The 126,497-nt window shown below is 47.8% G+C and overlaps 1 protein-coding gene across 1 annotated transcript; it reads left to right on the forward strand.

Annotated features, from left to right (window-relative positions):
- Positions 1–17,475: 17,475 nt before the first annotated feature.
- Positions 17,476–121,253, forward strand: DOK1 (docking protein 1). The gene is made up of 6 exons (XM_063925855.1): positions 17,476–17,534; positions 17,642–17,731; positions 50,408–50,710; positions 82,127–82,232; positions 100,681–100,853; positions 119,170–121,253. Exons 1-6 carry the CDS (start codon positions 17,496–17,498, stop codon positions 120,517–120,519), a joined length of 2,061 nt encoding a protein of 686 aa, XP_063781925.1. The 5' UTR covers positions 17,476–17,495; the 3' UTR covers positions 120,520–121,253.
- The last annotated feature ends 5,244 nt before the right edge of the window (positions 121,254–126,497 follow it).

Genomic DNA, 126,497 nt, shown 5'->3' on the forward strand with positions numbered 1-126,497 from the left:
TATACAGGACAGGTAATAGTGACAGCAGGACACGGGGAGAGGTAATAGTGTCAGGACACATAGGGGCAGCAGTGTGAGTGATGATAGTGACTGGTAGCACAGGGGGAAGTAGTGTGTAGGAGGTAAGGACAGTGTGATGTGTTATACAGGACAGGTAATAGTGACAGCAGGACACGGGGAGAGGTAATAGTGTCAGGACACATAGGGGCAGCAGTGTGAGTGATGATAGTGACTGGTAGCACAGGGGGAAGTAGTGTGTAGAGGTAAGGACAGTGTGATGTGTTATACAGGACAGGTAATAGTGACAGCAGGACACGGGGAGAGGTAATAGTGTCAGGACACATAGGGGCAGCAGTGTGAGTGATGATAGTGACTGGTAGCACAGGGGGAAGTAGTGTGTAGAGGTAAGGACAGTGTGATGTGTTATACAGGACAGGTAATAGTGACAGCAGGACACGGGGAGAGGTAATAGTGTCAGGACACATAGGGGCAGCAGTGTGAGTGATGATAGTGACTGGTAGCACAGGGGGAAGTAGTGTGTAGGAGGTAAGGACAGTGTGATGTGTTATACAGGACAGGTAATAGTGACAGCAGGACACGGGGAGAGGTAATAGTGTCAGGACACATAGGGGCAGCAGTGTGAGTGATGATAGTGACTGGTAGCACAGGGGGAAGTAGTGTGTAGAGGTAAGGACAGTGTGATGTGTTATACAGGACAGGTAATAGTGACAGCAGGACACGGGGAGAGGTAATAGTGTCAGGACACATAGGGGCAGCAGTGTGAGTGATGATAGTGACTGGTAGCACAGGGGGAAGTAGTGTGTAGAGGTAAGGACAGTGTGATGTGTTATACAGGACAGGTAATAGTGACAGCAGGACACGGGGAGAGGTAATAGTGTCAGGACACATAGGGGCAGCAGTGTGAGTGATGATAGTGACTGGTAGCACAGGGGGAAGTAGTGTGTAGGAGGTAAGGACAGTGTGATGTGTTATACAGGACAGGTAATAGTGACAGCAGGACACGGGGAGAGGTAATAGTGTCAGGACACATAGGGGCAGCAGTGTGAGTGATGATAGTGACTGGTAGCACAGGGGGAAGTAGTGTGTAGAGGTAAGGACAGTGTGATGTGTTATACAGGACAGGTAATAGTGACAGCAGGACACGGGGAGAGGTAATAGTGTCAGGACACATAGGGGCAGCAGTGTGAGTGATGATAGTGACTGGTAGCACAGGGGGAAGTAGTGTGTAGGAGGTAAGGACAGTGTGATGTGTTATACAGGACAGGTAATAGTGACAGCAGGACACGGGGAGAGGTAATAGTGTCAGGACACATAGGGGCAGCAGTGTGAGTGATGATAGTGACTGGTAGCACAGGGGGAAGTAGTGTGTAGAGGTAAGGACAGTGTGATGTGTTATACAGGACAGGTAATAGTGACAGCAGGACACGGGGAGAGGTAATAGTGTCAGGACACATAGGGGCAGCAGTGTGAGTGATGATAGTGACTGGTAGCACAGGGGGAAGTAGTGTGTAGGAGGTAAGGACAGTGTGATGTGTTATACAGGACAGGTAATAGTGACAGCAGGACACGGGGAGAGGTAATAGTGTCAGGACACATAGGGGCAGCAGTGTGAGTGATGATAGTGACTGGTAGCACAGGGGGAAGTAGTGTGTAGGAGGTAAGGACAGTGTGATGTGTTATACAGGACAGGTAATAGTGACAGCAGGACACGGGGAGAGGTAATAGTGTCAGGACACATAGGGGCAGCAGTGTGAGTGATGATAGTGACTGGTAGCACAGGGGGAAGTAGTGTGTAGGAGGTAAGGACAGTGTGATGTGTTATACAGGACAGGTAATAGTGACAGCAGGACACGGGGAGAGGTAATAGTGTCAGGACACATAGGGGCAGCAGTGTGAGTGATGATAGTGACTGGTAGCACAGGGGGAAGTAGTGTGTAGGTGGTAAGGACAGTGTGATGTGTTATACAGGACAGGTAATAGTGACAGCAGGACACGGGGAGAGGTAATAGTGTCAGGACACATAGGGGCAGCAGTGTGAGTGATGATAGTGACTGGTAGCACAGGGGGAAGTAGTGTGTAGGTGGTAAGGACAGTGTGATGTGTTATACAGGACAGGTAATAGTGACAGCAGGACACGGGGAGAGGTAATAGTGTCAGGACACATAGGGGCAGCAGTGTGAGTGATGATAGTGACTGGTAGCACAGGGGGAAGTAGTGTGTAGAGGTAAGGACAGTGTGATGTGTTATACAGGACAGGTAATAGTGACAGCAGGACACGGGGAGAGGTAATAGTGTCAGGACACATAGGGGCAGCAGTGTGAGTGATGATAGTGACTGGTAGCACAGGGGGAAGTAGTGTGTAGAGGTAAGGACAGTGTGATGTGTTATACAGGACAGGTAATAGTGACAGCAGGACACGGGGAGAGGTAATAGTGTCAGGACACATAGGGGCAGCAGTGTGAGTGATGATAGTGACTGGTAGCACAGGGGGAAGTAGTGTGTAGAGGTAAGGACAGTGTGATGTGTTATACAGGACAGGTAATAGTGACAGCAGGACACGGGGAGAGGTAATAGTGTCAGGACACATAGGGGCAGCAGTGTGAGTGATGATAGTGACTGGTAGCACAGGGGGAAGTAGTGTGTAGGGGGTAAGGACAGTGTGATGTTATACAGGACAGGTAATAGTGACAGCAGGACACGGGGAGAGGTAATAGTGTCAGGACACATAGGGGCAGCAGTGTGAGTGATGATAGTGACTGGTAGCACAGGGGGAAGTAGTGTGTAGGAGGTAAGGACAGTGTGATGTGTTATACAGGACAGGTAATAGTGACAGCAGGACACGGGGAGAGGTAATAGTGTCAGGACACATAGGGGCAGCAGTGTGAGTGATGATAGTGACTGGTAGCACAGGGGGAAGTAGTGTGTAGGAGGTAAGGACAGTGTGAGGTGTTATACAGGACAGGTAATAGTGACAGCAGGACACGGGGAGAGGTAATAGTGTCAGGACACATAGGGGCAGCAGTGTGAGTGATGATAGTGACTGGTAGCACAGGGGGAAGTAGTGTGTAGAGGTAAGGACAGTGTGATGTGTTATACAGGACAGGTAATAGTGACAGCAGGACACGGGGAGAGGTAATAGTGTCAGGACACATAGGGGCAGCAGTGTGAGTGATGATAGTGACTGGTAGCACAGGGGGAAGTAGTGTGTAGGAGGTAAGGACAGTGTGATGTGTTATACAGGACAGGTAATAGTGACAGCAGGACACGGGGAGAGGTAATAGTGTCAGGACACATAGGGGCAGCAGTGTGAGTGATGATAGTGACTGGTAGCACAGGGGGAAGTAGTGTATAGAGGTAAGGACAGTGTGATGTTATACAGGACAGGTAATAGTGACAGCAGGACACGGGGAGAGGTAATAGTGTCAGGACACATAGGGGCAGCAGTGTGAGTGATGATAGTGACTGGTAGCACAGGGGGAAGTAGTGTGTAGGAGGTAAGGACAGTGTGAGGTGTTATACAGGACAGGTAATAGTGACAGCAGGACACGGGGAGAGGTAATAGTGTCAGGACACATAGGGGCAGCAGTGTGAGTGATGATAGTGACTGGTAGCACAGGGGGAAGTAGTGTGTAGGAGGTAAGGACAGTGTGATGTGTTATACAGGACAGGTAATAGTGACAGCAGGACACGGGGAGAGGTAATAGTGTCAGGACACATAGGGGCAGCAGTGTGAGTGATGATAGTGACTGGTAGCACAGGGGGAAGTAGTGTGTAGGAGGTAAGGACAGTGTGATGTGTCATACAGGACAGGTAATAGTGACAGCAGGACACGGGGAGAGGTAATAGTGTCAGGACACATAGGGGCAGCAGTGTGAGTGATGATAGTGACTGGTAGCACAGGGGGAAGTAGTGTGTAGGGGGTATGGACAGTGTGAGGTGTTATACAGGACAGGTAATAGTGACAGCAGGACACGGGGAGAGGTAATAGTGTCAGGACACATAGGGGCAGCAGTGTGAGTGATGATAGTGACTGGTAGCACAGGGGGAAGTAGTGTGTAGAGGTAAGGACAGTGTGATGTGTTATACAGGACAGGTAATAGTGACAGCAGGACACGGGGAGAGGTAATAGTGTCAGGACACATAGGGGCAGCAGTGTGAGTGATGATAGTGACTGGTAGCACAGGGGGAAGTAGTGTGTAGAGGTAAGGACAGTGTGATGTATTATACAGGACAGGTAATAGTGACAGCAGGACACGGGGAGAGGTAATAGTGTCAGGACACATAGGGGCAGCAGTGTGAGTGATGATAGTGACTGGTAGCACAGGGGGATGTAGTGTGTAGGAGGTAAGGACAGTGTGATGTGTTATACAGGACAGGTAATAGTGACAGCAGGACACGGGGAGAGGTAATAGTGTCAGGACACATAGGGGCAGCAGTGTGAGTGATGATAGTGACTGGTAGCACAGGGGGAAGTAGTGTGTAGGAGGTAAGGACAGTGTGATGTGTTATACAGGACAGGTAATAGTGACAGCAGGACACGGGGAGAGGTAATAGTGTCAGGACACATAGGGGCAGCAGTGTGAGTGATGATAGTGACTGGTAGCACAGGGGGAAGTAGTGTGTAGAAGGTAAGGACAGTGTGATGTGTTATACAGGACAGGTAATAGTGACAGCAGGACACGGGGAGAGGTAATAGTGTCAGGACACATAGGGGCAGCAGTGTGAGTGATGATAGTGACTGGTAGCACAGGGGGAAGTAGTGTGTAGAGGTAAGGACAGTGTGAGGTGTTATACAGGACAGGTAATAGTGACAGCAGGACACGGGGAGAGGTAATAGTGTCAGGACACATAGGGGCAGCAGTGTGAGTGATGATAGTGACTGGTAGCACAGGGGGAAGTAGTGTGTAGAGGTAAGGACAGTGTGATGTGTTATACAGGACAGGTAATAGTGACAGCAGGACACGGGGAGAGGTAATAGTGTCAGGACACATAGGGGCAGCAGTGTGAGTGATGATAGTGACTGGTAGCACAGGGGGAAGTAGTGTGTAGAGGTAAGGACAGTGTGATATGTTATACAGGACAGGTAATAGTGACAGCAGGACACGGGGAGAGGTAATAGTGTCAGGACACATAGGGGCAGCAGTGTGAGTGATGATAGTGACTGGTAGCACAGGGGGAAGTAGTGTGTAGGAGGTAAGGACAGTGTGATGTGTTATACAGGACAGGTAATAGTGACAGCAGGACACGGGGAGAGGTAATAGTGTCAGGACACATAGGGGCAGCAGTGTGAGTGATGATAGTGACTGGTAGCACAGGGGGAAGTAGTGTGTAGAGGTAAGGACAGTGTGATGTGTTATACAGGACAGGTAATAGTGACAGCAGGACACGGGGAGAGGTAATAGTGTCAGGACACATAGGGGCAGCAGTGTGAGTGATGATAGTGACTGGTAGCACAGGGGGAAGTAGTGTGTAGGAGGTAAGGACAGTGTGATGTGTTTGAAAGGATTGCCCCTCTATTCTTTAACCCTCGATGTGATGGCCTCTCAGACGTCCGTGAGTGTAAACCTTTAGCCACAAGGAACATGCACAACACAAGCAGTAAAGATTCACACTGTTTATTGTTCGTTTAACAAAAGTATATAAAAGAAAGGATTTAGGGCGTGTATATCCCAAGTCAATAACTAATTGGACAGAACACAAAAAGGGGCTAACATAACATGATTGGCTAGGAACTGCCGCAGTGGAAGGATATGCATATATGGGCAAGTTTGTACTTCAAATAGGGAGGTTGTTCACACGGTATAAAAAAGATAAGAGACAAGGACAGTAGCAAGGAATGTGCTGGAACATTAAGTTCTATAACACAAGCAATTCTATGACATTGAAGCAGAGACGAGCTTTAACCCTTTCAATCCCCTCTTAGAATCATTATTGTTATACTATATGATTCTTGCAAAGCTTACGTCTTTCTGCACACCAATGGCGCAATTTTTAGCCTGAGCGGGAGTTGCAGTAATTGTTGGGCATTTTAAGAAGGGTTAATCGTTGGGTTAATGATGTTCCGTGTTTATCCTTTTCATCTAAGGCTTCAGCGGGCTTATAGCCCCATGGGGTACCTGTGTTCCAGGCAGCCGCGGACCATGAGCTGCAATCATTTCCCCAGTTATGGCCTGTAACGCAAATATAAGGTACCTCGGGGCTTAGGTTGTCTGTGGTGTCAGCGCGGATCTGGTAGTCAACAGACTTTTGGACAGCAGCTAGTTGGGGGAATTGGAAATAATCTAGTATGTAGGTTGCAGTGTATGTGGTGGAAGAGTTATACCATAGTGTCAGTTTCCCTTATTCTGAGTTATATCAACCTCAGTCATTGAGAGGGGAAAATGGGCCAGTAGGGCTATCAAGATAGTCCCCAGGATAGAGATAGGGGGCAGGTTCTTCATCGTTTTCTGTTCTTCTGTCTTCGCTAGGTGGGAGGTCAGGGCTGTCTGCCCCGGTTCGTACCTCACTGGAATCACTTGCTTCCCTCTCTAGGTCTGGTCTAGGAACCTTTTTTACTCGGGATGCATGGATCCAGGTAGGACTTTCCTCTGTCAGGACTGCTGTTCGGGTAACTGCTACGACCTCTGTCTCTGGACCATAGGTGAAGTCTCCTGGGCTCTTGTTCCTGGGGAGCACCTTCACCACGACTCTGTCTCTGACTTTAAAGGGGTGTGTAGGTTCCTGTGGATTCAAAGGGTTTTTTACAAGCGACATCATGTTCAATCTCATCAAGTTTTGGTTATGAGGGCCCTGACATACTCTTCCCTTATAAATTCTAGATCTCCTTCCTGTATCATCAACGGTTTCTTAGCCCAGGGTGTGGGGAAGGGTCTACCCATTAGTATTTCAAAGGGTTCAAAGGGTGAGTATCCTAGAGTTTTCTGTGGGGTCATTCTGATTTCTGCTAGGATAATGGGAAGGACCTGCTTCCATTTGTGGAAGGTACCTCCTGTGGCCTTCCTTAGTTTGTCTTTGAGGGTCCTATTCATTCTTCCTACGACCCCTGAACTCTGCAGGTGGTACGGGATGTGAAACTTCCACTCCACCTGCAGAGCTTTTACTAAGGCCTGTGTGATTTTGGCTGTAAAGGCTGAGCCTTTATCACTATTTATTTGCAGGGGGCACCCCCATCTAGGGATGATTTTCTGTGTTAGGATTCTTGCTACTGTCTTGGCATCCTCTAACTTAGTTAGGAATACTTCTGGCCAGCGAGAGAACATATCTACAATGACCAGGGCATATTCTTGTTTACCTGTACCAGGGATATGGGTAAAATCAATTTGTAAGTGTGTAAAAGGGGTGGTGGGGTATTCAAGATGCTGGTGTTTAGCTTTATTAGGGTTGTTAGGGTTGTTCCTGAGGCAAGTGATGCATCTGCTAACATACTGGTCCACAAGTGATTTGGCATTAGTAACATAAAAATCATTGGTTAGTAGGAGGAGTGTTGTGGCTTCACCACGGTGACCAACACCACGGCACTGGGCAACGAGCAAAGGGGCACTGGACTGGGGTATACAGGGTTTCCCCTCTTTGCAGATTAATCCTGATTTAGGATTTTTCTGCAGAATTGGGTAAGTCCAGTCGGAGAGATCAGTATTAGTCGCAGCAGCTTGAAGTTGAGTGAGCAGATGGACGTTGTCAAGGGAGGGACATGCTCTAGTGAGTGCAATGAGTTCTGCAGCTTGCGCGGACTGATAAGGTATTGGCAGGGTTTCCAACACAGTGTCAGGGAGGGTGACAATGGCATAGCCAGCCTGGTATGTATTGTCATTGGGCCTACTACAGGAGCCGTCAACAAAAACTATGTCTGCGCCTGGTATGGGAACGGGAGACATGTCAAGTCTGGGAGAAGTTTCAGCTTCAATGGAAGCAGCACAGTCATGTAGGTCGGGTGGTTCATCCTCGGGACCTTTCAAGCCTAAAAGGGCATTGAGAATGGGTGCAGGGCCAGAAGAACTAGCAGTGTACTTAATGGTAAGGGTAGGGTTACTCAAAAGGAGTACTTCATATCCACTAAGGCGTTGTGCTGACATGTGCTGTGTGTGTAAGCCTTTAAGTATTGCCAGGACATCATGTGTGGTGTGGAGTACTGTGATGTGGCCTAAAGTGAGGGTAGTGGCCATTTCTGCAACCATTGCACAGGCTGCCAAAGCCCTGAGGCAGGCAGGCATACCTTGCACAGACACTGGCATGACTTTGGAAAAAAAATGCCACGGGGCGCAACTTTCCTCCATGAAACTGTGTGAGCACCCCCGCCATGGTTTTACAATTGTCCCTTGCATATAGATGGAAAGGTAGTACATAATTGGGGAGGCCAAGTGCCGGACTTTTCATCAACATACATTTTAAACTTTCATATGCAGTTAACATTTCTTGTGACCATTGTACAGTTTTAGGTTTGTCCTTCAGTGTGGCTTGTCTCAAAATGTTATCATAATAAGAGCAATCAGATATCCACTGTCTGCAGTAATTTACCATACCCAGGAAGGACAGTAGTTCCTTCTGGGTAGTTGGGGTGACCAGGCCCAATACAGACTGTATGCGTTGTGGACTGATTTTCCTCTCTCCCTGAGTGAGCACAAAACCCAAGTAATCAACATGCTTTTTACATCATTGCATTTTTGTTTTGGACACCTTGTGTCCACATTCACAAAGCCAGTTTAGTAATGAAACACCATCCTCTCGGCAGGCCTCCTCAGTTTGACTACAGAGCAGCAGATCATCTGCATACTGTAGCAGGACTGAACCATGGTGAGGTTGCCAGGGCCCCAATGTGGCCTGGAGAAAACAGGTGCGTCAATAATCTGCACCAGGTAAGTTGTTTACCCTCAAAAGAAAAGGCAAAAAGTAATTGTGTCTGTGAATCTACAGGTATGCTGAAAAAAGGCATTCTTCAAATCAATTACAGAGAAGAACGCAGCATCTGCAGGGATTGCAGAAATGAGTGAGTTGACATCTGGAACAATTGGTGCAATTGGGACAATTAGCTGATTGATCGCTCTGAGATCCTGTACAAATCTTACACTGCCATCAGCTTTGGCAACAGGGTTCACAGGAGTACAGTATGGTGATACAATATGTCTGAGAATACCCTGTTGTAAGAATTGCTGTATGAGACCTTCTATAAACAGGTTGTGAGTCGGGTTTGAGATTGGCCTTATATGGTGTGCATGAGATTAGGCCAGTGTCATATGGACCTTCCGACCAAAGAGCGGGGTTTACTTGAGCTAAGTCAGGCATTGATGGGTATTCCATTGACTCCCATTGAAGGAGCAGTCTTTTCCAAATCACCATCATATAGGTCAGAACACAAAACACTGGTTGTTGCACCGCTGTCCACAAAAAAGGGAACTTTACTTCCATTTATAATAAGTGGCAGCAGAGGTGAATCTTTCCCTGACTGCGGGGTTGGTTCTGTCTGTCAAAGCGTCTGGAGTTCTGATAGTTATGAGTGAGTGCAGGTTTCTTTACATCAAAACACCCTGCAGCCTCTTTCTCATACAGATGTTTTTTTAAAATCTATCGTACTATCAGAAGTCCAGGAAGAGACGCTTTGCTTAACAGAAACTATGACAGAAGGTAGAAGGTTGTTAATGAAGGTGGAAATGAGTAAGCTTTCTGAGTTAAGCAAAGGTAAGCCAGCGTCATCTGTCCAGCAGTCCTTAAACCTTTTCCAAAACTCAGTAACAGACTATGAAGGTTTCTGTTTACAAGCTACAGCGACAGGCAAAAAAAACACAGGCAAAGGAGCACGGGTTTTAAAGACTTCCTTCATATGTGTATAGCTGCGTCCTTTGCAAGCTTTGCGCAAATAAGATATACAGCCATCGAGGGTAATAGTGGGCTTGGGACAGTGTTTTACTATTATCTAAACTCTGGGTTACTGGTGCGTTAGGGATAGAGCTAGTGGACGCATTTTCTAGCAGTGGAGTTGGAGGCGATCCCATCTGGTGTGAAAGGGTTACGGCTGCTAAGAGATCTGTGTCTTTAAGCGCAGGATATATTGGAATGTAAGGGGGAGGCGAGAGGGTTTTCAAAGATTTACAGGTTCTCACTTCCTCTTTTCTGTGCTGTTGGGAACTGATATTTTTTAATCCTCCATATAGAAAGGGTAATTACTGCCTTCCCGTAGGAATGGGTCCTGTCCTGCTTTCTCTGTCTACCCTGCTAAATTATCCACCCAGGGATCAATCAAATAATAATCAGAGGTAGAACTATGGGCCACGTATGCTTTACATGTCTCTTCGGGTAGGGGAGGGGGGTATACAGTTTTCTTACTCTGACCAGAGCCCATAGTAAAACACAATTTCCAACAACTTTCTATGCATGCATCAGCTAACCAGTTAATTAGTTATTGACAATATCACAATATCATATGCATAGTACTTTAACAAGCAATCGATAGTAATAATCTGTACGTCTACTCACCACTCGTACAGGGACTTGGAAATGCAGCGTATTGTGATAGGAAGCAAGAAAGTTATAAGGGTATTCAACAGACGTATACTTACCACCCGTCAAGCTGAATACATGAAACTTATACTCTAATATCTGTTATGGCCATAACATAATAAGTAGACAATCAAATCGAGGTATAATCTACGTTATGTATAGACTCCCAGGTCTATTTTAAGTATCCCAGATACTAACGTCTCGTTATGTATAGACTCCCAGGTCTATTTTAAGTATCCCAGATACTAACGTCTTTGGAGAGTTGCGCTTGGACCCCCGGTCCCTTCTCAGACGTATCTTTAAGTCCCAGACATTAAAGATGTTTGGTCACGTGTTCCCAGAACACTGACACGGATTCAGCTTCAGTGTATGACCGCAATCCCGTATGGCAAAGACAGACAATAAATTCTCTATCTTACCATCCGGGGACGACCAACTGAATCGCGGACGGAGCCCCCACTTGAAAGGATTGCCCCTCTATTCTTTAACCCTCGATGTGATAGCCTCTCAGACGTCCGTGAGTGTAAACCTTTAGCCACAAGTAACATGCACAGCACAAGCAGTAAAGATTCACACTGTTTATTGTTTGTTTAGCAAAAGTATATAAAAGAAAGGATTTAGGGCGTGTATATCCCAAGTCAATAACTAATTGGACAGAACACAAAAGGGGCTAACATAACATGATTGGCTAGGAACTGCCGCAGTGGAAGGATATGCATATATGGGCAAGTTTGTACTTCAAATAGGGAGGTTGTTCACACGGTATAAGAAAAAGATAAGAGACAAGGACAGTAGCAAGGAATGTGCTGGAACATTAAGTTCTATAACACAAGCAATTCTATGACATTGAAGCAGAGACGAGCTTTAACCCTTTCAGTGTTATACAGGACAGGTAATAGTGACAGCAGGACACGGGGAGAGGTAATAGTGTCAGGACACATAGGGGCAGCAGTGTGAGTGATGATAGTGACTGGTAGCACAGGGGGAAGTAGTGTGTAGGAGGTAAGGACAGTGTGATGTGTTATACAGGACAGGTAATAGTGACAGCAGGACACGGGGAGAGGTAATAGTGTCAGGACACATAGGGGCAGCAGTGTGAGTGATGATAGTGACTGGTAGCACAGGGGGAAGTAGTGTGTAGGGGTAAGGACAGTGTGATGTATTATACAGGACAGGTAATAGTGACAGCAGGACACGGGGAGAGGTAATAGTGTCAGGACACATAGGGGCAGCAGTGTGAGTGATGATAGTGACTGGTAGCACAGGGGGAAGTAGTGTGTAGGAGGTAAGGACAGTGTGATGTGTTATACAGGACAGGTAATAGTGACAGCAGGACACGGGGAGAGGTAATAGTGTCAGGACACATAGGGGCAGCAGTGTGAGTGATGATAGTGACTGGTAGCACAGGGGGAAGTAGTGTGTAGGAGGTAAGGACAGTGTGATGTGTTATACAGGACAGGTAATAGTGACAGCAGGACACGGGGAGAGGTAATAGTGTCAGGACACATAGGGGCAGCAGTGTGAGTGATGATAGTGACTGGTAGCACAGGGGGAAGTAGTGTGTAGAGGTAAGGACAGTGTGAGGTGTTATACAGGACAGGTAATAGTGACAGCAGGACACGGGGAGAGGTAATAGTGTCAGGACACATAGGGGCAGCAGTGTGAGTGATGATGGTGACTGGTAGCACAGGGGGAAGTAGTGTGTAGAGGTAAGGACAGTGTGATGTGTTATACAGGACAGGTAATAGTGACAGCAGGACACGGGGAGAGGTAATAGTGTCAGGACACATAGGGGCAGCAGTGTGAGTGATGATAGTGACTGGTAGCACAGGGGGAAGTAGTGTGTAGAAGGTAAGGACAGTGTGATGTGTTATACAGGACAGGTAATAGTGACAGCAGGACACGGGGAGAGGTAATAGTGACAGGACACATAGGGGCAGCAGTGTGAGTGATGATAGTGACTGGTAGCACAGGGGGAAGTAGTGTGTAGAGGTATGGACAGTGTGATGTGTTATACAGGACAGGTAATAGTGACAGCAGGACACGGGGAGAGGTAATAGTGTCAGGACACATAGGGGCAGCAGTGTGAGTGATGATAGTGACTGGTAGCACAGGGGGAAGTAGTGTGTAGAGGTAAGGACAGTGTGAGGTGTTATACAGGACAGGTAATAGTGACAGCAGGACACGGGGAGAGGTAATAGTGTCAGGACACATAGGGGCAGCAGTGTGAGTGATGATGGTGACTGGTAGCACAGGGGGAAGTAGTGTGTAGAGGTAAGGACAGTGTGATGTGTTATACAGGACAGGTAATAGTGACAGCAGGACACGGGGAGAGGTAATAGTGTCAGGACACATAGGGGCAGCAGTGTGAGTGATGATAGTGACTGGTAGCACAGGGGGAAGTAGTGTGTAGGAGGTAAGGACAGTGTGATGTGTTATACAGGACAGGTAATAGTGACAGCAGGACACGGGGAGAGGTAATAGTGACAGGACACATAGGGGCAGCAGTGTGAGTGATGATAGTGACTGGTAGCACAGGGGGAAGTAGTGTGTAGAGGTATGGACAGTGTGATGTGTTATACAGGACAGGTAATAGTGACAGCAGGACACGGGGAGAGGTAATAGTGTCAGGACACATAGGGGCAGCAGTGTGAGTGATGATAGTGACTGGTAGCACAGGGGGAAGTAGTGTGCAGAGGTAAGGACAGTGTGAGGTGTTATACAGGACAGGTAATAGTGACAGCAGGACACGGGGAGAGGTAATAGTGTCAGGACACATAGGGGCAGCAGTGTGAGTGATGATAGTGACTGGTAGCACAGGGGGAAGTAGTGTGCAGAGGTAAGGACAGTGTGAGGTGTTATACAGGACAGGTAATAGTGACAGCAGGACACGGGGAGAGGTAATAGTGTCAGGACACATAGGGGCAGCAGTGTGAGTGATGATAGTGACTGGTAGCACAGGGGGAAGTAGTGTGTAGGAGGTAAGGACAGTGTGATGTGTTATACAGGACAGGTAATAGTGACAGCAGGACACGGGGAGAGGTAATAGTGTCAGGACACATAGGGGCAGCAGTGTGAGTGATGATAGTGACTGGTAGCACAGGGGGAAGTAGTGTGTAGGAGGTAAGGACAGTGTGATGTGTTATACAGGACAGGTAATAGTGACAGCAGGACACGGGGAGAGGTAATAGTGTCAGGACACATAGGGGCAGCAGTGTGAGTGATGATAGTGACTGGTAGCACAGGGGGAAGTAGTGTGTAGAGGTAAGGACAGTGTGATGTGTTATACAGGACAGGTAATAGTGACAGCAGGACACGGGGAGAGGTAATAGTGTCAGGACACATAGGGGCAGCAGTGTGAGTGATGATAGTGACTGGTAGCACAGGGGGAAGTAGTGTGTAGGAGGTAAGGACAGTGTGATGTGTTATACAGGACAGGTAATAGTGACAGCAGGACACGGGGAGAGGTAATAGTGTCAGGACACATAGGGGCAGCAGTGTGAGTGATGATAGTGACTGGTAGCACAGGGGGAAGTAGTGTGTAGAGGTAAGGACAGTGTGATATGTTATACAGGACAGGTAATAGTGACAGCAGGACACGGGGAGAGGTAATAGTGTCAGGACACATAGGGGCAGCAGTGTGAGTGATGATAGTGACTGGTAGCACAGGGGGAAGTAGTGTGTAGGGGGTAAGGACAGTGTGATGTGTTATACAGGACAGGTAATAGTGACAGCAGGACACGGGGAGAGGTAATAGTGTCAGGACACATAGGGGCAGCAGTGTGAGTGATGATAGTGACTGGTAGCACAGGGGGAAGTAGTGTGTAGAGGTAAGGACAGTGTGATGTGTTATACAGGACAGGTAATAGTGACAGCAGGACACGGGGAGAGGTAATAGTGTCAGGACACATAGGGGCAGCAGTGTGAGTGATGATAGTGACTGGTAGCACAGGGGGAAGTAGTGTGTAGGAGGTAAGGACAGTGTGAGGTGTTATACAGGACAGGTAATAGTGACAGCAGGACACGGGGAGAGGTAATAGTGTCAGGACACATAGGGGCAGCAGTGTGAGTGATGATAGTGACTGGTAGCACAGGGGGAAGTAGTGTGTAGGAGGTAAGGACAGTGTGATGTGTTATACAGGACAGGTAATAGTGACAGCAGGACACGGGGAGAGGTAATAGTGTCAGGACACATAGGGGCAGCAGTGTGAGTGATGATAGTGACTGGTAGCACAGGGGGAAGTAGTGTGTAGAGGTAAGGACAGTGTGATGTGTTATACAGGACAGGTAATAGTGACAGCAGGACACGGGGAGAGGTAATAGTGTCAGGACACATAGGGGGCAGCAGTGTGAGTGATGATAGTGACTGGTAGCACAGGGGGAAGTAGTGTGTAGAGGTAAGGACAGTGTGAGGTGTTATACAGGACAGGTAATAGTGACAGCAGGACACGGGGAGAGGTAATAGTGTCAGGACACATAGGGGCAGCAGTGTGAGTGATGATAGTGACTGGTAGCACAGGGGGAAGTAGTGTGTAGAGGTAAGGACAGTGTGATGTGTTATACAGGACAGGTAATAGTGACAGCAGGACACGGGGAGAGGTAATAGTGTCAGGACACATAGGGGCAGCAGTGTGAGTGATGATAGTGACTGGTAGCACAGGGGGAAGTAGTGTGTAGAGGTAAGGACAGTGTGATGTGTTATACAGGACAGGTAATAGTGACAGCAGGACACGGGGAGAGGTAATAGTGTCAGGACACATAGGGGGCAGCAGTGTGAGTGATGATAGTGACTGGTAGCACAGGGGGAAGTAGTGTGTAGAGGTAAGGACAGTGTGAGGTGTTATACAGGACAGGTAATAGTGACAGCAGGACACGGGGAGAGGTAATAGTGTCAGGACACATAGGGGCAGCAGTGTGAGTGATGATAGTGACTGGTAGCACAGGGGGAAGTAGTGTGTAGGAGGTAAGGACAGTGTGATGTGTTATACAGGACAGGTAATAGTGACAGCAGGACACGGGGAGAGGTAATAGTGTCAGGACACATAGGGGCAGCAGTGTGAGTGATGATAGTGACTGGTAGCACAGGGGGAAGTAGTGTGTAGGAGGTAAGGACAGTGTGATGTGTTATACAGGACAGGTAATAGTGACAGCAGGACACGGGGAGAGGTAATAGTGTCAGGACACATAGGGGCAGCAGTGTGAGTGATGATAGTGACTGGTAGCACAGGGGGAAGTAGTGTGTAGAGGTAAGGACAGTGTGAGGTGTTATACAGGACAGGTAATAGTGACAGCAGGACACGGGGAGAGGTAATAGTGTCAGGACACATAGGGGCAGCAGTGTGAGTGATGATAGTGACTGGTAGCACAGGGGGAAGTAGTGTGTAGGGGGTAAGGACAGTGTGATGTGTTATACAGGACAGGTAATAGTGACAGCAGGACACGGGGAGAGGTAATAGTGTCAGGACACATAGGGGCAGCAGTGTGAGTGATGATAGTGACTGGTAGCACAGGGGGAAGTAGTGTGTAGAGGTAAGGACAGTGTGATGTGTTATACAGGACAGGTAATAGTGACAGCAGGACACGGGGAGAGGTAATAGTGTCAGGACACATAGGGGCAGCAGTGTGAGTGATGATAGTGACTGGTAGCACAGGGGGAAGTAGTGTGTAGAGGTAAGGACAGTGTGATGTGTTATACAGGACAGGTAATAGTGACAGCAGGACACGGGGAGAGGTAATAGTGTCAGGACACATAGGGGCAGCAGTGTGAGTGATGATAGTGACTGGTAGCACAGGGGGAAGTAGTGTGTAGAGGTAAGGACAGTGTGATGTGTTATACAGGACAGGTAATAGTGACAGCAGGACACGGGGAGAGGTAATAGTGTCAGGACACATAGGGGCAGCAGTGTGAGTGATGATAGTGACTGGTAGCACAGGGGGAAGTAGTGTGTAGGAGGTAAGGACAGTGTGAGGTGTTATACAGGACAGGTAATAGTGACAGCAGGACACGGGGAGAGGTAATAGTGTCAGGACACATAGGGGCAGCAGTGTGAGTGATGATAGTGACTGGTAGCACAGGGGGAAGTAGTGTGTAGGAGGTAAGGACAGTGTGATGTGTTATACAGGACAGGTAATAGTGACAGCAGGACACGGGGAGAGGTAATAGTGTCAGGACACATAGGGGCAGCAGTGTGAGTGATGATAGTGACTGGTAGCACAGGGGGAAGTAGTGTGTAGGAGGTAAGGACAGTGTGATGTGTTATACAGGACAGGTAATAGTGACAGCAGGACACGGGGAGAGGTAATAGTGTCAGGACACATAGGGGCAGCAGTGTGAGTGATGATAGTGACTGGTAGCACAGGGGGAAGTAGTGTGTAGGAGGTAAGGACAGTGTGATGTGTTATACAGGACAGGTAATAGTGACAGCAGGACACGGGGAGAGGTAATAGTGTCAGGACACATAGGGGCATCAGTGTGAGTGATGATGGTGACTGGTAGCACAGGGGGAAGTAGTGTGTAGAGGTAAGGACAGTGTGATGTGTTATACAGGACAGGTAATAGTGACAGCAGGACACGGAGAGAGGTAATAGTGTCAGGACACATAGGGGCAGCAGTGTGAGTGATGATAGTGACTGGTAGCACAGGGGGAAGTAGTGTGTAGGAGGTAAGGACAGTGTGATGTGTTATACAGGACAGGTAATAGTGACAGCAGGACACGGGGAGAGGTAATAGTGTCAGGACACATAGGGGCAGCAGTGTGAGTGATGATAGTGACTGGTAGCACAGGGGGAAGTAGTGTGTAGAGGTAAGGACAGTGTGATGTGTTATACAGGACAGGTAATAGTGACAGCAGGACACGGGGAGAGGTAATAGTGTCAGGACACATAGGGGCAGCAGTGTGAGTGATGATGGTGACTGGTAGCACAGGGGGAAGTAGTGTGTGGGAGGACAGTGCTGTACAGGAAGCTGACAGAGGAGGAAGTATATGAAAAGCAGAAGGAGGGGGAGGGAGACGGAACTCTATGTAAGTTTTACAATGTCTCTGGGATAATGACAGCAAGTTATTACATGTCTGTGGAGATGTGGGAGTGTCACAGCCGGCACGTTCTCTACAATCTGTCTCTGTATTAGGATCACAGCCTGGATTATATTGGGATGTCCGCCCCAGATAAACCACTGAAGGAGGGACAGCTCCATGTGAAGCAGAACAAGTTTGGGAAGGTAACCGCACATGTTCCTCTCACCCTGTATACCAGCTACATAATGTCTTATACACAGGATTACCAACCTATCACACTGTATATACCACACTCTATATACTGTCACCTATCATACTGTATATACAACACTCTATATACTGTCACCTATCATACTGTATCTACCACATTCTATATACTGTCACCTATCACACTGTATATACCACATTCTATATACTGTCACCTATCACACTGTATATGCCACATTCTATATACTGTCTCCTATCATACTGTATATGCCACACTCTATATACTGGTCACCTACCACACTGTATATACCACATTCTATATACTGTCACCTACCACACTGTATATACCACATTCTATATACTGGTCACCTATCACACTGTATATGCCACATTCTATATACTGTCTCCTATCATACTGTATATGCCACACTCTATATACTGGTCACCTACCACACTGTATATACCACATTCTATATACTGTCACCTACCACACTGTATATACCACATTCTATATACTGTCTCCTATCATACTGTATATGCCACACTCAATATACTGGTCACCTACCACACTGTATATACCACATTCTATATACTGTCACCTATCACACTGTATATACCACATTCTATATACTGTCTCCTATCATACTGTATATACCACATTCTATATACTGGTACCTATCATACTGTATATACCACATTCTATATACTGGTCACCTACCACACTGTATATACCACATTCTATATACTGGTCACCTATCACACTGTATATGCCACATTCTATATACTGTCTCCTATCATACTGTATATGCCACACTCTATATACTGGTCACCTACCACACTGTATATACCACATTCTATATACTGTCACCTACCACACTGTATATACCACATTCTATATACTGTCTCCTATCATACTGTATATGCCACACTCTATATACTGGTCACCTACCACACTGTATATACCACATTCTATATACTGTCACCTATCACACTGTATATACCACATTCTATATACTGTCTCCTATCATACTGTATATACCACATTCTATATACTGTCACCTATCATACTGTATATACCACATTCTATATACTGTCACCTATCACCCTGTATATACCACATTCTATATACTGGTCACCTATCACACTGTATATACCACATTCTATATACTGTCACCTAATATACTGTATATACCAAATTCTATATACTGGTCACCTACCATACTGTATATACCACATTCTATATACTGTCACCTATCATACTGTATATACCACATTCTATATACTGGTCACCTAATATACTGTATAACTATATACCACATTCTATATACTGGTCACCTACCATACTGTATATACCACATTCTATATACTGGTCACCTACCAGCTATCATACTGTATGTTCCACATTCTATATACTGGTCACATATCACACTGTATATACCGGATTCTATATACTGGTCACCTACCATACTGTATATACCACATTCTATATACTGGTTACCTATCACACTGTATATACCACATTCTATATGCTGGTCACCTACCATACTGTATATACCACATTCTATATACTGGTCACCTAATATACTGTATATACCACATTCTATATACTGGTACCTATCATACTGTATATACCACATTCTATATACTGGTCACCTACCACACTGTATATACCACATTCTATATACTGGTCACCTATCACACTGTATATGCCACATTCTATATACTGTCTCCTATCATACTGTATATGCCACACTCTATATACTGGTCACCTACCACACTGTATATACCACATTCTATATACTGTCACCTACCACACTGTATATACCACATTCTATATACTGTCTCCTATCATACTGTATATGCCACACTCTATATACTGGTCACCTACCACACTGTATATACCACATTCTATATACTGTCACCTATCACACTGTATATACCACATTCTATATACTGTCTCCTATCATACTGTATATACCACATTCTATATACTGTCACCTATCATACTGTATATACCACATTCTATATACTGTCACCTATCACCCTGTATATACCACATTCTATATACTGGTCACCTATCACACTGTATATACCACATTCTATATACTGTCACCTAATATACTGTATATACCAAATTCTATATACTGGTCACCTACCATACTGTATATACCACATTCTATATACTGTCACCTATCATACTGTATATACCACATTCTATATACTGGTCACCTAATATACTGTATAACTATATACCACATTCTATATACTGGTCACCTACCATACTGTATATACCACATTCTATATACTGGTCACCTACCAGCTATCATACTGTATGTTCCACATTCTATATACTGGTCACATATCACACTGTATATACCGGATTCTATATACTGGTCACCTACCATACTGTATATACCACATTCTATATACTGGTTACCTATCACACTGTATATACCACATTCTATATGCTGGTCACCTACCATACTGTATATACCACATTCTATATACTGGTCACCTAATATACTGTATATACCACATTCTATATACTGGTCACCTACCATACTGTATATACCACATTCTATATACTGGTCACCCATCATACTGTATATACCACATTCTATATACTGGTCACCTATCACACTGTATATACCACATTCTATATACTGTCGCCTATCACACTGTATATACCACATTCTATATATTGTCACCTATCATACTGTATATACCACATTCTATATAATGGTTACCTATCACACTGTATATACCACATTCTATATACTGGTTACATTTCAGCTATCATACTGTATATACCACATTCTATATACTAGTTACCTATCACACTGTATATACCACATTCTATATACTGGTCACCTATCATACTGTATATACCACATTCTATATACTGTCACCTATCATACTGTATATACCACATTATATATACCGGTCACCTATCATACTGTATATACCACATTCTATATACCGGTCACCTATCATACTGTATATACCACATTCTATATACTGTCACCTATCATACTGCATATACCACATTCTATATACTGGTTACCTATCACACTGTATTTACCACATTCTATATACTGGTCACCTATCATACTGTATATACCACATTCTATATACCGGTCACCTATCATACTGTATATACCACATTCTATATACTGTCACCTATCACACTGTATATACCACATTCTATATACTGTCACCTATCACACTGTATATACCACAATCTATATACTGGTCACCTACCATACTGTATATACCACATTCTATATACTGGTTACCTATCACACTGTATATACCACATTCTATATACTGTCACCTATCATACTGCATATACCACATTCTATATACTGGTCACCTATCATACTGTATATACCACATTCTATATACTGGTCACCTATCACACTGTATATACCACATTCTATATACTGTCACCTATCACCTATCACACTGTATTTACCACATTCTATATACTGGTTACCTATCACACTGTATATACCACATTCTATATAGTGGTCACCTATCATACTGTATATACCACATTCTATATACTGGTCACCTATTACACTGTATATACCACATTCTATATAGTGGTCACCTATCACACTGTATATACCACATTCTATATAGTGGTCACCTATCACACTGTATATACCATATTCTATATACTGTCACCTATCACACTGTATATACCACATTCTATATACTGGTTACCTATCACACTGTATATACCACATTCTATATACTGGTCACCTATCATACTGTATATGCCACATTTTATATACTGGTCACCTATCATACTGTATATACCACATTCTATATACTGGTCACCTATCATACTGTATATACCACATTCTATATACGGTCACCTATCACACTGTATATACCACATTCTATATACTGTCACCTATCACACTGCATATACCACATTCTATATACTGGTCACCTATCATACTGTATATACCACATTCTATATACTGGTCACCTATCACACTGTATATACCACATTCTATATACTGGTCACCTATCACACTGTATATACCACATTCTATATACTGGTCACCTATCACACTGTATATACCATATTCTATATACTGTCACCTATCACACTGTATATACCACATTCTATATACTGGTTACCTATCACACTGTATATACCACATTCTATATACTGGTCACCTATCATACTGTATATGCCACATTTTATATACTGGTCACCTATCATACTGTATATACCACATTCTATATACTGGTCACCTACCATACTGTATATACCACATTCTATATACTGGTTACCTATCACACTGTATATACCACATTCTATATACTGTCACCTATCATACTGCATATACCACATTCTATATACTGGTCACCTATCATACTGTATATACCACATTCTATATACTGGTCACCTATCACACTGTATATACCACATTCTATATACTGTCACCTATCACCTATCACACTGTATTTACCACATTCTATATACTGGTTACCTATCACACTGTATATACCACATTCTATATAGTGGTCACCTATCATACTGTATATACCACATTCTATATACTGGTCACCTATTACACTGTATATACCACATTCTATATAGTGGTCACCTATCACACTGTATATACCACATTCTATATAGTGGTCACCTATCACACTGTATATACCATATTCTATATACTGTCACCTATCACACTGTATATACCACATTCTATATACTGGTTACCTATCACACTGTATATACCACATTCTATATACTGGTCACCTATCATACTGTATATGCCACATTTTATATACTGGTCACCTATCATACTGTATATACCACATTCTATATACTGGTCACCTATCATACTGTATATACCACATTCTATATACGGTCACCTATCACACTGTATATACCACATTCTATATACTGTCACCTATCACACTGCATATACCACATTCTATATACTGGTCACCTATCATACTGTATATACCACATTCTATATACTGGTCACCTATCACACTGTATATACCACATTCTATATACTGGTCACCTATCACACTGTATATACCACATTATATATACTGGTCACCTATCATACTGTATATACCACATTCTATATACTGTCTCCTATCACACTGTATATACCACATTCTATATACTGGTCACCTATCACACTGTATATACCACACTCTATATACTGTCACCTATCATACTGTATACACCACATCCTATATACTGTCACCTATCATACTGTATATACCACATTCTACATACTGGTCACCTATCATACTGTATACACCACATTCTACATACTGGTCACCTATCATACTGTATATACCACATTCTATATACTGTCACCTATCACCTATCATACTGTATATACCACATTCTATATACTGGTCACCTGTCATACTGTATATACCACATTCTATATACTGGTCACCTATCACACTGCATATACCACATTCTACATACTGGTCACCTATCATACTGTATATACCACATTCTATATACTGTCACCTATCACCTATCATACTGTATATACCACATTCTATATACTGGTCACCTGTCATACTGTATATACCACATTCTATATACTGGTCACCTATCACACTGCATATACCACATTCTACATACTGGTCACCTATCACACTGTATATACCACATTCTATATACTGGTCACCTGTCATACTGTATATACCACATTCTATATACTGGTCACCTATCATACTGTATATACCACACTCTATATACTGTCACCTATCATACTGTATATACCACACTCTATATACTGTCACCTATCATACTGTATACACCACATCCTATATACTGTCACCTATCACACTGTATATACCACACTCTATATACTGGTCACCTATCACACTGTATATACCACATTCTACATACTGGTCACCTATCACACTGTATATACCACATTCTACATACTGGTCACCTATCATACTGTATATACCACACTCTATATACTGTCACCTATCATACTGTATACACCACATCCTATATACTGTCACCTATCACACTGTATATACCACATTCTACATACTGGTCACCTATCATACTGTATATACCACACTCTATATACTGTCACCTATCATACTGTATACACCACATCCTATATACTGTCACCTATCACACTGTATATACCACATTCTATATACTGTCACCTATCACACTGTATATACCACATTCTATATACTGTCACCTATCACACTGTATATACCACATTCTATATACTGTCTCCTATCATACTGTTTATACCACATTCTATATACTGTCACCTATCATACTGCATATACCACATTCTATATACAGGGCCGTAACTAGGGGGGGCGCTAAGGGGGCATGCGCCCCGGGTGCAGGATTTGAGGGGGCGCCAAGAAGGTACAGAGGAACAGGGTTTTTTTTTTTTTTTACTGGCAGTGCTGTGCTGCTCCAGTGAGGCAGCAGACAGCACCCTTGGCAATGTCTTTGACCCACCTGTCTGCCTACAGCTGGCTCCAACGCTGCGTGGGTGAGCTCCAGTACCTGGGATCTCTCCTATGCCGGCTACTATCTTAAACTCTCTTCTTTGCCACGCAGTACTGCGACTAGCGTGCGGTGCACTGTACAAGCTATGCAAGTGCACTGTGCTCCCAGTTAGCAGTATCAAGCTCCGCTTTGCCTCCCAGATGGGGGGATTTGGTGTAGCTTATAGGGGGATGTAGTGTAGTGATGTAGTGTACCATATAGGGTATGTAGTGTAGTAATGTTTTGCAGTATATAGGGGCATGTAGTGCACTGATGTGGTGTAGCATATAAGGGGATGTAGGCCCTCATTCTGAGTTGTTTGCTCGCTAGCAGTTTTTAGCAGCCGTGCAAACACTAAAAGCCGCCGCCCTCTGGGAGTGTATCTCCGCTTAGCAGAAGTGTGAACGAAAGGATCGCAGCGCTGCTACTAAAAAAGATTGTGCAGTTTCTGAGTAGCTCCAGACCTACTCTTACCTTGCGATCACAGCAGATTATTTAGTTCCTGTTTTGACGTCACGAACACGCCCCGCATTTGGCCAGTCACGCCTACGTTTCCCCAGCCACTCCTGCGTTTTTATCTGACACGCCTGCGTTTTTACACACATTCTCCGAAAACGGTCAGTTACCTCCCAGAAACACCCACTTCCTGTCAATCACTCTGCGGCCAGCAGTGCAACTGAAAAGCGTCGCTAGGCCTTGTGTAAAACTGCATCAGCTTTTGTGAAAATACGACGCGCGTGCGCATTGAGTCGCATGCGCAGAAGTGCCGATTTTTATCCTGATAGCTGCACTGCAAACAACGGCAGCTAGCGATCAACTCGGAATGAGTGCCGTAGTGTAGTGATGTAGTTTATGTAGTGCAGTGGATAGGGGCATGTAGTGTAGTGATATAGTTCAGCGTGTAGGGGATATAGTATAGTGATGTAGTGCAGTGGATAGGGGAATGTAGTGTAGTGATATAGTTCAGCGTGTAGGGGATGTAGTATAGTGATGTAGTGCAGTGGATAGGGGCATGTAGTGTAGTGATATAGTTCAGCGTGTAGGGGATATAGTATAGTGATGTAGTGCAGTGGATAGGGGCATGTAGTGTAGTGATATAGTTCAGCGTGTAGGGGATATAGTATAGTGATGTAGTGCAGTGGATAGGGGAATGTAGTGTAGTGATATAGTTCAGCGTGTAGGGGATATAGTATAGTGATGTAGTGCAGTGGATAGGGGAATGTAGTGCAGTGATATAGTTCAGCGTGTAGGGGATATAGTATAGTGATGTAGTGCAGTGGATAGGGGAATGTAGTGCAGTGATATAGTTCAGCGTGTAGGGGATATAGTATAGTGATGTAGTGCAGTGCATAGGGGCATGTAGTGTAGTGATATAGTTCAGCGTGTAGGGGATATAGTATAGTGATGTAGTGCAGTGGATAGGGGAATGTAGTGTAGTGATATAGTTCAGCGTGTAGGGGATATAGTATAGTGATGTAGTGCAGTGGATAGGGGAATGTAGTGCAGTGATATAGTTCAGCGTGTAGGGGATATAGTATAGTGATGTAGTGCAGTGCATAGGGGCATGTAGTGTAGTGATATAGTTCAGCGTGTAGGGGATATAGTATAGTGATGTAGTGCAGTGGATAGGGGCATGTAGTGTAGTGATATAGTTCAGCGTGTAGGGGATATAGTATAGTGATGTAGTGCAGTGCATAGGGGCATGTAGTGTAGTGATATAGTTCAGCGTGTAGGGGATATAGTATAGTGATGTAGTGCAGTGGATAGGGGCATGTAGTGTAGTGATATAGTTCAGCGTGTAGGGGATATAGTATAGTGATGTAGTGCAGTGCATAGGGGCATGTAGTGTAGTGATATAGTTCAGCGTGTAGGGGATATAGTATAGTGATGTAGTGCAGTGCATAGGGGCATGTAGTGTAGTGATATAGTTCAGCGTGTAGGGGATATAGTATAGTGATGTAGTGCAGTGGATAGGGGCATGTAGTGTAGTGATATAGTTCAGCGTGTAGGGGATATAGTATAGTGATGTAGTGCAGTGGATAGGGGCATGTAGTGTAGTGATATAGTTCAGCGTGTAGGGGATATAGTATAGTGATGTAGTGCAGTGGATAGGGGAATGTAGTGTAGTGATATAGTTCAGCGTGTAGGGGATATAGTATAGTGATGTAGTGCAGTGGATAGGGGAATGTAGTGCAGTGATATAGTTCAGCGTGTAGGGGATATAGTATAGTGATGTAGTGCAGTGGATAGGGGCATGTAGTGTAGTGATATAGTTCAGCGTGTAGGGGATATAGTATAGTGATGTAGTGCAGTGCATAGGGGAATGTAGTGCAGTGATATAGTTCAGCGTGTAGGGGATATAGTATAGTGATGTAGTGCAGTGCATAGGGGCATGTAGTGTAGTGATATAGTTCAGCGTGTAGGGGATATAGTATAGTGATGTAGTGCAGTGGATAGGGGCATGTAGTGTAGTGATATAGTTCAGCGTGTAGGGGATATAGTATAGTGATGTAGTGCAGTGGATAGGGGCATGTAGTGTAGTGATATAGTTCAGCGTGTAGGGGATATAGTATAGTGATGTAGTGCAGTGGATAGGGGAATGTAGTGTAGTGATATAGTTCAGCGTGTAGGGGATATAGTATAGTGATGTAGTGCAGTGGATAGGGGAATGTAGTGCAGTGATATAGTTCAGCGTGTAGGGGATATAGTATAGTGATGTAGTGCAGTGGATAGGGGCATGTAGTGTAGTGATATAGTTCAGCGTGTAGGGGATGTAGTATAGTGATGTAGTGCAGTGGATAGGGGAATGTAGTGCAGTGATATAGTTCAGCGTGTAGGGGATATAGTATAGTGATGTAGTGCAGTGGATAGGGGAATGTAGTGCAGTGATATAGTTCAGCGTGTAGGGGATATAGTATAGTGATGTAGTGCAGTGGATAGGGGAATGTAGTGCAGTGACGAAGTGTTATGATATAGTGCAATGTATGGGGACACACAGTGGAGCATGTAGTTGAACACGCTGGCGGGGCATGTGATGCATACTGTAGGGCATTTGAGGCACATAGGGGAATATTATATCCCCTTTTTTCTAATTTACTGGTAATCTGATATTTTAGTCTGACAGAGTTTGTTTTACTGTTTTTTTTTTGGGGGGGGGGGGGGGGGGGGGGGGGCGGAGGGGGCGCAGACTATTGCCTTGCCCCGGGTGACGAAAATCCTAGTTTTGGCCCTGCTATATACTGGTTACCTATCACACTGTATATATCACATTCTATATACTGGTCACCTATCATACTGTATATACCACATTCTATATACTGTCTCCTATCATACTGTATATACCACATTCTATATACCGTCTCCTATCATACTGTATATACGACATTCTATATACTGGTCACCGCATATACCACATTCTATATACTGGTTACCTATCACTGTATATACCACATTCTATATACTGGTCACCTACCATACTGTATATACCACATTCTATATACTGTCTCCTATCACACTGTATATACCACATTCTATATACTGGTTACCTAATATACTGTATATACCACATTCTATATACTGGTCACCTATCACACTGTATATACCACATTCTATATACTGGTCACCTATCATACTGCATATACCACATTCTATATACTGGTCACCTATCATACTGTATATACCACATTCTATATACTGTCACCTATCATACTGCATATACCACATTCTATATACTGGTCACCTATCACACTGTATATACCACATTCTATATACTGTCACCTATTATACTGTATATACCAAATTCTATATACTGTCTCCTATCATACTGTATATACCACATTCTATATACTGTAACCTATCACACTGTATATACCACATTCTATATACTGGTCACCTATCATACTGCATATACCACATTCTATACACTGGTTACCTATCACTGTATATACCACATTCTATATACTGGTCACCTATCATACTGTATATACCACATTCTATATACTGGTCACCTATCATACTGTATATACCACATTCTATATACTGTAACCTATCACACTGTATATACCACATTCTATATACTGGTCACCTATCATACTGCATATACCACATTCTATATACTGGTTACCTATCACTGTATATACCACATTCTATATACTGGTCACCTACCATACTGCATATACCACATTCTATATACTGGTTACCTATCACATTGTATATACCACATTCTATATACTGGTCACCTAATATACTGTATATACCAAATTCTATATACTGGTCACCTACCATACTGTATATACCACATTCTATATACTGTCACCTATCATACTGTATATACCACATTCTATATACTGGTCACCTAATATACTGTATATACCACATTCTATATACTGGTCACCTACCATACTGTATATACCACATTCTATATACTGGTCACCTACCAGCTATCATACTGTATATTCCACATTCTATATACTGGTCACATATCACACTGTATATACCGGATTCTATATACTGTCACCTATGACACTGTATATCCCACATTTTCTATATACTGGTCACCTACCATACTGTATATACCACATTCTATATACTGGTTACCTATCACACTGTATATACCACATTCTATATGCTGGTCACCTACCATACTGTATATACCACATTCTATATACTGGTCACCTAATATACTGTATATACCACATTCTATATACTGGTCACCTACCATACTGTATATACCACATTCTATATACTGTCTCCTATCACAATGTATATACCACATTCTATATACTAGATACCTATCATACTGTATATACCACATTCTATATACTGGTCACCTATCATACTGTATATACCACATTCTATATACTGGTCACCTATCATACTGTATATACCACATTCTATATACTGGTCACCTACCATACTGTATATACCACGTTCTTTATACTGGTCACCTATCACACTGTATATACCACATTCTATATACTGGTCACCCATCATACTGTATATACCACATTCTATATACTGGTCACCTATCACACTGTATATACCACATTCTATATACTGTCGCCTATCACACTGTATATACCACATTCTATATATTGTCACCTATCATACTGTATATACCACATTCTATATAATGGTTACCTATCACACTGTATATACCACATTCTATATACTGGTTACATTTCAGCTATCATACTGTATATACCACATTCTATATACTGGTTACCTATCATACTGTATATACCACATTCTATATACTGGTCACCTATCATACTGTATATACCACATTCTATATACTGGTCACCTATCACACTGTATATACCACATTCTATATACTGTCGCCTATCACACTGTATATACCACATTCTATATATTGTCACCTATCATACTGTATATACCACATTCTATATAATGGTTACCTATCACACTGTATATACCACATTCTATATACTGGTTACATTTCAGCTATCATACTGTATATACCACATTCTATATACTGGTTACCTATCATACTGTATATACCACATTCTATATACTGGTCACCTATCATACTGTATATACCACATTCTATATACGGTCACCTATCACACTGTATATACCACATTCTATATACTGGTTACCTATCGCACTGTATACACCACATTCTATATACGGTTACCTATCACACTGTATATACCACATTCTATATACTGTCACCTATCACACTGTATATACCACATTCTATATACTGTCACCTATCATACTGCATATACCACATTCTATATACTGGTCACCTATCATACTGTATATACCACATTCTATATACTGGTCACCTATCACACTGTATATACCACATTCTATATACTGGTCACCTATCATACTGTATATACCACATTCTATATACTGGTTACCTATCACCTATCATACTGTATTTACCACATTCTATATACTGTCACCTATCACCTATCATACTGTATATACCACATTCTATATACTGGTTACCTATCACACTGTATATACCACATTCTATATACTGGTCACCTATCATACTGTATATACCACATTCTATATACTGTCACCTATCATACTGTATCTACCACATTCTATATACTGGTTACCTATCACACTGTGTATACCATATTCTATATACCGGTCACCTATCATACTGTATATACCAAATTCTATATACTGGTCACCTATCATACTGTATATACCACATTCTATATACTGGTCACCTATCATACTGTATATACCACATTCTATATACTGTCACCTATCATACTGTATATACCACATTCTATATAGTGGTCACCTATCATACTGTATATACCACATTCTATATACTGGTCACCTATCACACTGTATATACCACATTCTATATACTGGTCACCTATCAAACTGCATATACCACATTCTATATACTGGTCACCTATCATACTGTATATACCACATTCTTTATACTGGTCACCTATCACACTGTATATACCACATTCTATATAGTGGTCACCTATCACACTGTATATACCACATTCTATATACTGTCACCTATCACACTGTATATACCACATTCTATATACTGGTCACCTATCACACTGTATATACCACATTCTATATACTGTCTCCTATCATACTGCATATACCACATTCTTTATACTGGTCACCTATCACACTGTATATACCACATTCTATATACTGGTCACCTATCACACTGCATATACCACTTTCTATATACTGTCACCTATCATACTGTATACACCACATTCTATATACTGGTCACCTATCACACTGTATATACCACATTCTATATACTGGTTACCTATCACACTGTATATAACACATTCTATATACTGGTTACCTATCACACTGCATATACCACATTCTATATATTGGTTACCTATCACACTGTATATACCACATTCTATATACTGGTCACCTATCACACTGTATATACCACATTCTATATACTGGTTACCTATCACACTGTATATACCACATTCTATATACTGGTTACCTATCACACTGTATATACCACATTCTATATACTGGTCACCTATCATACTGCATATACCACATTATATATACTGGTCTCCTATCACACTATATATACCACATTCTATATACTGGTCACCTATCACACTGTATATACCACATTCTATATACTGTCACCTATCACCTATCATACTGTTTATACCACATTATATATACTGGTTACCTATCACACTGTATATACCACATTCTATATACTGGTCACCTATCACACTGTATATACCACATTCTATATACTGGTTACCTATCACACTGCATATACCACATTCTATATATTGGTTACCTATCACACTGTATATACCACATTCTATATACTGGTCACCTATCACACTGTATATACCACATTCTATATACTGGTTACCTATCACACTGTATATACCACATTCTATATACTGGTTACCTATCACACTGTATATACCACATTCTATATACTGGTCACCTATCATACTGCATATACCACATTATATATACTGGTTACCTATCACACTATATATACCACATTCTATATACTGGTCACCTATCACACTGTATATACCACATTCTATATACTGTCACCTATCATACTGTTTATACCACATTATATATACTGGTTACCTATCACACTGTATATACCACATTCTATATACTGGTCACCTATCACACTGTATATACCACATTCTATATACTGGTCACCTATCACACTGCATATACCACATTCTATATATTGGTCACCTATCATACTGTATATACCACATTATATATACTGGTCTCCTATCACACTATATATACCACATTCTATATACTGGTCACCTATCACACTGTATATACCACATTCTATATACTGTCACCTATCACCTATCATACTGTTTATACCACATTATATATACTGGTTACCTATCACACTGTATATACCACATTCTATATACTGGTCACCTATCACACTGTATATACCACATTCTATATACTGGTTACCTATCACACTGCATATACCACATTCTATATATTGGTTACTTATCACACTGTATATACCACATTCTATATACTGGTCACCTATCACACTGTATATACCACATTCTATATACTGGTTACCTATCACACTGTATATACCACATTCTATATACTGGTTACCTATCACACTGTATATACCACATTCTATATACTGGTCACCTATCATACTGCATATACCACATTATATATACTGGTCTCCTATCACACTATATATACCACATTCTATATACTGTCACCTATCATACTGTTTATACCACATTATATATACTGGTTACCTATCACACTGTATATACCACATTCTATATACTGGTCACCTATCACACTGTATATACCACATTCTATATACTGGTCACCTATCACACTGCATATACCACATTCTATATATTGGTCACCTATCATACTGTATATACCACATTCTATATACTGGTCACCTATCATACTGTATATACCACATTCTATATACTGGTTACCTATCACACTGTATATACCACATTCTATATACTGGTTACCTATCACACTGCATATACCACATTCTATATATTGTCACCTATCACACTGTATATGCTACATTCTATATACTGGTCACCTATCATACTGTATATACCACATTCTATATACTGGTCACCTATCATACTGCATATACCACATTCTATATACTGGTCACCTATCATACTGCATATACCACACTCTATATACTGGTCACCTATCACACTGTATATACCACATTCTATATACTGTCACCTATCACACTGCATATACCACATTCTATATACTGGTCACCTATCACACTGCATATACCACACTCTATATACTGGTCACCTATCACACTGTATACACCACATTCTATATACTGGTCACCTATCATACTACATATACCACATTCTATATACTGGTCACCTACCATACTGTATATACCACATTCTATATACTGTCTCCTATCACAATGTATATACCACATTCTATATACTAGATACCTATCATACTGTATATACCACATTCTATATACTGGTCACCTATCATACTGTATATACCACATTCTATATACTGGTCACCTATCATACTGTATATACCACATTCTATATACTGGTCACCTACCATACTGTATATACCACGTTCTTTATACTGGTCACCTATCACACTGTATATACCACATTCTATATACTGGTCACCCATCATACTGTATATACCACATTCTATATACTGGTCACCTATCACACTGTATATACCACATTCTATATACTGTCGCCTATCACACTGTATATACCACATTCTATATATTGTCACCTATCATACTGTATATACCACATTCTATATAATGGTTACCTATCACACTGTATATACCACATTCTATATACTGGTTACATTTCAGCTATCATACTGTATATACCACATTCTATATACTGGTTACCTATCATACTGTATATACCACATTCTATATACTGGTCACCTATCATACTGTATATACCACATTCTATATACTGGTCACCTATCACACTGTATATACCACATTCTATATACTGTCGCCTATCACACTGTATATACCACATTCTATATATTGTCACCTATCATACTGTATATACCACATTCTATATAATGGTTACCTATCACACTGTATATACCACATTCTATATACTGGTTACATTTCAGCTATCATACTGTATATACCACATTCTATATACTGGTTACCTATCATACTGTATATACCACATTCTATATACTGGTCACCTATCATACTGTATATACCACATTCTATATACGGTCACCTATCACACTGTATATACCACATTCTATATACTGGTTACCTATCGCACTGTATACACCACATTCTATATACGGTTACCTATCACACTGTATATACCACATTCTATATACTGTCACCTATCACACTGTATATACCACATTCTATATACTGTCACCTATCATACTGCATATACCACATTCTATATACTGGTCACCTATCATACTGTATATACCACATTCTATATACTGGTCACCTATCACACTGTATATACCACATTCTATATACTGGTCACCTATCATACTGTATATACCACATTCTATATACTGGTTACCTATCACCTATCATACTGTATTTACCACATTCTATATACTGTCACCTATCACCTATCATACTGTATATACCACATTCTATATACTGGTTACCTATCACACTGTATATACCACATTCTATATACTGGTCACCTATCATACTGTATATACCACATTCTATATACTGTCACCTATCATACTGTATCTACCACATTCTATATACTGGTTACCTATCACACTGTGTATACCATATTCTATATACCGGTCACCTATCATACTGTATATACCAAATTCTATATACTGGTCACCTATCATACTGTATATACCACATTCTATATACTGGTCACCTATCATACTGTATATACCACATTCTATATACTGTCACCTATCATACTGTATATACCACATTCTATATAGTGGTCACCTATCATACTGTATATACCACATTCTATATACTGGTCACCTATCACACTGTATATACCACATTCTATATACTGGTCACCTATCAAACTGCATATACCACATTCTATATACTGGTCACCTATCATACTGTATATACCACATTCTTTATACTGGTCACCTATCACACTGTATATACCACATTCTATATAGTGGTCACCTATCACACTGTATATACCACATTCTATATACTGTCACCTATCACACTGTATATACCACATTCTATATACTGGTCACCTATCACACTGTATATACCACATTCTATATACTGTCTCCTATCATACTGCATATACCACATTCTTTATACTGGTCACCTATCACACTGTATATACCACATTCTATATACTGGTCACCTATCACACTGCATATACCACTTTCTATATACTGTCACCTATCATACTGTATACACCACATTCTATATACTGGTCACCTATCACACTGTATATACCACATTCTATATACTGGTTACCTATCACACTGTATATAACACATTCTATATACTGGTTACCTATCACACTGCATATACCACATTCTATATATTGGTTACCTATCACACTGTATATACCACATTCTATATACTGGTCACCTATCACACTGTATATACCACATTCTATATACTGGTTACCTATCACACTGTATATACCACATTCTATATACTGGTTACCTATCACACTGTATATACCACATTCTATATACTGGTCACCTATCATACTGCATATACCACATTATATATACTGGTCTCCTATCACACTATATATACCACATTCTATATACTGGTCACCTATCACACTGTATATACCACATTCTATATACTGTCACCTATCACCTATCATACTGTTTATACCACATTATATATACTGGTTACCTATCACACTGTATATACCACATTCTATATACTGGTCACCTATCACACTGTATATACCACATTCTATATACTGGTTACCTATCACACTGCATATACCACATTCTATATATTGGTTACCTATCACACTGTATATACCACATTCTATATACTGGTCACCTATCACACTGTATATACCACATTCTATATACTGGTTACCTATCACACTGTATATACCACATTCTATATACTGGTTACCTATCACACTGTATATACCACATTCTATATACTGGTCACCTATCATACTGCATATACCACATTATATATACTGGTTACCTATCACACTATATATACCACATTCTATATACTGGTCACCTATCACACTGTATATACCACATTCTATATACTGTCACCTATCATACTGTTTATACCACATTATATATACTGGTTACCTATCACACTGTATATACCACATTCTATATACTGGTCACCTATCACACTGTATATACCACATTCTATATACTGGTCACCTATCACACTGCATATACCACATTCTATATATTGGTCACCTATCATACTGTATATACCACATTATATATACTGGTCTCCTATCACACTATATATACCACATTCTATATACTGGTCACCTATCACACTGTATATACCACATTCTATATACTGTCACCTATCACCTATCATACTGTTTATACCACATTATATATACTGGTTACCTATCACACTGTATATACCACATTCTATATACTGGTCACCTATCACACTGTATATACCACATTCTATATACTGGTTACCTATCACACTGCATATACCACATTCTATATATTGGTTACCTATCACACTGTATATACCACATTCTATATACTGGTCACCTATCACACTGTATATACCACATTCTATATACTGGTTACCTATCACACTGTATATACCACATTCTATATACTGGTTACCTATCACACTGTATATACCACATTCTATATACTGGTCACCTATCATACTGCATATACCACATTATATATACTGGTCTCCTATCACACTATATATACCACATTCTATATACTGTCACCTATCATACTGTTTATACCACATTATATATACTGGTTACCTATCACACTGTATATACCACATTCTATATACTGGTCACCTATCACACTGTATATACCACATTCTATATACTGGTCACCTATCACACTGCATATACCACATTCTATATATTGGTCACCTATCATACTGTATATACCACATTCTATATACTGGTCACCTATCATACTGTATATACCACATTCTATATACTGGTTACCTATCACACTGTATATACCACATTCTATATACTGGTTACCTATCACACTGCATATACCACATTCTATATATTGTCACCTATCACACTGTATATGCTACATTCTATATACTGGTCACCTATCATACTGTATATACCACATTCTATATACTGGTCACCTATCATACTGCATATACCACATTCTATATACTGGTCACCTATCATACTGCATATACCACACTCTATATACTGGTCACCTATCACACTGTATATACCACATTCTATATACTGTCACCTATCACACTGCATATACCACATTCTATATACTGGTCACCTATCACACTGCATATACCACACTCTATATACTGGTCACCTATCACACTGTATACACCACATTCTATATACTGGTCACCTATCATACTACATATACCACATTCTATATACTGGTCACCTATCATACTGCATATACCACATTCTATATACTGGTCACCTATCATACTGCATATACCACACTCTATATACTGTCACCTATCATACTGTATATACCACATTCTATATACTGTCACCTATCACACTGCATATACCACATTCTATATACTGGTTACCTATCACACTGTATATACCACATTCTATATACTGTCACCTATCATACTGCATATACCACATTCTATATACTGGTCACCTATCACACTGTATATACTACACTCTATATACTGGTCACCTATCACACTGCATATACCACATTCTATATACTGGTCACCTATCACACTGTATATACTACACTCTATATACTGGTCACCTATCATACTGCATATACCACATTCTATATACTGGTCACCTATCACACTGTATATACCACATGCTCAGCGCTGGGCTCTCCCCAGGGGCAGCTGGCACACTTGGAGCTAGCAGCACTGCCGAGGGCTGGGGGAGCTGGCTGCAGCAGGGGCTAACTTTTACATACCCCGCTGCTGCCCTCCGTCCCCCAGAGTGGCAGAACCCTGTTGCCTCACCGCAGGCTCCGGTTCCGAGGCTGTGGTGCACCCCCCCTTCTTGTAGCGCTGAGGTGCCTCGAGCGTAGCTCCCACACCCCAGCACTCGCCATCCTTCTCACCCCCGCCGCTAGGGAGCCAGCTAGCCCGGTCCCCTGTGTGCGGAGCTGAACTCTGTGGCCTCGCCGCAGCGTCTGGCGGTGATCCGGGCTGCGGCACACCCCCCCTGCCGCCTAGCAGCCCGGGATGTTCATCCCGGCTGCCGCGGCTGGCCACCTCCGGTGGGCTGAGGCGCTGGGAGCAGAGTTCGTGGCCCCCAGCGGCAGTATCTCTGAGCTCTGCAGCGGGAGCAGATCTCCCGGCTGCAGCGGCTCTCCCTTTCTCCCTAGCACTGAGCTCCCGGACCTCAGCACACACACAGCGCCTCTCCCTTTCTCCCTAGCGCTGAGCTCCCGGACCTCAGCACACACACAGCGCCTCTCCCTTTCTCCCTAGCGCTGAGCTCCCGGACCTCAGCACACACACAGCGCCTCTCCCTTTCTCCCTAGCGCTGAGCTCCCGGACCTCAGCACACACACAGCGCCTCTCCCTTCTCCCCCGGCGTGCATACACAGGTCAGCGCGCCGGGGGCTCCCTCACTGCTGCGGTCGCAGGAGAGGTCCGGGACCGCGGCACACTTAAAAATACAGTATTAAAACACACGGCGCCTAGCGCCCAATACATTTCAAGATGGTGCCAAGCGCCCAGTGTCCTTGAATGTGGCGCCGGGCACTGAGGGTTTCCTCTTCAGTGCTGCGGCCGCCATTGTGCACGTGGTCTGGGGGGTCTCTTTGGCCACACACGGTATTAAGAACTGGGGTATGTAAACTTTTGATCAGGGTCATTTGGGTAGTTTCTATTGTCATTATGATGTAAAAAGAGTAAACACAGTTGTTTTACAATAAATGGCTTCACCCAACCACTAACCATGAGTGACAGAAACGTTTGCGAGTTATCATTCATATTCTCTGATAAATGGCCAGAAAATCACACATTCTGCTAGGGTATGTAAACTTATGAGCACAACTGTGTATGCTGGTGACCTGTATACTACATATACTATATATACTGGTGATCTATATACTACATATACTGGTGACCTATATACTACATATACTATAAATACTGGTGACCTATATACTATATATACTGGTGACCTGTATACTACATATACTATATATACTGGTGACCTTTATACTACATATACTACATATACTGGTGACCTATATACTACATATACTATATATACTGGTGACCTATATACTATATATACTGGTGACCTGTATACTACATATACTACATATACTGGTGACCTATATACTACATATACTATATATACTGGTGACCTGTATACTACATATACTATATATACTGGTGACCTGTATACTACATATACTATATATACTGGTGACCTGTAAACTACACATACTATATATAGTGGTGACCTGTATACTACACATACTATATATAGTGGTGACCTGTATACTATACATACTATATATAGTGGTGACCTGTATACTACACATACTATATATAGTGGTGACCTGTATACTACACATACTATATATAGTGGTGACCTGTATACTACACATACTATATATAGTGGTGACCTGTATACTACACATACTATATATAGTGGTGACCTGTATACTACACATACTATATATAGTGGTGACCTGTATACTACACATACTATATATAGTGGTGACCTGTATACTACACATACTATATATAGTGGTGACCTGTATACTACGCATACTATAAATACTGGTGACCTGTATACTACACATACTATATATACTGGTGACCTGTATACTACACATACTATATATACTGGTGACCTGTATACTACACATACTATATATACAGGTGACCTGTATACTACACATACTATATATACAGGTGACCTGTATACTACACATACTATATATACTGGTGACCTGTATACTACACATACTATATATACTAGTGACCTGTATACTACATATACTGTATATACTGGTGACCTGTATACTACACATACTATATATACTGGTGACCTGTATACTACACATACTATATATACTGGTGACCTGTATACTACATATGCTATATATACTGGTGACCTGTATACTACATATACTATATATACTGGTGCCTGTATACTACATATACTATATATACTGGTGACCTGTATACTACACACACTATATATACTGGTGACCTGTATACTACATATACTATATATACTGGTGACCTTTATACTACATATACTATATATACTGGTGACCTGTATACTACACATACTATATATACTGGTGACCTGTATACTACATATACTATATATACTGGTGACCTGTATACTACACATACTGGTGACCTGTATACTATATATACTGGTGACCTGTATACTACACATACTATATATACTGGTGACCTGTATACTACATATACTATATATACTGGTGACCTGTATACTACATATACTATATATACTGGTGACCTGTATACTACATATACTATATATACTGGTGACCTGTATACTACATATACTATATATACTGGTGACCTGTATACTACACATACTATATATACTGGTGACCTGTATACTACATATATTATATTTACTGGTGACCTGTATACTACATATACTATATTTACTGGTGACCTGTATACTATATATACTGGTGACCTGTATACTACACATACTATATATACTGGTGACCTGTATACTACACATACTATATATACTGGTGACCTGTATACTACATATACTATATTTACTGGTGACCTGTATACTATATATACTGGTGACCTGTATACTACACATACTATATATACTGGTGACCTGTATACTACATATACTATATTTACTGGTGACCTGTATACTACACATACTATATATACTGGTGACCTGTATACTACATATACTATATTTACTGGTGACCTGTATACTACATATACTATATTTACTGGTGACCTGTATACTACATATACTATATTTACTGCTGACCTGTATACTACATATACTATATATACTGGTGACTGGTGACCTGTATACTACATATACTACATATACTATATATACTGGTGACCTGTATACTACATATACTATATATACTGGTGACCTGTATACTACATATACTATATATACTGGTGACCTGTATACTACACATACTATATATACTGGTGACCTGTATACTACACATACTATATATACTGGTGACCTGTATACTACACATACTATATATACTGGTGACCTGTATACTACACATACTATATATACTGGTGACCTGTATACTACACATACTATATATACTGGTGACCTGTATACTACACATACTATATATACTGGTGACCTGTATACTACACATACTATATATACTGGTGACCTGTATACTACACATACTATATATACTGGTGACCTGTATACTACATATACTATATGTATACTGCTGACCTGTATACTACATATACTATATATACTGGTGACCTGTATACTACATATACTATATATATATATATATATATATATACTGCTGACCTGTATACTACATATACTATATATACTGTACTGGTGACTGCTGACCTGTATACTACATATACTATATATACTGGTGACCTGTATACTACACATATTATATATATATACTGCTGACCTGTATACTACATATACTATATATACTGGTGACTGGTGACCTGTATACCACATATACTACATATACTATATATACTGGTGACCTGTATACTACATATACTATATATACTGGTGACCTGTATACTACATATACTATATATACTGGTGACCTGTATACTACACATACTATATATACTGGTGACCTGTATACTACACATACTATATATACTGGTGACCTGTATACTACACATACTATATATATACTGCTGACCTGTATACTACATATACTATATATACTGGTGACTGGTGACCTGTTACATAGTTACATAGTTGTTGAGGTTGAAAAAAAGACAAATGTATACAACCTGTATAATTTATATTAATTACATTTAATTTATACACACCGCCATCCCAGCAGCGCTACACACCGCCATCCCAGCAGCGCTACACACCACAGCAGCACTACACACCGCCATCGCAGCAGCACTACACACCGCCATCCCAGCAGCGCTACACACCACAGCAGCACTACACACCGCCATCGCAGCAGCGCTACACACCACAGCAGCGCTACACACCACAGCAGCACTACACACCGCCATCGCAGCAGCGCTACACACCGCCATCAGCGCTACACACCGCCATCACAGCAGCGCTACACACGGACAGTAAGGAAAGAGGAGAGTGTCTATAGCACTAGGTAACTCTTAGGAGAAGAGAACAGATGTGTGTAAATAACGCACTGATAACACATCACTTTTATACAACAAATTATTCCAATATCTGTAAGAACAAGCAGCAAAGTAATGATGTAATAAATAGTAGAGAGAGAAATCGTGATAAGAAAACGTCTCCTGTGCGTCTGTCCTGCGTCCGGTTACTATCAGGGGTTCTGCGTGCAGTAAGGGAATGTGTAATGTTATAATGTGTCGGAGTGTAAATCATATACAGTATTCCCAGTATGGGTGTAGTACTGGTGACCGGCGGTCTCCTGATCCCGGCGGGGAGGGGCGAGTGCAGCAAGCCACGGGTTCTATTCCCACTCTATGGGTGTCGTGGACACCCACGAGTGGAAATAGTCCCTGTTGGTCGGCATGCCGACCATCGGGATAGTGAGCCGTCGGGCTCACGGAGGAGGTCATGTGACTGTCGGTCAGCTGACAGGCGGTCACATGACTACCACCCCCCAGTATATCTGTATACACAGACGCTGAGTCAGTAAGGGTGGTGGAGAACTGCGTACGTGCAGGTCCTGCAATCACACATCTGCCTGACTGATACGAGGAGGGACGGGGGCGGGCAGTGCTGGGGAAATGGTGGCGTCACCCCCTGTTTCCGGGAGTACCGCATTGCGTACGCAGTTTCCTTGGCCCCGCAAGCCACACTGTGGCGGCAAGCCTGAGTAAGCCTGCCGTCACAGATGCGATCGCAATGCAAATGCAGGAAGGAGGTGGTATGGAGGCGGGCGGTGGTATGCAGGGAGGAGGTGGTATGGAGGCGGGTGGTGGTATGCAGGGAGGAGGTGGTATGGAGGCGGTTGGCGGTATGCAGGGAGGAGGTGGTATGCAGGGAAGAGGTGGTATGGAGGCAGGAGGTGGTATGCAGGCAGGTGGCGGTATGGAGGTGGGCGGCGGTATGCAGGGAGAAAGCGGGGGAGGTGGTATGGAGGCAGGTGGCTATATGCAGGCAGGAGGTGGTATGGAGGCAGGAGGTGGTATGGAGGCAGGAGGTGGTATGCAGGGAGGAGGTGATATGGAGGCAGGAGGTGATATGGAGGCAGGAGATGGTATGCAGGGAGGAGGTGGTATGCAGGGAGGAGGTGGTATGGAGGCAGGAGGTGGTATGGAGGCAGGAGGTGGTATGCAGGGAAGAGGTGGTATGGAGGCAGGTGGCGGTATGCAGGCAGGTGGCGGTATGGAGGTGGGCGGCGGTATGCAGGGAGAAAGCGGGGGAGGTGGTATGGAGGCAGGTGGTGGTATGCAGGGAGGAGGCGATATGCAGGCAGGAGGTGGTATGGAGGCAGGAGGTGGTATGGAGGCAGGAGGTGGTATGCAGGGAGGAGGTGGTATGCAGGGAGGAGGTGATATGGAGGCAGGAGGTGATATGGAGGCAGGAGGCGATATGGAGGCAGGAGGTGGTATGGAGGCAGGAGGTGGTATGCAGGGAGGAGGTGGTATGCAGGGAGGAGGTGGTATGCAGGGAGGAGGTGGTATGGAGGCGGGTGGTGGTATGCAGGGAGGAGGTGGTATGGAGGCGGGTGGTAGTATGCAGGGAGGAGGTGGTATGGAGGCGGGTGGTGGTATGCAGGGAGGAGGTGGTATGGAGGCGGGTGGTGGTATGCAGGGAGGAGGTGGTATGGAGGCGGTTGGCGGTATGCAGGGAGGAGGTGGTATGGAGGCAGGAGGTGGTATGGAGGCAGGAGGTGGTATGCAGGGAAGAGGTGGTATGGAGGCAGGAGGTGGTATGCAGGCAGGTGGCGGTATGGAGGTGGGCGGCGGTATGCAGGGAGAAAGCGGGGGAGGTGGTATGGAGGCAGGTGGTGGTATGCAGGGAGGAGGCGATATGCAGGCAGGAGGTGGTATGGAGGCAGGAGGTGATATGGAGGCAGGAGGTGATATGGAGGCAGGAGATGGTATGCAGGGAGGAGGTGGTATGCAGGAAGGAGGTGGTATGGAGGCAGGAGGTGGTATGGAGGCAGGAGATGGTATGCAGGGAGGAGGTGGTATGCAGGGAGGAGGTATGGAGGCAGAAGGTGGTATGGAGGTGGTATGGAGGCAGGAGGTGGTATGCAGGGAGGAGGTGGTATGCAGGGAGGAGGTAGTATGGAGGCAGGTGGTATGGAGGCGGGTGGTGGTATGCAGGGAGGAGGTGGTATGGAGGCGGTGGTGGTATGCAGGGAGGAGGTGGTATGGAGGCGGGTGGTGGTATGCAGGGAGGAGGTGATATGGAGGCGGGTGGTGGTATGCAGGGAGGAGGTGGTATGGAGGCGGGTGGTGGTATGCAGGGAGGAGGTGGTATGGAGGCGGGTGGTGGTATGCAGGGAGGAGGTGGTATGGAGGCGGGTGGCGGTATGCAGGGAGGAGATGGTATGGAGGCAGGAGGTGGTATGCAGGGAGGAGGTGGTATGGAGGCGGGTGGTGGTATGCAGGGAGGAGGTGGTATGGAGGCGGTTGGCGGTATGCAGGGAGGAGGTGGTATGGAGGCAGGAGGTGGTATGGAGGCAGGAGGTGGTATGCAGGGAAGAGGTGGTATGGAGGCAGGAGGTGGTATGCAGGCAGGTGGCGGTATGGAGGTGGGCGGCGGTATGCAGGGAGAAAGCGGGGGAGGTGGTATGGAGGCAGGTGGTGGTATGCAGGGAGGAGGCGATATGCAGGCAGGAGGTGGTATGGAGGCAGGAGGTGGTATGGAGGCAGGAGGTGGTATGCAGGGAGGAGGTGATATGGAGGCAGGAGGTGATATGGAGGCAGGAGATGGTATGCAGGGAGGAGATGGTATGCAGGGAGGAGGTGGTATGGAGGCAGGAGGTGGTATGGAGGCAGGAGGTGGTATGGAGGTGGTATGCAGGGAGGAGGTGGTATGCAGGGAGGAGGTGGTATGCAGGGAGGAGGTGGTATGCAGGGAGGAGGTAGTATGGAGGCAGGTGGTATGGAGGCGGGTGGTGGTATGCAGGGAGGAGGTGGTATGGAGGCGGGTGGTGGTATGCAGGGAGGAGGTGGTATGGAGGCGGGTGGTGGTATGCAGGGAGGAGGTGGTATGGAGGCGGGTGGTGGTATGCAGGGAGGAGGTGGTATTGGGGGGGGGCGGTAGGGAGGTGCTATGGCGGCAGTATGGAGGTGGGAGGTGGTATTGAGGCTGGCGGCATGGAGGGAGGAGGTGGAATGGAGGCGGGCGGCGGTATGGAGGCGGGAGGTAGTATGGAGGCAGGTGGTGGTATGGAGGGAAGAGGCGGTATGGAGGCAGGTGGTATTGAGGCGGGAGGTGGTATGCAGGGAGGAGGCGGTATGGAGGCGGGTGGTGGTATGCAGGGAGGAGGTGGTATGGAGACAGGTGGTGGTATGGAGGGAAGAGGCGGTATGGAGGCAGGTGGTATGCAGGGAGGAGGTGGTATGGAGGCGGGCGGTGGTATGTAGGGAGGAGGTGGTATGCAGGGAGGAGGCGGTATGGAGGCAGGTGGTATGCAGGGAGGAGGTGGTATGGAGACAGGTGGTGGTATGGAGGGAAGAGGCAGGTGGTATGCAGGGAGGAGGTGGTATGGAGGCGGGCGGTGGTATGTAGGGAGGAGGTGGTATGGACGGAGGCGGGCGGCGTTATGCACATCCTCCGGCATTTACGCAATATCTTACGGAACGATAATGAAATGTTACTATGTATACAGAGCGCTCCGCGTTGCGGTAAATGCGGTTACACTCATTCCATCTTCATAATTTTCTGGGTGGTATTCAATTATTTTCACCCCCTTCCACACCCGTTCTGTTTCTGCTGACGGGCGTGGTACAGATCCTGATTACTATGGGCGCGATAACGGGGATTGGGTGTGATATATCATATGAATACCGCCCTCTGAACGTGAGCTGAGAATCTGGTACAGGGAAATAACCGCTCCTTATCCGGCGCTGTGCAGGTGATTGATGATGTAACGACGCGTCGGCTCGCTCCTTATCCGGCGCTGTGCAGGTGACTGGTGCGCTAACGATGCGTCGGCTCGCTCTTTATCCAGCGCTGTGCAGGTGACTGGTGCGCTAACGACGCGTCTGCTTGCTCCTCATCCAGAGCTGTGCAGGTGACTGATGCTGTAACGACGCGTCGGCTCGCTCCTTATCCGGCGCTGTGCAGGTGACTGATGCTGTAACGACGCGTCGGCTCACTCTTTATCCGGCGCTGTGCAGGTGACTGATGCTGTAATGACGCGTCGGCTCGCTCTTTATCCAGTGCTGTGCAGGTGACTGATGCTGTAACGACGCGGCGGCACGTTCCTCATCTGGCGCTGTGCAGGTGAATGATGCTGTAACGACGCGTCGGCTTGCTCTTTATTCAGCGCTGTGCAGGTGACTGATGCTCTGACGACGCGTCAGCTCATACACTGCGTTTTATAATGAAGTAAATCACGTTTCATCGGATCAGCGCGGCCCCTTACATGGCAGCCTGTATCAGGGGCAGCGATCGGCGAGTAACACATTAGTGGCTTTGCAATGTTGTCGCCAGTACGCAGGAATAACGCACAATGCGCAGAGGACGATCTACCCTAGATACCGTCATGATGACATCACACAGCGGTCTCGGTATAAGTAGAATGGGATCTAGTCCTCCGTAGCGCTGCGAGTAATCGCGAGTGTGAGTGTCAGCGCTATAAGGGCAGAATCTATATATTAATAGGTGCGGGGTTATGAATCCGCCGCCCATTTATCTATAAATACTCGGGCCCTGCGCGTTCTGTTTCCTGTCGGCGCTATGACGCTGCCGCCCACTCGCCTATATGATGTAGGCTGCTGGCTCTGTCGCTGTAGAATAATCAGCCACATGGAAACTTTGGTTAGCCACTAGGAGGACGTCATTAGCTCGTTACTACACTGAGCGCGGCTGAGGTGAGTGTGTGTGGTCATCACATGAGCCGCGTCTCCACTCCTCTATGTTCTCCTATGCGTCTGCCCTTGTGATGTCACCGTTACTTCCCGCAGCTGATTATACACCAGCAATAGCTTCTGGTAATGCCTGCAGATTGCACATACGTGGTGCTGACGTGTTCCCGGTGATGCCTGCAGACTGCACATACGTGGTGCTGACGTGTTCCCGGTGATGCCTGCAGACTGCACATACGTGGTGCTGACGTGTTCCCGGTGATGCCTGCAGATTGCACAAACGTGGTGCTGACGTGTTCCCGGTGATGCCTGCAGATTGCACAAACGTGGTGCTGACGTGTTCCCGGTGATGCCTGCAGATTGCACATACGTGGTGCTGACGTGTTCCCGGTGATGCCTGCAGATTGCACATACGTGGTGTTGACGTGTTCCCGGTGATGCCTGCAGATTGTACATACGTGGTGCTGACGTGTTCCCGGTGATGCCTGCAGATTGCACATACGTGGTGCTGACGTGTTCCCGGTGATGCCTGCAGATTGCACATACGTGGTGCTGACGTGTTCCCGGTGATGCCTGCAGAATGCACATACGTGGTGCTGACGTGTTCCCGGTGATGCCTGCAGATTGCACATACGTGGTGCTGACGTGTTCCCGGTGATATATGCAGATATGCAGATTGCACATACGTAGTGCTGACGTGTTCCCGGTGATGCCTGCAGATTGCACATACGTGGTGCTGACGTGTTCCCGGTGATATATGCAGATATGCAGATTGCACATACGTAGTGCTGACGTGTTCCCGGTGATGCCTGCAGATTGCACATACGTGGTGATGACGTGTTCCCGGTGATATATGCAGATATGCAGATTGCACATACGTGGTGCTGACGTGTTCCCGGTGATATATGCAGATATGCAGATTGCACATACGTGGTGCTGACGTGTTCCCGGTGATACATTAATCTTACATGTAATAAAATCCTCTGACTTCTATATAACATTAGGGGTCATTCCGACCCGTCCGCACGTAGCGGTTTTTCGCTGCGGTGCGAACAGGTGCGGAATGCACATGCGCGGCGGGATCAGTGCGTGACGTTACCCGGCGACAGGGGTCGCCAGGTTACGTCGTGGCTACCGAAGGAAGCGGTCGCAGCGGCTACCACTAAGAAGAATGACAGGAAGGAGGCGTGGCAGGGCGGATCCGGACCGTTTGGAGCCGTTTTCGGGGAGTGGTGAGTAAAACGCAGGCGTGTCCAGCAGAACAGAGGGCGGATGTCTGACGACAAAGCCGGGCCCAGCATCCCAGAGATCGTCGCACAGGGTAAGTATGTCCAGGGCTGCCCTGCTAAGCTACAATACACTCCCCCATAGGCATGGACTATTGATCGCACCCTGCTAAGCTACAATACACTCCCCCATAGGCGTGGACTATTGATCGCACCCTGCTAAGCTACAATACACTCCCCCATAGGCATGGACTATTGATCACACCCTGCTAAGCTAAAATACACTCCCCCATAGGCGTGGACTATTGATCGCACCCTGCTAAGCTACAATACACTCCCCCATAGGCGTGGACTATTGATCGCACCCTGCTAAGCTACAATACACTCCCCCATAGGCGTGGACTAGGGATCGCACCCTGATAAGCTACAATACACTCCCCCATAGGCGTGGACTATTGATCGCACCCTGCTAAGCTACAATACACTCCCCCATAGGCATGGACTATTGATCGCACCCTGCTAAGCTAAAATACACTCCCCCATAGGCATGGACTATTGATCGCACCCTGCTAAGCTACAATACACTCTCCCATAGGCGTGGACTATTGATCGCACCCTGCTAAGCTAAAATACACTCCCCATAGGCGTGGACTATTGATCGCTCCCTGCTAAGCTACAATACACTCCCCCCCATAGGCATGGACTATTGATCGCACCCTGCTAAGCTAAAATACACTCCCCCATAGGCATGGACTATTGATCGCACCCTGCTAAGCTACAATACACTCTCCCATAGGCGTGGACTATTGATCGCACCCTGCTAAGCTAAAATACACTCCCCATAGGCATGGACTATTGATCGCACCCTGCTAAGCTACAATACACTCCCCCATAGGCGTGGACTATTGATCGCACCCTGCTAAGCTACAATACACTCCCCCATAGGCATGGACTATTGATCGCACCCTGCTAAGCTACAATACACTCTCCCATAGGCGTGGACTATTGATCGCACCCTGCTAAGCAACAATACACTCCCCATAGGCATGGACTATTGATCGCACCCTGCTAAGCTACAATACACTCCCCATAGGCATGGACTATTGATCGCACCCTGCTAAGCTAAAATACACTCCCCATAGGCATGGACTATTGATCGCACCCTGCTAAGCTAGAATACACTCCCCCATAGGCATGGACTATTGATCGCACCCTGCTAAGCTACAATACACTCCCCCATAGGCGTGGACTATTGATCGCACCCTGCTAAGCTACAATACACTCCCCCATAGGCGTGGACTATTGATCGCACCCTGCTAAGCTACAATACACTCCCCCATAGGCATGGACTATTGATCGCACCCTGCTAAACTACAATACACTCCCCCATAGGCGTGGACTAGTGATCGCAGCAGCAGCTAAAAGTTGCTGACTGCGATCAACTCGGAATGACCGCCATAATCTTCCGCTATACATGTGTGACCCAATGCACCGCGTGGTGCCAAGCAATCACAGACCTGTCTGGCGCCCACAGCACTGTGACTAGACACGCAGCACACTAACAGCATTCCCCATATCACTGTGACTAGACACGCAGCACACTAACAGCATTCCCCGCATCACTGTGACAGCACAGCGCACTAACAGCATTCCCCGCATTGCTGACAGCACAGCGCTGCTCCCCTGTGATACTGGCTGTTAGCAGAGCGATTCTCTATAATAAATCGATGGTTTACATATAAATCAGAGGATTTGTGATCTGCACTTTAATGGAAATATTAATTACTGTTGTAAATGGGATCCGGTCATGTGACCGGCGCTCGGGATCCCTGCGATCACAATGCTGACGTCGGGTTCCTGCACGCTTTCCATGCCGACTGACAGGGACTATTTCCACGACACCCATAGAGTGTGAATAGTGTGCTGGCGGCATTATGGCGGGTGGGAAGCCATTGTCAGGATAAATCATATGTAATCCCATGCTAGACATTGTGTGTTCCTGATGTCTCTGTCGCCCTCTTGTGTCTCCTGTGTGCCGTTGCAGAAGTGGAAGCGCTGCTACGTCCTCCTGTATCCGGACTCCCCATTTGGCGTGGCGCGGCTGGAGTTTTATGACTGGAAGGACGGCACATTGGCTGGAGAGAAAATATACACTCGCCGAGCTGCCGACCGCAAAGTTGTACGATTGGCAGAATGTATCCACGTGGCACCTGCGCCAACAGAGAACGGGCACAAGGAAAACATGGCGGCTTTCATCATTGGTACCAGTGACAAGACAATGCTCCTATCCGCAGAGCGCGCCTTGTGCGACGAATGGGTACAGAGACTAAGCGAACTTGCTTTCCAGGTAAGTACACATCTGTAGGGGGGGGAGCGAGGCCACAAGGGCACTTCAGCACTTACGGTAGGACTGAGTGTAAGCTCTTCAGTGCAGGAACTTCTATGCTAACGTTCTAGGCGTAGTACAGCACAGGAGGACACGGCAAGCGTTCTGGGAAATGGTGAATGAAGGGGGCACCGGAGGGGCAGTAGAGGGTTATGCCCCTCATAGGTCACTCCATAAACTGCCGACACTAATGTTTCTGGTACACAGCATCACATATGAAGAATGGGTGATAGGAAGACCCCAATCACATATCAGCGGCCAGGAAATGGGCAGAGGCCAGGGACTGATCAGAAACTTAATCTGCGAATACAAATGTCGTCTGTCAGGCTTGTTTGCCGATGGCGATACAAGATGCCGGCACAGCGAGGGGAATACACTTACACCATTCAGCGTCCGTACCACAGACGCTCCGTGCGTACCCTCAGTGTTCTGACCCTCTTCTGAGAGGTATCAAAATACACATATGTAAAAAGGGTCGGTCACGCCTGAGGTCAGAGACTGACCTGGAGAAGCCGCAGGCGTAGGGGCAGACGTGTAGTTGATCCAGGATGGCTGGATAGGGTTCCTAGACATGTAAGATACCCTTGGAGCATGCGCCCAAAGGCGTGACCAGAATAACAGAGGATTGTGTAGAAGGTAAGTCTTTTATTAAGCACGCAGGTAAAGCAATCACAGCGCAGGTGCAGTGCTGTAACTAGACATTATAGCGCTGTGTGCAGGAAATGGCATCGGTGCCCCCCTCCTTATTTAAAATAGGGCCAGTGCCTGTCGTAGACACGTGCCAAAAATATAGGGACGCAACTTCATGAGGAAGGGGTGTGGCCACAAAATAATACCAATTCATAAATACGGTGCACAGTAGTCTTCATTATTAAAATTCCACCGCACAGTAGCGTCAGTACACCAGGTACAGACCCTTTTACACATTACGGTGGGCAGAGCTCCATTTTACACATTACGCCGAGTAGAGTCCCCCTTTTACACATTACGCCGGGTAGAGTCCCCCTTTTACACATTACGCCGGGTAGAGTCCCCCTTTTACACATTACGCCGGGTAGAGTCCCCCTTTTACACATTACGCCAGGTAGAGTCCCCCTTTTACACATTACGCCGGGTAGAGTCCCCCTTTCACACATTACGCCGGGTAGAGTCCCCCTTTCACACATTACGCCGGGTAGAGTCCCCCTTTCACACATTACGCCAGGTAGAGTCCCCCTTTCACACATTACGCCGGGTAGAGTCCCCCTTTCACACATTACGCCGGGTAGAGTCCCCCTTTCACACATTACGCCGGGTAGAGTCCCCCTTTCACACATTACGCCAGGTAGAGTCCCCCTTTCACACATTACGCCAGGTAGAGTCCCCCATAAACACATTACGCCAGGTAGAGTCCCCCTTTCACACATTACGCCAGGTAGAGTCCCCCTTTCACACATTACGCCAGGTAGAGTCCCCCTTTCACACATTACGCCAGGTAGAGTCCCCCTTTCACACATTACGCCAGGTAGAGTCCCCCTTTCACACATTACGCCAGGTAGAGTCCCCCTTTCACACATTACGCCAGGTAGTGCCCCCTTTTACACATTACAGCAGACAGTGCCATAACTAGACCTATCGGTGCCTTGTGCCAGAAAGAGAATTGGTGCACCCTCCCCCCATATACGAAACAGGAAAATTGCATGCTGCAGGCATACGCCAAAAACAATTCATGGGGAAAGGGCGTGGCCACAAAAGGAACCAATTCACATTACACCACACAGAGCCCCTATTATAAAATGTATGTAATTTAAAGCCCCTTATATAAAGTATATGCAATGCACTGACTGGTCTTAGTACCAGTGTAGAGAGAGAGGGGGCTCAGAAGCACTTGCCACTTGTACTACACTTGTGTTGCTTTTTTTCCTACCTGGCATCGGTGGTATGGGCATATAGTGGTTGCTGCTGTGGGTATGTTTGAGTGGGTGTGTGGAATATAAGTAGGAAGAGCGCGGCCCCTCTTTCCCTCTCTGACCACCCTCCCCACCCCGGCCGGGACCCAACCAAAGACTGTGCGCAGCGGACCCAGGCTCCGACATACTAACAGTTGCCGCTCCGGACCCTGCAGTTCGAGCGACGGCTCCTCCGAGTGATAGCACCACTCCGGTTCCTGCAGTAATAGCCCAGCAGCTGGTGGTGCATACAAAGAGGATGGCAGGTGGGTGCGGACGGTTGCGCCCACAGGGCTATTGCGCTGTGTGCCACGCACCGTCCGCCCACACCTAGTTAGGGCCCTGGGCAGATGGTAGTAGACTCAAATATCAGCAATCAGTTTACCCCAATGGAAGCACAGATAGGTATCACAGTCAGTAATAGTCCTCAGTGCACAGAAGACGGATAAATGCTGGTGGTAATAATATGCATCAATATGGTGGCAATCATGGAAGATGCAGTGGCATGCCCTTCAGCTGGCAGGTACAGGACCTTTTTTTATGGTCTGTACCGATTTTTGGCTCTCCAAACTTCCCATTGAAAGTACAGGAAAAGGGGCGTGGTCACATCCCCTTTATCCGTGGCCACGCCCCCTTTCCTGATTTGTACCGATTTTTAGGTGTAAAATGTTAGAGGGTGTGGCATTGCAGGTAATGGCAGTCTATAGATGCCGACAGCTAACAATGAGCCAATACTGACCAGAGAGGAGATACTGGCGGTGCAGGGTTAATGGTGAATTCCCAATGATGCTGAACCGATGGTGAGACACTGATGGCGAGGAATCGATTATGGAACACCAATGGTGACAGGAATCGATGATGGGCCACCGATGGTGACAGGAATCGATGATGGGCCACCGATGGTGACAGGAATCGATGATGGGCCACCGATGGTGACAGGAATCGATGATGGGTCACCGATGGTGACAGTAATCGATGATGGGCCACCGATGGTGACAGTAATCGATGATGGGCCACCGATGGTGACAGGAATCGATGATGGAATAGCAAAAGCAACCAGAATTGATGATGGGTCACTGTTGGTATTGGGAATGATGATGGGTCACCGATGGTATCAGGAACAATGCTGGAACATCGATTGAGTCAGGCAGCACTGCTGGATGGAAACTGGTGCAGGTCTCTGTAAGTGAACGGAATCACAGGAGCTGGTAACCTGGAACTGCAGAGCAGAGAGCACACCCGTAGACAGCAGAGACACCCAGCGCTGGGTTACACACAGGAGCTGGTAACCTGGAACTGCAGAGCAGAGAGCACACCCGCAGACAGCAGAGACACCCAGCACTGGGTTACACACAGGAGCTGGTAACCTGGAACTGCAGAGCAGAGAGCACACCCGCAGACAGCAGAGACACCCAGCACTGGGTTACACACAGGAGCCGGTAACCTGGAACTGCAGAGCAGAGAGCACACCCGCAGACAGCAGAGACACCCAGCACTGGGTTACACACAGGAGCTTGTAACCTGGAACTGCAGAGCAGAGAGCACACCCGCAGACAGCAGAGACACCCAGCACTGGGTTACACACAGGAGCTTGTAACCTGGAACTGCAGAGCAGAGAGCACACCCGCAGACAGCAGAGACACCCAGCACTGGGTTACACACAGGAGCCGGTAACCTGGAACTGCAGAGCAGAGAGCACACCCGCAGACAGCAGAGACACCCAGCACTGGGTTACACACAGGAGCCGGTAACCTGGAACTGCAGAGCAGAGAGCACACCCGCAGACAGCAGAGACACCCAGCACTGGGTTACACACAGGAGCCGGTAACCTGGAACTGCAGAGCAGAGAGCACACCCGCAGACAGCAGAGACACCCAGCACTGGGTTACACACAGGAGATGGTAACCTGGAACTGCAGAGCAGAGAGCACACCCGCAGACAGCAGAGACACCCAGCACTGGGTTACACACCCGGTGCACTGACAACCAGGAAGTGCTGTCACAGGAAACTTATACCCACTGGGGAGTGGTGATTGGCTGAGCAATCAGCTAGGAAGGAGACTGAAGAGGATTGGCTGTAGAGACTCATGTGATCTGACCAAACATGGCTGCTCCCATATTTGGATATTGGAGGGAAAGTCTGTTTGGAAACAGCTTGCTTGTGGCCTACAGTAATGGCGGAGGCCGCAGGGAGCTGAGAGCGACATCCGCCCGGACAGGAGGCGCATACTGCACGGCCGCAGCATCAGCAGTACCGGGTGACCTCAGGAGCAACTGTGGGGGCGCCGCACGCAAACAGCGCAGACGATAACCGGACAGTCTGGAGAGACACCTGAGAGGTAAGTACATGTGTCACCTGGATCATGACAGGGTGGCTCGGATCCAGTAGAATGTTCCTAATTCTCTTTTCAACCCAAGATCCATAAAGCTCATGAATGGTGGCAACCGCAGTCCAGTGGTTTTACTTGCTGTCCTTACCGTGCGCTCCAATGTGCCCCGCTCCGATGTGCCCCGCTCCGATGTGCCCCGCTCCGATGTGCCCTGCTCCGATGTGCCCTGCTCCGATGCGTCCCACTCTGATGCGTCCCACTCTGATGCGTCCCACTCCGATGTACCCCGCTCCGATGCGCCCCGCTCCGGTGCAGTGCAGTTGCCATACCAAACAGTGATGCCAAAGGTCAGAACTATATATATATATATATATATATATATATATAAATATAAACAGTGTAACACGGTTGCTGTTCTCACCTGCAGCCCTCAGACGCCTCTAGAAAAAGAAACGTCATTCTGCTCATTTCTAGCCCATGTCAGGTCTGATGAAGCCTGGGTACCCGGACATGTCAGGTCTGATGAAGCCCGGGTACCCGGACATGTCAGGTCTGATGAAGCCTGGGTACCCGGACATGTCAGGTCTGATGAAGCCTGGGTACCCGGACATGTCAGGTCTGATGAAGCCTGGGTACCCGGACATGTCAGGTCTGATGAAGCCTGGGTACCCGGACATGTCAGGTCTGATGAAGCCTGGGTACCCGGACATGTCAGGTCTGATGAAGCCTGGGTACCCGGACATGTCAGGTCTGATGAAGCCTGGGTACCCGGACATGTCAGGTCTGATGAAGTCTGGGTACCCGGACATGTCAGGTCTGATGAAGCCTGGGTACCCGGACATGTCAGGTCTGATGAAGCCTGGGTACCCGGACATGTCAGGTCTGATGAAGCCTGGGTACCCGGACATGTCAGGTCTGATGAAGCCTGGGTACCCGGACATGTCAGGTCTGATGAAGCCTGGGTACCCGGACATGTCAGGTCTGATGAAGCCTGGGTACCCGGACATGTCAGGTCTGATGAAGCCTGGGTACCCGGACATGTCAGGTCTGATGAAGCCCGGGTACCCGGACATGTCAGGTCTGATGAAGCCTGGGTACCCGGACATGTCAGGTCTGATGAAGCCTGGGTACCCGGACATGTCAGGTCTGATGAAGCCCGGGTACCCGGACGTGTCAGGTCTGATGAAGCCTGGGTACCCGGACATGTCAGGTGACTCCGCTGTCTCGGCTCCCAGACCATGGATGGACACTGGTCATTTTGCTTGTGGCACAACTGGTTGGAGCAGTGTGGCGGACGAGCCGTGCGACCGCTGCGGCACTTTGTCCCTCAGTCTGCTCCCCCTCCTCCATCTTTCCTAGCACTCCGCTCGGGGGCCCAGTTAATGATGCGGTTGTGTCTATGTTGTCATTCCACCCCCTTCGCCTTCCATGTGCTGCAGCTGTACCTGCTTCTAGCTGATTAGAGGAAGGAATCACCTGACAGAAATCCAGCTGTCAATTGGATCCTGAGCAGTCAGCTGACAGAGACTGTCATGGCGATGTCCATAGCTGGTTTTGGGGGGAAGTCCGGCGTGGTGTGCGCACGTGCAGATGTTATGGCCGCAGGCTCTGAGAGCGCAGCGCTGTGCCTGGTGACCACTGGGCTCAGAGAGGTGTGTAGTACAATGACAATGATTGCTGTGTAGGCGCAGCATGGAGAGACTGGCTGAATTCAGTATTCACACAGGAGGCTAATCAGCACAGGTGCAGCTCGTTAGCAGCTCTTCATAGTGATCTCAGCACACTGGGAACTCATGGCACTGACGAGCTGTTTATCCCAGTGAGCAGAATACACAGGAATCAGGACAGATGGCAGAGGTAATAGGCCCTACACACTGGCCGATTTTTGGAAAGATATGAACGATCTCGTCCATATTTGCCTGCACTTCAATGCAGCCGGGTGACGGGGGGAGTGAAGAAACTTCACTCCCCCCGTCACTGCCCCCCCCCCCCGCCGCCGGGTCGCTCGTCGGCCGTATCGGCCGTCGGGCACCTCGGCGGCGCATCGTCTAATGAGTAGGGCCCATAAGTCACCAAGCGGTACTAATATAGAGCCTAATTCAGACCTGATTGCAGCAGCAAATGTGTTAGCTAATGGGCAAAACCATGTGCACTGGGGGGGAGATGTAACATGTGCACTGCAGGGGGAAAGGTGTAACATGTGCACTGCAGGGGGGGCAGATGTAACATGTGCACTGCAGGGGGTGGCAGATGTAACATGTGCACTGCAGGGGGTGGCAGATGTAACATGTGCACTGCAGGGGGTGGCAGATGTAACATGTGCACTGCAGGGGGTGGCAGATGTAACATGTGCACTGCAGGGGGTGGCAGATGTAACATGTGCACTGCAGGGGGTGGCAGATGTAACATGTGCACTGCAGGGGGTGGCAGATGTAACATGTGCACTGCAGGGGGTGGCAGATGTAACATGTGCACTGCAGGGGGTGGCAGATGTAACATGTGCACTGCAGGGGGGGCAGATGTAACATGTGCACTGCAGGGGGGGCAGATGTAACATTTGCACTGCAGGGGGGGGCAGACGTAACATGTGCAGAGAGAGTTAGATTTGGGTGGGTTATATTGTTTCTGTGCAGGGTAAATACTGGCTGCTTTATTGTTACACTGCAATTTAGATTTCAGTTTGAACACACCCCACCCAAATCTAACTCTCTCTGCACATGTTATATCTGCCCCCCCTGCAGTGCACATGTTACATCTGCCCCCCCCCTGCAGTGCACATGTTACATCTGCCCCCTCCCCCTGCAGTGCACATGTTACATCTGCCCCCCCTCCCCCCCCCTGCAGTGCACATGTTACATCTGCCCCCCCTCCCTCCCCTGCAGTGCACATGTTACATCTGCCCCCCCTCCTCCCCTGCAGTGCACATGTTACATCTGCCCCCCCTCCCCCCCTGCAGTGCACATATTACATCTGCCCCCCTCTCCCCCCTGCAGTGCACATGTTACATCTGCCCCCCCTCCCCCCCTGCAGTGCACATGTTACATCTGCCCCCCCCTCTCCCCTGCAGTGCACATGTTACATCTGCCCCCCCTCCCCCCTGCAGTACACGTTACATCTGCCCCCCCTCCCCCCCTGCAGTGCACATGTTACATCTGCCCCCCCTCCCTCCTGCAGTGCACATATTACATCTGCCCCCCCTCCCCCCTGCAGTGCACATGTTACATCTTCCCCCCCTGCAGTGCACATGTTACATCTGCCCCCCCCTCCCCCCTGCAGTGCACATGTTACATCTGCCCCCCCCTCCCCCCTGCAGTGCACATGTTACATCTGCCCCCCCTCCCCCCCCTGCAGTGCACATGCTACATCTGCCCCCCCCTGCAGTGCACATGTTACATCTGCCCCCCCCTCCCCCCTGCAGTGCACATGTTACATCTTCCCCCTCCTCCCCCCTGCAGTGCACATGTTACATCTGCCCCCCCTCCCCCCCCTGCAGTGCACATGTTACATCTGCCCCCCCCTCCCCCCTGCAGTGCACATGTTACATCTGCCCCCCCCCTCCCCCTGCAGTGCACATGTTACATCTGCCCCCCCTCCCCCCTGCAGTGCACATGTTACATCTGCCCCCCCCTGCACTGCACATGTTTCATCTGCCCCCTCCTCCCCCCTGCAGTGCACATGTTACATCTGCCCCCCCCCCCTCCCCCCCTGCAGTGCACGTTACATCTGCCCCCCTCCCCCCTGCAGTGCACATGTTACATCTGCCCCCCCCTCCCCCCTGCAGTGCACATATTACATCTGCCCCCCCTCCCCCCTGCAGTGCACATGTTACATCTGCCCCCCCTCCCCCCTGCAGTGCACATGTTACATCTGCCCCCCCCTCCCCCCTGCAGTGCACATATTACATCTGCCCCCCCCCTCCCCCCTGCAGTGCACATATTACATCTGCCCCCCCCTCCCCCCTGCAGTGCACATATTACATCTGCCCCCCTCCCCCCTGCAGTGCACATGTTACATCTGCCCCCCTCCCCCCTGCAGTGCACATATTACATCTGCCCCCCCCTGCAGTGCACATGTTACATCTGCCACCCCCCCTCCCCCCTGCAGTGCACATATTACATCTGCCCCCCCCCCCCCTGCAGTGCACATGTTACATCTGCCCCCCCCTCCCCCCTGCAGTGCACATATTACATCTGCCCCCCCCCCTGCACTGCACATGGTTTTGCACAACTACTAACAAATTAGCTGCTATCAGGTCTGAATCAGGTCCTTCGTCAGGATTGTGAGTGTCGGGAATATGATGGACAAAACCAAATCTGTCAAAGTAAAAAGTGCAGCTATGGCATTAGGGGGACTCAGCGGTGATGTGGGAATCCTCAGCGACGCCCTGGTCAGAGATTTGGCCAAATCTCTGACCAGGGCGTCGCTGAGGATTCCTACAGGACGGTGCCCAGGTTATTTGCACATCAGGAGAGTCCAGTCCCTCATCTGTGGAGATTAATAAAGGGAGAACCACCATCATCACTGCGTGGGATAGAGGGAGCACTCCAGGACCCCGCTAGGTGGAATACCCGGCTGACATACCACCAGGGACTTGGTAACTATACTCCTCAAACCTGGACACCATTTAATACGTATGCTCTACAAGACGTTTCATCTTTCAGCAATAATTGCATATGCCGGCATTTTGCACAAAGACTGCCCTGAAGTGATTAACTGCGAGTCAGAGATTGGCTTATTAACGCTCAGTATTAATATGTTCCTATTGGCCAGATTTGAGCCAGATCGTTTTAATGTGTATTTATATTATTTTCAAAAACAATTATAAAACTGTGAATTTCTTCATGTGAGCGCAGTTGGTATTTTTTGTTTGTCCATATTCTATTCCATTGGGGTGAACGACTATCACCTCTCCCAACAGCAGCTTGGAGAACCAGCTCCGTTACCGCGCCTGTTCTTTTTACCATTTATGGTAAATTCACTGTTTCCCAGACTGCGTTTGTGTTTTACACTTACTTCCTTAATATTTATATTATGAATCTAGTAATCTGAATGTTTACGGCAACAATGTGGGAGAGTATGCACAGAGTATGGGTGTACGCTTTTGTTGTGCACGCATTTGGCGCCAAAAATAAATTCACAGATTTTAAATAGCTTTTTTCCTGCTTACCTTACGGGTTCTACCAGCATCCCTACAAATCATACAGAGCAGACACCATCTAATCAGCAATTAAGTAGGGTTTTCAGTGTATCCACCGACCAAGAAAAGGATACGTAGGATCCCTGTCCACCCTTATGCTGATAGATTAAGTCTGCTTGTGACCTGTTAAGCAGTGAAAATGTGGAAAACCAGATGATGCCCCCAGTTGATAAAGCTGATTATCTTTACAGGAATGAAAGCTATACCTTAAACATACCTTAAATACACTTTAAACCTTTAGCCGCTGTGGCCGCTATACTTAATTCACACTCTACGCACCTTTTACGCTATTAGCGTACAGAGTCCCGTACAGTGTACGGACTTTGCGTACACACGCCGCGCTGACGGTACAAAGTACTCACAGCGCGTACACAGCCAGAGATACACCGCAAACCCTTAACCACTATGCAATGCAATGATAACACACTTTAAACCTTATGCAGCAATGCAGTGAGATGCTATTACACTTTAAACCTTATGCAGCAATGCAGTGAGATGCTCTTACACTTTAAACCTTATGCAGCAATGCAGTGAGATGCTATTACACTTTAAACCTTATGCAGCAATGCAGTATGATGCTATTACACTTTAAACCTTATGCAGCAATGCAGTGAGATGCTCTTACACTTTAAACCTTATGCAGCAATGCAGTGAGATGCTCTTACACTTTAAACCTTATGCAGCAATGCAGTGTGATGCTATTACACTTTAAACCTTATGCAGCAATGCAGTGAGATGCTATTACACTTTAAACCTTATGCAGCAATGCAGTGTGATGCTATTACACTTTAAACCTTAGCAGGGAAAGAAATACACCACAACAATTGTGATTTTACCACTGGGTTCCGACACCACAGTGGATTATTTCTGAAAGGGGGTTTACAATACAAATTATACACTACAATACAAGATAATATAACAGAATAATGGCTACAGTCAATGTACATACGTGATTGGAATCGCTTGCGCAACCTGGCCGGTCCCCGGTCATCTGATAGATACTTTGTGAGTCTTGTGCCAGGCCGGGCTGCAGCAGGCTTTATTTATACAATTCTTCCAAGAGCAATACAATGGATACTGTAATCCCTTTGTCCATTGGACACAGGAATGCACTTTTACAGTACAGGAGAGGTCATAGGTCGGTTTGAATAGGTGGGCGATGTCTTTCTCAACTGCTCTTGTGGGTGGTCTCCTCTGGATTCCCGCCGCATACATAATATACAGTAAATACAGTTTATATCTATATTCTGCTTCTGCACATAACTATCCGCAGGAACATGGGATCTTCCGCAGGCCAACACCGGAATGTTACCCTTAAAATACCCTACAGCTGGATACCAAACACCACCTTATAACCTTAGTCTGCCCCCTCTTATCCTGTAAAGGTGAATCCCTTTGTTCTGCAACCATTTAAACAGCTATAACTTTCTGATGTGGTGCAAGGAGACTATGTGTACATTGTGCACTATTTGGATTAAATATGTAATGTGTTCTGATGGCCCTCCATGCGTACACAAACTCTGCCGTAAATACCCATACCACGCGCCGATGCACAGGACCGCGGGAGCGAACATACGCAAATTGCGGATATGTGCACGCACGGCAGAACAAGTGCACCCGCAGTGGGCATGTGTGTGCAGTTTGTACGTGATGTGTGTTCTGCAATATTTTTCGACTTTGACAGGCCAGACTTCTCGCCGCAAGCTGCAGTAGCGTGGTTTGGCTGTAAAGACACCGCGAGGTGCTGGGCAGTGAGGAGGCGTGTGGATTGACGTCAGAGGCCGAAGGGGAAACGTGGTGGTGGAGACCAATAACGTTTTTTTTAAAAGGCCAAAAAAAAAATGCTTTAGCCACACACTGCCTGGCCAGAGGACGCGTTCCGGACTGGCGGCTTCAGGAGACGAAAAGGGACAGCAGAGGCAATCATACATTGCCTCTGCTCTTCGTCTCCCATTCACTACTGCGGGGAAGCAGTAAGTGGCAGGGGCGCGCGGCGGCCAGAGCATATGGCGTTAACACGCCATTCATACATTTGTGTGCAGCGCAAAATGCTGCCTTAAGGTGCGCTGTGGTCAGCAGGAACCGCAGCGCACTGTCATACATCTGCCCCGCTGTTTTGAAGAGCCTCAGCTGTGTGCGATACATACGCCTCGTCCTCCTTCCAGGTCTTAGTTGGAAGTTTTGGACTCCGAGGAGGACGAAGGTGAACTTACAGAGACCGGCGTTGTCCAGGAGGGTTACGACATAGATTCTTCTTCCAGTCCTGATCACTGTTGTGCAAAATCGCAAGGCGGCCGATTATTGAACGCATGCATACGGATCATAGTGCGCGTACGCGAGGCCAAACTGCAAAAAAATCCCGTCTCTTTTGATGACTAGGCAAATGCAGGCTGATTGACAGGAGGTTTTCTGGGAGTGTCAGGAAAAATGCAGGCGTTCCCAAGCGTTGTCAGGGCGGGTGTGTGACGTCCGCGTCGGCCCCCATCAGCCTGGTTCTTCCACACTGTTGGGGTAAGTCCTGGGCTGGGCACACACTGGAAAATCATTAGATGGTGAGGGAGTTGCGAACAGACTTTCAGCGTTTGCAAAGCTTTTTCCATGGCGTACGCAGACGTGCATGGGGCGGTTTTTCACTCTGTCTGGGCGGCGAATTATCCAATCGTAAATCTCTCCAAATTCGCAGAGGAGCGATCCGGTCTGAATTAGGCCCCATGTGTGAAACGCTGCAGTAGTACGTTTGGCTAAACACACGGCTCTTCCTGTTCAGGACATGGCGTCCTTTAAAGATCCACTAGATAAAAGGTAAAGATTGTCTCAAGTACATTTTCTGCAGTGGGGTACACTGGGGTTCCACAGGGAATAACATCGGGAAGTAGAGTTGGATCTTGATCCGAGGCACCAACAGGCTAAAGCTTTGACTGTTCCCAGGATGCATTGCACCGCCTTCTCTATATCCCCGCCTCCAGGCACTGGAGCTCAGTGTGTAAGTTGGTGACTGCAGTGCAGGCAGGTAACAGGGAGGGCTGCGCCGGGCAGCACTGAAAAGAGATTTTCTGACAAGAAAGAAGACTACAAGGACCGCAGCACAGGCTCTAGATGGAATGTCATGCTGACATATCATACTGCGGCTCCCTCACCTCCCCCAGCGCGCTGTATACTCCCGCGCCCTGGTAGCCGGGTACTTACAGCGGAGGCGCTCTGGTCACTTCAAGGCACACATACCACCTCTGCTCTCCTGGATCGCGTGGCCTCATCAAGGGAGGAGGTAAGAGGGTCTCCCTGGCGGGACCTGTTGAAAACCGCAATCCGGCGCGGTCTCTAGAAGACGGGCCGTGCGAGCTGGCGTGGACACTGTGTCCGTATAGGGACCCCACTAGACCACCAGGGCAAGGGGCACAGGTCTGATTACCGCGTACAAGTTTAATAGGCCCCGCAGCACCCGGTGGTGAAGTCCAGCAAGGGGATAAGGCTCTGACCTGTAGCCCCTCCCCCAGGCGCCATCTACAGCAAATGTTCCCGCCCTGGAGCTGCATCTCTCTCTCTCTCTCCCTCACTCCGTGTCAGCGTTTGGGCGCCATTACACATAGCTGCGCTGATTCTGGGACTGCTGGGTGATGTCTCCTCTGTAAAGCCGCCTGCACCATCAGCGCTGTGCAGTTACAGGACACTTATGTATTCTACATGTCGTTTAGACAGTGTTCGTTAAGAACAAGTGCATTACTACAGGGATATTTACTACAAGTACCCTGTGATATACATCCAGTGTTTACTGTGCATTATTATATCTGTGTGTGTGTGTGTATATATATATATATATATATATATATATATATATATATATATATATATATATATAGCATTACTTAGTAGTCCAGTTACTTAGTATTGCTGGTCCAGTGCAGTTTTATTATTGTTGTTGTGTGTAATAATTTCTGCATTGTACATGTGACTGTGTGTGCCTATAGCTGCTGTGTGGTCTCTATTCCGTGTATCTCACTCCTACTGCTATCCCTATATTCTGTACCCTGAGGGGGGCTAAGTGCATCAGGGTTCTCATATAATATAGTGTTTCACAGGATATACTCCTTTGGTATTTTTCTCTGTGTGTTTCAGTCACCATATACCTCTTACATTCTCTGTTTGTGCTCTGCCTTGCAGTCGCACTATACAGGGGGGTTTTGTCAGGTACTTTGTCTGCTTATCTTGTACTGTTACGCCCTAAGGTTACGCTTACATATCATGTCTTCTAAACAGGACTGTCGGTTCATGGCTGATCCTGCACCATGCAGTGCTGACGCCACGGATTGCTTGGAGGAAAAATTAGCAGCTGAGGGTTCAGGTACCGGGGGGCTCTATACCCCTCAGTCAGTCTGCAGCAACGGGGGCACACCAAGACCCACCTTGGGCTGCTTTTTCTAATTTACTGACTTTGCTAGTAACTAGACTTGCGCCCCCTGTGGGACCTCCTGTGCCACTACAGCTACATATTGTCCCTGCAGTTAATCCGCCATGGGCAGATACTCTGTCTTCTCAGTTACACCAATTAACTCAGTCTCTAGCTAAGCAAAATCCTGACTCTCGACCGTCTAAGACCAAGGGGTCATCTAAGCGGGCCATTACCTCCTCACAATCCACACATGTCTCGGATACCTCATCTGATGAAGATGGCGCTTACACTTACCCCTCAGACACTGATGCAGACGCTTCTGATGGGGAGTCTACTACACAACCTCCAAAATGTCAGGAACATCCACCTATCAGGCTGATTCTTCAAATCGTTGATGACGAAGAGCCTCCAGCTACCTCTAAGAAACCAGATAAGTTTAAACGTCAGAAGGTTACTAAATTAGTTTTACCTCATTCTGACCACTTGGTTGACATACGTCAGGAATCTTGGGAAAATCCAGGAAAGAAATTTGCTCTGTCTAAAAAGATGCTAGCCCGTAATCCCCTCGCTGCAGAGTTAAGTAAAAATTGGGAAACACTGCCACCGGTGGATTCACAAGTCGCACGTCTGGTGGTGTCCTCTGCTCTGCCTGTCACTACCGTCACCTCACTGAAAGAACTAATGGATAAGCGTGTGGAGGGTTGCTTGAAGTCTATTTACACTCTTGCCTGTGCTATGCATAGGCTTACTATTGCGGTCTCTTGGGCTGCTAAAGCTATAGAGGCCTGGGTTCAGGAAGTGGAAGCGGAACTACCGTCTGATTTTCCTGATAATGCTAGACCGTGTCCTTCATACATTATTACAGCCTCTCATTATATTCAGGAGGCGGCATCTGATGCTGGTGTCCTGGCAGCCAAAGCGTCTACTACGTCTATTCTGGCTCGCCGGATCCTCTGGTTGCGGTCCTGGTCTGAAGATCTTGACTATAAAAAGACCTTGGAGGTGATCCCTTTTAAAACATTCTTTTTGGGGAAGATCTGAACAAGATTGTTGCTGACTTAGCGCCTGCTAAGACTGCATGTCTACCTAGTACTGCTCCTTCAGCTCCGAAGGCTAAGAATACTTCCTTTCGTTCCTTTCAACCTCCAAGTAAAGCAAAGTGTCAGGCGTACCCGAAACAGGCTCGCACTTCCAAAACCTCTAAGCCCAAACCTGAATGTGCCTGGGCTGCCCGTCAGCCTGCTTCCAAACCAGACAAGCCTGCTGCATGACGGGGCGGGCCTCACCCTGGGGGATCCCAGAGTGGGAGTCCGACTTCTGCGGTTTGCTCAGGCGTGGTTACAGACCACTTTGAACGCCTGGGTAAGGGAAGTCGTTACTCACGGATACGCCATCTCTTTCAAGAAACGTCCTCCTTGTCAGTTTTGCTCAACAAACATCCCTTTGGATCAGGTAAAAGCAAAAACTCTCCACTAGGTGGAGCAATCTCTCCTGGATACAGGAGTGATGGTGCAGATGCCTCTGGCTCAGAGAGGCAGGGGGTACTATTCAACGTTGTTCCTAGTTCCGAAACCGAATGGGTCTTCCCAGCCCATTCTCAACCTCAAGTCCTTGAACAAATTTGTGAAGGTATCCAAATTCCGTTTGGAAACTCTTCACTCTATTGTTCTGGCCTTGGAGCCCATGGACTATATGATATCCCTGGACATACAGGATGCTTACCTGCATATACCTATTGCCATGTCGCATCAGCAATTCCTGCGGTTTTCTATTGGCAACCTACATTATCAATTCCAGGCCTTACCTGTCTGTCTGACCACGACTCCGAGAAACTTCACCAAGGTCATGGCGGTCATGACTGCTCTACTCCACCGTAAGGGTATAAGGATCCTGCCGTATCTGGATGACTTGTTGATCCTGGCAAACTCTCCAGAGGTTCTCCTCTGTCATCTGGAACTGTCCAATTCCTGCAAGCCCACGGGTGGCTCATCAACTGGAAGAAATCGTCCCTGCTCGGAGCATGGTGCACCTGGGGGCACTATTGGACACCCACAACCAGCGGTTGTTTTTGCCTCCAGAAAAGATCCTGAAACTTCAGGACAAGATAAGATGCTTCCTCTCTCACCCACGTGTGTCGGTACACTCGGCTATGCAAATACTAGGCCTCATGGTGTCGACTTTCAACATGGTAGAGTACGCTCAGTTTCATTAGTGACCCCCTGCAGATGTTGATACACTCCAACTGGGACGGCAGGACCCACATGATCTCCTTGACTCCGGAGGTCCGCTTGTCACTGAGCTGGTGGCTACAGGACCAACAACTGAGCAGGGGTCGTCCCTTCTGGATCTCCAACAGGGTCCTTCTGATGACGGATGCCAGTCTGCAGGGCTGGGATGCGGTGTTGGAGCAACAGTGCATGTTTTGCAGGTAACCCAGCAGGTGCACAGGTGTATTAATTAATCACTGACACATTTTAAAAGGTCCACAGGTGGAGTTAATTATGTCACTTGTGATTCTGTGAGGAGACCTGCAAAACATGCACCGTGTGGGGTCCTGAGGACCGAGTTTGAGAACCTGTGTCTTAGGAGATCTGATTCCCTCTTTGTCCTTTCTGGTTTTCACAAACGTGGCTGGCCTGCGAATAAGCAGATCTTGGCCAGATGGATTAGAATGGTGATTGCACAAGCTTATGTACAGACTGGTCTTCCAGCTCCTGCTACCATCAAAGCCCATTCTACTCGGTCTGTTGGACCTTCTTGGGCGGCTCGATGTGGTGCGACCCTTGAATAATTGTGCAAGGCGGCTACGTGGTCCTCAGTGAACACGTTCATAAGGTTCTATGCCTTTGATACTTCCTCCTCCCAGGATGCCTCCATTGGACGCCGGGTTCTTGTGCCCGCTACAGTGCGTCCCCCTCCCATGAGGAACTGCTTTAGGACATCCCCGATGTTATTCCCTGTGAAACCCCAGTGTACCCTGCTGCAGAAAAGGAGATTTATAGTAAGAACTTACCGTTGTTAAATCTCTTTCTGCGAGGTACACTGGGTTCCACAGGGCGCCCACCCTGACACACTTAGCTTCTTTGTGTTTATATGGTATTAGCCGCTGGTACCTTCTCCTGTCGTGAGAATGTGGTGTATGTGGCTACTAACGATTGTTGTCTCTCTTACCTGCTGTTGCATTGGACTGGTTAACAAAACTGAGCTCCTGTGCACGGAGGAGGGGTTATAGAGGAGACGGCGCTGTGCATCTTGGGAACAGTCAAAGCTTTTAGCCTGTTGGTGCCTCGGATCAAGATCCAACTCTACACCCCAATGTTATTGTCACGATCCGGGTATCTGGACGCCATTTCTTACCCATCAGATGCCTCCTAAGGCTGGCTCAGCGCTCCAGGACCGGATCCCATCTGTTATCCTAATGTTCACATTCCTGCATCCTCTCCTGTCTCTCTGAGACGCTGTCACAGTAACGCCTTATTACATCTGGCATGGCGTCTCCCGCGGCCTCCGCCGCCGTCCCTGAGCCTCTGCTTGCAGAGTGTCAGAGTGGCGATTACGTCAGCCGCGGCCTCCGCTGTGTCCGCGTGGTTGGATGTGCACTTGTCAGCCTGGCGTCTCCTGTCTCCAGTGGCCGGCGCCGCCATTACTGTTTTCATTACCACATGGATTACAAACCAAACTTCCCTCCAAGTGTCTGCATGGGCGCAGCCATCTTGGATTCTGTCAGCTGATCATTTCCTCCAATCTGTTGTCAGTATTGTTAATCTGCATAATTGCCTAGCCAATCCCTTCCTTGCTGCAGGTATAAATACACTGTGCCTGAGCAAGGAAGGCGTCAGTGCTTTGGTTGTCAAACCTAGTTCCTGTTTGTCTCTCTCCTGTGATTGTCTTCCAGGTTCCAGCTCCTGTCTCAAGACTTCCACCATAGAGACCCGCACCAGCATTCCACCTGCGGTGTAGCCTGACTCTCCAATCCATTGTGGATTCATCTGTTTCTAGCTACAACATTACCTGCTTCCAGCTCAGCTTCCAGCAGAGTACAGCTTCCCTTAAAGGGCCGGTGTCCTTTCTACACTTTACCACTCTCCACCGGTATTATTATTTCTCCGCTCTCAAGTTCTACATTTCAGTTCATATTTCATCGCTCCCAAGTTCATTTATTATTTAACTGGTTCCAGCCAGTATCCACTCCGTGCTAACAACAGTCTGGTTCCAGCCAGTATCCACAGCAGCTGTTTTACCTTCAGCAACCCAGCTTTTCCTGGAACACCAGCTGGCACAATCCTGGGTTATCTCCATTGCTACAGTCGGGCCTGGTAAGGACTTTCCATCTAGAAGATCATAAGAACTATCTCACACTACCAGTGCCCTGTGGCTCCTGCCATCCTGTAGTACCCAGGAACTGTATTTATTATTTGCTGACTTTTACGTTTTCTTTTACTGCTGCTGTGATGCGGAGTTGTCATAATAAACATCATTGACTTTTATCCAAGTTGTCGTGGTCACGCCTTCGGGCAGTTATTATTCATGTTACTTACATGTCCAGGGGTCTGATACAACCTCCCAGGTTCCGGTACATCTCAGCCCCTACAACTGAGGCTGCCTCCCGTCAGCTCAGGCCCTCAGTTGTGACAGTAAGCACTGACCTAATGAATCCAGCCGGAGACCAGGATCAAGCGGCCAGGCCGATGCAAGAACTGGCAGCCCGACTAGAACATCAGGAGGCTGCACAGGGCCACATCATCCGCTGTCTCCAGGATCTCTCTACTCGGCTGGATGGGATTCAGACAACTCTCCGTGGATCAGGCGCGTCTGGTGCGTCAACCACAGTGACTCCAGCTATAACCCCACCCACCTTACCCATTTCTGCTCCACGTCTTCATCTTCCAACGCCAGCAAAATTTGACGGATCTCCAAGATTCTGCAGGGGATTTCTCAACCAGTGTGAGATTCAGTTTGAGCTACAACCTGGCAATTTTCCCAGTGACCGTACAAAAATTGCCTACATTATCTCTCTTCTCAGTGGCTCAGCCCTTGATTGGGCATCACCGTTATGGGAGAGGTCCGACACCCTGCTATCCTCCTACACTACATTCGTGTCAACATTCAGGCGTATCTTCGACGAGCCAGGCCGGGTAACTTCAGCTTCATCTGAGATTCTCCGTTTGCGCCAGGGATCACGTACTGTAGGACAATATCTTATACAGTTCCAGATCCTGGCATCCGAACTGGCATGGAACGACGAGGCCCTGTATGCTGCATTCTGGCATGGCTTATCTGAGAGTATTAAAGATGAGTTAGCTACCAGAGACTTACCTTCCAAGTTAGATGAGCTAATCTCACTCTGCACGAAAGTTGATTTACGTTTCAGAGAGAGAGCAACTGAGCGTGGAAGATCATCTGCTCCAAAATCTTCTGCTCCTCCTCCTCGCCAACTGTCACCATCTAAAGATGAGTCCAGCCAAATTGGTCGTTCCCGTTTAACTCCTGCTGAGCGCCGAAGACGCCTCTCCAAGTCTCTCTGTCTTTATTGTGCAGCTCCGTCTCACACCATTAATGCCTGTCCCAAACGTCCAGGACTCCAGACCCTAGCTCGCCAAGGAGAGGGCCGGCTAGGAGTAATGATCTCCTCTCCATCTCCTCATGATTGTAATCTCCCAGTCTCGCTTCAAGTTGCTCAACGTTATCGGAACGTCATTGCTCTCCTTGATTCCGGAGCAGCTGGGAACTTTATTACTGAAGCCTATGTTAAACGGTGGTCCCTACCCACCGAGAGACTTCCTTCCTCCTTTTCCTTAACTGCCGTGGATGGCAGTAAAATTTTTGATACTGTTATTGCTCTAAGGACTCTACCAGTTCGTCTGAGAGTGGGAGTTCTTCATTCCGAACTTATTTCACTTTTAGTGATTCCAAGAGCCACACATCCTGTGGTCCTGGGCCTTCCATGGCTCCGTCTTCACAATCCTACAATTGATTGGACGACTACGCAAATCCTGGCATGGGGTTCCTCCTGTGCAGAGACATGTTTGTTTAAAGTATTGCCTGTCTGTTCTTCCTCCCCCAGGTCGTCTGATGTTCCACCTCCTCCATATCAAGATTTCACGGATGTGTTCAGTAAAGCTTCTGCTGATATCCTTCCTCCTCATAGAGAATGGGACTGCCCGATTGATCTCGTTCCAGGGAACGAGGCCGCCTCGAGGCCGAACTTATCCGTTGTCTCTGCCTGAGACGCATTCTATGGAGGAATACATTAAAGAGAACCTAGCAAAGGGGTTCATTCGACCTTCTTCTTCCCCAGCCGGCGCAGGCTTCTTTTTTGTAAAAAAGAAAGATGGTGGTCTGCGGCCGTGCATCGACTACAGAGGTTTGAACGACATTACCATCAAGAACCGTTATCCTTTACCCCTGATTACTGAGCTCTTTGACAGAGTTAGCGGAGCTACCATCTTTACAAAGCTGGACTTGCGAGGTGCATACAATCTCATCCGGATCCGTGAGGGTGACGAGTGGAAGACCGCCTTTAACACCCGTGACGGACATTATGAGTACCTCGTCATGCCCTTCGGATTGAGCAATGCTCCAGCTGTCTTCCAGCATTTTGTCAATGAGATTTTCAGAGACATTCTATACCGTCATGTCGTGGTCTATCTAGACGATATCCTCATTTTTGCCAACGATTTAGAGGAACATCGTTTTTGGGTTAAAGAGGTTCTGTCCCGTCTCCGTGTCAATCATCTCTATTGCAAATTAGAAAAATGCGTCTTTGAAGTCAAGTCCATTCCGTTTCTAGGGTACATTGTGTCCGGTTCCGGACTAGAGATGGATCCTGAGAAACTACAAGCAATTCAGAATTGGCCGGTACCCTTAACCCTCAAAAGGGTCCAGAGGTTCTTAGGGTTCGCCAATTATTACCGAAAGTTTATACGAGACTTTTCCACCATTGTGGCGCCTATTACTGCTTTCACCAAGAAGGGTGCTAACCCGTCCGAGTGGTCTGAAGAAGCCATGCAAGCTTTTCATCTTTTAAAACAGAGGTTCATCTCTGCGCCTGTCCTGAAACAGCCTGACATTGACTCTCCTTTCATCCTAGAGGTGGATGCCTCCTCCGTTGGAGTAGGAGCGGTGTTATCTCAGAGGGCTAAAGATGGCCATTTACATCCTTGCAGTTTCTTCTCCCGGAAGTTCTCCCCAGCTGAGCGCAACTATGCCATTGGCGACCAGGAGTTGCTAGCCATCAAGCTCGCTCTAGAAGAGTGGAGGTATCTGTTGGAGGGAGCTTCTCATTTAATCACCATACTTACAGACCACAAGAACCTTTTATACCTGAAGGGCGCACAATGTCTCAACCCTCGTCAGGCCAGATGGGCACTTTTCTTTTCCAGGTTCGACTTTAAACTCCAGTTCTGTCCGGGCTCTCAGAATCGCAAGGCCGATGCCCTTTCCCGCTCATGGGAGCAAGAAAATGAGTCAGAGTCTTCAGACAAGCATCCTATTATAAATCCGTTGGCATTCTCCACGGTAGGGATGGACTCTACGCCCCCATCAGGGAAAAGTTTTGTGAAGCCGATGCTAAGGAAGAAGCTCATGCATTGGGCCCATGCTTCCCGTTTTGCCGGACATACAGGTATCCAAAAAACCCTGGAGTTTATCTCTAGGTCCTATTGGTGGCCAACTCTGAAAAAGGACGTCTTGGAGTTTATTGCATCTTGCCCAAAGTGTGCCCAACATAAAGTATCCCGCCAGTCGCCTGCGGGGCAACTGGTTCCACTATCCGTTCCCCGTCGACCATGGACCCACTTGTCGATGGATTTCATTACAGACTTACCCATGTGCAACAAGTTCAATACCATCTGGGTGGTAGTTGACCGGTTCACCAAGATGGCACACTTCATTCCTCTCACCGGTCTTCCGTCAGCTTCCAAGTTGGCTCAACTATTCATACAAGAGATCTTCCGACTCCACGGTCTTCCTGAAGAAATTATCTCAGATCGAGGAGTTCAATTCACAGCCAAATTCTGGCGAAGTTTATGTCAAGTCCTCCAAGTCAAGCTAAAGTTTTCCACGGCTTACCATCCTCAGACCAATGGTCAAACCGAGAGGGTGAATCAGGACTTGGAGGCCTTCCTCCGCATCTATGTGTCCTCCTCTCAAGATGACTGGGTTCAATTACTTCCCTGGGCCGAGTTCTGTCATAACAACCAGTATCATTCTTCATCTGCTTCAACACCATTCTTCACTAACTTTGGATTCCACCCTAAAGTTCCTGAGTTCCAACCGCTTCCAGCAACTTCTGTTCCCGCAGTGGATATCACCTTGCATCAGTTTGCCAATATCTGGAAGAGCGTACGATCAGCTCTGCTCAAGGCATCGTTCAGGTACAAGAAGTTTGCGGATAAGAAGCGTCGAGCAGTTCCTGCTCTCAAGGTGGGTGATCGGGTATGGTTATCCACGAAGAATTTGAGGTTAAGAGTTCCCAGTATGAAGTTTGCACCTCGCTATATCGGTCCTTTCAAGATTGAACAAGTCATCAATCCTGTTGCTTACAGACTCCAGTTGCCTCCCTTCTTAAAAATACCCAGGACATTCCATGTTTCCCTGTTGAAACCGCTGATCTTGAATCGGTTTCATTCCTCACTTCCTCCAACTCCGAAAGTCCAAACTCAACGAGGCGTTGAGTATGAAGTGGCCAAGATCCTGGACTCACGTCACCGTTACGGTCAACTACAATATCTTATTGACTGGAAGGGTTATGGTCCTGAGGAACGTTCATGGACCAATGCTTCTGATGTCCATGCTCCTGCCTTGGTCCGGAGATTCCATTCCAAGTTTCCTCAAAAGCCAAAGAAGTGTCCTGGGGCAACTCCTAAAGGGGGGGGTGCTGTCACGATCCGGGTATCTGGACGCCATTTCTTACCCATCAGATGCCTCCTAAGGCTGGCTCAGCGCTCCAGGACCGGATCCCATCTGTTATCCTAATGTTCACATTCCTGCATCCTCTCCTGTCTCTCTGAGACGCTGTCACAGTAACGCCTTATTACATCTGGCATGGCGTCTCCCGCGGCCTCCGCCGCCGTCCCTGAGCCTCTGCTTGCAGAGTGTCAGAGTGGCGATTACGTCAGCCGCGGCCTCCGCTGTGTCCGCGTGGTTGGATGTGCACTTGTCAGCCTGGCGTCTCCTGTCTCCAGTGGCCGGCGCCGCCATTACTGTTTTCATTACCACATGGATTACAAACCAAACTTCCCTCCAAGTGTCTGCATGGGCGCAGCCATCTTGGATTCTGTCAGCTGATCATTTCCTCCAATCTGTTGTCAGTATTGTTAATCTGCATAATTGCCTAGCCAATCCCTTCCTTGCTGCAGGTATAAATACACTGTGCCTGAGCAAGGAAGGCGTCAGTGCTTTGGTTGTCAAACCTAGTTCCTGTTTGTCTCTCTCCTGTGATTGTCTTCCAGGTTCCAGCTCCTGTCTCAAGACTTCCACCATAGAGACCCGCACCAGCATTCCACCTGCGGTGTAGCCTGACTCTCCAATCCATTGTGGATTCATCTGTTTCTAGCTACAACATTACCTGCTTCCAGCTCAGCTTCCAGCAGAGTACAGCTTCCCTTAAAGGGCCGGTGTCCTTTCTACACTTTACCACTCTCCACCGGTATTATTATTTCTCCGCTCTCAAGTTCTACATTTCAGTTCATATTTCATCGCTCCCAAGTTCATTTATTATTTAACTGGTTCCAGCCAGTATCCACTCCGTGCTAACAACAGTCTGGTTCCAGCCAGTATCCACAGCAGCTGTTTTATCTTCAGCAACCCAGCTTTTCCTGGAACACCAGCTGGCACAATCCTGGGTTATCTCCATTGCTACAGTCGGGCCTGGTAAGGACTTTCCATCTAGAAGATCATAAGAACTATCTCACACTACCAGTGCCCTGTGGCTCCTGCCATCCTGTAGTACCCAGGAACTGTATTTATTCTTTGCTGACTTTTACGTTTTCTTTTACTGCTGCTGTGTTGCGGAGTTGTCATAATAAACATCATTGACTTTTATCCAAGTTGTCGTGGTCACGCCTTCGGGCAGTTATTATTCATGTTACTTACATGTCCAGGGGTCTGATATAACCTCCCAGGTTCCGGTACATCTCAGCCCCTACAACTGAGGCTGCCTCCCGTCAGCTCAGGCCCTCAGTTGTGACAGTTATTCCCTGTGGAACCCAGTGTACCTCGCAGAAAGATTTAACAAAGGTAAGTTCTTACCATAAATCTCCTTTTTTATATGCTCTGGGATCATTATCTGACCTTTATTAACCTTGGCTTGGGTGCCACTTTTCTTTTAGTGGCTGCCCCGAAACATCAAGGTCCAAGCTTTTTGCTCCTCCATTCATGGCAGACCTTCCACTAGTGGTCAGTCGGCCAGGGGACACTTCTGCCCAGGAGCCAAGGCTTTAGAGAAGCCTAGCACCTGACGGGGTCCCCACAGTTCAGAAGGCGGTTGCTCTGGTTCAAAGACTGTTGGGTTGAGTTGTCTTCAGATGCCTGGGTGCGGGGCATCATTTCCAGAGGTGTTCGCCGATATGGCAGTTTTTTGCCACTGCTCTTTCCCTGGATGCATAGGCGTGCGCACGGGGGGTGCCTGGTGCGCACAGGCACCCCCTAATGTCCGGCACCCCCCGCTCGTCACGCCTGCGATCCGATCATCACGGTCTGTGTGCTGCTGTTGTAGCAGTGCTACTACAGCAGCACACAGATAGCAACGATCGGATCACCTGTGTGCAGCGCTGCCCGGCGGTTACATCCCCTCCCGTCCCGCTGCCGCCGGTCATCAATAGCCGCATCGTCACTCACAGAGAGTGACTGCCTCGCGATCTGATGTGAGCCTGGCCCCTCCCTCCCTGGTCACGGCGCCCTGTGCTGTACTCCCGGCTCCAAGTCCTGCCCGCGCTCAATCTCTCTCCAGTCTTGGTGAGAGTCTGTGGGGGGATACATTTTTTTTTTTTTTTTATAAACGAAGGGTTGTTACTTTATGATATATATATATATATATATATATATATATATATATATATATATATAATATAGTAGCTGGGCCAAGCAATCCATAGTTTACTGAGTGCACCTACAATTTATTAGTGCACTCAGTAAACTACTGATTACTTGGCTCAGCTATATATATATATATATATATATATATATATATATATATATATATATATATATATATATATATACACACACACACAGTGCTCTGAGTGAGCCGTATACACTTCGAGCACTGAATGAAGATCCCCGCCGCCGCATCCACTGGTCACAGAGCTTTCTCAAACCGACAGCCGATCAGGAGCGGCCGCCTCATCCACTGCACCGCAGTCCACAGCCTCCTCCACAGCTCAACAGGTAATTTTACCCTGCTCCTTTTTCTCTCCCTAGTCCCTACTGTATGCTCTTGCTGTCCCTCTGTCACTCTCCCTGTCACTATGTCCCTGCTGTCACTCTCCCTGAATTTTGTCTCATACTTTGTGCTATAATGTGAATTTCGGCTCATACTGTGTGCTATAATGTGAATTGCGTCTCATACCGTGTGCTATAATGTGAATTTCGGCTCATACTGTGTGGTATAATGTGAATTTCGGCTCATACTGTGTGCTATAATGTGAATTTCGGCTCATACTGTGTGGTATAATGTGAATTTCGGCTCATACTGTGTGCTATAAAGTGAATTGCGGCTCATACCGTGTGCTATAATGTGAATTTCGGCTCATACTGTGTGCTATAAAGTGAATTGCGGCTCATACCGTGTGCTATAATGTGAATTTCGGCTCATACCGTGTGCTATAATGTGAATTTCGGCTCATACTGTGTGCTATAAAGTGAATTGCGGCTCATACCGTGTGCTATAATGTGAATTTCGGCTCATACCGTGTGCTATAATGTGAATTTCGGCTCATACTGTGTGCTATAATGTGAATTTCGGCTCATACCGTGTGCTATAATGTGAATTTCGGCTCATGCTGTGTGCTATAATGTGAATTTCGGCTCATGCTGTGTGCTATAATGTGAATTTCGGCTCATACCGTGTGGTATAATGTGAATTTCGGCTCATACCGTGTGGTATAATGTGAATTTAAGCTCATACTGTGTGGTATAATGTGAATTTCAGCTCATACTGTGTGGTATAATGTGAATTTCGGCTCATACCGTGTGCTATAATGTGAATTTCGGCTCATACTGTGTGCTATAATGTGAATTTCGGCTCATACCGTGTGCTATAATGTGAATTTCGGCTCATACTGTGTGCTATAAAGTGAATTGCGGCTCATACCGTGTGCTATAATGTGAATTTCGGCTCATACCGTGTGCTACAATGTGAAAGGTGCACCAGTACTAGATAGCACAAGGGTTCCTACTATTGTGATGCATAATGTGTATAAGGCAGTGGTTTCCAAACTTTTTTGAATCATGGCGCCCTAGAATATCAGAATTTTTTTCACGGCACCCCTAGGCCAAAAATTTCTTATTAAGAAATAAATATTACATTACGTAGATAGCGTTTATATGTCATCCTTAGGATCAGTTGTGTGGTGAGGGACAAGATTTGCTTATGTTTGGCCACATATTTTATGACTGGCAGCCACCAGCACTGGTTTTGCCTATTATATTGACCATGAATACTTTGAATTGGTCCTGGACCACCAACCCAGGGCACCCCTGCAAGTGTCCCGAGGCACCCCAGGGAGCCATGGCACACAGTTTGGGAACCTCTGGTATAAGGGTTATATGGGGTGGTAAACTACACTGAAGGGCACACCCCCTTTTCTGGAGCATTTCCACCTCCATCCTTAACTTTTCCATACCCCCACTTCAAAATTTCCACTTCGACCACTATGTATGTATGTGTGTGTGTGTGTGTGTGTGTGTGTGTGTATATGTATATGTGTATATATATATATATATATGTGTGTGTGTGTGTATGGGGGGGCAGAGTGGTTACTGGATGGGACAATGTGTATGTGTGGTGACTGGAGGCACTGTATGATCCAGGAAGGGGGAGGAGGCAGACTGGCCCTTTCCCACCGCATGTGGTTTGTGCCACTTTTTTATATATATATATATATATATATATATATATATATATATTTTTAAGCAGGGACCTGCGGCAATGTGGTGCATTGAGGGGACATACAGCAGCACTGTCAATGCAGTACCAGCAGGAGGAGGCGATCCAGTCCCTCCTCTCACCTTTTCTTCTCCTCTCTGATGCTGTTGCCCGACGTCACACAATCCAACAGTAACCAGAAGAGGTTATCGCTGCTGCCGGTGCTGAAAGGGTGAACCGCCGCTGCCTCAGGTACCCAGTACGTCTTGTACTGAAGGGACACACACACAGTGATGCTTGTACTAGGGGTACGTGGACAGAATGAGCTACACAGTGCCACCTGTACCCCCTCTCTCTCTACCCTCTGTCTCGCCTCTCTCTTTTTCTCCCTCCTTTTCTCTGACTGCTAATATATGGTGCTAGGCATGTCCGGTAGGCAGTGCAAGGCACGCCACTCCAGTTGTGCACCCCCTTATAAAATGTGCTGCGCACGCCTATGCCGGGATGCAGAGAAGGGGGCTCCTTTGGGATGGCGTCATCACTCCAGTTCCTGTGCTGGAATGGTTTATTCGGATGTAGTCTCTTCAATTAGAGATCCACGGCATGGAGTCCAATGAATGTTTGAGTCTGGGCAGGTCATCATTCTTTCCTCCATTTTGCAGTCTGTTCCAATCACTACCAATTCTAGACTCTACCATTTGGAATAGTGATGGCTCCATGAGTTTTCACAAATCATTTCATGATGATGAGCTTACTACACAAAGAAGGTATCCTGGTCATACTTTATTTAGATGATCTGCTCGTGAAAGCAGATTCAGCTTAGATCGTATGGTTCAAGTACTTCGGAATCACAAATGGATCCTGAAGTCACACCTAATTCCTTGTTGGCGCCTTCAGTTTCTGGTGGTGGTCTCTGGCACCTCTCTCCAGAGGGTTTTCTTGTCCAAAGCACGGACCCTACAGGCCTTGGTCACAACAGTACGCCATCTGTCGATCTTGTTGTGCATGAAGCTGTTGGGCATGATGGTATCCACCTTCAGTATGCCAGGTTGCATTTCTGGGAATTCCAGTGGGAAATTCTCCAAAATTAGATGGGATGCTCAGCAGGGGCTCCCCCATATTTAAACAACCAGCACCGGGCTCTGCGCCAGGTCCTGGTGCCAAAAATACGGGGGACAAAAAGCGTAGGGGTCCCCCGTATTTTCACACCAGCACCGGGCTCCACTAGTCAGAGAGATAATGCCACAGCCGGGGGACACTTTTATATAGGTCTCTGCAGCCCTGGCATTAAATCACTAACTAGTCACCCCTGGCCGGGGTACCCTGGAGGAGTGGGGACCCCTTAAATCAAGGGGTTCCCCCCTCCAGCCACCCAAGGGCCAGGGGTGAAGCCCGAGGCTGTCCCCCCCCCCCCCCCCCATCCAAGGGCGGAGGATGGGGGGCTGATAGCCAAGTGTAAAAATAAGAATATTGTTTTTTTGTAGCAGTACTACAAGTCCCAGCAAGCCTCCCCCGCAAGCTGGTACTTGAAGAACCACAAGTACCAGCATGCGGGGGGGAAACGGGCCCGCTGGTACCTGTAGTACTACTACAAGAAAAATACCCAACAAAAAACAGAACACACACACCATGACAGTAAAATTTTATTACATACATGCACACCTACATACACACATACTTACCTATGTTCACACGAGGCTCGGTCCACTTCTCCATGTAGAATCCACGGGGTACCTGTGAATAAAATTATACTCACACAATCCAGTGTACCTTCTGTTCTCTCTGTAATCCATGTACTTGGCAAAAAACAAACCGGAAAACCCGAACCACGCACTGAAAGGGGTCCCATGTTTACACATGGGACCCCTTTCCCCGACTGGCGGGACCCCCCCGTGACTCCTGTCAAAGAGGGTCCCTTCAGCCAATCAGGGAGCGCCACATCATGGCACTCTCCTGATTGGCTGTGCGCACCTGAGCTGTCAGTCAGGCTGCGCACTGAAGATACAATGTAGCGCATAGGTGCTCCATTGTATCCAATGGTGGGAACTTTGCGGTCAGCGGTTGAGGTTACTCGCGGTCAACCGCAGTCAAATTTTTCCCCATATTTTTTCAACCAGGACCGGCTCAAAGAGCCCGCGCCTGGTTATGCTTAGGAGGGGGGACCCCACGCAATTTTTTTTCCTGTTTTTACACTAAACAGACCCTTTCCCATAGATAACCTTGTACAGATCTCACTGATCCGTGCATAGTTATCCAAACTCGCCTGGAAAACGCAGGTCTATTTTTTTGCTGCTTTTTTTAACGAATCGCAAAAAAATACACCCGCACTTGAGCACTCAGAGACTAACACCCAAATACGAATGAATAGTGAATACCCGTATTGTATGAAATAACAGCCGCGTTTGACCGATGGTCTATTCATTCGTATTTCTGAACTTTGCCAGTAAAACCATTACGAATAGTCGAAACACTGCCGAGATTGGTGCTTAGTGAATTCCTGTGTTGGGACTTAGAAACAAAAACACAAATCGGACAAACTCGGATTATTAGTAAATATAGGCCTAATAGTCAAAATACGTTTGATAAACTTTTACAATTAACATGGAGTATAAGTGAAGTTCTTAGTACAGATTTGTCCAACGATGTGGGTCCCTCCACCACGTCCAGGTGAACTTCATTAGATGGGTCTCTAACATCTCCAATACGAACCTTTTACTAACCTTTTTTTAATACTGCGATTCACAGCGCTATTAGTAAGTGGCACTCCAAATCACTGGATTCACTTGGAATAGTCAAGTTCAGGGTTTTCAGAGAATCCGACCCACACATCTCTAGCTTGTAGTGTCCCCGTGTTGTCAGGCTTGTCGGCTTTCCCCCATCAGACATCTGTTAAGACTAGAGACTGTAGACTGCAGGTATCCGAACCTGTCTCCAGCTACAGAATCAGGTCCTCTGATACAGCTGGATCCACAAGACCAGAACGGGATCATCTGCGAGAGTGACGTCAGGATCCTGGATTCTGTGCTGCTGTTATGTTGTCTTCAGAGACGGTTCCATAGATTCCTAATTACACAATGTCCTCACTACCCAGCCTCAGAGATCACTTACTGCTGCCAGTAACTCACCCCTGGTATATCAGTGATTGCACACCCCGGTGTCTCACACACTCAGGCTTGTTCCAGCAGCGACTACAATACTACAATTACACCTCCCGCGAGTCCCTGTTATTACTACCCAAATAATGGTCTGTACTGCAGATGCTCCCAAGCAAATCATTTATTATATATATATATATATATATATATATATATATATATATATATAATTTTTTTTTAAACCTTACTTATTGAAGCCCTTTGCATTGAGAAGATACATTGACTTTGCCACACTGTTACATAAACAGAATATATATACGTCCAGGGAATATACATTATAAATACTGAACAGAAATGTTTCTTGCGTGATAAGTGCGGAGGAGGCACAAGAATATGGGGGTCATTCCGAGTTGATCGCTAGCTGCCGTTCGCAGCGCAGCGATCAGGCTAAAAATCGGCTTTTCTGCGCATGCCTATGCTCCGCAATGCACATGCGCGACGTACGGGTACAAAGCCCGTTGTGGTTGTGCTCAGGTTCTAGCGAAGTTTTCAGTTGCACTGACGGCCGCAAGAAGATTGACAGGAAGGGGGCGTTTCTGGGAGTCAACAGACCGTTTTCAGGGAGTGTTTGCAAAAACGCAGGCGTGTCTGAAAAAACACAGGCGTGGCTGGGCGTTCACTGGGCGGGTGTATGACGTCAAATCCGGACAGGAATAGGCTGAAGTGATCGCAAGCGCTGAGTAGGTTCAGAGATACTCTGACACTGCACAAACTGTTTTTGTAGAGCTCGGCTGCACATGCGTTCGCACTTCTGCTAAGCTAAAATACACTCCCAGTGGGCGGCGGCATAGCGCTTGCACGGCTGCTAAAACTAGCTAGCGAGCGATCAACTCGGAATGACCCCCATGGCTCACAAAGCAGAGAACACTCTAATTCCGGGGTCCAGCTCTCAGATTGCCCCCGACTCCCCCCTGTCCAGCCTACATGCACTCCAGTCATTCCTGAGGCCTCTGCTTGGGACATAGACCACCCTGTGCGGGATGTTTGTGGGTCTTCATAATCTGTGAGGTACATTCATCACATGACCACCCTGTATTCTATTGGACGCCCATACAGGTCTGTTGTACTCGTGTGTAATAAACTGCACACAGACATCTGGCAGAAGTAACGGCAGGTGTCAGCGGGCGATCTGTGCCGGCACTAATCCCACGGCTCAGGATTCCTGGTGACATCAGTAGTGGGATCTATGTCTGGATTATCTGTGACTTCTAGTAAGATGTTACTACTATACTGTATGACTCCGTTACAATGTCAGCTCTTATACTGAACGTTCTCCTTTCTCTTGTTACCCCAGGGGAAAGTCAATGAGTGCAAATCTTCCCAGGAAAAGGCGGCAGACACCGGCGACAGCGCATCCCTGGAGATGGCCGTAAACAGCATCTACTTCTCTCGGGAAGAAGGTGAGAGAATCTCATTGGCCTACAATTATGTATACCGTGTGTCCAGTAGCTGGATTCATGGACGCCACCCCGTCCAGTCATCCCCCCGCCCTCTTCCATTTCTTCTCATCCCTGTCCTCTTCCATTTCTTCTCATGTCCATCTCTTCTCAACCCTGTCCTCTTCCATCTCTTCTCATCCCTGCCCTCTTCCATTTCTTCTCATCCGTGTCCTCTCCCATTTCTTCTCATCCCTGTCCTCTCCCATTTCTTCTCATCCCTGTCCTCTCCCATCTCTTCTCATCCCCACCCTCTTCCATCTCTTCTCATCCCTGTCCTCTTCCATCTCTTCTCATCCCCACCCTCTTCCATCTCTTCTCATCCCTGTCCTCTTCCATCTCTTCTCATCCCCCCGCCCTCTTCCATTTCTTCTCATGTCCATCTCTTCTCAACCCTGTCCTCTTCCATCTCTTCTCATCCCTGTCCTCTTCCATCTCTTCTCATCCCTGTCCTCTTCCATCTCTTCTCATCCCTGCCCTCTTCCATTTCTTCTCATCCGTGTCCTCTCCCATTTCTTCTCATCCCTGTCCTCTCCCATCTCTTCTCATCCCCACCCTCTTCCATCTCTTCTCATCCCTGTCCTCTTCCATCTCTTCTCATCCCCACCCTCTTCCATCTCTTCTCATCTCCATCTCTTCTCAATCCTGTCCTCTTCCATCTCTTCTCATCCCTGTCCTCTCCCATTACTGTCCCCTCTCTCATCCCCATCCTCTTCCATCTCTTCTCATCCCTGTCCTCCTCCATCTCTCCTCATCCCCGTCCTCTCCCATTACTGCTCCCTCTACCATAACTGCCCCCTCTCCATCTCTCCTCATCCCCGTCCTCTCCCATTACTGCCCCCTCTCCCATCCCAGCCGTCTCCAATACCCACCCTCTCCCATCTCTCCTCATCCCTGTCCTCTCCCATTACTGCTCCCTCTCCCATCTCTTCTCATCCCTGTCCTCTCCCATCTCTTCTCTTCTCATCCCTGTCCTCTCGCATTACTGCCCCTCTCCCATCCCCGCCCTCTCCCATCTCTCCTCATCCCTGTCCTCTCCCATTACTGCCCCCTCTCCCATCCCCGCCCTCTCCCATCTCTCCTCATCCCTGTCCTCTCCCATTACTGCTCCCTCTCCCATCTCTTCTCATCCCTGTCCTCTCCCATCTCTTCTCTTCTCATCCCTGTCCTCTCGCATTACTGCCCCTCTCCCATCCCCGCCCTCTCCCATCTCTCCTCATCCCTGTCCTCTCCCATTACTGCCCCCTCTCCCATCCCCGCCCTCTCCCATCTCTCCTCATCCCTGTCCTCTCCCATTACTGCTCCCTCTCCCATCTCTTCTCATCCCTATCCTCTCCCATTACTGCCCCCTTTCCCATTACTGCCCACTCCCATCTCTCCTCATCCCTGTCCTCTCCCATCTCTTCTCTTCTCATCCCTGTCCTCTCGCATTACTGCTCCCTCTCCCATCTCTTCTCATCCCTGTCCTCTCCCATCTCTTCTCTTCTCATCCCTGTCCTCTCGCATTACTGCCCCCTCTACCATCCCCGCCCTCTCCCATTTCTTCTCATCCCTGTCCTCTCCCATTACTGCCCCCTCTCCCATTACTGCCCTCTCCCATCTCTTCTCATCCCTGTCCTCTCCCATTACTGCCCTCTCCCATCTCTTCTCATCCCTGTCCTCTCCCATTACTGCCCGCTCCCATCTCTTCTCATCCCTGTCCTCTCCCATTACTGCCCTCTCCCATCTCTTCTCACCCCTGTCCTCTCCCATTAAATACGGAGGAGGATGCTGAGTCTCTTCAGAACGACTTAGGCCCTCATTCCGAGTTGTTCGCTCGCTAGCTGCTTTTAGCAGCTTTGCACACGCTAGGACGCCGCCCTCTGGGAGTGAATCTTAGTTTAGCAGAATTGCGAACGAAAGATTAGCAGAATTGCGAATAGAAATTTCTTTGCAGTTTCCGAGTATCTCGAGACTTACTCCTACAATGCGATCAGTTCAGTCAGTTTCGTTCCTGGTTTGACGTCACAAACACACCCAGCGTTCGCTTAGACACTCCCCCGTTTCTTCAGACACGTTTTTTCCAGAAATGCCAGCGTTTTTTCACACACACCCATAAAACGGTCAGTTTCCGCCCAGAAACACCCACTTCCTGTCAATCACCCTATGATCACCAGAACGATGAAATTTCTTCGTTATGCCGTGAGTAAAATAACAAACTTTTGTGTTAATTTACTTGGCGCAGGCGTGCTGTGAACATTGCGCATGCGCAGTTTGCGACTTATCGCACCGATGCGAAGAAAAAGAACGAGCGAACAACTCGGAATGAGGGCCTTAGTTAAATTAGAAGCGTGGGCAGCCAAATGGGGAATGCGCTTCAACACAGACAAGTGTAAGGTAATGCACTGTGGTAACAAGAACAAAAATTACACCTACCTACTAAATGGGGTAAAATTAGGGGATTCTGTACTGGAAAAGGACTTAGGTGCCCTCATAGATAGCAAGCTAAGCAGTAGTACCCGAAGTAGGACTGCAGCAAAGAAGGCTAATAAGATATTAGCATGCATAAAACGGGGTATTGATGCTAGGGACGAGAGTATTATACTCCCGTTATATAAATCACTAGTGAGGCCACACCTTGAATACTGTGTACAATTCTGGGCACCGTACTACAAAAAGGATATCCTGGAGCTAGAAAAGGTTCAAAGGCGGGCGACCAAACTAATTAAGGGTATGGAGACGCTGGAATACGAGGAAAGGCTTGCAAGACTAGGCATGTTTACACTGGAAAAGAGGAGATTAAGAGGGGACCTGATCAACATTTACAAATATATAAGGGGACAATAAACAGATCTTGCGCAGGACCTGTTTTTGGTTAGATCAACACAGAGAACTCGTGGACACTCGCTCAGGCTAGAGGAGAGGAGATTCCGCACAATACAGCGTAAAGGCTTTTTCACGGTAAGGACGATACGTGTTTGGAATTCCCTGCCTGAGGGAGTTGTAATGGCGGAATCTGTCAACACCTTTAAGAATGGGTTAGATAAATTCCTAATGGATAAGGATATCCAGGGTTACGGGGCATAGTCACGCACTATGGTTATTATAAAAAAGAGGGATAAAACGTAACGGCTGACATCAGCATCAGTCAAAATTTTATACAAAATAATCGTGCATAGGAGACCACAAATAGGTTGAACACGATGGACAATTGTCTTTTTTCAACCTTAGATACTATGTTACTATGTTACTATGTATTACTGCACCCTCGTCCCATCCCCGCCCTCTTCAATCTCTTCTCATCCCTGTCCTCTCCCATCTCTCCTAATCCCTGTCCTCTCCCATTACTGCCCCTCTCCCGTCCTCACCCTCTACCATCTCTCCTCATCCCTATCCTCTCCCATTACTGGCCCCTCTCCCATACCCACGCTCTCCCATCTCTTCTCATCCCTGTCCTCTCCCATCTCTCCTCATCCCTGTCCTCTCCCATTACTGCCCCCTCTCCCGTCCTCACCCTCTACCATCTCTCCTCATCCCTATCCTCTCCCATTACTGGCCCCTCTCCCATACCCACGCTCTCCCATATCTTCTCATCCCTGTCCTCTTCCATCTCTCCTCATCCCTGTCCTCTCCCATGACTGCTCCCTCTCCCACCCCCTCCCATCTCTTCTCATCCCTGTTCTCTCCCATTACTGCTCCCTCTCCCACCCCCGCCCTCTCCCATCTCTTATCATCCCTGTCCTCTCACATTACTGCTCCCTCTCCCACCCCCTCCCATCTCTTCTCATCCCTGTCCTCTCCCATTACTGCCCCCTCTCCAATTTCTTCTCATCCCAGCCCTCTCCCCCATCCCAGCCCTCTCCCATCTCTTCTAATCCCTGTCCTCTCCCATGACTGCTCCCTCTCCCATACCCACGCTCTCCCATCTCTTCTCATCCCTGTTCTCTCACATTACTGCTCCCTCTCCCACCCCCGCCCTCTCCCATCTCTTATCATCCCTGTCCTCTCACATTACTGCTCCCTCTCCTATCTCTTCTAATCCCTGTCCTCTCCCATCTCTTCTCATCCCTGTCCTCTTCCATCTTTCCTCATCCCCGTCCTTTCCCATTACTGCTCCCTCTCCCATTACTGCCCCCTCTCCCATCTCTCCTCATCCCCGTCCTCTCCCATTACTGCTCCCTCTCCCATTACTGCCCCCTCTCCCATCTCGCCTCATCCCTGTCCTCTCCCATTACTGCCCCCTCTCCCGTCCTCACCCTCTCCCATCTCTCCTCATCCCTATCCTCTCCCATTACTGGCACCTCTCCCATACCCACGCTCTCCCATCTCTTCTCATCCCTGTCCTCTCCCATCTCTTCTCATCCCTGTCCTCTACCATTACTGCCCCCTCTCCCATCCCACACTCTCCCAACTCTTCTCATCCCTGTCCTTTCCCATCTCTTCTCATCCCCGCCCTCTTCCATCTCTTCTCATCCCCGCCCTCTTCCATCTCTTCTCATCCCCGCCCTCTCCCATCTCTTCTCATCCCCGCCCTCTCCCATCTCTTCTCATCCCCGCCCTCTCCCATCTCTTCTCATCCCCGCCCTCTCCCATCTCTTCTCATCCCCGCCCTCTCCCATCTCTTCTCATCCCCGCCCTCTCCCATCTCTTCTCATCCCCGCCCTCTTCCATCTCTTCTCATCCCCGCCCTCTTCCATATCTTCTCATCCCCGCCCTCTTCCATATCTTCTCATCCCCGCCCTCTCCCATCTCTTCTCATCCCTGTCCTCTCCCATTATTCCCCCCTCTCATATCCCCGCCCTGTCCCATCTCTTCTCATCCCTGTCCTCTCCCATTACTGCCCCCTCTCTCATCCCACACTCTCCCAACTCTTCTCATCCCTGTCCTCTCCCATTACTGCCCCCTCTCCCATCTCTTCTCATCCCTGTCCTCTCCCATTACTGCCCCCTCTCTCATCCCACACTCTCCCAACTCTCCTCATCCCTGTCCTTTCCCATCTCTTCTCTGTCCTTTCCCATCTCTTCTCATCCCTGTCCTCTCCCATAACTGCCCCCTCTCCCATACCCACGCTCTCCCATCTCTTCTCATCACTGTCCTCTCTCATTACTGCCCCCTTTCCCATCCCCGCCCTCTCCCATCTCTCCTCATCCCTATCCTCTCCCATTACTGCCCCCTCTCCCATCCCCGCCCTCTCCCATCTCTTCTCATCCCTGTCTTCTCCCATCTCTTCTCATCCCTGTCCTCTCCCATTATTCCCCCCTCTATTATCCCCGCCCTGTCCCATCTCTTCTCATCCCTGTCCTCTCCCATTACTGCCCCCTCTCCCATCCCACACTCTCCCAACTCTTCTCATCCCTGTCCTCTTCCATCTCTTCTCATCCCTGTCCTCTTCCATCTCTTCTCATCCCTGTCCTCTTCCATCTCTTCTCATCCCTGTCCTCTTCCATCTCTTCTCATCCCTGTCCTCTTCCATCTCTTCTCATCCCTGTCCTCTTCCATCTCTTCTCATCCCTGTCCTCTTCCATCTCTTCTCATCCCTGTCCTCTCCCATCTCTTCTCATCCCTGTCCTCTCCCATCTGTTCTCATCCCTGTCCTCTTCCATCTCTTCTCATCCCTGTCCTCTTCCATCTCTTCTCATCCCTGTCCTCTCGCATTACTGCTCCCTCTCCCATCTCTTCTCATCCCTGTCCTCTCCCATCTCTTCTCTTCTCATCCCTGTCCTCTCGCATTACTGCCCCCTCTACCATCCCCGCCCTCTCCCATTTCTTCTCATCCCTGTCCTCTCCCATTACTGCCCCCTCTCCCATTACTGCCCTCTCCCATCTCTTCTCATCCCTGTCCTCTCCCATTACTGCCCTCTCCCATTACTGCCCTCTCCCATTTCTTCTCATCCCTGTCCTCTCCCATTACTGCCCCCTCTCCCATTACTGCCCTCTCCCATCTCTTCTCATCCCTGTCCTCTCCCATTACTGCCCCCTCTCCCATTACTGCCCTCTCCCATCTCTTCTCATCCCTGTCCTCTCCCATTACTGCCCTCTCCCATCTCTTCTCATCCCTGTCCTCTCCCATTACTGCCCTCTCCCATCTCTTCTCATCCCTGTCCTCTCCCATTACTGCCCTCTCCCATCTCTTCTCACCCCTGTCCACTCCCATTAAATACGGAGGAGGATGCTGAGTCTCTTCAGAACGACTTAGGCCCTCATTCCGAGTTGTTCGCTCGCTAGCTGCTTTTAGCAGCTTTGCACACGCTAGGACGCCACCCTCTGGGAGTGAATCTTAGTTTAGCAGAATTGCGAACGAAAGATTAGCAGAATTGCGAATAGAAATTTCTTTGCAGTTTCCGAGTATCTCGAGACTTACTCCTACAATGCGATCAGTTCAGTCAGTTTCGTTCCTGGTTTGACGTCACAAACACACCCAGCGTTCGCTTAGACACTCCCCCGTTTCTTCAGACACGTTTTTTCCAGAAATGCCAGCGTTTTTTCACACACACCCATAAAACGGTCAGTTTCCGCCCAGAAACACCCACTTCCTGTCAATCACCCTACGATCACCAGAACAATGAAATTTCTTCGTTATGCCATGAGTAAAATAACAAACTTTTGTGTTAATTTACTTGGCGCAGGCGTGCTGTGAACATTGCGCATGCGCAGTTTGCGACTTATCGCACCGATGCGAAGAAAAAGAACGAGCGAACAACTCGGAATGAGGGCCTTAGTTAAATTAGAAGCGTGGGCAGCCAAATGGGGAATGCGCTTCAACACAGACAAGTGTAAGGTAATGCACTGTGGTAACAAGAACAAAAATTACACCTACCTACTAAATGGGGTAAAATTAGGGGATTCTGTACTGGAAAAGGACTTAGGTGTCCTCATAGATAGCAAGCTAAGCAGTAGTACCCAAAGTAGGACTGCAGCAAAGAAGGCTAATAAGATATTAGCATGCATAAAACGGGGTATTGATGCTAGGGACGAGAGTATTATACTCCCGTTATATAAATCACTAGTGAGGCCACACCTTGAATACTGTGTACAATTCTGGGCACCGTACTACAAAAAGGATATCCTGGAGCTAGAAAAGGTTCAAAGGCGGGCGACCAAACTAATTAAGGGTATGGAGACGCTGGAATACGAGGAAAGGCTTGCAAGACTAGGCATGTTTACACTGGAAAAGAGGAGATTAAGAGGGGACCTGATCAACATTTACAAATATATAAGGGGACAATAAACAGATCTTGCGCAGGACCTGTTTTTGGTTAGATCAACACAGAGAACTCGTGGACACTCGCTCAGGTTAGAGGAGAGGAGATTCCGCACAATACGGCGTAAAGGCTTTTTCACGGTAAGGACGATACGTGTTTGGAATTCCCTGCCTGAGGGAGTTGTAATGGCAGACTCAGTCAACACCTTTAAGAATGGGTTAGATAAATTCCTAATGGATAAGGATATCCAGGGTTACGGGGCATAGTCACGCACTATGGTTATTATACAAAAGAGGGATAAAACGTAACGGCTGACATCGGCATCAGTCAAAATTTTATACAAAATAATCGTGCATAGGAGACCACAAATAGGTTGAACACGATGGACAATTGTCTTTTTTCAACCTTAGATACTATGTTACTATGTATTACTGCACCCTCGTCCCATCCCCGCCCTCTTCAATCTCTTCTCATCCCTGTCCTCTCCCATCTCTCCTAATCCCTGTCCTCTCCCATTACTGCCCCTCTCCCGTCCTCACCCTCTACCATCTCTCCTCATCCCTATCCTCTCCCATTACTGGCCCCTCTCCCATACCCACGCTCTCCCATCTCTTCTCATCCCTGTCCTCTCCCATCTCTCCTCATCCCTGTCCTCTCCCATTACTGCCCCCTCTCCCGTCCTCACCCTCTACCATCTCTCCTCATCCCTATCCTCTCCCATTACTGGCCCCTCTCCCATACCCACGCTCTCCCATATCTTCTCATCCCTGTCCTCTTCCATCTCTCCTCATCCCTGTCCTCTCCCATGACTGCTCCCTCTCCCACCCCCGCCCTCTCCCATCTCTTCTCATCCCTGTTCTCTCCCATTACTGCTCCCTCTCCCACCCCCGCCCTCTCCCATCTCTTATCATCCCTGTCCTCTCACATTACTGCTCCCTCTCCCACCCCCGCCCACTCCCATCTCTTCTCATCCCTGTCCTCTTCCATCTCTTCTCATCCCTGTCCTCTCCCATTACTGCCCCCTCTCCAATTTCTTCTCATCCCAGCCCTCTCCCCCATCCCAGCCCTCTCCCATCTCTTCTAATCCCTGTCCTCTCCCATGACTGCTCCCTCTCCCATACCCACGCTCTCCCATCTCTTCTCATCCCTGTTCTCTCACATTACTGCTCCCTCTCCCACCCCCGCCCTCTCCCATCTCTTATCATCCCTGTCCTCTCACATTACTGCTCCCTCTCCTATCTCTTCTAATCCCTGTCCTCTCCCATCTCTTCTCATCCCTGTCCTCTTCCATCTTTCCTCATCCCTGTCCTTTCCCATTACTGCTCCCTCTCCCATTACTGCCCCCTCTCCCATCTCTCCTCATCCCCGTCCTCTCCCATTACTGCTCCCTCTCCCATTACTGCCCCCTCTCCCATCTCGCCTCATCCCTGTCCTCTCCCATTACTGCCCCCTCTCCCGTCCTCACCCTCTCCCATCTCTCCTCATCCCTATCCTCTCCCATTACTGGCACCTCTCCCATACCCACGCTCTCCCATCTCTTCTCATCCCTGTCCTCTCCCATCTCTTCTCATCCCTGTCCTCTCCCATTACTGCCCCCTCTCCCATCCCCGCCCATCTCTTCTCATCCCTGTCCTCTCCCATCTCTCCTCATCCCTATCCTCTCCCATTACTGTTCCCCCTACCAACTCTTCTCATCCCTGTCCTCTCCTGTTACTGCTCCCTCTCCCAAACCCACACTCTCCCATCTCTTCTCATCCCTGTCCTCTCCCATTACTGCCCCCTTTCCCATCCCCGCCCTCTCCCATCTCTTCTCATCCCTGTCTTCTCCCATCTCTTCTCATCCCTGTCCTCTCCCATTATTCCCCCCTCTCTTATCCCCGCCCTGTCCCATCTCTTCTCATCCCTGTCCTCTCCCATTACTGCCCCCTCTCCCATCCCCGCCCTCTCCCATCTCTTCTCATCCCTGTCTTCTCCCATCTCTTCTCATCCCTGTCCTCTCCCATTATTCCCCCCTCTCTTATCCCCGCCCTGTCCCATCTCTTCTCATCCCTGTCCTCTCCCATTACTGCTCCCTCTCCTGTCCTCACCCTCTCCCATCTCTCCTCATCCCTATCCTCTCCCATTACTGGCCCCTCTCCCATACCCACCCTCTCCCATCTCTCCTCATCCCTATCCTCTCCCATTACTTCTCATCCCCGTCCTCTCCCATCTCTTCTCATCCCTGTCCTCCCCATTACTGCTCCCTCTCCCACCCCCGCCCTCTCCCATCTCTTCTCGTCCCTGTCCTCTCCCATCTCTTCTCATCCCTGTCCTCTCCCATTACTGCCCCCTCTCCCATCTCTTCTCATCCCTGTCCTTTCCCATCTCTTCTCGTCCCTGTCCTTTCCCATCTCTTCTCGTCCCTGTCCTTTCCCATCTCTTCTCGTCCCTGTCCTTTCCCATCTCTTCTCGTCCCTGTCCTTACCCATCTCTTCTCGTCTCTGTCCTCTCCCATCTCTTCTCATCCCCGTCCTTTCCCATCTCTTTTCGTCCCTGTCCTTTCCCATCTCTTCTCGTCTCTGTCCTTTCCCATCTCTTCTCATCCCCGTCCTTTCCCATCTCTTTTCGTCCCTGTCCTTTCCCATCTCTTCTCGTCTCTGTCCTCTCCCATCTCTTCTCGTCTCTGTCCTCTCCCATCTCTTCTCGTCTCTGTCCTTTCCCATCTCTTCTCGTCTGTCCTCTCCCATCTCTTCTCATCCCCGTCCTTTCACATTACTGCTCCCTCTCCCATTACTGCCCCCTCTCCCATCTCTTCTCATCCCTGTCCTCTCCCATTTTTTCTCATCCCTGTCCTCTCCCATTTTTTCTCATCCCTGTCATCTCCCATTACTGCCCCCTTTCCCATCCCCGCCCTCTCCCATCTCTTCTCATCCCTATCCTCTCCCTTCTCTCCTCATCCCTGTCCTCTCTCATTACTGCCCCCTCTCCCATCCTCACCCTCTCCCATCTCTCCTCATCCCTATCCTCTCCCATTACTGCTCCCTCTCCCAACTCTTCTCATCCCTGTCCTCTCCTGTTACTGCTCCCTATCCCACACCCGCCCTCTCCCATCTCTTCTCATCCCTGTCCTCTCCCATAACTGCCCCCTCTCCCATACCCACGCTCTCCCATCTCTTCTCATCCCGGTCCTCTCCCATTACTGCCCCCTTTCCCATCCCCGCCCTCTCCCATCTCTCCTCATCCCTATCCTCTCCCATTACTGCCCCCTCTCCCATCCCCGCCCTCTCCCATCTCTTCTCATCCCTGTCTTCTCCCATCTCTTCTCATCCCTGTCCTCTCCCATTATTCCCCCCTCTCTTATCCCCGCCCTGTCCCATCTCTTCTCATCCCTGTCCTCTCCCATTACTGCCCCCTCTCCCATCCCACACTCTCCCAACTCTTCTCATCCCTGTCCTTTCCCATCTCTTCTCGTCTCTGTCCTCTCCCATCTCTTCTCGTCTCTGTCCTCTCCCATCTCTTCTCATCCCCGCCCTCTTCCATCTCTTCTCATCCCTGTCCTCTCCCATTACTGCCCCCTCTCCCATCCCCGCCCTCTCCCATCTCTTCTCATCCCTGTCCTCTCCCATCTCTTCTCATCCCTGTCCTCTCCCATTACTGCCCCCTCTCCCATCCCCGCCCTCTCCCATTTTTTCTCATCCCTGTCCTCTCCCATCTCTTCTCATCCCTGTCCTCCCCCATTACTGCACCCTCTCCCATTTCTTCTCTTCCCAGCCCTCTCCGCCATCCCAGCCCTCTCCCATCTCTTCTAATCCCTGTCCTCTCCCATGACTACTCCCTCTCCCATCCCTGAACTCTCCCATCTCTTCTCATCCCTGTCCTCTCGCATTACTGCCCCCTCTCCCACCCCCGCCCTCTCCTATCTCTTCTCATCCCTGTCCTCTCACATTACAGCCCCCTCTCCCATCTCTCCTCATCCCTGTCCTCTCCCATCTCTTCTCATCCCTGTCCTCTCCCATTACTGCCCCCTCTCCCATACCCACGCTCTCCCATCTCTTCTCATCCGTGTCCTCTCCCATTACTGCCCCCTCTCCCATACCCGCCCTCTCCCATCGCTGTCCTCTCCCATCTCTTCTCATCCCTGTCCTCTCCCATCTCTTCTCATCCCTGTCCTCTCCCATCTCTTCTCATCCCTGTCCTCTTCCATCTCTTCTCATCCCTGTCCTCTCCCATCTCTTCTCATCCCTGTCCTCTCCCATCTCTTCTCATCCCTGTCCTCTCCCATCTCTTCTCATCCCTGTCCTCTCCCATCTCTTCTCATCCCTGTCCTCTCCCATCTCTTCTCATCCCTGTCCTCTCCCATCTCTTCTCATCCCTGTCCTCTCCCATCTCTTCTCATCCCTGTCCTCTCCCATCTCTTCTCATCCCTGTCCTCTTCCATCTCTTCTCATCCCTGTCCTCTTCCATCTCTTCTCATCCCTGTCCTCTTCCATCTCTTCTCATCCCTGTCCTCTTCCATCTCTTCTCATCCCTGTCCTCTTCCATCTCTTCTCATCCCTGTCCTCTTCCATCTCTTCTCATCCCTGTCCTCTCCCATCTCTTCTCATCCCTGTCCTCTCCCATCTCTTCTCATCCCTGTCCTCTCCCATCTCTTCTCATCCCTGTCCTCTCCCATCTCTTCTCATCCCTGTCCTCTCCCATCTCTTCTCATCCCTGTCCTCTTCCATCTCTTCTCATCCCTGTCCTCTCCCATTTTTTCTCATCCCTGTCCTCTCCCATTACTGCAAACTCTCCTATCCCCGCCCTCTCCCATCTCTTCTCATCCCTGTTCTCTCCCAATACTGCCCCCTCTCCCATTTCTTCTCATCCCAGCCCTCTTCCCCATCCCAGCCCTCTCCCAACTCTTCTCATCCCTGTCCTCTCACATTACTGCTCCCTCTCCCATTACTGCTCCCCTCCCATCCTCACCCTCTCCCATCTCTTCTCATCCCTGTCCTCTCCCATCTCTTCTCATCCCTGTCCTCTCCCATTACTGCCCCCTCTCCCATCCCCGCCCTCTCCCATCTCTTCTCATCCCTGTCCTCTCCCATCTCTTCTCATCCCTGTCCTCTCCCATTACTGCCCTCTCTCCCATCCCCGCCCTCTCCCATTTTTTCTCATCCCTGTCCTCTCCCATCTCTTCTCATCCCTGTCCTCCCCCATTACTGCACCCTCTCCCATTTCTTCTCATCCCAGCCCTCTCCGCCATCCCAGCCCTCTCCCATCTCTTCTAATCCCTGTCCTCTCCCATGACTGCTCCCTCTCCCATCCCTGAACTCTCCCATCTCTTCTCATCCCTGTCCTCTCGCATTACTGCCCCCTCTCCCATCTCTTCTCATCCCTGTCCTCTCCCATCTCTTCTCATCCCTGTCCTCTCCCATTACTGCCCCCTCTCCCATACCCACGCTCTCCCATCTCTTCTCATCCGTGTCCTCTCCCATCTCTTCTCATCCCTGTCCTCTTCCATCTCTTCTCATCCCTGTCCTCTCCCATCTCTTCTCATCCCTGTCCTCTCCCATCTCTTCTCATCCCTGTCCTCTCCCATCTCTTCTCATCCCTGTCCTCTCCCATCTCTTCTCATCCCTGTCCTCTCCCATCTCTTCTCATCCCTGTCCTCTTCCATCTCTTCTCATCCCTGTCCTCTTCCATCTCTTCTCATCCCTGTCCTCTCCCATCTCTTCTCATCCCTGTCCTCTCCCATCTCTTCTCATCCCTGTCCTCTCCCATCTCTTCTCATCCCTGTCCTCTCCCATCTCTTCTCATCCCTGTCCTCTCCCATTACTGCCCCCTCTCCCATACCCACGCTCTCCCATCTCTTCTCATCCGTGTCCTCTTCCATCTCTTCTCATCCCTGTCCTCTTCCATCTCTTCTCATCCCTGTCCTCTCCCATCTCTTCTCATCCCTGTCCTCTCCCATCTCTTCTCATCCCTGTCCTCTCCCATCTCTTCTCATCCCTGTCCTCTCCCATTACTGCCCCCTCTCCCATACCCACGCTCTCCCATCTCTTCTCATCCGTGTCCTCTCCCATCTCTTCTCATCCCTGTCCTCTTCCATCTCTTCTCATCCCTGTCCTCACATTACAGCCCCCTCTCCCATCTCTTCTCATCCCTGTCCTCTCCCATCTCTTCTCATCCCTGTCCTCTCCCATTACTGCCCCCTCTCCCATACCCACGCTCTCCCATCTCTTCTCATCCGTGTCCTCTCCCATCTCTTCTCATCCCTGTCCTCTTCCATCTCTTCTCATCCCTGTCCTCTCACATTACAGCCCCCTCTCCCATCTCTCCTCATCCCTGTCCTCTCCCATCTCTTCTCATCCCTGTCCTCTCCCATCTCTTCTCATCCCTGTCCTCTCCCATTACTGCCCCCTCTCCCATACCCACGCTCTCCCTTCTCTTCTCATCCGTGTCCTCTCCCATCTCTTCTCATCCCTGTCCTCTTCCATCTCTTCTCATCCCTGTCCTCTCCCATCTCTTCTCATCCCTGTCCTCTCCCATCTCTTCTCATCCCTGTCCTCTCCCATCTCTTCTCATCCCTGTCCTCTCCCATCTCTTCTCATCCCTGTCCTCTCCCATCTCTTCTCATCCCTGTCCTCTCCCATCTCTTCTCATCCCTGTCCTCTCCCATCTCTTCTCATCCCTGTCCTCTTCCATCTCTTCTCATCCCTGTCCTCTTCCATCTCTTCTCATCCCTGTCCTCTTCCATCTCTTCTCATCCCTGTCCTCTTCCATCTCTTCTCATCCCTGTCCTCTTCCATCTCTTCTCATCCCTGTCCTCTCCCATCTCTTCTCATCCCTGTCCTCTCCCATTACTGCAAACTCTCCTATCCCCGCCCTCTCCCATCTCTTCTCATCCCTGTTCTCTCCCAATACTGCCCCCTCTCCCATTTCTTCTCATCCCAGCCCTCTTCCCCATCCCAGCCCTCTCCCATCTCTTCTCATCCCTGTCCTCTCACATTACTGCTCCCTCTCCCATTACTGCTCCCCTCCCATCCTCACCCTCTCCCATCTCTTCTCATCCCTGTCCTCTCCCATCTCTTCTCATCCCTGTCCTCTCCCATTACTGCCCCCTCTCCCATCCCACACTCTCCCAACTCTTCTCATCCCTGTCCTCTCCCATTACTGCCCCCTCTCCCATCCCCGCCCTCTCCCATCTCTTCTCATCCCTGTCCTCTCCCATCTCTTCTCATCCCTGTCCTCTCCCATTATTCCCCCCTCTTATCCCTGTCCTCTCCCATCTCTTCTCATCCCCGCCCTCTCCCATCTCTTCTCATCCCTGTCCTCTCCCATTACTGCCCCCTCTCCCATCCCACACTCTCCCAACTCTTCTCATCCCTGTCCTTTCCCATCTCTTCTCATCCCCGCCCTCTTCCATCTCTCATCCCTGTCCTCTCCCATTACTGCCCCCTCTCCCATCCCACACTCTCCCAACTCTTCTCATCCCCGCCCTCTTCCATCTCTTCTCATCCCCGCCCTCTCCCATCTCTTCTCATCCCCGCCCTCTCCCATCTCTTCTCATCCCCGCCCTCTCCCAATCTCTTCTCATCCCCGCCCTCTTCCATATCTTCTCATCCCCGCCCTCTTCCATATCTTCTCATCCCCGCCCTCTCCCATCTCTTCTCATCCCTGTCCTCTCCCATTATTCCCCCCTCTCTTATCCCCGCCCTGTCCCATCTCTTCTCATCCCTGTCCTCTCCCATTACTGCCCCCTCTCTCATCCCACACTCTCCCAACTCTTCTCATCCCTGTCCTCTCCCATTACTGCCCCCTCTCCCATCTCTTCTCATCCCTGTCCTCTCCCATTACTGCCCCCTCTCTCATCCCACACTCTCCCGACTCTTCTCATCCCTGTCCTTTCCCATCTCTTCTCTGTCCTTTCCCATCTCTTCTCATCCCCGTCCTCTCCCATCTCTTCTCATCCCTGTCCTCTTCCTTTGCTGCCCCCTGCCATCCCCTCTCATCCCCATTCTCTCCAATCTCTGACCTCTCTCATGTCCCCAGACTCAACCATTCCCACCTTCTCCCAACCCTGCCTCTCCCATATCTGCCACCTGTAATCCCCTCTCATTCCGGGATGAGATATTGTATGAGAGTAACATGATGGGGCAAGATACTGCGAGAGAGTAACATGAAGGGGTGAGATACTGGGAGAGAGTAACATGATGGGGTAAGGTACTGGGAGAGAGTAACATGATGGGGTGAGATACTGCAAGAGAGTAACATGAAGGGGTGAGATACGGCAAGAGAGTAACATGAAGGGGTGAGATACTGGGAGAGAGTAACATGATGGGGTGAGATACTGCGAGAGAGTAACATGAAGGGGTGAGATGCTGGGAGAGGGTAACATGAAGGGGTGAGATGCTGGGAGAGGGTAACATGATGGGGTGAGATACTGGGAGAGGGTAACATGATGGGGTGAGATACTGGGAGAGGGTAACATGATGGGGTGAGATACTGGGAGAGAGTAACATGAAGGGGTGAGATACTGCAAGAGAGTAACATGAAGGGGTGAGATACGGCAAGAGAGTAACATGAAGGGGTGAGATACTGGGAGAGAGTAACATGATGGGGTGAGATACTGCGAGAGAGTAACATGAAGGGGTGAGATGCTGGGAGAGGGTAACATGAAGGGGTGAGATACTGGGAGAGAGTAACATGATGGGGTGAGATACTGCGAGAGAGTAACATGAAGGGGTGAGATACTGGGAGAGAGTAACATGATGGGGCGAGATACTGGGAGAGAGTAACATCAAGGGGTGAGATACTGGGAGAGAGTAACATGAAGGGGTGAGATACTGGGAGAGAGTAACATGAAGGGGTGAGATACTGCGAGAGTGTAACATGATGGGGTGAGATGCTGGGAGAGAGTAACATGAAGGGGTGAGATACTGGGAGAGAGTAACATGAAGGGGTGAGATACTGCGAGAGTGTAACATGATGGGGGAGAGATACTGGGAGAGAGTAACATGATGGGGGAGATACTGCGAGAGAGTAACATGTTGGGGGAGATACTGCGAGAGAGTAACATGATGGGGGAGATACTGCGAGAGAGTAACATGATGGGGGGAGATACTGGGAGAGAGTAACATGAAGGGGTGAGATACTGGGAGAGAGTAACATGAAGGGGTGAGATACTGCGAGAGAGTAACATGATGGGGGGAGATACTGGGAGAGAGTAACATGAAAGGGGAGAGATACTGGGAGAGAGTAACATGATGGGGGGAGATACTGCGAGAGAGTAACATGATGGGGGAGATACTGCGAGAGAGTAACATGATGGGGGGAGATACTGCGAGAGAGTAACATGATGGGGGGAGATACTGCGAGAGAGTAACATGAAGGGGGAAGATACTGGGAGAGAGTAACATGAAAGGGGAGAGATACTGGGAGAGAGTAACATGAAAGGGGAGAGATACTGGGAGAGAGTAACATGATGTGGTGAGATGCTGGGAGAGGGTAATATGATAAGGGGAGATGCTGGGAGAGAGTAACATGATGTGGGGAGATGCTGGGAGAGGGTAACATGAAGGGGTGAGATACTGGGAGAGGGTAACATGATGGGGTGAGATACTGGGAGAGAGTAACATGATGTGGTGAGATACTGTGAGAGAGTAACATGATGTGGTGAGATACTGGGAGAGGGTAATATGATGGGGGGAGATGCTGGGAGAGGGTAACATGATGGGGGGAGATACTGGGAGAGAGTAACATGAAGGGGTGAGATACTGGGAGAGAGTAACATGAAGGGGTGAGATACTGGGAGAGAGTAACATGAAGGGGTGAGATACTGCGATAGAGTAACATGATGGGGGAGATACTGCGAGAGAGTAACATGAAGGGGGGAGATACTGCGAGAGAGTAACATGAAGGGGTGAGATACTGGGAGAGAGTAACATGAAGGGGTGAGATACTGCGAGAGAGTAACATGTTGGGGGAGATACTGCGAGAGAGTAACATGATGGGGGAGATACTGCGAGAGAGTAACATGATGGGGGGAGATACTGCGAGAGAGTAACATGAAGGGGTGAGATACTGGGAGAGAGTAACATGAAGGGGTGAGATACTGCGAGAGAGTAACATGATGGGGGAGATACTGCGAGAGAGTAACATGATGGGGGGAGATACTGGGAGAGAGTAACATGAAGGGGTGAGATACTGGGAGAGAGTAACATGAAGGGGTGAGATACTGCGAGAGAGTAACATGATGGGGGGAGATACTGGGAGAGAGTAACATGAAGGGGGGAGATACTGGGAGAGAGTAACATGAAGGGGGGAGATACTGGGAGAGAGTAACATGATAGGGGAGAGATACTGGGAGAGAGTAACATGATGTGGTGAGATGCTGGGAGAGGGTAATATGATAAGGGGAGATGTTGGGAGTGAGTAACATGATGTGGGGAGATGCTGGGAGAGGGTAACATGATGGGGGGAGATGCTGGGAGAGGGTAATATGATGGGGGGAGATACTGGGAGGGGGTAATATGATGTGGGGAGATACTGGGAGAGAGTACCATGAAGGGGTGAGATACTGGGAGAGAGTAACATGAAGGGGTGAGATACTGGGAGAGAGTAACATGATGGGGTGAGATGCTGGGAGAGGGTAACATGATGGGGGGAGATGCTGGGAGAGGGTAACATGATGGGTGAGATACTGGGAGAGGGTAACATGATGGGGTGAGATGCTGGGAGAGAGTAACGATGGGGTGAGATGCTGGGAGAGGGTAACATGAAGGGGTGAGATACTGGGAGAGGGTAACATGATGGGGGGAGATGCTGGGAGAGGGTAATATGAAGGGGTGAGATACTGGGAGAGGGTAACATGATGGGGGGAGATGCTGGGAGAGAGTAACATGAAGGGGTGAGATGCTGGGAGAGAGTAACATGAAGGGGTGAGATGCTGGGAGAGGGTAATATGATGGGGTGAGATACTGGGAGAGGGTAACATGATGGGGGGAGATGCTGGGAGAGAGTAACATGAAGGGGTGAGATGCTGGGAGAGAGTAACATGAAGGGGAGAGATACTGGGAGAGAGTAACATGATGGGGGGAGATGCTGGGAGAGAGTAACATGAAGGGGTGAGATGCTGGGAGAGAGTAACATGATGGGGTGAGATGCTGGGAGAGGGTAATATGATGGGGGGAGATACTGGGAGGGGGTAATATGATGGGGGGAGATATTGTGAGTACAAGTGTCACATTGCATTGTGCTATGTGTCGCAGTGTCAGAGTTCCTGGTCACCGTGCAGAGGACAGAAGCTGCAGAACGTTGCTCCCTGCGAGGTCCTTACATATTGAGAGCTGAAGCTGATTGTCTTATACTGAAAGAACCAAACACAAAGGATCCTCTGTACTCCTGGCCATATAAACTTCTAAGAAGATATGGAAGAGACAAGGTGAGCAAATATATGTACTAACACTAGGGTACAATGAATGGGTGTGTGTGGTATCGGTGTATAGGATGGTGGGGATGGAGTGGGAAGGTGGTGGGATATGTATAAACACTAGTGTACAATGAATGAGTGTGTGTGATATCGGTGTAGTGGATGGTGGGGATGGAGTGGGAAGGTGGTGGGATCTGTATAAACACTAGGGTACAATGAATGAGTGTGTGTGGTATCGGTGTTGTGGATGGAGTGGGAAGGTGGTGGGATCTGTATAAACACTAGGGTACAATGAATGAGTGTGTGTGGTATCGGTGTAGTGGATGGTGGGGATGGAGTGGTAAGGTGGTGGGATCTGTATAAACACTAGTGTACAATGAATGAGTGTGTGTGGTATCGGTGTAGTGGATGGTGGGGATGGAGTGGGAAGGTGGTGGGATATGTATAAACACTAGTGTACAATGAATGTGTGTGTGTGTGGTATCGATGTATAGGATGGTGGGGATGGAGTGGGCAGGTGGTGGGATCTGTATAAACACTAGTGTACAATTAATGAGTGTGTGTGGTATCTGTATAGGATGGGGGGATGGAGTGAGAAGGTGGTGGGATCTGTATAAACACTAGTGTACAATGAATGAGTGTGTGTGGTATCGGTGTATAGGATGGTGGGGATGGAGTGGGAAGGTGGTGGGATCTGTATAAACACTAGTGTACAATGAATGAGTGTGTGTGGTATCTGTGTATAGGATGGGGGGATGGAGTGGGAAGGTGGTGGGATATGTATAAACACTAGTGTACAATGAATGAGTGTGTGTGGTATCGGTGTAGTGGATGGTGGTGATGGAGTGGGAAGGAGGTGGGATCTGTATAAACACTAGTGTACAATGAATGAGTGTGAGGTATCCGTGTACAGGATGGTGGGAATGGAGTGGGAAGGTGGTGGGATCTATATAAACACTAGTGTACAATGAATGAGTGTGTGTGGTATCGGTGTAGTGGATGGAGTGGGAAGGAGGTGGGATCTGTATAAACACTAGTGTACAATGAATGAGTGTGTGTGGTATCGGTGTATAGGATGGTGGGGATGGAGTGGGAAGGAAGTGGGATCTATATAAACACTAGTGTACAATGAATGAGTGTGTGTGGTATCGGTGTAGTGGATGGTGGGGATGGAGTGGGGAGGTGGTGGGGTCTGTATAAACACTAGTGTACAATGAATGAGTGTGTGGTATCGATGTATAGGATGGTGGGGATGGAGTGGGCAGGTGGTGGGATATGTATAAACACTAGTGTACAATGAATGAGTATTTGTGGTATCGGTGTAGTGGATGGTGGGGATGGAGTGGGAAGGTGGTGGGATATGTATAAACACTAGTGTACAATGAATGAGTATGTGTGGTATCTGTGTATAGGATGGGGGGATGGAGTGGGAAGGTGGTGGGATCTGTATAAACACTAGTGTACAATGAATGAGTGTGTGTGGTATCGGTGTAGTGGATGGTGGGGATGGAGTGGTAAGGTGGTGGGATCTGTATAAACACTAGGGTACAATGAATGAGTGTGTGTGGTATCGGTGTAGTGGATGGAGTGGGAAGGTGGTGGGATATGTATAAACACTAGTGTACAATGAATGTGTGTGTGTGTGGTATCGATGTATAGGATGGTGGGGATGGAGTGGGCAGGTGGTGGGATATGTATAAACACTAGTGTACAATGAATGAGTATGTGTGGTATCGGTGTAGTGGATGGAGTGGGAAGGTGGTGGGATATGTATAAACACTAGTGTACAATGAATGTGTGTGTGTGGTATCGATGTATAGGATGGTGGGGATGGAGTGGGCAGGTGGTGGGATATGTATAAACACTAGTGTACAATGAATGAGTATGTGTGGTATCGGTGTAGTGGATGGAGTGGGAAGGTGGTGGGATATGTATAAACACTAGTGTACAATGAATGAGTATGTGTGGTATCTGTGTATAGGATGGGGGGATGGAGTGAGAAGGTGGTGGGATCTGTATAAACACTAGTGTACAATGAATGAGTGTGTGTGGTATCGGTGTAGTGGATGGAGTGGGAAGGTGGTGGGATCTGTATAAACACTAGTGTACAATGAATGAGTGTGTGTGGTATCAGTGTATAGGATGGTGGGGATGTAGTGGTAAGGTGGTGCGATCTGTATAAACACTAGTGTACAATGAATGAGTGTGTGTGGTATCGGTGTATAGGATGGTGGGGATGGAGTGGGAAGGTGGTGGGATCTGTATAAACACTAGTGTACAATGAATGAGTGTGTGTGGTATCGGTGTATAGGATGGTGGGGATGGAGTGGGAAGGTGGTGGGATCTGTATAAACACTAGTGTACAATGAATGAGTGTGTGTGGTATCAGTGTATAGGATGGAGTGGTAAGGTGGTGGGATCTGTATAAACACTAGTGTACAATGAATGGGTGTGTGTGGTATCGGTGTAGTGGATGGTGAGGATGGAGTGGGAAGGTGGTGGGACCTGTAACAATACTAGTGTACAATGAATGAGTGTGTGGTATCGGTGTAGTGGATGGAGTGGGAAGGAGGTGGGATCTGTATAAACACTAGTGTACAATGAATGAGTGTGTGTGGTATCGGTGTATAGGATGGTGGGGATGGAGTGGGAAGGTGGTGGGATCTGTATAAACACTAGGGTACAATGAATGAGTGTGTGTGGTATCGGTGTATAGGATGGGGGGATGGAGTGGGAAGGTGTTGGGATATGTATAAACACTAGTGTACAATGAATGAGTGTGTGTGGTATCGGTGTATAGGATGGATTGGGAAGGAGGTGGGATCTGTATAAACACTAGTGTACAATGAATGAGAGTGTGTGGTATCGGTGTAGTGGATGGTGGGGATGGAGTGGGCAGGTGGTGGGATCTGTATAAACACTAGTGTACAATGAATGAGTGTGGGTGGTATCTGTGTATAGGATGGGGGGATGGAGTGGGAAGGTGGTGGGATCTGTATAAACACTAGTGTACAATGAATGAGTGTGTGTGGTATCGGTGTAGTGAATGGAGTGGGAAGGAGGTGGGATCTGTATAAACACTAGTGTACAATGAATGAGTGTGTGTGGTATCTGTGTACAGGATGGTGGGAATGGAGTGGGAAGGTGGTGGGATCTATATAAACACTAGTGTACAATGAATGAGTGTGTGTGGTATCGGTGTATAGGATGGTGGGGATGGAGTGGGAAGGTGGTGGGATCTGTATAAACACTAGGGTACAATGAATGAGTGTGTGTGGTATCAGTGTATAGGATGGTGGGAATGGAGTGGGAAGGTGGTGGGATCTATATAAACACTAGTGTACAATGAATGAATGTGTGTGGTATCGGTGTAGTGGATGGAGTGGGAAGGAGGTGGGATCTGTATAAACACTAGTGTACAATGAATGAGTGTGTGTGGTATCGGTGTATAGGATGGAGTGGGAAGGTGTTGGGATATGTATAAACACTAGTGTACAATGAATGAGAGTGTGTGGTATCGGTGTAGTGGATGGAGTGGGCAGGTGGTGGGATCTGTATAAACACTAGTGTACAATGAATGAGTGTGGGTGGTATCTGTGTATAGGATGGGGGGATGGAGTGGGAAGGTCGTGGGATCTGTATAAACACTAGTGTACAATGAATGAGTGTGTGTGGTATCGGTGTAGTGGATGGAGTGGGAAGGAGGTGGGATCTGTATAAACACTAGTGTACAATGAATGAGTGTGTGGTATCCGTGTACAGGATGGTGGGAATGGAGTGGGAAGGAGGTGGGATCTGTATAAACACTAGTGTACAATGAATGAGTGTGTGTGGTATCGGTGTAGTGGATGGAGTGGGAAGGAGGTGGGATCTGTATAAACACTAGTGTACAATGAATGAGTTTGTGGTATCCGTGTACAGGATGGTGGGAATGGAGTGGGAAGGTGGTGGGATCTATATAAACACTAGTGTACAATGAATGAGTGTGTGTGGTATCGGTGTATAGGATGGTGGGGATGGAGTGGGAAGGTGTTGGGATATGTATAAACACTAGTGTACAATGAATGTGTGTGTATGGTATTGGTGTAGTGGATGGTGGGGATGGAGTGGGAAGGTGTTGTGATATGTATAAACATTAGTGTACAATGAATGAGTGTGTGTGGTATCAGTGTATAGGATGGTGGGGATGGAGTGGGAAGGTGTTGGGATATGTATAAACACTAGTGTACAATGAATGAGTGTGTATGGTATTGGTGTAGTGGATGGTGGGGATGGAGTGGGAAGTTGGTGGGATCTGTATAAACACTAGTGTACAATGAATGAGTGTGTGGTATCCGTGTACAGGATGGTGGGAATGGAGTGGGAAGGTGGTGGGATCTGTATAAACACTAGTGTACAATGAATGAGTGTGTGTGGTATCGGTGTAGTGGATGGAGTGGGAAGGAGGTGGGATCTGTATAAACACTAGTGTACAATGAATGAGTGTGTGGTATCAGTGTATAGGATGGTGGGAATGGAGTGGGAAGGTGGTGGGATCTGTATAAACACTAGTGTACAATGAATGAGTGTGTGTGGTATCGGTGTAGTGGATGGAGTGGGAAGGAGGTGGGATCTGTATAAACACTAGTGTACAATGAATGAGTGTGTGGTATCAGTGTATAGGATGGTGGGAATGGAGTGGGAAGGTGGTGGGATCTATATAAACACTAGTGTACAATGAATGAGTGTGTATGGTATCGGTGTAGTGGATGGAGTGGGAAGGTAGAGGGATCTGTATATACACTGGTGTACAATGAATGTGTGTGGTTATAGGTGTGGGAGACCTGGTTAGCAGCACTGGAGTAATGCAGACATAGATCTGTTATCAGTACAATAGGGAGTGTCCGTGCTGTGTACAGGACAGGAGGTGGAGGCAGCTAGCGTGCAAGACTGAATTGGACTTTGCACCTGTAGCAGTAATTCCAGGTAGATTGTTTTCCTGCTCTCCCTCCTGTACATCCAACACGCTGACTATACACCCACACTAACATCCAACACGCTGGCTATACACCCACACTAACATCCAACACGCTGACTATACACCCACACTAGCTAACATCCAACACGCTGACTATACACCCACACTAGCTAACATCCAACACGCTGACTATACACCCACACTAGCTAACATCCAACACGCTGACTATACACCCACACTAGCTAACATCCAACACGCTGACTATACACCCACACTAGCTAACATCCAACACGCTGACTATACACCCACACTAGCTAACATCCAACACGCTGACTATACACCCACACTAGCTAACATCCAACACGCTGACTATACACCCACACTAACATCCAACACGCTGACTATACACCCACACTAACATCCAACACGCTGACTATACACCCACACTAACATCCAACACGCTGACTATACACCCACACTAACATCCAACACGCTGACTATACACCCACACTAGCTAACATCCAACACGCTGACTATACACCCACACTAGCTAACATCCAACACGCTGACTATACACCCACACTAGCTAACATCCAACACGCTGACTATACACCCACACTAGCTAACATCCAACACGCTGACTATACACCCACACTAGCTAACATCCAACACGCTGACTATACACCCACACTAGCTAACATCCAACACGCTGACTATACACCCACACTAGCTAACATCCAACACGCTGACTATACACCCACACTAGCTAACATCCAACACGCTGACTATACACCCACACTAGCTAACATCCAACACGCTGACTATACACCCACACTAACATCCAACACGCTGACTATACACCCACACTAACATCCAACACGCTGACTATACACCCACACTAACATCCAACACGCTGACTATACACCCACACTAACATCCAACACGCTGACTATACACCCACACTAACATCCAACACGCTGACTATACACCCACACTAGCATCCAACACGCTGACTATACACCCACACTAACATCCAACACGCTGACTATACACCCACACTAACATCCAACACGCTGACTATACACCCACACTAACATCCAACACGCTGACTATACACCCACACTAGCATCCAACACGCTGACTATACACCCACACTAGCATCCAACACGCTGACTATACACCCACACTAACATCCAACACGCTGACTATACACCCACACTAACATCCAACACGCTGACTATACACCCACACTAGCATCCAACACGCTGACTATACACCCACACTAACATCCAACACGCTGACTATACACCCACACTAACATCCAACACGCTGACTATACACCCACACTAACATCCAACACGCTGACTATACACCCTGTAACACTGTAGGGGTGCAAGGCGCCTTTTCCTGGGGAATATGGCAGCACGCAGCAGCTGAGGAACAACACAAGTCCAGTTTCTGGTACAACTGACCCCGGCCAGTTTTATTGAAACAGAAAATAAAACAAACCCCAAAATAAAAATACCTTGCCTGTCCGGCACTAACTAAACATAAGATATTCCTAACTGTCACTAAACAAAACACAGAGTTCTTCAGTACATACTGTATAGCTCACTTGCATCAGAAAGCGTGTCTCTCACACACAGATCCCTCAGCCTTCCCAGGCAGTCTGCCCATACTAATCAGGTTAGCAGCACTATAACACACTTACACAGCTGAAACCCTGATTAGCCCTCTGTGAGGCCAAAGACCCGAACTGGGCCCAATGTCTAGAACTCGCCTTATCTCTCTCTCAGAGCCTTTACCCAGCTTTTACAGCAAACTGAAAAGGTTCAGACAAAACAAAAAGCATTTTTCCTAGAAGTTAACATTTTCTAAAACATGTAAGACAAGAACCTGGGACAAATATACCTGCCCTCAAACACTATCCCAGTGTTCTTGTCACAACCCACACTGACATCCAACACGCTGACTATACACCCACACTAGCTAACATCCAACACGCTGACTATACACCCACACTAGCATCCAACACGCTGACTATACACCCACACTAACATCCAACACGCTGACTATACACCCACACTAACATCCAACACGCTGACTATACACCCACACTAACATCCAACACGCTGACTATACACCCACACTAACATCCAACACGCTGACTATACACCCACACTAACATCCAACACGCTGACTATACACCCACACTAACATCCAACACGCTGACTATACACCCACACTAACATCCAACACGCTGACTATACACCCACACTAACATCCAACACGCTGACTATACACCCACACTAACATCCAACACGCTGACTATACACCCACACTAGCTAACATCCAACACGCTGACTATACACCCACACTAGCATCCAACACGCTGACTATACACCCACACTAACATCCAACACGCTGACTATACACTCACACTAGCTAACATCCAACACGCTGACTATACACCCACACTAGCTAACATCCAACACGCTGACTATACACCCACACTAGCATCCAACACGCTGACTATACACCCACGCTAACATCCAACACGCTGACTATACACCCACACTAGCTAACATCCAACACGCTGTCTAAGCACCCACACTAGCATCCAACACGCTGACTATACACCCACACTAGCTACCATCCAACACACTGACTATACACCCACACTAGCATCCAACACACTGACTATACACCCACACTAGCATCCAACACACTGACTATACACCCACACTAGCTAACATCCAACACGCTGACTATACACCCACACTAGCTAACATCCAACACGCTGACTATACACCCACACTAGCATCCAACACGCTGACTATACACCCACGCTAACATCCAACACGCTGACTATACACCCACACTAGCTAACATCCAACACGCTGTCTAAGCACCCACACTAGCATCCAACACGCTGACTATACACCCACACTAGCTACCATCCAACACACTGACTATACACCCACACTAGCATCCAACACACTGACTATACACCCACACTAGCATCCAACACGCTGACTATACACCCACACTAACATCCAACACGCTGACTATACACCCACATTAGCATCCAACACACTGACTATACACCCACACTAGCTAACATCCAACACGCTGACTATACACCCACACTAGCTACCATCCAACACACTGACTATACACCCACACTAGCTACCATCCAACACGCTGACTATACACCCACATTAGCATCCAACACACTGACTATACACCCACACTAGCTAACATCCAACACGCTGACTATACACCCACATTAGCTAACATCCAACACGCTGACTATACACCCACATTAGCATCCAACACACTGACTATACACCCACACTAGCTAACATCCAACACACTGACTATACACCCACACTAGCTAACATCCAACACGCTGGCTATACACCCACACTAGCTAATATCCAACACGCTGACTATACACCCACACTAGCATCCAACACACTGACTATACACCCACACTAGCTAACATCCAACACGCTGACTATACACCCACACTAGCTAACATCCAACACGCTGGCTATACACCCACACTAGCTAATATCCAACACGCTGACTATACACCCACATTAGCATCCAACACACTGACTATACACCCACAGTAGCTAACATCCAACACACTGACTATACACCCACACTAGCTAACATCCAACATGCTGACTATACACCCACACTAGCTAACATCCAACACGCTGACTATACACCCACACTTGCATCCAACACACTGACTATACACCCACACTAGCTAACATCCAACACGCTGACTATACACCCACACTAGCTAACATCCAACACGCTGACTATACACCCACACTAGCTAACATCCAACACGCTGACTATACACCCACACTAGCTAACATCCAACACGCTGACTATACACCCACACTAGCTAACATCCAACACGCTGACTATACACCCACACTAGCTAACATCCAACACGCTGACTATACACCCACACTAGCATCCAACACGCTGACTATACACTTACACTAGCTAACATCCAACACGCTGACTATACACTTACACTAGCTAACATCCAACACGCTGACTATACACCCACACTAGCTAACATCCAACACGCTGACTATACACCCACACTAGCTAACATCCAACACGCTGACTATACACCCACACTAGCTAGCATCCAACACTCTGACTATACACCCACACTAGCATCCAACACGCTGACTATACACTCACACTAGCTAACATCCAACACGCTGACTATACACCCACACCAGCATCCAACACGCTGACTATACACCCACTCTAGCTAACATCCAACACGCAGACTATACACCCATACCAGCATCCAACACGCAGACTATACACCCACACTAGCATCCAACACGCAGACTATACACCCACACTAGCTAACATCCAACACGCTGACTATACACCCACACTAGCATCCAACACGGCTGACTATACACCCACAGTAGCTAACATCCAACACGCTGACTATACACCCACACTAGCTAACATCCAACACGCTGACTATACACCCACACTAGCTAACATCCAACACGCTGACTATACACCCACACTAGCTAACATCCAACACGCTGACTATACACCCACACTAGCTAACATCCAACATGCTGACTATACACCCACACTAGCATCCAACTTGCTGTCTATACACCCACACTAGCTACCATCCAACACGCTGACTATACACCCACACTAGCTAACATCCAACACGCTAACTATACACCCACACTAGCTAGCATCCAACACTCTGACTATACACCCACACTAGCATCCAACACGCTGACTATACACTCACACTAGCTAACATCCAACACGCTGACTATACACCCACACTAGCTAACATCCAACACGCTGACTATACACCCACACTAGCTAACATCCAACACGCTGACTATACACCCACACTAGCTAACATCCAACACGCTGACTATACACCCACACTAGCATCCAACACGCTGACTATACACCCACACTAGCATCCAACACGCTGACTATACACTTACACTAGCTAACATCCAACACGCTGACTATACACCCACACTAGCTAACATCCAACACGCTGACTATACACCCACACTAGCTAACATCCAACACGCTGACTATACACCCACACTAGCATCCAACACGCTGACTATACACCCACACTAGCATCCAACACGCTGACTATACACTTACACTAGCTAACATCCAACACGCTGACTATACACCCACACTAGCTACCATCCAACACGCTGACTATACACTTACACTAGCTAACATCCAACACGCTGACTATACACCCACACTAACTAACATCCAACACGCTGACTATACACCCACACTAGCTAACATCCAACACGCTGACTATACACCCACACTAGCTAGCATCCAACACTCTGACTATACACCCACACTAGCATCCAACACGCTGACTATACACTCACACTAGCTAACATCCAACACGCTGACTATACACCCACACCAGCATCCAACACGCTGACTATACACCCACTCTAGCTAACATCCAACACGCAGACTATACACCCACACTAGCTAACATCCAACACGCAGACTATACACCCACACTAGCATCCAACACGCAGACTATACACCCACACTAGCTAACATCCAACACGCTGACTATACACCCACACTAGCTAACATCCAACACGCTGACTATACACCCACACTAGCTAACATCCAGCACGCTGACTATACACCCACACTAGCTAATATCCAACACGCTGACTATACACCCACACTAGCATCCAACACGGCTGACTATACACCCACAGTAGCTAACATCCAACACGCTGACTATACACCCACACTAGCTAACATCCAACACGCTGACTATACACCCACACTAGCTAACATCCAACATGCTGACTATACACCCACACTAGCATCCAACTTGCTGTCTATACACCCACACTAGCTACCATCCAACACGCTGACTATACACCCACACTAGCTAACATCCAACACGCTGACTATACACCCACACTAGCTAGCATCCAACACTCTGACTATACACCCACACTAGCATCCAACACGCTGACTATACACTCACACTAGCTAACATCCAACACGCTGACTATACACCCACACCAGCATCCAACACGCTGACTATACACCCACTCTAGCTAACATCCAACACGCAGACTATACACCCATACCAGCATCCAACACGCAGACTATACACCCACACTAGCATCCAACACGCAGACTATACACCCACACTAGCTAACATCCAACACGCTGACTATACACCCACACTAGCTAACATCCAACACGCTGACTATACTCCCACACCAGCATCCAACACGCTGACTATACACCCTGTGACAGGACGGTACCGTACGAAAGCACTCGCCGCTTTCGCGTCCCGTTGGCTGCCCACAGAATGGAAGGTCAAGCCGCACGAGGCCTGACCACATAGGGGATTCCCGCTTACCGTCAGTAACCGCCTGTTACTGACTCCACCCACTGCGCTGTGGGCGGGTTCTCGCTGCCACCACCAAACTCCTAACCTTCCGTGGCGTTTGGAACCACGGTTCTGCTCTGTATGTGCCGACGCACTGCCTTACCACAGCTGTGTGGTGCTGACGAATCCCCACTAGCCACTTGCTAGGTCTCTACCGGTAGCTGGCGGAAGGCGGAGCTTGGAGACGCTAGGTACTTCCCTGGACAGCCGGAGGACGGGGCTAGGTTTGGCCTAACCCTGTTGGTCACAAGATGAAGCAGTCTTCTTGAGGCAAAGATGTTTATTGCTCAATAACCTTTAAAAAGGCTCCTCCCTATTGCTAGGGGTAACAGCATACAATCAGATGTTTTCAGCAGAATAAGATGGAATAATAATACACCCTCCTATGGGCCAACTGCCCTCCTTTTATCCCTCTCCAAGACCCCTTACCACAGGGGGTAAGCCCGCCCTGTGGTGCACAACCAATCAATGTTTACCCATGAGCTTTGCATGCCTTGGTCTCATGCACAGCTAACATTGTCCCCTATGGACAGTGGGGAGTGGTCGGTCTCCTTTGACTCTCCCATCTTGGAGAATCAGGATACTCCCCGGTGCCGTTCAGTCTGGCTGGGGGAAGTTTTCCCTCCTAAATCTGTCTTCCAGAAACCTGCCCGGGACCCAGCCCACTGGCTGCAGCCTGGATTTGGGCTCCAGAGCTGGGCAGCCTGGCTCCCCGGTCCAGGTCTCTTGGCCACTACGGATGATCTCCGTGGAGCTCCAAGAAACCACTCAGCTTGTTTCATAGCTGAGCTGCTTCTCTCTCTCCCTGTGCCCCTTGGAAGTGTGAGGCTGGATGGGAAAGCATTACGTTTTTGGGGAAAAGGTCTGGGAGAATCCATCAGCCTGCACAGCCATGGATTCCCCCCTCCTGGGACACACAACCAAGTAAGTGCAATTTACCTTTAAATACATTACATTTAAATCACACTGTACATGTTATACATTTAAATACACTCTGAGCCTGCACAGGCTCCACATACCTAGGCACTGCAGTGCCTTACAACACACTGTACTTTCTATTATTTTTTACACAATGTCTGGTTTGTGGAATACTGTGTCCTAGTCCTGCAGCCTGGCTGCTAGGACCCTGTCTGTGCTGGCTCCCCTAGCCCTGCAGCCTGGCTGCTAGGGCTCTCTCAGTGCTGGAGGTATGGGGCTGGCTTCCCCCACCCTCCAGCCTGCCTGCCTGCCACTGGGGTCCAGGGAGCTGGCTCTCCCTGTCCCCCCAGTGTGGCACTAACTTTGTGGCCTTGCCGCACGCAGCGGCGCACCCCCCTGTACCGAAGCCCGGCGGCCTGGGACACTTGTCCCGGCCGCCGTGACTCTGGCTCTATTGCAGCGCTGAGGTGCCGGGAGCGTAGCTCCCGGACCCCAGCGCTCATCAGCCTAATTGCACCCACGCCGCTAGGGAGCCGGCTAGCCCGGTCCCCCATGAGCGGTGCCTGTGGTGGCCTCGCCGCGCAGGGAGCCGGCTAGCCCGGTCCCCTGTATGCGGAGCTGATTTCAATTGCCCTCGCCGCAGCGTCCGGCAGGGAGCCGGGCTGCGGCGCACCCCCCATTGCCGGCCAGCAGCCCGGGACGTCCGTCCCGGCTGCTGCGGCTGGCCACCCGTGCTGGGCTGAGGCACCGGGAGCGGAGCTCCCGGCCCCCAGCGGCGGCTCTCCCTTCTCCCCGGCGCGCACACTCCAGTGCGCCCGGGGCTGCACCGACCACTGCCGGGAGCGGAGCTCCCGGACTCCGGCGGTCAGCGGCTGCCTCTCCCCCTGCGCGCACACACTGCTGAGCGCGCCGGGGGCTGTCCTCACTGCCGTGGTCTCCGGAGAGGTCCGGGACCACGGCACACATTGTCAACATACATTTGTTACACATTTTTAAATCTGGCGCCAAGCGCCCATTGTCTTCTAAAATGGCGCCTGTGGCCGGAGAGACCAGCCACACGTGTAATGGCGTCTGCGGCACTGAAGGGGTTAACCCTCGTGCCCAGCGCCATGTTGCGGACTGTTTAAAAGTTTGTTTAATGATGTGTTTTAACATGTCATATGTAGTGCTCTGTGCACAATTGCAGGAAGGCATGTTTAAATGTATTTATTTTATATTCAAGACAGGCTCGGTGTATATTTAAAGGGAAACACGTGTTTAAATGAAATGTATTTAAAGGAAAAATCAGTTACTATAGATGTCTGAATAAGCATCTCTTATCCTCTGGAAATAGGAAGTGGCATGCTAATGGCCCTGTCCTAGCAGCGAGGTGTGAAGGACAATACCTTTTGATGTGTAAGTTCCTTAGAGAGAGATGCTAATCACTGGGTCTATGGGCTTGGAATATGTTTCATGTAGGTGATTTAATGGATATACGATCCCTGAATGGCAGATACAGGAAGGAAGACCGTTTGTTTGTATTGTAGCCATTCCTGTTGTAATCTCAAACACTGGGATTGCCTGGAGATGTGAATGACCAGAAACATCTGTATTTTGAAGCTATGTGATAAATTTATCAATAGTGAATGTTAATCTGATACCAAACGTTGTCTGGGTGACAGGAAGGAGGACATTGTTTTATTGCACTTATATCCTTGTAAAATGTAATTTATTGGTATTTTGTAAAATAACCTGATTGGTTGGAGAAGACAGGGAGGGCTTACCCCCCTGTGGTACTGTGTGGAAAACTGACATAAAAAGGAGACCTGCGTGCCTCCAGAGTTGTAGTGTATTATTCCATCTTATTCTGCTGAAAACATCTGATTGTATGCTGTTACCCCTAGCAATAGGGAGGAGCCTTTTTAAAGGTTATTGAGCAATAAACATCTTTGCCTCAAGAAGACTGCTTCATCTTGTGACCAACAGGTTAGGCCAAACCTAGCCCCGTCCTCCGGCTGTCCAGGGAAGTACCTAGCGTCTCCAAGCTCCGCCTTCTGCCAGCTACCGGTAGAGGCCTAGCAAGTGGCTAGTGGGGATTCGTCAGCACCACACAGCTGTGGTAAGGCAGTGCGTCGGCACATACAGAGCATAACCGTGGTTCCAAACGCCACGGCAGGTTAGGAGTTTGGTGGTGGCAGCGAGAACCCGTCCACAGCGCAGTGGGTGGAGTCAGTAACAGGCGGTTACTGACAGTAAGCGGGAATTCCCTATGTGGTCAGGCCTCGTGCGGCTTGACCTTCCATTCTGTGCGCAGCCAACGGGACGCGAAAGCGGCGAGTGCTTTCGTACGGTACCGTCCTGTCACAGCGCCGGGCACTAGGGGTTAACCCCTTCAGTGCCGCGGCGGCCATTCTCCTCGTGGCTGGGGGCCTCTCCGGCCACAGTGTCCTCCAAGGTTCTGTCTTTGGGTCTTCTCCTTTTCTCTCTGTACTCCTCTTTAGGTGAGCTCATTAGCTCTTTTGACTTCCAGCACCATCTCTATGCTAATGATACTCTGATCTACCTTTCCTCCTATGGCCTCTCCCCTGCTCTCCTCACTCGTATCTCTGACTGTCTCTCTGCTATCTCATCTTGGATGTCCCAGCACTTTCTTAAACTTAACATGTATAAGACTGAGCTGATCATCTTCCCTCCCTCATAACCTCACCTCCTACATTCTCATTATCTATTGATGGCACTACTATCTCCTCTACCCCCCAAGTGCGATATCTTGGAGTAATCCTTGACTCCTCCCTCTCCTTCAAACCACACTTTCAGCACCTCTCACAGTCCTGCCATTTCCATCTCAAAAACATTTCCAGGATCAGACCCTTTCTCACCCAGGATGCCACTAAGACCCTCATCCACTCACTGGTCATCTCCAGACTGGACTACTGTAATCTCCTCCTAACTGGCCTCCCTGATAGTTTCCTCTCTCCACTCCAATCTGTCCTCAATGCTGCAGCCCGGATCTTCTTCCTCGCCAAACGCACTACATCCACCTCTCCTCTCTTACTAGCCCTTCACTGGCTCCCCTTCCCTTTCAGAATCCATTTCAAGCTTCTCACACTCACTTACAAAGCCCTCACCCACTCCTCTCCCATCTACATCTCTGACCTTATCTCCCTTTACTCTCCCACCCGTCCTCTTCGCTCCGCTAATGCACGCCGACTCTCCTGTCTACTGACTACTTCCTCCTACCTCCAAGATTTTTCACGTGCTGCTCCATTTCTCTGGAATTCCCTACCTCTCCCCCTCAGACTCTCCACCTCTCTACAAAACTACAAACGGGCTCTCAATACCCACTTCTTCACCAAACCCAGCCAAATCTCCTCCTAACCCTCTGTTCTACGCTCTCTATGTACCCCGTCTGTGTCACCCCTGTCCGTCTACCCCTCCCCTTTTAGAATGTAAGCTCTCACGAGCACGGCCCTCTCCCCTGATGTGCTTTCCCTCTCTTACATAAACCATCCTCGATGGCACCTAATCCCGCGGTTTTCTGCCACTCTGATGCTTATGTCAGTGTCATCTGCTGATGTAGACATGTCTATATACCCTGCAGAGAGAGAACGTCAGTAACTCACATAATATAGAGGCATGGCTGTAACTAGGTGTGTGCAGAGTGTGCTCCGTACATAGCTTTGCAAGGTAGGGGTCTAATTATTTGAAGCTCACCTTGTACTTTGTGAAGGGGTGATCAGCGTTGCGGCTGGGCAGATCTATGTAGTGTGTGGTTGCCAGGAATCGGATGTATGGCTACACACTGCATGGTTCTGCTCCATTATGGTGCTAGTTATTTTTGTATGGGGTACAAGTAGCTTCATATAGTTAGAAATCGCAAAGTTTTTATGTGGAATAAAGTGGTTCAGTGGGTAGGGTGTTTGGCTGAGATGCAGCAGGTTGTGGGTTTTAGTCCTCGGTGTGGCAGTATATTGAAATGTGTTATTTAATGAGGGGTATTGTGGCTGAATGGCGGCAAGCTCTCGTGTTGAGTGCATGAATATCGTATAAAGAGGATTTGTGTCCACATCCATTTTCTTGCAGTGTTCTATAAATGTGTGCGCGTGTGTGTGTGTGTGTGTGTGCGTGCGTGCGTACGTACGTACATACATACAGACAATGTGTGTGTGTGTGTGTGTGTGTGTGTGTGTGTGTGTGTGTGTGTGTGTGTGTGTGTGTGTGTGTGGGAAGGGGCATCATAGCATGGGCTTTCTTCTCTGAGATAAATTTTGTCATGCTCCTTCCCCGCGAGGCATGTGCCTTATGTCTCTATTGGAAAAATGAGGGGGGTGGGGGGTGGGCACCAATTCTCTTTCTGGCACAGGGGACAAAAATGTCCTATTACGACGGCTTTATATAGAGGGTATATAAGGGAGAACATACAGGAGCACAGGAGGGTGGGAATTGGGTGCTGCAGAGAGAACGTCAGTAAGTCACATGATATAGAGGGTATATAAGGGAGAACATACAGGAGCACAGGAGGGTGGGAATTGGGTGCTGCAGGGAGAACGTCAGTAAGTCACATGATATAGAGGGTATATAAGGGAGAACATACAGGAGCACAGGAGGGTGGGAATTGGGTGCTGCGGAGAGAACGTCAGTAAGTCACATGATATAGAGGGTATATAAGGGAGAACATACATGAGCACAGGAGGGTGGGAATTGGGTGCTGCAGAGAGAACGTCAGTAAGTCACATAATATACAGGGTATATAAGGGAGAACATACAGGAGCACAGGAGGGTGGGAATTGGGTGCTGCGGAGAGAACGTCAGTAAGTCACATGATATACAGGGTATATAAGGGAGAACATACAGGAGCACAGGAGGGTGGGAATTGGGTGCTGCGGAGAGAACGTCAGTAAGTCACATGATATAGAGGGTATATAAGGGAGAACATACAGGAGCACAGGAGGGTGGGAATTGGGTGCTGCAGAGAGAACGTCAGTAAGTCACATGATATAGAGGGTATATAAGGGAGAACATACAGGAGCACAGGAGGGTGGGAATTGGGTGCTGCAGAGAGAACGTCAGTAAGTCACATGATATAGAGGGTATATAAGGGAGAACATACAGGAGCACAGGAGGGTGGGAATTGGGTGCTGCAGAGAGAACGTCAGTAAGTCACATAATATACAGGGTATATAAGGGAGAACATACAGGAGCACAGGAGGGTGGGAATTGGGTGCTGCGGAGAGAACGTCAGTAAGTCACATGATATACAGGGTATATAAGGGAGAACATACAGGAGCACAGGAGGGTGGGAATTGGGTGCTGCGGAGAGAACGTCAGTAAGTCACATGATATAGAGGGTATATAAGGGAGAACATACAGGAGCACAGGAGGGTGGGAATTGGGTGCTGCAGAGAGAACGTCAGTAAGTCACATGATATAGAGGGTATATAAGGGAGAACATACAGGAGCACAGGAGGGTGGGAATTGGGTGCTGCAGAGAGAACGTCAGTAAGTCACATGATATAGAGGGTATATAAGGGAGAACATACAGGAGCACAGGAGGGTGGGAATTGGGTGCTGCAGAGAGAACGTCAGTAAGTCACATGATATAGAGGGTATATAAGGGAGAACATACAGGAGCACAGGAGGGTGGGAATTGGGTGCTGCAGAGAGAACGTCAGTAAGTCACATGATATAGAGGGTATATAAGGGAGAACATACAGGAGCACAGGAGGGTGGGAATTGGGTGCTGCAGAGAGAACGTCAGTAAGTCACATGATATAGAGGGTATATAAGGGAGAACATACAGGAGCACAGGAGGGTGGGAATTGGGTGCTGCAGAGAGAACGTCAGTAAGTCACATGATATAGAGGGTATATAAGGGAGAACATACAGGAGCACAGGAGGGTGGGAATTGGGTGCTGCAGAAAGAACGTCACTGTGTGCTCTCATTTGCAGCAAATCTAATATCACTTTTACATTTTCAGGTTATGTTTTCCTTTGAAGCTGGCAGAAGATGTTCCTCAGGTCCTGGAAACTTTACATTCGAGACATCCCAAGGTCATGAGATTTTCCAGAAAGTGGAATCTTCCATTCGGGCTCAGCAAGGTCCAGAAAAACGTCTGAGTTTCCTCACACTGGACACAGAGTGTCCCACAGACAACACATCATTGGGGTCGGACCCTGGTGGATCTGAAGTCCAGGCTATAAGTGGTATAATCAGGAAGGATGCAGATGGTAAAGCACTTAAAAGTAGAGTTCTTCCCAACCTTCCACTGGTTAAACCTTCTCAGCCCCAGCACCTTCTGGACACACCTTCTCTTGCTTCAATGCCTGGGAAATCCAATACACCACCTCGCTCTCCAGTTGGCCGTTCTTTAAGCCACCACTGTGTGGACAATGAGCAGCTTGGTGTATATTCAGAGCCTAAGGATTCTGTCAAGGGTGTGAAATCCCATTTTGATCCACTGTACTCTGATCCTGTGGACAGTGTGGCCAGAAAAGAGATCAGGTCAAATAAGGATATGAGTTTGGCTTCGCCCCTTTATTCAGATCTCTATGAAAAGGTTGACTATGAAGTAGTGGGAGGAAGTGTCTCTTCCAAAGCATTGAGCCTTTCTGCATCACCTCTAGGATGTGAGGAACATATCTACGATGAGCCAGAGGGGATAGCACTGACTGAGACTTGTCCTCCACTATACTCAGAGGTACACCTGAAAGCTGCAGCCTGGAAAAAAGAGGCCAGTGATGAGAAGCTTGGCTATGAGTACCCATACAACCCCAAGACTGATGATTACTCTGTACCAAACTTCCAGGGTACACGCAGTCAGCCCCGTAGTAGAGCAGGTCCCAAACCTGTTCCAGCTCCAAAGCCTCAAGGAAAGCTTCTATCCAAGCCTCCAGGCAATGACGGAGACTCTGGAAAGATACCAGTACACACTCACATCACCCAGTCCAACAGCAATAATAACAACAATGGTAACATAGAAGCTGTGTATAGTCAGGTGCAAAAACCAAATATCAAGGAAGCCAAACTAAAATCCGCACCAGCCTTGCCACTGCCAGCTAAACCACAGTTTGTACCACCTCTGCCACTGACAGCTAGACCACCATCTGAACCAACTCTGTGTCTACCGATGTCCATCACACCACATCCATCACTGCTACCGGCCAAACCTCAGACTGAGCAAGTCAGATCTACACCTGAGACTCTTCCTTGTATAGACAGAGAGACTGGTGTCCCATCACGGTCAGGGAACAAGGCTGAGCAGTCTCTGCAGGGTTTGCTGGATGACAACAATCTGTCTTTGATCTATGAAGATTTGGGTATTTTGTGAATGGTCCATTGACATGTCCACCGGTCCTTCCCGCTGACTGAGATTATATTGGAGAATATTAGTGACAGGGATACCAGTTCTCTGACTACTTTGTGTGTCTTGTCGTAGTGTAGGAAGACAATCCAGTCCTGATGTTCCATTGAATGTTGCTCTGCTCTTCGTGCCCACCCTACGTGTGAAACTTCTGCCTCTTCCCAGCAGCGATCCAGTCTTCTGCTCTGAGGTCGGATCCTCTAGGTCCCTTGGTGGGATCTTGTCTCACTCTACAGCCAGCACCCCTGCCCACTGTTATACACCATTATGGTTACACGCCAACGTGACACTCATTGTCTATTGAATGACATACGTTAATGATAAAGGGGCTCATTATATGTAATAAAGACACGCTGCAGTTCCCTGTGTATATACAGATGAGCGCACTCTGGGGAATCCAGCTTAGATGGAGTGTAAAAGTACACAGCACATAATGCAATCACACCCTACACTCCTCATCAAACACAAGGGAACACAATACAACACTCTCCATGTGCAATGTGACCAATCCCAGCGCTCCAATGATCTGCTGACACTGCCAATAATTACCCGGCATCATCCTCTCTCCTATGTTCAGGCAACTAAATGCAACAAGACTTTCTACAGCACAACTGTGTGTAATTTTATACACAAAATGACAATGAGAAATATTGTGTACAATTATCATTACAAATAAATGACATACTGCCCTGCTTATTAAATGCTTTTCCGACATGTATGTATGTGCGAATCTATATATATGTATATGTGTGTGTGTGTATATATATATATATATATATATATATATATATATATATATATATATATATATAAACAATAGACTGTGTATATAGTGGCAATAGTAGCAGTGTGCTGCAGAGCACCGGTGGTATTTAGCTGATAAAGTCATGTATTTGGAGGATAGAGACTGGGGGGGTCATTCTGACCCGATCGCACGCTTCAGTTTTCCGCAGCGGTGCCGTCGGGTCAGAAATGCGCATGCACCGGTGCCGCAGTGTACCGGTGAATGGCCGCCCGTCGTTGCGCTACGATCGCCTCTGCCTGATTGACAGGCAGAGGCGGTCGAGGGGCGTGAAGGTGCGAAACGGCGGCGTTTGGTAAGTGCATTTCACCTTAAAAACATTTAAATACTCGGTACATTTCTGTTTAAATATACGGAGCCTGTGGGGGCGTGGCCACGGCGGCATCAGGGTAGGAAGCAGGGTGAAGGAGCTCCCTGGGCGATTAATTCTGTCCCCATCCTTATCCCCTCACCGGAGCTGTCCTCCTGCACAGTCTGCCTTCTGAACCTCTGGGGCAGCGGCGGGCGCCCTTAGCTGCCTCCTGCGTGCGTCTCCCCGGCCGCCGCGCGTATTTCCGGCCTAGGCCGCCGGAGCATCCCCAGTCTCAATTTGCGGGTGACTGGACGTGCTGCCGCGGGCGCATACCCCCCTGCACCCTGAACAACTGTCTGCCTACATTTGTCCCCCATTGCCTGGGCTCCTAGGACTGCGGGGGTAGTGGGGAAGCTGTGGGCCTGGCGGACATTTTGGAAGCAGCTCCATAAGCATTTACCCCTAATGTACTGCACTGAGACACTGAGGAGCTTGTGGGGCTGGCTGAAGTGTCACTGGGCACACTGTCCTGCTCCCTAATAAACTGCCACCCACTGCCCATTGATTCTACATATACCCCTGGGCCCTCCTGACCCACCTCACCTGTTTCATCACTGGCTGTTGGGGCGCATTTGATACTACATTTCTTCCTTACTGCTGGACCTTCTGACACTGAATATTTGGGACCTATGTGCCGCCTGAGCCCAATTGGGTCCATGCCGTACATGGTCGGTGGTTCCAACTCTGCTAATATGGTGCAAGACAGTCAACACGCGGCTGCGGCCAAGTTGGAGAAGTTTGCCCGCCAGTCTACCACCCAGCCGGCGCAGTCATCTCCTAAATCGTCCCCTCCTGCCCGCCCTGATCCCCCGGCCGGGGCCAACTCGGACGTGGCTATGCAGCCTTCTGCTCCATCCATTCAGCAGGTACTGGAGGCTATAGCTGCTAGCGAACAACGCTTGTCGGACAAAATGGAGAGGGTGCAGTGCGATCTGTCCTTGTTGCGTCAGGATGTCCAACGTATCCGGGAGAGAGTGGGTGAGGCCGAGACGCGGGTTTCTAATCTGGAGGATCTCTGCGGCCCCCTGAAGCAATCCGTGTCGGCAGTCTCTCAGCAGGTCTCCACAATGCAATGCAAGCTTCTGGATATGGAGGGGCGCCTCCGTAGAAACAACGTGCGGTTTGTGGGCCTGCCTGAAAGGGAGGAGGGGGCACATCCTGAAGATTTCTTGGCGTCATGGCTCAAGGAGGCATATGGTGCAGAATCCTTCACCTCCCAGTTTGCGGTGGAACGGGCCCACAGAGTTCCTTTCCGGCCCTTACCTCCTGGTGCTCCACCACAAACTTTCATCGCCAAATTTTGCATTACAAAGACCGGGACTCTGTGCTATGCCTGGGCCGCACGGAGGACCCTCTGCTTCGGAATGGTGTCCGGGTGTCGGCGTTCCCAGACTTTGCAGCGGATGTCCAGAAAGACAGGGCCCAGTTCCTGCCTATCAAGCGGCGCCTTCGTGACATGAATCTTCCCTACTCGATGCTATTCCCCTCCAGATTGCGTGTGGTGGCGGACGGGGAAACCAAGTTCTTCGGCTCTCCAAGGGAGCCGGCAGCCTGGCTGGACAGATATGCTCCAGGCGTCCGTCAACTTGCTCCGGACTGATATCCTGTTTTCCCTTCTACATGAACATAAAGCATGCAAGTATATGTCCGGGGAGCACCCTTTTGTTTTTGGGTTCTGGACTTTGTTGCGTAGAGTTACATATACTTAGGGTTCCTATTTGCACTGGGACTTTAGGTCTTATGCTACGCACAAGTTTGTCATAGGCACTTGGATCTCCAGGGTTGGGTTTTGTTAGGGATATGTGTATGCCGCTGTTTGGGTAAGGTATATGGGGAGGGGGGTTGGTATTTGGGTATTGCTTGTTTCTGTGTGGGATCTGTTTTTCTTTTTTTAGTTTATTGTTTTCTATATTTCTGTGTTTTTTTCTGTGAGGTACTGATGTGTTGTTTTGACCGGCTAGGCTTGTGGCCCGGGGTCTGCGGATGGCAGGGTCTCCGGGATAATGCTTTTTATGGGCGGGCAGGTGCGCGGATGACTTTGATTGCGGGGTCCTTTATCCACCTTGCGAGGTACATATGTGATGTGTCCCAGATGGCCGTACAGACGCCATGCCTGCCTTAAAATTTTTGGCGTGGAATGTCCGGGGTATCAACAATAAAGTAAAGAGATCCCTGGTACTTAAAATGATTAAGAAATATGACCCGGACATTGTTTGTCTGAGTGAGACTCATTTAGAGGGCAATAGACTGCTGTCGCTCCGCAGGACTTGGGTGGGATGGGCGTATCATTCCTCTCACTCCTCCTTCTCCCGAGGGGTGTCAGTCATGATCAAAAGATCTGTCCAGTTTGAATTGATTACAGTAAATACCGACCCCTATGGTAGGTTTGTGTTCCTGGAATGCAAATTGAAATCCTGTCATTTCTTCCTGCTATCAGTGTATATTCCTCCACCTTTCTCATACGACGTATTGCAGAAAGCCACCTCATTCATTGCCTCTTCCCCCCCATGCCCCTGTTATTTGCTTGGGGGACTTTAATAACGTGTTGGATGTCTCCCTGGATAGGTGGAAGTCCCCTTCGGCTCCCGGGGTCTAAATTTGCAGAACTTCTGAGTAATATGCAGTGGGTAGACGCTTGGAGGGTACGGCATCCCGCACTTAGACAGTTCTCGAGCTTCTCCGGCACACATGGCTCATTCTCCAGAATTGACCTGGCCCTAGTCTCCCCTGAGCTTCTGCCCAGAATCTTAGATGTTAACTATGAGGCGCGGGGGGTGTCCGACCATTCGCCCTTGCTGTTATCTTTGGAGGTGGAGTGCCAGAGAGGACAGTCGTATTGGAAGTTACATCCATCCTGGTTAGCTCAGTTGGGTGACTGCTCGGACTTGACATTAAAGTGGGAGGTTTTTTTTGCGGATAATGTGGGCTCGGCCCCGGCTCCTGTCATATGGGACTCATTTAAAGCCTTTCTACGTGGTACACTGATTGGTAAAATTGCTGCACATAAATTGTCATATAGGGAGAAGGAGAGGACACTTGAATCAGAGTTTAGGGACCTCGAGATTCGTTATCTGGCAGAGGGCACCTCTGCACTTAAGACGCAGTGGCTGACGGCTCAGGCGGCATGGCTGACTCATCTCTCAGATAAGAACGCGCGCTCCCTTTTGTTTCGGGCCACTAATTTGTACATGCAGGCGGATAGAGCGGGAAGCTTGTTAGCCCATTTGGTACATTACGACCGGCCTGGGTCTACGGTTGTGCAGATGTCTGGTCCTGATGGCTCCATTGTAGACAACACCCCAGATATTGTGCAATTGTTCCTTTCATACTTCAGGGATCTGTATGAGTCTCGACTGATGTGCTCTGCGGCAGACTTGGACATATATTTGAATAGTGTACCCCTCTCCAGACTCTCCCCCGAGGCTTGCAATTTTCTGGAGGCGCCTTTGACTTTGGAGGAGCTGTCTGCGGCAGTGGGCATGTCCCCCAGTGGTAAATCTCCGGGCTGTGATGGCATCCCCACTGAGCTGTATAAAACATATATAGAGTTCTTTGGCCCCAAGTTGCTTTCTATGTTCACGGACACGTTTGCTGCTAATCAACTTCCTCCCTCAATGTCCGAGGCTGTTATTATAGTACTACCGATGCCCGGCAAGGACCCCCGCCTCTTGGAGTCCTATAGGTCAATCTCCCTCATTCGTACTGATGATAAGATCCTGGCAAAAATGTTGGCAACTCGGTTATTAAGTCCATAATACATCAGGACCAGTCTGGCTTTATGCCGGGCATGTCCACGTCTATTAATTTGCGCAGGCTGTATACTATTCTGCAAGCTCCTTCCCCTCGGACTCGGTCGTGGTCTCTTTGGACCCGGCTAAGGCGTTCGATAGCGTTGAATGGTCCTACCTGTGGGCAGTTATGAAATGTATGGGCTTCGGCCCTAACTTCATACAATGGATCAGACTGCTATATCAAAATCCGTGTGCCAGGATCTTGGTAAATGGTTATATTTTGCCCTCCTTTACCCTGTCTCGGGGTACTAGACAGGGGTGCCCCCTCTCTCCTGCCCTATTTGCTATAGCCATAGAGCCTTTGGCCTGCCTGATTAGGACACACCCGGACATTGGGGGAATCACCATGGGCCCTTGTGTAGACAAAATTGCCCTTTATGCGGATGACCTACTGTTATTCCTACATGATTATGCTGTTGCTATGCCTATTTTGTTGCAGGTTATTGAGGAATTTGGCGGCTTTTCTGGTCTCTGTATCAACTGGCCCAAGTCATTCATTATGCCCGTCATTGGTCCCCCTCCCTTGGCCCCGAAGCTCCCCTTGCCGCTATGCTGGACAGATCAGTTTAAATATCTCGGAATTCAAATCACAAATAACCCTTCTGATTTTATACCCCTGAATTTAGACCCACTGACGCAACAGATTATACGCAAGTCGAGAGCTTGGTGTAAGCTTCCGTTGACAGTGACTGGCAGGGTTAGTCTAATTAAAATGATAATTCTACCCAAACTATTATATATTGTCTTGCAATCCCCGGTATATATCTTTCCGTCCTTTTTTAGGAAACTGAATGGTATGTTATCATCCTTAATATGGGCCAACAAAAGGCCTAGGATAAAGCTGAATACTCTCACTAGGCTGAAAGCTGATGGAGGTTTAGCCTTGCCCAACTTTCAAATGTACTACTTTGCATCCCAGATGTCTCACCTTAGCACCTGGACACAGGGCGGGGATGTCGGCACTATACAATGGGCGTTTCTCCAGTGCTACTACCCGGGC

Source organism: Pseudophryne corroboree, chromosome 1 (assembly GCF_028390025.1).
Source record: "Pseudophryne corroboree isolate aPseCor3 chromosome 1, aPseCor3.hap2, whole genome shotgun sequence".
NCBI classification, from domain to species: domain Eukaryota; kingdom Metazoa; phylum Chordata; class Amphibia; order Anura; family Myobatrachidae; genus Pseudophryne; species Pseudophryne corroboree.

What these genes read in the sequence shown, in the direction of transcription:
- DOK1 (XM_063925855.1), top strand. Translation starts at nt 17,496, where the DNA reads ATGAAAAGCAGAAGGAGGGGGAGGGAGACGGAACTCTAT. An exon ending in AGCAGAACAAGTTTGGGAAG is followed by an intron (nt 17,732 to 50,407) that starts GTAACCGCACAT and finishes GTGCCGTTGCAG; the next exon opens with AAGTGGAAGCGCTGCTACGT. An exon ending in TAAGCGAACTTGCTTTCCAG is followed by an intron (nt 50,711 to 82,126) that starts GTAAGTACACAT and finishes TTGTTACCCCAG; the next exon opens with GGGAAAGTCAATGAGTGCAA.